At 37.8% G+C, this 144,179-nt stretch overlaps 2 protein-coding genes across 2 annotated transcripts; one reads left to right on the forward strand and one right to left on the reverse strand.

Moving 5' to 3' along the window:
- Positions 1-26,547: 26,547 nt before the first annotated feature.
- On the reverse strand, positions 26,548-92,155 carry LOC149240372 (pyruvate decarboxylase 1-like). The gene is made up of 6 exons (XM_089370155.1): positions 92,031-92,155; positions 91,589-91,735; positions 27,968-28,436; positions 27,700-27,863; positions 26,929-27,490; positions 26,548-26,790 (listed from the first exon to the last, which is right to left on the reverse strand). The coding sequence occupies exons 1-6, from the start codon at positions 92,153-92,155 to the stop codon at positions 26,698-26,700; spliced, it is 1,560 nt and encodes a 519-aa protein (XP_089226281.1). The 3' UTR covers positions 26,548-26,697.
- Positions 92,031-98,551, forward strand: LOC149240373 (auxin transporter-like protein 1). Its single transcript, XM_089367286.1, has 5 exons — positions 92,031-94,546; positions 94,723-94,904; positions 96,578-96,690; positions 96,867-97,052; positions 97,286-98,551. Exons 3-5 carry the CDS (start codon positions 96,580-96,582, stop codon positions 97,310-97,312), a joined length of 324 nt encoding a protein of 107 aa, XP_089223412.1. The 5' UTR covers positions 92,031-94,546; positions 94,723-94,904; positions 96,578-96,579; the 3' UTR covers positions 97,313-98,551.
- The last annotated feature ends 45,628 nt before the right edge of the window (positions 98,552-144,179 follow it).

The following is a 144,179-nucleotide window of genomic DNA, read 5'->3' on the forward strand; positions in this document are numbered from 1 at the left end:
AGATTCTAAGCTGCATCTAGTACTCAAATACCGCGGCTGCCTACACAGATACATCCAGGAAGAGATGGAGTTCTTGAACATCTCCTCACTCGGCACAGCATACTGATACGCTGTCAAAATCGAGGAAAAGTTCAAACAGAAGAAGCGAGACTTTGGATCTGCAAATCCGAAGCCCAAAGGACAAAGCCAAGGCGGGGTGACACAAGACAACCCCTCTAAGCTGCAAGAAAAGAACAACACCACGAAGCCGAAGAAGGACACAGGAAAGTGGTGTGAGTTCCATAAGAGTCCCACTCATAACACAAGTGAGTGTTGGACCAAGCAGTCGTTGGTGGCCGAGTTGAAGGCTTCCGAATCAGATGCATGTTCCAACTCTAAGTCGGAACCCGACAAGGGGGATGGCAAAGGGAAGCAAATCATTGATGCGGATCCTAGTGCCACTGTTGCCACTGCCAAGATCCAGAAGAATGAGCCCGACGAGCCAGAGGAGGGGGAACGCCTTTTCCACTCACAGATGTGGGTGAATGGTTCGCCGCTGCAATTCATTGTCGACAGTGGCAGCCAAAAGAACATCGTTTCAGCAGAGGTCATGAAGCGGTTGGGCCTACCAACTATGACACACCCACAACCGTAAAATATCGGGTGGCTTCACGAAGGACGAGATCTCAAAGTTCGCCAGCAGTGCCGCCTTCCCTACAGCATCAAGCCCTTCACAGACGAGGTATTGTGTGATGTTACACCTCTGGATGTTTGTGATGTACTATTAGGCCAGCCATACTTGTGGAGGCAACATGTTGTGTATGAGTCAAGGCCTCACGCTGTCATTATTTCTTTGGATAATTCATTATACAGGATACCAGAGGTAGCTCCACCTACCACCACCTCTTTGATCACTGCTAAAAAAGGCAACAAGCTCATCTCACAGACTAGGAAATTTATTTTCTGTCTGGTTTGCTCTCAAAGTAAGGGGAAGATCGTTGCTACATCCATGACCCCCGCAAAGGGTTCCTCCATGCAGCAGCAGCAACATAGGGATAAAATCATGACAGAACACAGGAACAACTTCTCCTTACCCAAAGGGGTACCACACAAGTTTCAGGTGGGCGACAAAGTTTGGTTACATCTGCAGAGAGAACACCTTACCAAAACCCATTAGAAACTCAGACCACTTTGACATGGTCCTTACACCAGTAACAAGGCTGTGGGAAACAATGCTCTGAAGCACAACATTCCTCCATTCCTTCGCTTGCACCGATTGTTCAATGTGGACCATCGCCGACCATGCTTCCCACCATTTCTGGACACATTAGAGATTGGAGAACAGCTCACCAGAGACCCAACTCAGCAGAAGCTTCCTCATCTCAAGGAGGAACTCAACGCAATGGGGACCATTGCTTCCTAAGGGGGGAGGAATGATCTAGGAGGATGTTGGTGGCCACCCACCTATCCCATTTGGACCCCCACAACTGTCTCTTTCAGTTTTTTAGTTTCCTTAATTATAGCGCAGTTTACTATTTTTAGCAGTTTTTCGGGTCCTAAACTTCCGGAGCCGTTTTGAGGCCCTAAACGACATTTTTTGGGAAATCTACCTTTTCGATTTTATTGTTAAAAAATTGTCTTTTCCGTAGTAGTCCTCGGAGAGATCTTTCCAACGGGCTATCATGCGCGTCAAATGGAGATCGTATGCCAAAGTTACGACCCCGGAAAGTTGATGTACCAATTTACCCAAACGGGGCCCATAGTTTGGCGTTTCATCTTCTAGGGTTAGGTTTTGGGATGTGAAGGGTTTTCCATTGTTTCTCAATAATAAATACGCATTTTAGCCTCATTGTAAGACAGTTCGAAACAGTTCAGAGGCATGTAGTTGACACATCTCTTCTCAGAGATAAGCTACCATCGCCCTAGCTGGGTTATTTCTATTTGTAAGCATATTTCAGTATTCTCCATTAATGAAATGAAGTATTATTTCCGCTGCATCTCTATATTTATGGTTATCTCTGTAATCTATTGTGTTCCTGCTTAAATCTGGATCAGTGGTATCAGAGCGGTCTGTGTTTGCTCTATTTTTCTTTGCATGTCCCTAACGAGGTCGGGATATAAGGAGTTAGGGCTTGAATTGGCCGAACCTTTGCAAGACCAGCCTCACAAATCTCGACGACCTCCCATTGCGGATGAGAAGAAAGACGAGGGGGCAAGAGATCCTATCAGAATCTTGCTCGAAGAAGCCCTCGAGCGGCAAAGGAACACGATGATGGATAGCTTTGCGCAGATCCTTCAGCGGCTACCCAGAGGCGACACATCGGCTTCCAACAGCTACTCTGGAAACGCCACACCAATTAAGGTACAAGTTAATTTTGAAATCCCCATCTTCGAGGGTCAAATAGACGCAGATGCCATAGATAAATGGTTAAATCTGCTAGATGGGTATTTTTCTGTTCATGAATTTTCAAGTTGGGAAAAGATTGTTTTCGCTCTTCTCAAAGCAGCCCCCCATGTCAAGGACTGGTGGGAAACTACGAGCAGAAGGATGAAAGTACAGGCTCACTGTTTTTAGCCGCCCCCACTTTGAATGACTTCCGGGATGCCATCAAGGAGTGGTACTACCCTGTCAAAAGCTATCAGGACAAATACATCCAATGGACCACACTGCGGCAGGGACGAGACCAAGATGTACCAGAGTTCACAAATATTTTTCATACCCTTCGCACACAGTTGGGTATCAAAGATTCTGAGCTGCATCTGGTACTCAAATACCGCGGCTGCCTACACAGATACATCCAGGAAGAGATGGAGTTCTTGAACATCTCCTCACTCGGCACAGCATACCGATACGCTGTCAAAATCGAGCAAAAGTTCAAACAGAAGAAGCGAGACTTTGGATCTGCAAATCCGAAGCCCAAAGGACAAAGCCAAGGCGGGGTGACACAAGACAACCCCTCTAAGCTGCAAGAAAAGAACAACACCACGAAGCCGAAGAAGGACACAGGAAAGTGGTGTGAGTTCCACAAGAGTCCCACTCATAACACAAGTGAGTGTCAAACCAAGCAGTCGCTGGTGGCCGAGTTGAAGGCTTCCGAATCAGATGCATGTTCCGACTCTGAGTCGGAACCCGACAAGGGGGATGGCAAAGGGAAGAAAATCATTGATGCGGATCCTAGTGCCACTGTTGCCACTGCCAAGATCCAGAAGAATGAGCCTGAAGAGCCAGAGGAGGGGGAACGTCTTTTCCACTCACAGATGTGGGTGAACGGTTCGCCACTGCAATTCATTGTCGACAGTGGCAGCCAAAAGAACCTCGTTTCAGCAGAGGTCGTGAAGCGGTTGGGCCTACCAACTATGACACACCCACAACCATACAATATCAGGTGGCTTCACGAAGGACGAGATCTCAAAGTTCGCCAGCAGTGCCGCCTTCCCTACAGCATCAAGCCCTTCGCAGACAAGGTATTGTGTGATGTTACACCTCTGGATGTTTGTGATGTACTATTAGGCCAGCCATACTTGTGGAGGCGACATGCTGTGTATGAGTCAAGGCCTCGCGCTATCATTATTTCTTTGGATAATTCATTATATAGGATACCAGAGGTAGCTCCACCTACCACCACCTCTTTGATCACTGCTAAGAAAGGCAGCAAGCTCATCTCACAGACTAGGAAATTTATTTTCTGTCTGGTTCGCTCTCAAAGTAAGGGGAAGATCGTTGCTACATCCATGACCCCCGCAAAGGGTTCCTCCGCGCAGCAGTAGCAACATAGGGATACAGTCATGACAGAACACAGGAACAACTTCTCCTTACCCAGAGGGGTACCACACAAGTTTTAGGTGGGCGACAAAGTTTGGTTACATCTGCAGAGAGAACGCCTTACCAGAACCCATCAAAAACCCAGACCACTTCGACATGGTCCTTACACCAGTAACAAGGATGTGGGAAACAATGCTCTAAAGCACAACATTCCTCCATTCCTTTGCATGCACTGATTGTTCAATGTGGAACATCACCGACCATGCTTCCCACCATTTCTGGACGCATCAGAGATTGGAGAACAGCTCACCAGAGACCCAACTCAGCAGAAGCTTCCTCATCTCAAGGAGGAACTCAACGCAATGGGGATCATTGCTTCCTAAGGGGGGAGGAATGATCCAGGTGGATGTTGGTGGCCACCCACTTATCCCATTTGGACCCCCACAACTATCTCTTTCAGTTTCCTTAATTATAGCGCAGTTTACTATTTTTAGCAGTTTTTCGGGTCCTAAACTTCCGGAGCCGTTTTGAGGCCCTAAATGACATTTTTTGGGAAATCTGCCTCCGCAATTTTTTTAAAAAAGAATCGTCTTTTCTGTCGTAGTCCTCGGAGAGATCTTTCCAACGGGCTATCATGCGCGTCAAATGGAGATCGTATGCCAAAGTTACGACCCCAGGAAGTTGATGTACCAATTTACCCAAACGGGGCCCATAGTTTGGCGTTTCATCTTCTAGGGTTAGGTTTTGGGATGTGAAGGGTTTTCCATTGTTTCTCAATAATAAATAGGCATTTTAGCCTCATTGTAAGACAATTCGAAACAGTTCAGAGGCATGTAGTTGACACATCTCTTCTCAGAGATAAGCTACCATCACCCTAGCTGGGTTATTTCTATTTGTAAGCATATTTCAGTATTCTCCATTAATGAAATGAAGTATTATTTCCGCTGCATCTCTATATTTATGGTTATTTCTGTAATCTATTGCGTTCCTGCTTAAATCTGGATCAGTGGTATCACAGCGGTCTGTTTTTTCTCTGTTTTTCTTTGCATGTCCCCAACGAGGTTGGGATATAAGGAGTTTGTGCTTGAATTGGTCGAACCTTTGCAAGACCAGCCTCACAAATCTCGACGACCTCCCATGGCAGATGAGGAGAAAGACGAGGGGGCAGGAGATCCTATCAGAATCTTGCTCGAAGAAGCCCTCGAGCGGCAAAGGAACGCGATGATGGATAGCCTTGCGCAGATCCTTTCGCGGCTACCCAAAGGCGACGCATCGGCTTCCAACAGCTACTCTTGAAACGCCACACCGTTTAAGGTACAAGTTAATTTTGAAATCCCCATCTTTGAGGGTCAAATAGACGTAGATGCCGTAGATAAATGGTTAAATCTGCTAGATGGGTATTTTTCTGTTCATGAATTTTCAAGTTGGGAAAAGATTGTTTTCACTCTTCTCAAAGCAGCCCCCCACGTCAAGGACTGGTGGGAAACATACTGCGAGTAGAAGGATGAAAGTACAGGCTCACTTTTTTCAACCGCCCCCACTTGGAATGACTTCCGGGATGCCATCAAGGAGCAGTACTACCCTGTCAAAAGCTATGAGGACAAATACATCCAATGGACCACACTGCGGCAGGGACGAGACCGAGATGTACCAGAGTTCACAAATATTTTTCATACCCTTCGCACACAGTTGGGTATCAAAGATTCTGAGCTGCATCTGGTACTCGAATACCATGGCTGCCTACACAAATACATCCAGGAAGAGATGGAGTTCTTGAACATCTCCTCACTCGGCACAGCATACCGATATGTTGTCAAAATCGAGGAAAAGTTCAAACAGAAGAAGCGAGACTTTGGATCTGCAAATCCGAAGCCCAAAGGACAAAGCCAAGGCGGGGTGACACAAGACAACCCCTCTAAGCTGCAAGAAAAGAACAACACCACGAAGCCGAAGAAGGACACAGGAAAGTGGTGTGAGTTCCACAAGAGTCCCACTCATAACACAAGTGAGTGTCGGACCAAGCAGTCGCTGGTGGCCGAGTTGAAAGCTTCCGAATCAGATGCATGTTCCGACTCTGAGTCGAAACCCGACAAGGGGGATGGAAAAGGGAAGCAAATCATTGATGCGGATCCTAGTGCCACTGTTGCCACTGCCAAGATCCAGAAGAATGAGCCCGAAGAGCCAGAGGAGGGGGAACGTCTTTTCCACTAACAGATGTGGGTGAAGGGTTCGCCGCTGCAATTCATTGTCGATAGTGGCAGCCAAAAGAACCTTGTTTCAGTAGAGGTTGTGAAGCAGTTGGGCCTTCCAACTATGACACACCCACAACCGTACAGTATCGGGTGGCTTCACCAAGGACGAGATCTCAAAGTTCACCAGCAGTGCCGCCTTCCCTCCAGCATCAAGCCCTTCACAGACGAGGTATTGTGTGATGTTACACCTCTGGATGTTTGTGATGTACTATTAGGCCAGCCATACTTGTGGAGGCGACATGTTATGTATGAGTCAAGGCCTCGCGCTGTCATTATTTCTTTGGATAATTCATTATACAGGATACCAGAGGTAGCTCCACCTACCACCGCCTCTTTGATCACTGCTAAGAAAGGCAGCAAGCTCATCTCACAGACTAGGAAATTTATTTTTTGTCTGGTTCGCTCTCAAAGTAAGGGGAAGATCGTTGCTACATCCATGACCCCCGCAAAGGGTTCCTCCACGCAGCAGTAGCAACATAGGGATACAGTCATGACAGAACACAGGAACAACTTCTCCTTACCCAGAGGGGTACCACACAAGTTTCAGGTGGGCGACAAAGTTTGGTTACATCTGCAGAGAGAACGCCTTACTAGAACCCATCAGAAACTCAGACCATTTCAACATGGTCCTTACACCAGTAACAAGGCTGTGGGCAACAATGCTCTGAAGCACAACATTCCTCCATTCCTTCGCTTGCACCGATTGTTCAATGTGGACCATCGTCGACCATGCTTCCCACCATTTCTGGACACATCAGAGATTGGAGAACAGCTCACTAGAGACCCAACTCAGCAGAAGCTTCCTCATCTCAAGGAGGAACTCAACGCAATGGGGACCATTGCTTCCTAAGGGGGGAGGAATGATCCAAGTGGATGTTGGTGGCCACCCACCTATCCCATTTGTACCCCCACAGCTATCTCTTTTAGTTTTTCAGTTTCCTTAATTATAGCACAATTTACTATTTTTAGCAGCTTTTTGGGTCCTAAACGTCTGGAGCTGTTTTGAGGCCCTAAACGATATTTTTAGTTAAAAAATCATCTTTTCCGTTGTAGTCCTCGGAGAGATATTTCCAACGAGCTATCATGTGCGTCAAACGGAGATCGTATGCCAAAGTTACGACCCCGTGAAGTTGATGTACCAATTTACCCAAACGGGGCCCATAGTTTGGCGTTTCATATTCTAGGGTTAGGTTTTGGGATGTGAAGGGTTTTCCATTGTTTCTCAATAATAAATAGGCCTTTTAGCCTCATTGTAAGACAGTTCGAAATAGTTCAGAGGCATGTAGCCGACACATCTCTTCTCAGAGATAAGCTACCATCGCCCTAGCTGGGTTATTTCTATTTGTAAGCATATTTCAGTATTCTCCATTAATGAAATGAAGTATTATTTCCGCTGCACCTCTATTTTTATGGTTATCGCATCTCTGTATTTATGGTTATCTCTGTAATCTATTTCGTTCTTGCTTAAATCCGGATCAATTTTTCAAAGGGTTCGATGAGTACCTGTGGTTGTAATGGCATCTCATTTGAGAGGGTAGGTTTCCCTACTCTTTGGCAGTTGTCACATCTTTTGATATATTGTTTTGCATCTTTGAAGAGGGACGACCAATAATTTCCTAAAGAAAGGATTTTATAGGGTGTCCTTTTATCAGCAAAGTGTCTACCGCATGGTTCATCATGGCATGCTTTGAGAATATTAGGCATTTCATCTTCCCTAACACATCTTCTGATCACAAGACCTGGCCCTGTTTTAAACAATTCATTAGAAATCCATGAATATTTTGAACTCTCCTGAATAATCTTTCTTCTTTCACTAGGAAATAAATGCGGAGGTAGTTTCCCTGTAACCAAATAGTTAGCTATATCTACATATCAAAGAGTCTTAGTAGTTACTGCAAATAAATATTCATCAGGAAACTTATCCTCTACAGGAGAATCTTCTTTAGTATTCTGAATCCTAGACAAGAAATCAGCTACTGTATTTTGTTTCCCTGGTCTATCTAACATAGTAATATTGAATTCCTATAAAAGTAGGAGCCACCTTGTAACTCTTCCATTAGTAATGGATTTTTTCATTAGATATCTAATTGCAGAATGATCAGTATGAATAAAAGTTTCATAGCCTATTATATAACGTCTGAACTTATTGATTGCATGAACAACAGCTAAGAACTCTTTTTCAGTCACAGTATAATTCAACTTAGTGGCAGTTAAATTTTTACTGGTATAGTAAATGGGATAAGGAACTAAATTTTTTTGTCCCAACACAGCCCCTGGAGCTATATCTGAATCATCTGTAGAAATGTGGAAAGGAAGTTTCCAATTTGGTCCTCTCAAGATAGGCGCTTCAGATATTTTTGTTTTCAAAGTTTCAAATGCTAATTGGCAAACAGGATCCCATTTGAATTCACAGTCTTTTGTAAGTAGTTTAAAGAGTGGAGATGCTATTTTGGTGAATTTTTCTATAAAATCTTCTATAATATCCAGTAAATCCCAAAAAACTTCTAACATCTTTTTGGCAATTTGGAATAGGTAACTTGGAGACGACTTCAACTTTTGATCTATCAACTTTAATCCCATCCCCTAAAATATGATGTCCTAAAACAATACCTTCAGTAAACATCATAAAGCATTTTTCATGGCTTAATGAAAGGTTTGTTTCTTTACATCTTATAAGGACTTTTTCCAAATTTTCTAATGCCTCTTCAAACGAATCACCATAAACTGTAAAATCATCCATATATACCTCTACACAATCATGGATTAGATCAGAAAAAATTCCTAATACTGCTCTTTGGAATGTTGTGGGTGCATTACATAATCCAAAAGGAAGCACTCGATAAGCAAAAGTTCTCCATGGACAAGTAAATGTGGTCTTATCCTGATCCTTGGGTGCTACCTGAATTTGATTATAACCACTAAAACCATCCAGAAATGAAAAGTACTTTTTGCCTGCTAATGTATCTAATACTTGATTGATAAAGGGCAAAGGAAAGTGATCCTTCAAAGTTTCTTTATTCAATTCCCTGTAATCAATGCATACTCTTCATTTACCATTCTTTTTGGGTACTATAACCAAAGGAGAAACCCATTGGCTATCTGAAATTGGGTAAATGAAGTTTACATTGAGTAATTTTTGGAGCTCTTCTTTCACAATCTCCCTAAGATTTGGATTCATCCTTCTCTGAGGTTGTCTAATTGGTCTACTGTTTTCCTCGATATAGATATGATGGATGCAAGTCTTAGGGTCAATACCTTTCATATCAATATACTCCCATGCAAATGCAGCAAAGTGTTTTTGCAAGATTTTGGTTAGCTCTGCTTGTTGTGATTTTTCCAAATTTTTGTTGATATTCAATGTTTTACCTGGAAAATTTTCAATGGTAGAACTACCAAGCTCTTCCATAGAGTAAAGTGACATTTGTCTTGATGATAAATATTCAATATCAGAATCTAACTGAAATTGTGTGTGGTCATATTCTGAAGATGTTTCAAAATTTTCTAATGTGTTCAAAATTTGACTATCTTCACTAATTTCAGAGATTGTAAAGACAGGTTGTATAATATCTTCATCATTGACCCATTCATTGTCTCCTACTTCTGTAATTGCTTTTGCTGGAGGATACAAATTGAATTTCTTTGTCAAACTACCATCGGAAATGTACATATCCCCAAATCTACAACTAATGAAAGCATCAGTTGTGGCTAGCCTAGGTCTTCCTAAGATGAGTGGGTGCCCTCCTAAATTACTTTTGGGAGTCAAAATCATGAAGTCTACTAGATATTCCCAAGAATATAAAGAGACTAAAATATCTTCTAATACACCATCTGGTTTGATTATTGATCTATCTGCAAGTTGCAGTAAGGTGGGTGTAAAAAGAAGATTAGGAAGTTTAAGCTATTCCATAGTCTATCTACTCATAATGTTTATAGCAGCCCCTAAGTCAATTGAAGTATTTGGAATTTCTATCCCATTTATATGTGTCTTGAGAATTGGACTACCTAGATCCACATATTTCTGCATGGTAATTTTTCCCATTATGATATCTGCAATTTTTCCTACCAGGTGGATTCTTTTTGTATCTCTTGGTTTCCTACCTGGTCTTTTGAGACTCAACTCCTTTATTGTTTTTGCTAGAATAGGAATCTCTCTAATGGCTTGTAGCAAGGGAATCTTGATACATACATTCTTTAATTCATCTAGAAAATCATAGTCAGACAACAAGATTTGTTTTTCCACCCCTTTGTCAATTTGTAATATTTCAGGGAAAGGAGGCGTGGATGAAGATATAGGTTGCTCAACTATAGGAGTTGTGGGGGCTAACTCTTTTTATTTTTCTTTTTCTTTTTGAATGATTGGGTTTTGAAGAAATACTTCCTCAGAACCTTTATTGACTTTAAGAGAATCCTCCTCAGAGGTATCTTGCTCTTGAACATCTATAGAAGGTTTTTCTAAAACACTACCAGATCTGAGTTGAACATCATTAAGAGGAACAATCATATAGGTAGGAAATTGTTGTCCTTCTACCATGTGAGCATTCTGAGGATTTTTGTTGTTGGGATTTGGTAATGGCTGGGCTGGTAATTGATTTGTCTTTTGTTGAAATGGAAGCAAGAATTGAGAATTTGGATTTTGTTGAGAAGGTTGTTGTTGTGGAAATGACAATGAAAGTTGTGGGTTTTGATTTGGAAGTTGTGAATTTTGTTGATTTTGAAAAGATGGAGGATATTGATAAAATTGAGCAAATCTCCCATAAGGATTTTGCATCCCTTGTGCCCATGATTGGTATGGATTTTGAGGTTGGGGCCAAGGTTGTTGCCAAGAATTCCAATTTGGCGGGAGCTGAAAATTCATAGGATTGTTAAATCCTTGATTTTGTTGCCCTTGCCAAGGTCTTCTTGAAACAAAACAAAGGGACTCTACTGAATTTGGAGCTTCCTGAAAGACAGCTTTGAGCCCAGGAATTGAAGGACAATCCTTGGTCTCATGAATTTCTGAGCAAATCATACATGTTTCTACAACTTTTGCATCCAAGGGGCATTCCCTTAGAGCATGTTTCTTTCTACATTTTGGGCAAAAGATGGCCAAGGCATCAGCTTCTGCTTTCTGCTTGTTTTGAATTTTAAGGGTGTCTAGTTGTTCACTAAGGCTCCCTAGAATATCAGTTTTGAACTCATCAAGCATATTGCCAATCTCTGCCCTACTTACTAATCCAGTTGTAGATTTGTTTTCTCTAATAAGAGAAGGATCTCTCGGCCCTTTTCCAGTTTTAGATTTTCCCCTTGAGAGATGGACACATAGTTTTGCTATGTCATGAAGTGGAAGTTGAGAGATATCTCCCTTCCCCATCATGTTTAAAATATCTATCCATTCATCTCTAATGGCTTTCAATAGAAGAGCTTTCAAGGTTTCCTCGTCTAAACTACTCATTTTCACTCTCTTTAAGTTGTATTGAAATCTTTCAAGTAAATCCTCCAAGTTTTCATCTTCTTTTTGCATCATTTTGAATATCTCATCCTTATGATTGGTGGGCATACAATAGTCGAGGTATCTATCCAAAAATGTTTGTTTCATATCATTCAAAGTCCTAATAGATTGAGTGAATAATCCCATGAACCATTTCAAAGCAGCTCCTTTCAATGTTGAAGGAAACAGTTTGAGTTTTTGAGAGTCTTCCATATAGTCATAGGTTCGGCACAAGACTTCAAACTCAAATAGAAATGTTTCAGGATCCTCACTTCGCAACCCATAAAATTTTGGGAGGACAGATAAATGTTTTTCATTGTTGTATGAGTTTCCTCATCATCTATAGGGAATCCACATGAGTTATATCCTTCCCTATTTCCCCCATTATTACCTCTACCTCCTCCATTATTTCCTCTTCCTCTACCTCTACCCCCTCCTCCATATCCATCTACTACTTCTTCTGTCATGATAGTTTCCTCAGAGTCCTCTGGTTCTTCTATTAATGGCTGACGAGAGAGAGTTTCTCCCTTTCCTTCTTCTTCAGGTGATTCTACTTCTTTTATTACAATATGTTCCCCTGTAGAAGTGAAGAAAGGTTATTCTCCTAGATCAAATTTAGTAGATAGTATGGGAGAACCTTCTAATTCAGCTACTGCTCCTTGAATTCCGGGAATCCTAAGGTTGGGAGTATGAGTCTGGGATGGAGGTGTATCTTGTCTATGCCTTGAAGTAGCTGGAGTTCTGAAAATCGAACTTTTGGCCCTAGCTATAAACCTTCCCCTAGAATCTCTTGCTCTATGCATGTCATTTTTTATTTTTATTTTTTAAGTCGGGCTAATAATTCTCTTTCTGATCTTCCAGGTCACACTAGGTGCAAGAAGAGAGAATAATCAAGAAATTATTGAACTAATAACTCTCTTTTCTGATCCTCCAGATCACACTAGCTTCAAGAGGAGAGCATACTTCAAGAAGTTATCAATTTTTCCCTTTTTTCCTTCTTTTTTTTTTTTATGTAAGAGATCAGCTACCTAGTTACACTTCCCCAGCAATAGCGCCAAAATTTTTAGTCAATTTAGTATGTCCTAAATTGCTACATTAATTATCAATCCGGGAGTCGTAAACTAATGAAGTGTGGCGCACTATATGTGCAAAACAACCTCTTTCTTACTTTTTGTTGTCTTCAATTTTATTTTGTTTTTGGGTTTTGTCTTTGTTTGTCTCCTAATGCGAATGGAAATCCCATTCCTATGTCTTAAGAATACTTTAGAACGCAAGTATGGATATAGATTTTAGACAATTATGTCCCTTATGATAACTTCCAGAGCTTAACACTTCAAAGGATCTCAAAACATACTAGTGATAAAATTAGTACTTGAACAAGAATGTAAATGTGCAGCTATTCAAATCAAACAAATGATGAACTACTGATCATGAAATCATTGTCTCTTCTGCTCATCTAAATACAGAAAGAAGAGTTAAACTATTGCACTCAAACAAACCAAAAAATTGCAGACTAATGAAAGTAAGATCAATTGACTTCACTTATAATTCGATAGCTCGCCAAGTAGCATTTTGGGGTTAAGCCATGGCTCCGGAGATAACTTCAAATAACATGAAGAATTGATATCTAAATTACCTATTTGCAAATGAAAGCAAAATCAAGTCACTCCACTTATAATTCGATAGCTTGCCAAGTAGCTTTTCGGGGTTAAGCCATGGCTCTGGAGATAATGTCAATAACATGAAGAACCTGATATCTAATTGCAAAAATGAAAGTAAAATCAAATTACTTCACTCATAATCCGATAGCTTGCCAAGTAGCTTTTCGGGGTTAAGCCATGGCTCTGGAGATAACGTCAAATTTCATGAAGAACCTGATATCTAATTGCAAAAATGAAAGTAAAATCAAATTACTTCACTCATAATCCGATAGCTCGCCAAGTATCTTTTCGGGGTTAAGCCATGGATCTGGAGATAACGTCAAATGTCATGAAGAACCTGATATCTAAATTAACTAACAACAACAAATAAATAAGACTGAAATCAAAGTATAACTTAAATTGAAAAGCTAAAAAGACAAAGTCCACAGAGAGGCCAATCTCATGTCACTATTTGTTGCAAAAATTATATGAAAACACTCGAGCATATCCTACCTTGAGATACATTGATCAGTGTTAGCAAAAATATACAATGCTGGAAAATCATGTACAGGAATGAAACATTAACACCATAACTGAATTATGAAATATATACAGGTGAACAAACTATGACATATCTACAATGAAAATAAGAAGACAATACATGAAGACTTTACAGAAATAAAGAAACAAAACCTCAGCCAACAGGGGCCCTCTGCACGGCCTTGGTTAATACGTTGTCAATCAGAAATTATGCTCACATAGGCATAAGAAACAAAGTCTTTATATTGCAAAATAGAGGAAGTATCCTCTCGTTACAACAGCAGGACTAATGTTATGGCACAGTACATAAACTAACAACAAAACTATCTCCAAAAACTAACTAAATGCATTTGCAAACGCGTTATTTTAGAGGAAATTACATAGTTGTTCTTTCTATGAAAAACCTTCAATAGAGGACACGTAAAAAAACAGAACCGTGAGCTTAGCATCTTGGTTGCCATGATCATTCAATCTACAAAAGGTGGATGTTGGATTTGCATCGTGCACACAGTCTACAGCTGTCAAAATGGATCCATAGATCTAAGAACGGTCTCGGACCTTTCACATGCTGAAAACAGAGACCTGTTTGCTATAGAACTCCTTGTTTGACCATTGTTTGACCAAGGCTTTCATTTACGAATTTGGCCGAACAGATAGGACCTGGTCCATGTCCAAATCATTCCTAAACTACCCACGTGCCTCATTTTACTTGCTGACACATGTAACCTATAGATCAATAAAAACAACTGCGGAATCACGAGTCAGTTGCGGAAACTGGCTACATTCCACAGCTGATGAGCAAAATCTAAGTCAAATAGCAAACACAAAAATATAGTTAGAAAACCACTTAAATGCACTCTTAGAATCAATATGTAATGATTTGTGATAGCTTATGAGGCACAGGTGAGGGAAAAAGGTCTAGGAAAGTATGTAGAAGAGAGGTAGTTCTAGGGCTCAACAATAATCATTGACTATCATTTATTATGTTTGACCTTTGTTAATTATGGTTGATCATGATTGAAAATAGAGACATTGCCCATGGTTGACCATATTCAACCATCAATATTTTGATTGACCATAATGGTTGACTATAATCAACCATAGAGACTTTGGTTGACAATGTTTGACCATTCTAACAACCGTTGACTATGGTTGGTCATTATCAGTTTGTAGAACATGAAATGTTTTTGATTGACTATGGTTGACGGAATATGACCATGTTGATCATGGTTGATCATGATAGACTATATTCAACCATATAGATCTTAATCATGGTTTACCACATTTGATCATTATTGACGATATTCAACCATGGATGATCATGGATAACCATATTCAACCATAGTTGACCATCGTTAAACACAATTGACCATTCTTATCATGGTTGATCATGGTTGACCATAGAAATATTTATCGACCATTATCACTATGATTGATGGTGTCTGACCATAGTTGATGGTGGTTGAACATTGTTGATCACCATTGACAATGGTTCACATTAAATGGCCATGACTGATAATGGTTGATCATGGTCAACCATGGTTGACCAAATTCAATCACACAAACCTTGATCATGGTCAAATAGTTTCAACCATGATTAATCATGGTTGACCTTTTGTTAATCGTGGTTGATCGACCATATTCAACCATGATTAACCATGGTTAATCATGGTTGACTACAGAGACATTGATTGACCATTAATATATGATTGTGATTGACGAAACTTGAAGAGTGTTGACTACCAAACATACCCCAACATAGTCAACTACATTACTAAATGTGGTTGACTAATGTTGCAATGTTGCATTGTGATGCTAGATAAATCACAATGTAATGTAACATTCTTACTATATTTGTCACATTGTGACATCTAATATATTTTCTTACCATTATGGTATCATAACATGTTTAATTTTTAATGTTAATAATAATGTTAATAGGTAATTATGTTTGAAGGAAGTTGAATATTGTTGATTGTTAAACATAGTAAAAAATAGTCGTAGAGTCACTCATATTATGAAACATGGCTGAACACATTTTGTAGTGTTGCATTGCGACGTTAGAAACATTTGTGTACAATTCCAACATCACAATATTATTATTATTATTAAAGTTAATTTTTATTATTATTATTATTGTTATTGTTATTATTATTATTATTATTATTGTGATCAACCAATGATGACCACTGTTGATTAAGGTTGACAATGAATGGATTTGATGTCATACATTGTCAACCATGGTCGACTATAATTGAATATGGCTAAGTTACATTAATTAAGGATGACTTTGACTAAACAAAGTTGATTATTGTCAAATATGGTAAATATAGGGTTTACCAAGTATGAATGTGGTCATGTTTACCTATGTTTTACTAATGTGATTGACTACAATAATTATGTGTTAAGTAAATTTTTAAAATCATTTATTAATAATTTAATTAATATACCAATGTATTAAAGGTAATTAATTAATTAATTAATATAATTTTCAATTAATATATTGTCAAATGTTTTAATTAATTAAAGTTTTAATGTTTTAATAAATTAATTAATTAATGTCACATTAATTGAGGATGACTTTCAGTGAACAAGGTTGACTATTGTCAAATACGACAAACATAGGGTTGACCAAGTTTGAATGTGGTCATATTTCCATATGTTTGACTAATGTGTTGGCTACAATAATTATGTATCAATTAGTTTTACTAATTATTTATTAATGTTGTAATTAATATAGCGATGTATTAATGTTAATAAATTAATAAATTAATATCATGAATAATAATATTAATATATTTATTTAAATAAATGTTTTAATTAATTAAGTAATGTTAATGTTAATTAATGTTTTAATGTTACATGGAGTATGGACTACTTTTAAAAAATAAGGTTGACTAATTGTTTTAATTATTATATTGTGAAATGTTTTAATTAAAGTCATTAAACATTTTAATTAATGTTTTAATTAAAGCTTTAAGTAATATTTAAATGTTTTTATTAATGTCATTAATTAATTGATTAACTATATATTTACTCTGTGAGAATTTGAGTAAATAAATTTGACTATTGTCAAATATGATAAACATAGAGTCAGTTAAGTCTGAATGTGGTCATATTTAATTATACTTAATTAATGTGGTTAACTATAGTAATTATGTATTAATTTGTTCTTTAAAATCATGTATTAATTCTTTAACTAATATATTAATATTAATAAATTAATTACTAATTATTATTATTATTAATTAATATTAACATATCAATTTAAATTTTTTAAATTAATATTTTAATTAATAAAATACTACAAAACATAAAATGGTTTAGTAAAATAATGTAATATAAAAAATAATTTAATAAATTAACACAATATATTTAAAATTAAATAATATAATATATTTAAATTTATTTTATATAATAATAAAAATTCAATAATCTAATAAAATAATGATTGTATTAAAACAATTTAATCATAATTTTAGCTATCGTTTATTCATTATAACGCTAGTTATATAACTAGCATTTGCACCACATGTTGCAAAGAAAACGCCGTAAGGCAATGGTATAAGAAATAATAATATAGAAGAAATAGGCCAGCGTTTTATGTAATTTTGTTTCTTTACTAGTGTTTCTTTTTTATCATAAACTGGGTAGCGAATTCCATATTTGAACACAGAGCCACGTCACAACCTACACATGTACATCTTAACATGAACAACAGTAACAAAATGCAGAAATTCCATCTAAAAGGAATAAGTAGAAACTTGAAATTCTAGCTAGAATAAAGAGTAAACCTTGTTGGGCTACGTTTTTGGGCTGACTCTCCAATTGTGATACAACCCTAGCATTCACAAGCTGTTATAGAAAATGTCTGTGGCTCTCATAAGGACAAACAAGCCAAATATTGGTGAATATTGAAAAGAACCAAATGACGATATGGCCATTCTTGACTACATTTAAAATATAAGACAGTCATAAATTAGAATAGAATCTGATAAAAAAGAATGACCAAAGTAAATGAATGAACTCAAAAACAGAACACCACTTGAGAAACATCAAAAGGCTCAATTCCTGTCCAAAGACAATACCACTAGAGAAAGATCCATAATCACTGCGTGAGCTACTACATTCGATGCTAACTGTTGTCGTCTCTTTCTCAATATCAACACTAGCGAAGTTTTTTGCAGGCATCTCATCCCCACCAACATCAACAGATTCATCACCAGGGCCACAACCTACACATGTACATATGCTTACATGAACAACAGTAACGAAATGCATAAATTCCATCTAAAAAGAATAAATAGAAACTTAAAATTTTGGCTAGAATAAAGAGTAAACCTTGTTGAACTATGTTTGTGGGCTGACTCTCCAATTGTGATACAACCCTAGCATTCACAGGCTGCTACAGAAAATGTCAGTGGCTCTGTTAAGGAAAAACAAACCAAATATTGGTGAACATTGAAAAGAACCAAATGATGATATGACCATTCTTGACTACATTTAAAATATAAGACAGTCATAACACTAGGACAGCATATGGCACGATCAAGGCCAACAAAATTATCTTCAACTCTATACATCCCCAAAGAAACTATGGTTGCACTCAACTTATATACCAACTTCCATAAAAACATTATTTTGAGATAAATTCCAGCAACACTACAATGTGATGAACCCTCAATTACCCCAAGAAAACTTGGGCATTACAACAAGAAATATTAAAATGACGGCAAAGGTCTTTTATGTACTCCTGATTAAAGAACCTTTTCAAATAATTATTTCTCTAGAATTTACCTCAGCTTCATAAAGATATCCATTAGGTTAAAAAAAAAAAACAGTCACTATCATCATCTCCTTCAGATTTAAAATTCTTTGTCTCAACCTCAATCTTTTCTTCCTCATTATCCTTGTCGCAGTCAGAAAGGCTTTCCCGGGGATCTAACTAAAGATATTTAACAGATTAAGAAAAGCTTACAAAAATATTGATAAATACTCTTTACCAAAAATGTCGCTATCAATCTCATAGTCCAAAGGACAATCCTTAAATGATTTCGAGGCCTAATGCTATCACTGCATTAAAGCCAGACAGTCAAAACCAGAAAATTTCCCTCTTGTGTAGTGCAGGATTAGGAATCCATGAGCTTCAAGGTGATTCATATGTTTTTCATTGTGCTATCAACGTTAACAACACTATATCTTTCTTTAATAATTAACAGCCTTTAGACTATGCAAAGTATCTTCTCCTTTTCTTGGAGAAGGTTCCATAATAATCAAGTTTGTAGCTATGAGCAAACTGCAAAAGCTTTCTTCTCTTATTATGGAGCCTAGTTTCTCTTTGTGTAGTGGTATTTCCATTATTGCCGGGCAAACTATCACTTAAAAATTCTTCCCAGTCATTCGCAAGGTTCTTTGCCATGAACTGATGATCTTCAACATCACAGTAAGTCCGTTTTTTGCTTGTAGAGGATTGCACTTTTTCCAATGCAACAGCTTCAGCAGATGCCCCCATCAAACGAAATTCATTGAACAATGCAACTTTGGGTTTATGTCGGATACCCCAACTTAGATGTCTTTGTGGAGAAAATATCCAATTAATATTGTGCCAAGCTTCCAGGTGGGACCTGTGTGCACCAAGAAATCAAAGTTATTCAATTGAGTGCCACCTGTTTTTGTATTGCAAGTTGTTTTTCATCTCAGCTTCTTCCTTTTTCACGTTCTGCAGCGAATTCCATATTTGAACACAGAGCCACGGTGACAACCTACACATGTACATCTTAACATGAACAATAGTAACAAAATGCAGAAATTCCACCTAAAAAGAATAAGTAGAAACTTGAAATTCTAGCTAGAATAAAGAGTAAACCCTGTTGGGCTACGTTTTTGGGCTGACTCTCCAATTGTGATACAACCCTAGCATTCACAAGCTGTTATAGAAAATGTCTGTGGCTCTCATAAGGACAAACAAGCCAAATATTGGTGAATATTGAAAAGAACCAAATGACGATATGGCCATTCTTGACTACTTTTAAAATATAAGACAGTCATAAATTAGAATAGAATCTGATAAAAAAGAATGACCAAAGTAAATGAATGAACTCAAAAACAAAATACCACTTGAGAAACATCAAAAGGCTCAATTCCTGTCCAAAGACAATACCACTAGAGAAAGATCCATAATCACTGCGTGAGCTACTACATTCGATGCTAACTACTGTCGTCTCTTTCTCAATATCAACACTAGCGAAGTTTGTTGCAGGCATCTCATCCCCACCAACATCAACAGATTCATCACCAGGGTCACAACCTACACATGTACATATGCTTACATGAACAACGGTAACGAAATGCATAAATTCCATCTAAAAAGAATAAATAGAAACTTAAAATTCTGGCTAGAATAAAGAGTAAACCTTGTTGAACTATGTTTGTGGGCTGACTCTCCAATTGTGATACAACCCTAGCATTCACAGGCTGCTACAGAAAATGTCAGTGGCTTTGGTAAGGAAAAATAAATCAAATATTGGTGAACATTGAAAAGAACCAAATGATGATATGACCATTCTCGACTACATTTAAAATATAAGACAGTCATAACACTAGGACAGCATATGGCACGATCAAGGCCAACAAAATTATCTTCAACTCTATACATCCCTAAAAAAACTATGATTGCACTCAATTTATATACCAACTTCCATAAAAACATTATTTTGAGGTAAATTGCAGTAACACTACAACGTGATGAACCCTCAATTACCCCAAGAAAACTTGGGCATTACAACAAGAAATATTAAAATGACGGCAAAGGTCTTTTATGTACTCCTGATTAGAAAACCTCATCAAATAATTATTTCTCTAGAATTTACCTCAGCTTCATAAAGATATCCATTAGGTAAAAAAAAAACCGTCACTATCATCATCTTCTTCAGATTTAAAATTCTTTGTCTCAACCTCAATCTTTTCTTCCTCATTATCCTTGTCGCAGTCAGAAAGGCTTTCCCGGGGATCTAACTAAAGATATTTAACAGATTAAGAAAAGCTTACAAAAATATTGATAAATACTCTTTACCAAAAATGTCGCTATCAATCTCATAGTCCAAAGGACAATCCTTCCTGAAATGATTTCGAGGCCTAATGCTATCACTGCATTAAAGCCAGACAGTCAAAACCAGAAACTTTCCCTCTCGTGTAGTGCAGGATTAGGAATCCATGAGCTTCAAGGTGATTCATATGTTTTTCATTGTGCTATCAACGTTAACAACACTATATCTTTCTTTAATAATTAACAACCTTCAAACTATGCAAAGTATCTTCTCCTTTTCTTGGAGAAGGTTCCATAATAATCAAGTTTGTAGCTATGATCAAACTGCAAAAGCTTTCTTCTCTTATTATGGAGCCTAGTTTCTCTTTGTGTAGTGGTATTTCCATTATTGTCGGGCAAACTATCACTTAAAAATTCTTCCCAGTCATTCGCAAGGTTCTTTGCCATGAACTGATGATCTTCAACATCACCGTAAGTCTGTTTTTTGCTTGTAGAGGATTGCACTTTTTCCAATGCAATAGCTTCAGCAGATGCCCCCATCAAACGAAATTCATTGAACAATGCAACTTTGGGTTTATGTCGGATACCCCAACTTAGATGTCTTTGTGGAGAAAATCTCCAATTAATATTGTGCCAAGCTTCCAGGTCGGACCTGTGTGCACCAAGAAATCAAAGTTATTCAATTGAGTGCCGCCTGTTTTTGTATTGCAAGTTGTTTTTCATCTCAGCTTCTTCCTTTTTCGCGTTGTTTCTGTTTTTTTTCTACCTCTTCTTGTTGCCGTTTCTTTTCTTTCTCCTGGTTCAAGACAACCAACGATGTTATCAACTATATATGGTGCCCTCATGGAACGCAGAGTAGATGTGTTTCCTATTGGACTTGTATAAATCTTAGCTTTTCTTTTCTCATGCTGGTTGGGAAAAAGAGGTTTCCTGATTGAATTTGAGTTTAACTGTAATAATGTAAGACAATATTCCACATATACTACAGAAATAGAAGACTGAAAAAATTGGGAAACATGTTGGTGAAATCAAATAAATAAACATGATAAATTCAATATAGGGGTAACATGTCCTCATAATTTTGATAATCTCACAGAGCAAATCAACATTGCCAATTTCCCACTTTCATATTTGCATGAGCATCTGGATTAAAAATGATGCAAATCCATTTCAGCAAGCAATCAAAGAAAGCAGTGTGGCCTGAAAATCTTACTTGAATAATAGCTTCCTTCTGAGCACGAGCCTGTTCCTTTTCCTAAAATTGCAGTAAGAAATGTTAGTAAAAGCTCCAAACACTATCTTTTAAAGCTTGAATTCTTTTATAAGAATTCAACTAACCTGTTTCATCTTCTCCCTTTTTAGTTCCTATTCCAGCCATTTCTGTTCCATGTCCTGTTCATTTCTTTCTTTCTTCTTAATTGCCTCTTTCTCCTTCAGCTTTGTTTGCTTGACCATTATACATCAATAAACAGCTATCACTGCATTAAAGCCAGACAGCCAAAACCAAAAACTTTCCCTCTCACGTAGTGCAGGATTAGGAATCCTGAGCTTCAAGGTGATACATATATTTTTCATCGTAGTCTATCAACGTTAACAACACTATATCTTTCTTTAATAATTAACAACCTTCAAACTATGCAAAGTATCTTCTCCTTTTCTTGGAGAAGGTTCCATAATAATCAGGTTTGTAGCTGTGATCAAACTGCAAAAGCTTTCTTCTCTTATTATGGAGCCTAGTTTCTCTTTGTGCAGTGGTATTTCCATTATTTCCGGGCAAACTATCACTTAAAAATTCTTCCCAGTCATTCGCAAGGTTCTTTGCCATGAACTCATGATCTTCAACATCACCGTAAGTCCGTTTTTTTCTTGTAGAGGATTGCACTTTTGCCAATGCAACAGCTTCGACAGATGCCCCCATCAAACGAAGTTCATTGAACAATGCAACTTTGGGTTTATGTCGGATACCCCAACTTAGATGTCCTTGTGGAGAAAATCTCCAATTAATATTGTGCCAAGCTTCCAGGTGGGACCTGTGTGCACCAAAAAATCAAAGTTATTCAATTGAGTGCCGCCTATTTTTGTATTGCAAGTTGTTTTTTCATCTCAGCTTCTTCCCTTTTCACGTTGTTTCTGTTTTTTTTCTACCTCTCTTGTTGCCGTTTCTTTTCTTTCTCCTAATTCAAGACAACCAACGATGTTATCAGCTATATATGGTGCCCTCATGGAACGCAGAGTAGATGTGTTTCCTATCAGACTTGTATAATGGTTGGGAAAAAGAGGTTTCCTGATTGAATTTGAGTTTGACTGTAATAATGTAAGACAATATTCCACATATACTACAGAAATAGAAGACTGAAAAAAATTGGGAAACATGTTGGTGAAATCAAATAAATAAATAACATGATAAATTCAATATAGGGGTAACATGTCCTCATAATTTTGATAATCTCACAGAGCAAATCAAAATTGCCAATTTCCCACTTTCATATTTGCATGAGAATTTGGATTAAAAATGATGCAAATCTATTTTGACAAGCAATCAAAGAAAGCAGTGTGGCCTGAAAATCTTACTTGAATAATAGCTTCCTTCTGAGCACGAGCTTGTTCCTTTTCTTAAAATTGCAATAAGAAATGTTAGTAAAAGCTCCAAACATTATCTTTTAAAGCTTGCATTCTTTTATAAGAATTCAACTAACCTGTTTCATCTTCTCCCTTTTCAGTTCCTGTTCTAGCCATTTCTGTTCCATCTCTTCTGTTCATTTCTTTCTTTCTTCTTAATTTCCTATTTCTCCTTCAGCTTTGCTTGCTTGACCATTCTACCTCAATAAACAGAGACATGTTGGCAACATTGCATATCTTCAACTAATCGTACATATCTAGATTGCTAAATCTAACAACATCAATTTAAATTGGCTCGCAAATTGGTTCAATTCATACATATTTGATTGAGAATGTTACATCTGAATATGATTGAGAATGTTATAGCATAGTTTCTCGTCTTTGCTCTGTCGCATAATTTCCGGCACTGGTTGTTTGACCTTTTCCATCTGTTGTTTCAATGATTTGCCGCAAAACATTTGCCCACGGAACTACAAGAAAATACACCCCAAAGTGAATTTGTCAAGGCCATTTTTGCAGGACCGAAAGGCATCGGTGTAATTTCGACATTGCCATTCTCAATTGAATGATCTTCATCTTCTGCAGAATCGATAACATTATTGTCAGAGTTTTTCTCTATACAAAGCCCGGGAAACGAGTTGGATGGAGCTGAAACCTTCAGCTCAGGAACCACATGGGATTGGGGGCTGTTAAATTGGCTCGCAAATTGGTTCAATTCATACATATTTGATTGAGAATGTTACATCTGAATATGATTGAGAATGTTATAGCATAGTTTCTCGTCTTTGCTCTGTCGCATAATTTCCGGCACTGGTTGCTTGACCTTTTCCATCTGTTGTTTCAACGATTTGCCGCAAAACATTTGCCCAGGGAACTACAAGAAAATACACCCCAAAGTGAATTTGTTAAGGCCATTTTTGCAGGACCGAAAGGCATCGGTGTAATTTCGACATTGCCATTCTCAATTGAATGATCTTCATCTTCTGCAGAATCGATAACATTATTGTCAGAGTTTTTCTCTATACAAAGCCCGGGAAACGAGTTGGATGGAGCTGAAACCTTCAGCTTAGGAACCACATGGGATTGGGGGTTGTCATTGAATGATGGGCTAATTGATCAAGGCTATTGGATTTGGTTGCCGGAATTAAAGGAAAGAATTCAGCTTCATGTGCATTCAATTCAATTATATCCTCATCCTGGTAGTCATTCATATTTTCTCGCTGCAGAGAACCTTTAAAGACTTCAATCGATTCTCTGTTTAAATGAGAGAGATTCCAACTAAAATAGCCCCCAGTTTCTTTGGGGGATGCTGATGAACTTCTAGTGGAAATCCAGGGAGGCAAAGTTAAAGCACTGTGGGCGCTTGCAGGCACATGACCCCTTGATTCTTCTTCTGTCTGCACTGACTTACAAACCCTAGGCCATCTGAAAGGGGCAGAGTCTAGTTTATCTTTGTGCAGTAACATGATTTTTAAATCAAATATTATTTGATAATCTCAGATATGGCATTTGAATAAAATGGAGGATGGCAGTGGAATTGTGTATTTATGGTGTGCACAGGAAACTTCAACTGCAAACATTGAATATGTGTAGAGAAAAGTAGGGTTTCGCCCAATTAATGTTCTTGAAATCAAGGGGTGTTTCTTGATATTGGTGGCTCCACGGACCAAGCCGAGACGCCTCCTCGCGTCTTTTACTTGAAGCCATTTTATCAGATCCTGCGCTGTGTTCCATTGCCCGGCCTCGGCCCCTCATCTCTCCGCCTCTTCGCCCGACCTGTGCAGCCTTCGGTTCTACCTGAAACCACTGCCTGAAAGTCCAACGAAGGCCACTTTGTATGAAAAATAAAGGTTCTTCCAGAGGTCTTCCTGGATGGCCCAGAGGCGTGAGATGGAGGTGGCCTTGGCTCAACTTTTCCCTGCAAAACTATGTACCATCCTTCGGTTCTATTGTCCGTTGATCTGGAACCTGGTGATGAAGTTACCGCTGGATGAGTTAGTTAGCCACCATAAATGCGTGATAAGATGCATGCCCAACGCATACACCAACAGCCACACCTCTAAACTCGATTATTGAATCAACGGCGAGAGACACTCCTATCGTCTAACACTTCATCGGACGAAGCAGAGAGATGACACGAGGGCAAGGAGGAAAGTTCATCTCAGAGGGAACGCCTTACGGCGTAATTAATTAAATTTAGTTACTAACTAGGCTTTTTACTGGTCCTTTCATTTTTGTTTCCCTCCTTGTCATCCTATTATTTTGTTTTCTTCATTCATTTCTTCAATTTCCCCTCTTGTTATATCTGCCTCCAAAGTTATCCCTCCAAACCTCTATGCTTTCGATAAAAAAATCACATCTTTTGTGACCGCCAACCTTCCAAAACTATTTATGCTATGATCTCTAAGCCTCCATTACTGTTGTTTCTCTCTCTGATCATGTTGAAAAGATGCATTCCTCTCGCTTTGAAAAAGATATTTTCTAACCCATATCATTGAACATCATCAATCTTTTGATTTTAACAGGACCCACCCAAGAGCATGTATGAATCCCCTCGGCAGCCTACAAGCAAGGTAGTGGGAATCAAACCCGGTCTATCATTGTGGACTCCCACTGGCATACCACTAGACCACAAAAAAACCAACATTGAACACCCTCATTCCTTGATATCAAGTTTGATACAAAACCACATTAACAGAATAACAGGTTTGCTTATATTTGTTATATAGGCCAACCAATATTAAACATCCACATTCCTTAACAAAGTTTGTTACAAAACCACTGTGACGGATGTTTAATTGGATACAAAAGGTCTGCAATAGAGTAACAGATGTTTGATTAGATCAGTTTAATATATATCCACCGACTATGTAACGAAAAGATGGATACCAAGGATGTTCTAGATCTAAAAACCATAACCAGAAAAACTTGCTATTTTATTCATATTGCAAAAAATGGCTCCTACTGCTCTTGCAAAGTATGACACTAAACATGCTAACCAAGCACAAAAAGTAGCAGTATCCTGTGTGCCTAAATGGAGGGCCACAGCTCAACCTTTGATCAAAATTCATATATATAGGATCATTATAACATATGATCCTAGAGGATGACCACAAAAACAATGACATCTCAAACATGAGATGCGGAAAGTGTTTCTAATTGCTCTTCAAAGAACACTCATCTCCTAAACACACCCTGAAAGTTTTCATTACGCGATTCATATTTTGCTAAAGAAATGAAATGTAATTTTTCTTTATAGACAAAACCTTACAACCATAAATGAAAAAATCATTCCAAAAAAATAATACTCGACAACCAATAGGTTTCCACCTCTTGTCAACAAGCAGATTACCAAATTACGAATGGTCCTTTACAGAGAAATTATATCTGACTTACCCACACTTTTCTGGCAATTTAAGCTTCTGGCAATTGAACCAAGAGTCACCAGTTTCAGCAATTACAGCAGTTTCATTTGTGAGCATGCCCTGCAACCAACCATTCTATATCAGTGAATATCATCAATAATCTCACTGCAAATGTGCCTTATAAGAATAACGCCAACTAAAAGACAAATGTCTGACTGAGTTTACTTCAGAATCTGGTTAGAGTCTTTGAGGCCTTACCTGAATGTGTTTGAATAGCACATTGACCCTCAAGGGCTCATTTGGTGCACTTTTCAAGGGAACACCTTCAGGTACAAAAATACGGCGGTAATTTTCCAAGCATGTTGGGTTGCGCTTCACTTTCTTTGCAAGGGCTTGTAAGAAATCTTTCATCAACACACAACCAAAAGTAGGCCCATTTCCCACAGTCACCCTGTTCGGTTGCACCATTATAGCTTTCTCCTTCTTCAATAGCAATGAATATCCCACTGAGCTATAGTCATTGAGAATCGGTCCCGCAAATAAATATGCATCTGCTGACTCAACTATTTCAGCACAGAATGAAGTACTTATTGCACCCCAATAAGTCCCTATGAAATGAGGATGAGTCTCTGGAACCTGCCCCTTAGCAGAGGGCATGACAGCCACGGGATAACCTGATGCATCTGCTAATTCCACAAATGCAGTTTTCGCCTTAGCAGCCCTCATCTTTGGACCACCTACCAACACTGGCTTCACTGCTGCATTTAGGAATTCAACCGTCATGTCCACTGCAGCTTGCAAACTTTTGGGATTACTTAGCCTACAATTGATGCAGCCCAGAGGAAACAATGTCATACAAAATTAGCCTACAATTGATGTGCTCCAAAGGAAACCATGTCAAACAAGATTAGGATTAATTAAAGATCTGGAAATCCTGTGTCAACTTGGGAAAAAAAAGATTAAAAATAAGCAAAATAAGATTAGGTTCAAAGAACAGCACACATTAATGAAATTCCAAGAATTTGTTACCTGGGTGTTAGAGAATATGGAACAGGTTGCCGGCCGAAAGTGGGATGTTGAACGGCAGCAAGATTACAGCTGATGCTGATATACACAGGCTTACTCTCCATAAGCGCTGTGGAAATTGCATAGTCTATGAGCTCCTGGGCATCATCCAAGTGATTCACAATAACCTGCAAAATTTTTAAATTTTAACACCCCTAGATCTACTCAAAGGAAGGAAACCAACATTCATCCAATGACAGTATAACATCACATTCTACGGAATTTCAGAGACCTGAGCACATGTGACCGTCTGGAAGCAACGATACTCCTGGCTGAAGTCAGGCAACCCAATGGTATGATGCAGAATGCGGTTGGTTCCATAGTCGTTAGAATTAGGCCCCCCGACGATACAGATGACGGGCAGATTCTCACTGTAAGCCCCCGCGATCGCATTGATGATGCTGAGCCCCCCGACTGTGAAAGTAGCGACGCAAGCCCCCACACCTCTGGATCGTGCATACCCATCGGCAGCGTAGCCAGCGTTGAGCTCGTTGCAGCAGCCAATGAGATTGAGGCCGGGCTCCGCCAGCAGATGGTCCAGCAAGGTGAGATTGAAGTCCCCAGGAACAGAGAAAACGTCAGTGACCCCAACCTCAACAAGCCTCCGCGCCAGGTGGCGCCCCAGTGTCGAGGAAGAAGGCAGTGGAGCTACTCCCGCCTGTTCGCTCGGCAATGGACAGGCCACTGATTTCTTGCCACACCTCTAAACTCGATTATTGAATCAACGGCGGGAGACACTCCTATCGTCTAACACTTCATCGGACGAAGCAGAGAGATGACACGAGGGCAAGGAGGAAAGTTCATCTCAGAGGGAACGCCTTACGGCGTAATAATCAAATTCGACCGTTTTATTATTATATAAATACAATAATGACACTCTATTGTTAAACGAAGCGTTAAATACACCAATATAATGAAAATGTTAACCCTAAGTACTGCATACATCAGGAAGTGTTGGTACACCTATCGTTAGAAATTTAGTCACACGATTATGATTTATCAGCGTTGTAATTTAATCTTACACGCAAATTATGGAACCTAACGCTATGTTATAATTTAACCTTACCATTTATTTATTTATTAACTATATGGTGAATCGGTAATTGCGAGGCCTAATCAATGGGAGACCCAGGATCAAACCTCATAGCTGCCATTATAACACCAAGAGCATAATCAACCATATGTAAGTCGGGTATACTAAGTTCCTATGATTTTAGTAGGAGCAGACTCACGGGAAAGGGGAAACCACCCCTCTAGCCGCCACCAAAGCAGGTCATTATACTCAATAAGATTTGAACTTCGGTCTCCCCGGACTTCGCCCATGTGACTTACTGTCATTATGATGATAGTAAGAGACTCCGTTTTTAATTGATTTAATGAATATAAGCTTGACGTGTTTTTCTGAGATACATATAAGTGTTGGTTGATAAGGTTTAATGATAATTTCTTCACCAAAATTCTAATTATATAATACATAATATGTTATACCCATAATATATTATAGGTCTGATAACCCAACTATATGGGTTATAGGCCTAATCTTTTATATATAAACATAATGCTAATGAATGGTAATATGAGTTTGTTCATTATCCCCAACATTTATGTTACATCAAACGATATTAACATTTAAAATAATCTGTTTGCCAAAGTGGATACGTTACAAAGGAAGTCGAAATCCCTCGAGAATTGTGTGTCTTTTTCTTTTAAGCAATAACAATTCAACCCACAACATTAGGAATAATTTAATAAAATAATATTTCTTCCAGTAAAATTACCTCACATATGGGCATATTTTCTTAATGACATGCATACGCAACCACTCATGTAATGGAGTGCATAAAACACTTGCCAACAGTAGAATTAGAATACGTTTAAGAATGTGAACAGTCATAAATTTCAAAATCAATCGACATTTTAATGTATATTTTATAACTTATTTCTCACTAATTAACATGAGTGGTTATCAATAAAAATCACAATAAAATTTTATTCATGATTTGTAAAAATTTAATTTAGGTAGGGTTTAAACATATGATTTAGATATGCAAAAAAATTATTACTTTTAATTCTATTCATTGATGGAGTGGTGACCTTGAGAATATATTAGCATCTTTCAATTTAGACTATCCGATCAAAAAGATTAATTAGTAAAAATATTAAAGTATTCACTTCCAATAAAGGGAAAGCATATGGTTGACCATGGTTGACTTTAGTTAATGATAGTTGATCATAGTTGACTATCAAGACATTGTCCATGGTTGACCTTATTCAAACATGATTAACAATGGATGATCACGCTTGACCATAGACACATTGGTTGACCATTAAAAGGGAATTGTGTTTGACCAAACTTCAAGAGTGTTGACTACCAAACATAACCCAACATAGTCAAATACATTAGTAAATGTGGTTGACTAATGTTAAACCCTTGAGGTTAATACTATACACCCAAGGGATGAATATTATAAACCCAAGGGATTAATAAAGCCTCGGGATGAATATTATTAACCCAAGGTTTTAATATTATAAACTCAAGGCATTAATATCATAAACCCTTGGGATTAATATTATAAACCCAATATATTAAAAAAACCCAAGGGATTATTAACATTATAAATCTAAGGGATTGATATTATAAACCCATGGGATTATTAAACCCATGTGATTAATAAACTCATGGGTTTAATGTTATAAACCCAAAGCATTAATATTACAAACCCTTGGGATTAATATTATAAACCCAATAGATTAATAAACCTAAGGGATTAATGTTACAAACCCTTGGGATTAAAAAAACCTAAGGGATTGCTATTATTAACTCAATGGTATTAATAAACCCAAGAGATTATGAACGTACCAGATCAATATTTAATGCTAGGATCAATATTATAAGCCCAAAGGTTTACAAATCCTACGATTAATATTATCGACCCTAAAATAGTATTATACATATTATGGATCAATATTATAAACCCAAGGGAATAATATTAAACCCTAGGATTTACATTATAAAGTTGAGGGATTATAAACCCTGGGATTATTACTATAAACCCAATGACTTAAAACTTTGAACCCTACAATTATAAACCTTATGTTTTTAAACCCTAACCTTAATGCGATAAGCCAAAATAAACCCTAAAACCAATATCGTAAACCATAATATTAAAGCCTAATTTATGCAATGTCATAATGCGACATTGAATAAACTAAAATATAATCTAACATTATGACAATGATTGTCACACTCCAAGAATGGAATCATAGATTTATGTATCACTCCAACTTAAAAATATTAAACCCTAATATTAAACCAAATATTATAAACTAAATATTATTGTGATGTTGCATAGATTTATGTACCAGTCTCACATCACAACATGTTTGGTTGATCATGGTTGACCATATTGATTTATGTATCATTTCAACTTCACAATATTAAACCCTAATATTAAACCAAATATTATAAACTAAATATTATTGTGATGTTGGATAGATTTATGTACCACTCTCACATCACAACATGTTTGGTTGATCATGGTTAACCATATTCAACCATAAATGTCTTGACCATGGCTCATCATGCTTGATGATATTCAACCATGGATGATCATGGTTGACGATAGAGACAATGAGCATGGTTAACCATATGCAACCATGGTTAAGCATGGTTGATCATAGAAACATTGATTGACCATTATGACCATGCTTGATGATCCTTGATCATGGTTGACAGTGATTGAACATGGTTGATCATGGTGGGAAATGGTTCACATTAAATGACCATCGTTGATAATGGTTGATAGTGGTTAACTATGGTTTACCACACTCAACCATGGTTTACCAAATTCAACTAAAGGGGCCTTAATTATGGTTGATCATGGTTGACAAAATTCAACCACTATTAATCATGGTTGATAATCATTGACCATGGTTTATTATGGTTGACCTTTGTTAATTATGGTTGATTGTGGTTAACAATAGAGACATTGCCCCTCATTGACCATATTCAACCATAAATATTTTGATTGACCATAATCAACCATAGAGACCTTGGTTGACCATGTTTGACCATTTTAACAATCGTTAACTATGGCTACTTAGTAGGAGTTTGTAGAACATGAAATGTTTTTGGTTGACTATGGTTGACCAAGGATGACCATGTTGATCATGGTTGATCATGGTAGACTATATTCAACCGTAGAGACCTTGATAATGGTTGATCACGGTGGATCATGCTTGACGATATTCAACCATAGATGATCATGGTTGACCAAAGACAACCATAATTGACCAAAGACAACCATAATTGACCACAACTAACCATTTTTATCATGGTTAATCATGGTTGACCATAGAAATATTGATTGACCATTATGACCATGATTGATGATGTTTGACCATAGTTGATGGTTGTTGAACATTGTTGATCACTGTTGACAATGGTTCCCATTAAATGACCATGACTAACAATGGTTGACCACACTCAACCATGGTTGACCAAAGTCAACCAAAGAGACCTTGATCATGGTTAAAGAATTTCAACCATGATTAATCATGGTTGACCATGGTTGACTATGGTTGTCCTTCGTTAATCATGGTTGATCGACCATATTCAACCATGATTAACAATGGTTAATCATGGTTGACTTTAGAAACATTGATTGACCATTAATATAGAATTGTGTTTGACCAAACTTGAAAAGTGTTGACTACCAAACATACCCCAACATATTCAACTACATTAGTAAATTTGGTTGACTAATGTTGCAATGATGCATTGTGATGCTAGATAAATCACAATGTAATGTAACATTCTTACTATGTCCGTCACGTTGCGATATCTAATATATTTCTTTACCATTATGGTATCATAACATGTTTAATTTTTAATATTAATAAATAATCTTAATAGGCAAATATGCTTGAACAAAATTGAAGATTGTTGATTGTTAAACATAGTCAAACATAGTCGTAGAGTCATTCATATTATGAGCGTGGTTGACCACTTTTTGTAATGTTGCACTGCGACATTAGAAACATTTGTGTACAATTCCAGCATAACAATATTATTATTATTAAAGTTAATTATTATTACTAGTATTAATATTATGATTGTGACAGACCAAGGATGGTCATTTTTTTATTAAGGTTGACAATGAATGACTTTGGTGTCATTCATTTTCAACCATGGTTGTATATAATTGAATATGGTTCAGCTACATTGACTTAGGATAACTCTGACTAAACAGGGTTGACTATTGTCACATATGGTAAACATAGGTTTGACCTAGTGTGAATGTGGTCATGTTTGGCTCTTTTTGACTAATGTGGTTGATTATAATAATTTTGTGTTAAATAAATTTTTTAAATTATGTATTAGTACTTTAATTAATATGCTAATGTATTCATGTTAATTAATTAATTAATTAATATCATTTTTAATTAATATATTGTGAAATGTTTTAATTAATTAAAATTTTAATTAATTATTTAATTAATGTTTTAATAAATTAATTAATTAATGTTACATTAACTGAGGACGACTTTAGTGAACAAGGTTGATTATTGTCAAATACCAAAAACATAGGGTTGACCAAGTTTGAATGTGGTCATATCTCCCTATGTTTGACTAATATGTTAGCTACAATAATTATGTATCAATTATTTTTTCTAATTATTTATTAATGTTGTAATTAATATATCGATGTATTAATTTAATAAATTAATAATTTAATATGATGATTAATTAATATTAATATATTTATTTTAATAAATATTTTAATTAATTAATTAATGTTAATGGTAGGTAATGTTTTAATGTTTTAATTAAATAATGTTACATTAAATGTGGACGACTTTGAGCAAACAAAGTTGATTATGTATGTGTTAGCTACAATAATTACGTATCAATTATTTTTTCTAATTATTTATTAATGTTGTAATTAATATATCGATGTATTAATTTAATAAATTAATAATTTAATATGATGATTAATTAATATTAATATATTTATTTTAATAAATGTTCTAATTAATTAACTAATGTTAATGTTAAGTAACATTTTAATGTTTTAATTAAATAATGTTACATTAAATGTGGACGGCTTTGAGCAAACAAAGTTGATTATTGTCAAATACGGTAAATATAGGCTTCACTAAATAATGTGGTCATATTTGGCTATGTTTGACTCTAATAATTATGTATTAGGTATTTTTTGTAATTATGTGTTAAGCGTTTATTTAATATATGAATTCATTAATGTTAATAAACTTATATTATTATTAAATAATATTAAAATATTTATTTAAACCTTTTTAATTTAAGGTTTAGGGTCATTAAACATTTTCAAATAAGTGTTTTAATTATTTTTTTTAAGGGTTGTTCACGGACACTGGGTGACCGCTACATTGATGGGAAAATCTAGGCAAATCAACCTGAAGGGATCTACCCATCGGCCAAATAAGTAGGGTGCAACCCCAAAAGCGTCAAAGAGTATTGACCCTATGAACTCCCAACTTGCGAGGTACTTAGTAAGAGGAACTCGACCAACTGAGCTAACCCTTAGGGCTTAAATGTTTTAATTGTTATACTGTCAAATATTTTAATTAAAGTCATTAAACATTTTAATTAATATTATTAGTGTTTTAATTAAAGCTTGGATGATGGTTGGAGACATTACAATGGAAACATGACAGTTGGAGACCATATATGAAACACTTGTATGATGGTTGGAGACCTCACTTAAAGCCCTAATGAAAATACCATAACTCTCATTTTGTCCCAATATCTTTATACATGGAGAATCCTAAAAATCCCCAAGGTCTGCACTAAAAATTCAAACAATCATAAAGAAAATTATTTTTTGACATCTAGAAGACATTATTTTAAAATGGCTCATCTCCAAAATGTAGAGGACACTATTGCCTTTCTAACGAGCCATCACTCAGCCTCTAGCTCCCAGTAGTCTAAGGAAAAATTATTTTTTAATATAATGTATCCTACTCTCTTACCTAGCTGACCTATGCTCAGTTCCTTCATTTCGGCCATCCAACCCAACATACAGGTCTTTTCGTAAAGACAGATTACTATAAATATACATCTAAACTCATCATTCTAGCCATCAATTCGGTGATCATTTCATAGAAAGAGCAAAAAGATAGAAAGGAGGCTGAGGAGATGAAGAAGAATTATGTTTGGGAAATTTCAATGATTAAGTCATCATTACAACTCAGGTCATTGACTGTAGGAGCTTGAAACTGTAAACAAGCATCTATGGTGACTGTGGAGCTTGGACTTCCGCTCAAAAACTTTTGGAAGAGGTCCATTACACCTCGGATCTGTGTATGAACAGTCACAGCTCAAACCTTGCATTAGGGGATTTTTGAGGTCTAAAATGGGCCTCCTAAGGAAATTATAAAACAATAGTGGAAATAATAAAATAATATTAGATTACATCATCAAATTTTAGAGGGAAAAATGAAAAAAAAATAAAAATTTAACTCATATCTTCAACTTATTTCCCTATGGGTTTACTCAAATTTTGAACAGAAACATTTATTGGATGAAAATTTTGATTCCTTGTCCAAGAAGTACGCATGTTGCATACTTAAGATATACTCTACTACACGAAAAATGAGAAATACATGAAAAATGTGATTGTGTTAACATATTTTCATGTATTTATCATTTTTCATATAGCAAGGTCCATCAAAAGTATGCAACATAGGTACTGCTTGGATGAGGAATTAAATTTTGCATCAAATGAGTACTCTTGATCGAAATTTGAGTAAAACCTTTGGGAGATAAGATGAAAATACGAGTTGAAAAAGTAGTTTTATTATCTTATTATTTTTTTTATCTTTTTACTTTTTTACTCCAAAAATGGTGAATCATCCCCTATGGTTGACATCATCATCTTGAATCCTATTGGTTAATATAAAGTTTATTTTGGCTGTACATTTTTCTTAGGAGGCCCATTTTAGACCTCAAAATTCCCCTAATGAGTGAACAATCACCCATGGAGGGCTCAAACCTGTCCTACTTTCTGTGATTCAATCTAGGGTAATCGAGTGATGTTGGAAAGGAGATTGTGACTCAATGTTTGAGGTAGTCTTATAATCACATTTAAAGCAGCTTGATGACATTTTTTGAAGCAAACCATTAACATCCTTTGGAGTAGATTATAGTCATTATTTTAAGTTGATTTTGAGGTGAAGTATTTAGAGCTTTGAATAGTGGAGTATTTAGAGCCTTGGGCAAGGAAGAAATCAAAGCTTTTGGACAGTAGACAAGGTCAAAGTCTGGTGCAATCTTATAAAGTAGTTCTGTAGAAGATATCTTATTGGAGAAACATTAAGGAATTAAATATCTTGAAGACAACATTGAAGAACACCTATTCAAGATGGATAGTTTAGAGCATACTTGTTGAAGCACATTCTAGACCAGTGTTTGAAGAAAACGGTGGGACATCTTGATGAAGCCTTGAAATAGAGTTTTCTCTAGTACTTGTACTTGGAGATTTGAATGTAAAGGTTTCTTTGGAAACTATCTTAAGCATCTAAAAGAATTGTTGACAGACTTGTTCATTTGTGAAGACTAGTGAACAATTATTGAGTTGTGAAGCATTCTTGAGAAATCCTTGGATAAACCTTTATTATCTTGGATATTTCTTGGGAAATTTATTGAAGACACCTTGAGGCATTATTGAAGACATCTTCAAGTTGATCTTGGCGACATTATTGGATACCATGGTGAATTGAATCCATCATGAGGTAATCTTGGAGAAATTGTTTGGGTGAGATGAAAAGCAGTGGTGACACCTACTGAGAAGACAAGGTTGTCATTAATGAAGTGATTTGGAGGAGGCATTGCTGAAGAGATTGACAGGGACCTTTGAAGAATATATTGGGAGATGTGAAGAATAATCAAACACATCTTGATGAATTGAAGCTAAGGGTTGGAGCAGTAGAGGTTGGAGCCTCATAGAGACAAGGTTGGTGCCTTGGAAGATAGTTTTGGAGCTATAGAGGATAAGAATCCTCAAGAAACCAGGCTGGAGCTTGTACCAAATATAGGGTTGGAGCCTGTTGCACTAAAAATTGTCACCTTGACATTTTTCAATCTGTGTGAGTACATTACCACTCATACTTTCCTCCTTTGCAAGTCTTAACCCTCAGTTCCTTATGTCAAGCCTTGAAAGTAAGAGAAAGCCCTCAAAAGTCTCTAAAACTCTGGTTCCGCACTTTCTCTTTGCATTACCTACGGTCCTGCACCTAATGGTCATGGCTCCTGCGCACCTGACCGCTCTGTCTCTGTGTTATGGGTGCAGACCCCTGTAAAAGTTAAAAAGGCGCGAGTATATTCTAAAAAAACTCACTTTTAGTCATTTCTAGAAGCTTCTGGAAGGAATCTTGAGGTGGCAAGTTCGCTCTCTTAAGGTTCATGCATCCCATACCTTAAGGAGCTAACCCCTTGATGTGAGGAGCTTATCCCTTTGAAGGAGGACTCTATCCCTTCATAGGTGGACTTGTAACCTCCTCCTCTGCACTGTAAAATGAAGCATTGGGCTGGTTACTGGGAAGGTTGAAAGCTGAATATTTTTGAGGTGAAATGCTATTGGAACTTAGTCTTATTAGTTGAGTTTTTATGAGGAGAGATTACATACCTCTAAGATCTCATTTGGAGGAGTGCAAGGGTTGTCAAAGTAAAGGAAATTCCTGTCTCAGACACCAGGAAGAGCTTGTTCAACATCAAGGCTGAAAAGGTTGTAAGGTTCTTCTACTTCAAAGTTAATACAAATAAGTTTGTTTTTCTCAATAAGCTGTTGATTTATGGTTTATTTTATGGATTCCTTGATCACCATAATAGACATGATTTATGATATTTGTTATGCAGGTGCTATTTAATGTTTGCTTGTTTGTGATTGCAAGTTCTCAAAAAGTAACTTTTTCGAAGGATTGAAGGATGGCTATTACGAACAAGCGTTGGATCTAAGGTAAGGTCTTAACACCTTTATAGTAATTGTTTATAAATCACATATGCCTAGAGAAAGATAGATTTTTTTGTATGTTTGTTGCTAGACTATCTTCTGATACTAGGGAGATCGGTCTTGTCCGCATGATCGATTTACCCAGCCAAGAAATTGGAAACTCCGTTGGGGAAGGAATTTGGTTTTTTGTTTTGTTTTGACTTGAGAAACTTGTTTTCGTTTCTGGTTTTTGATTGATGTTTGCTGGCTTGGGTAGTTTTTTTTTTGAGAATCTGGATTGTTTATATTTTTTTCGAAGTTTTCAGGGGACCACACTTTCTCTTTACAGACAGTGCGGGCATCTCCACACTCTTCCTTTAGTAAACAGAGCAGTACCGCACCTGGTTCTTCTGGAAGCCTGCAGACCCTGTAATTTTTTTGAAAAACCTAAAATGTTTTCTTCTAGTTAAGTTTAGGTTTCATTTACGACTTTTAGTGTCTACCCAGATCTGCATCCTTCCTGTGAAAAATCTCTTGTGAGTGAGTTCCAATGGTATTTTTGTTTTAGATGATTTTCTAGAAGTTTTGCGTGCCTGGAGTGGTTTTCACTTGGTCTCTATAGTGACTCAAAGATAAGAAGCTTGAGAAACCTTAGATTACCCTGGTGTCTTTTCGTCTTCTTGATGAGTCTAACTTGGTTGTAAAATCTGTCCTTTGTGAGAAATAGATTTAGCTTTCTCCTTGCAGATCTTTGAACAAACTTTGTTATAAGTTTTGAATTTCATTTTTATAAAAGAAAACATATATGGATGTTTTTGATTGGTTTGTTATTCTGAACAAATGAATCCTTAGTTTACAGAACAACTAAGTAAAACATCCTCAAAAATAATTGAAGCTTTTATTCAATTAGGTTTTCAGAAGTTTTTAGATCTCAAGATTAGTTTTTGTAGTTTTGAGTGTTTTCTAGAACTTGTAAATCTCTTTTGAAGCAAATTGTTTTTTGTAGTTTCGAGTTTTGAAAAAGGAAAGGAATTTATTGTGAGCATTAATTAGTAGTCTTGTTTTGAGTTCTTGTTGAAAAAGACAAAAAGATTTTCTTTTTATTTCCATGTTGAAAGAAAGAATTGTTTCTTAAAGAATTGCATTCTCAAACTCTTTCTTTTAGCTAGAATTTCATTGAAAGAAAAACGAATTGCTTATCATTTTAGGTGCATTTTTCTAGTGTTTTTGGAATCGAGTCTTTACACCATCAAAGATTCATTTCCGTACCTATTGACTTAAAGAAAAACCCATAAAAGCAATGCTTAATTAAAATTGATCTAGTAATCTTTTTTATTTCTAGGGTTCTTATCACCAATATAGCTTAGGCTAGTATCTTGGAATAGGGAGTAATTAACTCTCCAAGATAGTTAAAACAAACAAGTAGCTACATCTTGCAGTAGGAAATAAATCCAATTGTAATTGATACATTCTGGGAAGCTTCTCTTAAAGGAGTCAATCACGAGATCATGTCCGAACCTTTGAGACAATCAAGTCTGTTTCATTGGGAAAGATAGAAGATTTGCGCGTATTATAAACGGTAACCCTCGGATTAACCATTTTCAAGGAGCCTGGGGTCACTTTTTGGTAAACCTCGGATTGATCATGTCGAGGAGCCTTCAAGGGGATTGAGCTTTGTTGCTCTGCCCTTGCGCGTAGATCGGATCATAGACTGTTACCCCAATTGTATTTGTTACTATTGGTAATCTTAGTGTCCATAAACTTAAGATTATTTCCTAAGGTGATGGTGAAGGACGGGTCTCACTGTACCTGGAGCAAACGTTGACTAGACTCACTTGGACTCTCTAGGGGGTTCTCTTCACTCGAGATGGTTTTGTGAAGAAACTTGTGCCAGTCTGTTTCATCAAGTAGGTTGTCGGGGTAACTGTTCCAACCACCCTTTCTGTATTAAAATTCTACGACGTTGGATTTCATCACCAACTAGTGTTTTTAGTACGGGAAGTTACTGTTTGTGTGTGGTTTGAACTCTTAGATTTTTTAGGTGTGTGATTCAGTTGTTTGTTTCTTTAGAGACTTTAGGTGGTTTTACTGCAATATTGTTTGCGTGTGATTAATTGAATATTTAATCATGGTTGAATTATGGAGATAATCTCGTAGACTTCAGGAGAAACCTCCCAAGTACACACCAAGTCAGCTTGAAGGGCTACGAGCTCTTGTATCACCTAGTGACAGTAGAGTTGGATCTCCAGAAGCCGGAGAGTCATATTTAATTGTTCATCCTGATTATCAAATTTAAACAACATAGTATATTTCTGAGCCAATTTCATTTTCCCAAGTTACTGGTAGTATTTCTCCTACCAGTGAATTAGCTGAAGAACCTGAAATTTCTGAGCCTGAAACGAAACCTGCTGCTACTCCAACTTCAGGATTTGCTTCTCCAACTTCTATTGGTCATGGTTCAACCAGGGTAGGAAATATCATTACCCAAAATCTTCCTTCTGGCCTCATTTCTATTGAAGAACTTGTTAGTCCAGATGAAGACGTAATTCTTCCTGAAAACCAATCAACATTAAATCTTAGGGAGCATGAATCAATATTCTACAGTCCTTTTAGGAGTGACACTTGGTACGTATCATTGACAAACTTTTTAGAAAACTAGGTCTTAGGAGTGTTGGAGGTCGCTTGGTTCTCCCACACTCAATTAGTCTCTGACAATTCTAAAGGCTTTTGATGGCCGAGGGTTCCATCCTTTTGGTATTTTGTAGGATTTACCTATAGGGGTCGAAGGTAAAACCATAAATCTAGATGTGGAAGTGGTTGATGCCCCTCTATATTACAATCTTCTCTTGGGTCGCAGTTGAACTTATGCTATGACTGTTGTTGTTTCATCGGTCTTTCGGCTTATCAAGTTTCCTCATAATGGAAAGATCATTACGATAGACCAGTTGACTTATTTTTCATCCAACCCAGCCTCTACAGATAGTATTCAGCACGTCAGTAAAACAACTATCCCTTACAAGGATGTTGGAGTAGGTTTGATTAAAGATTCTGGTTTACTAGGAACTTTTTCCTTCCCTCCTAACGTATCGCCTTCTATTGCAACTATTCATATGATCTCATTGAACACTATTTCTTTTGATGATCCTTGGATCGTACCTTCTAATTCTGAGGTGGATTCATTTGATGGCGCGATGCCTTTGAGTCCCATTGAAATTGTATATCAGGCTGTACATTCATTTTCTGACTCTCGTTCAACTGAAACTGATCCAATGAATGTGGTCCATGGGGAATCACTTTTGATATCAACCTCAGCTTCAACAACATTTTCTGATTTTGTTCATACTGATGAGCAGATTTGTGAGCTTTTGTCTGTTGATGATCTACCATGGGAAGATCTTCATCATCGATCTTCATTTTTACCTGAGCTTGATCATTTTGAGAATGATTTTTCATCTATTTTTACTACTGACTATGTCAAAGAACCACAAAATCCATTGCAACATCCTGATTCTGAGTTAAATTTGGGAAATATCTCTCGAACGGTTCCTATTGACATTTTAGTTAAACCCAGAATTATTGAAAACATTCATATAGGTGCTTCCTATACAGACGATGAAATCCAAACTTATAAAGCCCTATTTCAAGAATTCCGTGACATGTTTGCTTGGTCGTATGAAGAAATTCCAGGAATCGATCCATCAATTGTTGTCCATGAAATTAAAACTTACCCGAATGCTAAACCTGTCCGACAATGTTTGCGTCAAATACATCCAAGAAAAGCTTCTGTTATTAAAGCTCAAGTTGAGAAATTACTTCATGCATGTTTCATTTATCCAATTCCTTTAACTGATTGGGTATCGAATATTGTTCTTGTTAACAAAAAGCAAGGAACGATAAGAATATGTATCAATTATAGGGATATTAATCGAGCTTGAGCTAAAGACAATTATCCAACCCCCTATATTGATCAAATTATTGATGATTGTGCCAACATTGAAATGTTCTCCTTTATGGATGGCTTTTCCGGTTACAATCAAATGAACATACTCCCTGTTGGTCAACCTAAAAAGGCTTTCATTTGTCCATGGGGGACATTTGCTTATTGAAAATTACCTTTTGGATTGAAAAACGCTAGAGCAACTTTTCAAAGGGCTATGTCTTATGCATTTCATGACATCAAACACATTATGCAGCCTTATCTCGATGATTTACCTGCCCATTCATTACGTAGAGCCAATCATCTCACTCATTTACGAGCTATCTTTATGAGATGTAGGCATTATCAAATTAGGCTGAATCCATACAAATGTGTATTCTGTGTAGAAACAGGTTGTTTACTGGGATTTGTGATTTCAAAAGCCGGCATTCGTGTCGATCCCTCGAAGGTTGAAGCTATCGTTGATCTACCTCCTCCTTTGACTCTTCGCCAACTCCAAAGTTTGCAAGGGAAAGCAAACTTTTTACGTCGTTTCATTCCTAACTACGCTGAGATAACGAAAGGTTTTACCAGGTTGTTGAAATAGAATACTCCATTCTTTTGGGATGAGATAGCTGACAAATCTTTTGATGCACTTAAACACACGTTAACCCATGTGCTGTTACTGCATCCTCCCAACTACAACCAGGATTACTTTTTGTATCTCGCCGCTTCTCATTCCACCATTGGCATGGTTTTAGTTCAGGAAGATGAATTCAACAACGAACATGTGATTTACTATCTTAGACGAACTCTGCATCCGACTGAGTTTAGATATTCACATGTGGAGAAATTGGCATTGGCAGCTGTCCAAGCTATCCAAAGATTTCGTCATTACATCTTATTACGCAAAACCACGGTAATTTCTGACTGTAACCCTATGATGTATATATTGTCCAAACAATTTCTAGGGGGCAAGTATTCCAAATGGATAGTTGTCCTACAGAAATTTGACTTGGAATTTGACAAATCGAAGGCAAAGAAATCTTTGGCTTTTGCGGAATTACTGTGTGATTTCCCGCGTATTGATACTAAAACTGTGGCGGAAGAGCCCATTGCGGACGAATCCTTGTTTCTTATCAGTACTCTTGATCCATGGTATGGACATATTATTGTTTATCTCCAAATCCAATCTTTTTGGCCTGATATCTCACGATCTTAGCGACGAAAAATACGTTTCCAATCCCAACAATACAATATTATTGGTGATACACTCTATCGTCGTGGGGCGGATTCTGTTTTCTGAAATTGTCTAACTCATGAGGAAGCTGAAAAGGTTCTGAATGACTGTCACTTTAGAGCATGTGGTGGTCATATGTCTGGGTATGCCACAACCCAAAAGATATTGCGCGCTAGTTATTTTTGGCCATCCTTATTCAAATATTGTATCTATGCAGTCTGGAAATCCCACAATTGTCAAATTTTGGATCGTAAGATGCGTGCTCCACCTGCTCCTCTCCACCCTATAATTGTTGTTGGTCCTTTCGCAAAGTGGGGTATTGACTTTATTACATGTAACCCTCACTCGGCAGGGGGCATGCATATATTATCCTAGTAGTAGATTATTTTACTAAGTGGGCCGAGGCAATGCTTACATTTTCGGCAAACTGAAAGACTGCTGCAACCTTCGTATTTAATCATATAATTTCTAGATTCAGTGTTCTAAAGCTATTATTACTGATCATGGAAGTCACTTTCAAAACATCATGATGACTAAACTAATAGATCAACTTGGCCTGTGTCACAATAGTTCTACTCCGTATTACCCGCAGGATAATGGTCTGGTTGAAGCTATCAATAAAGTTTTAGTCATTGTGATCCAATGAATCATTGGTATTCATAAGTCGAATTGGCATAACATGTTATTTTCAGCGCTTTGGGCATATCAGACCTCAGTAAAAACATCAACTGGTTTCACTCCTTTTCAACTGGTCTACGGTTTGGAAGCAGTGTTACCTATTGAATGCAAAATTCCGTCATTACAATTAGCCATAGAATTACTGCCAGCCACTTCTGAAGAAGAGAAATGTTTTTTGTACTTAGCTCAGTTAGATGAGAATCGACACACTGCTGCAATAGCAATCGAGACTCATTCGAAACGAATAAAAGCTCAGTATGACCGAAATGTTACACCTCGTAATTTTTCGGAAGGAGACCTAGTTTTACTAAATGATCAAGCAAACGATAAGCTAGGGGCTGGAAAATTTGTACCTATGTGGCATGGTCCTTATATTGTTAAGCGAAAATTGGCAAAAGGGGCCTATGAATTGGTAGATTTTGACAATGTCTCTTTGGGAAAACCCAGAAATAGGCTTTGTCGGTGTGGAGATTTTTGTTAGATTAGCTTCTTTATAGCTAGTTTGTTTTAGATTAGAAAAGTGTGCCTAGTTTAGAGAGTGCTCTTATCACTATTCCTGCTTATCTTGATTTTACTCTTGATATTGCTGATGTCGACATCTCTTCAAACATACATTGGTTTTGCTGATGGTGCTTGTCATAGTACACGGAACATTTCTTCCACAGCACGGGTTATCTATTCACCCTCTGATGAGTTAGTATCTATGCATGGGGTAAGCCTCAGTCAAATAATGAATAACATTGCGGAGTATAGTGTAGTGATTGAGTTATTATCTGAATCCATCTCTTTTGGGATTCAGAGTTTGAATGTTAGGTTAGATTTTGAACTTGTTGTATCACAGCTTAACAGGGTTTATGCCATTAGAAATCCAGTGTTATTAAGATTATTTTTGAGAGTTTGTCTCTTGGAACGTGAATTTGATTACATTGAATATCAACATATTCCAAGACATTTAAATACATTAGTAGATGCAGTTGCTTCTCGTATGATAAATAGACATTTGCAATAGTCAAAACAATAAATTTAAAAACATTCAATAACATGTTACACAAGATAGCCGGTGATAATGATATATCATAGCATAGAAGAAGTGTTTCAAAAATATACATCGTCTTCGATCATAGGTTGAAAAACACCTTATGATCAGCAAAATGATAGTACAAAAGGACAAAAATGTCGTGTGAGTCTACAAAAATGATCATCCTACCCCTGGTGATGATCACGATAAGAAACCACTACTCGGGCCACCCTACAAAGGAACCTCCTAAAAGGTCTTGGGACCCCAATCACATATCGTTGTAACCTAAGTGGAATATCATCTATGCTAGTCTCTGGAATATCTGCTATCAAGCGCTCTAGATGATTCTCCAAGTCAGTCAGGATCTTTGCTGATTGGTCCTGTGGGGCTAGTACTACTGCAGCTGGGTGTCTCCTCTCATAAGGCTAGAGAGCAGCTGGTCATTATGGACCCACATCTGCATTTAAAACTTTTAACTGTCAGTTTTGGACGATTTAAAAAATAAAAAAATTAGTTAAAACTTAGAAAGTGTTGAAAATGATTTTACCTAAATCATCCCACGGCTCTCCTGGTGGAAGAATCATGTCTGGGTCACTGCGATAATCCATCCCGGCATATGGAAAATCCTGAATCACAAAAATTTGGTTGCTCAACCAACGAAAATACTCAGGCAGAAATCGAACGACCTTTGAACCCTCTTCAGGGTGACGGGCCATCAAAGTAACCCAATGCATTATCCTAGGCTCTGGAGGAAGACCAGCATCAACAGGAAGCTGCTGTGGGACTAGCATAGGGACCCTCTCTAGAGCAAAGCTGACAATGATGAAACCGTATCCAAAGGTTTTCAATTGTACGTTCTTTGCTCTGGTTAGTTGGCCTTTTACATTTGCCAACACAGCTTCAACCAGTTGAATATGGTGCCTCAATAACAGTCTACAGCCATCTGCATCTGGGATCCAGTAGCCACATGCAATGCTGCACTCCTGCATACCCTGGTAACAGTGAATGCAATAACCTTAAGTTCAGGATGGTCGATAGTTTTAATATCGATCCATTTGTCCTTTTTTTTATCATTGCAAAACTCCAATCGGTGACTAGCGACAGACTGGCCACCTCACCTAGTCTCGAAAAGAGATAATCATTCGCTTCTCTTGAGAAAACTAGTCAAAAAATATATGTCCTCTAGCTCAGTTTCGAGCCAGTGGCCACCAATCACAAAACGCTGGTCCTGTATATTCCACCTGTCTACCAGCCATTGCAAGAAGTCTACTTGGGCCCTCATGCCTGGTATGGCCCAAAACTTAAACAATATGCATGTTCTCAATGCCTGCAATGTAGGCATATGATTTATTGTGGCAAGATCCACGTTCTCATGCTCGCGTTACCTCAAAATAAGCATTTTGAGTGTCCTATAATGCAAAAAAGACATATTAGAACAATTCAGTTCAAAAAATTTCAGGCGAGATTTGAAAATTTTAGGTTTTTCAAATCCATTTCGCGATGTCTACACCTGCTGCTTACAGACAGTGCATAGGTCCACATGCGTGGTAAGCAACAGGTGTGGACCCATGACTTTTTTCTTTGTAGAAAAAAGTCGGGGTCCGTAAGGGCCGCATGTTGCACCTGCGAACCCCCGCGAGTGATTTTCTAAATTAAATTCTCCTTCAAAAATCAAAATGAAAGCCTAAAAATGAAATGTAAAAGGTTGAAATGCAAGATAAAGAGGATGCGGATTACCTGGTGCTTACGGTTTTCGATTCCAACGAACTAATTTTCCAGAATCTTCACAGGAACTTTCTTACCCAAAAGCTCTCACTTCTCACTCTGAAATCAAATGGTAAAAATGAACTTAGAAAAGCCCTTTTATAAGATTTTTTAAATAAATGAATTTTTAATTTATTTATTTTTCACTTTAAAAAGGTAACTTTTTAAATACATTTTTATTTATCTTAAACACGCATGAGTAATGTTTTGAGTTTTTGTCCAGAATATTCGATTTTTCGGGGAAAATTGATCATTTTTCATCAAAGAGTACTTTTATCACTTTTTCCGACTGTTTCAAAGATTTACAAAAAAGCGAAACATTGGAGTCCTCTTTAAGCTCTTTTCTGACTCATAAAATATGAAAATATTGCCGAGTTTTTTCCTTTTTAAGTCGTTAAATATAATTAAAAAGGCGGTCCACTTATAGCTCTTTTCTGATCGTATAAACATGAAAAGATCACCGGACTTTTGTCATTTGAAGTTAGATACTAGTTATGAAACGAAGTGTCTTTGATCACTTTTTTACTTTTTCGGATCAGAGTCACTAATTATGAAAAGTACTCCTTGATCGTAATGATCAAGCGGTTCTCTCAAGTATTGTTTTATACTTTTTCGAACTTGAGGGACACAAATTTACGAAAAAGGACCCCCATGGAGTTTTCTTAAGTTTTTCTTCTGACTCCCTAAAATTGAAAAACACCGAGTTTTTCCTATACTGGACCCGTTAAAATTTAACTGTAAATTTTAAACAGGAAAAAACCACTCCTTCTTAGGGTTCAAATTTTAAACTAAGTTGGACTCATCCGAAGGATGAGCTTATAAACAAGCAAATATTATCCTCCTCAAGCTTGTCAAAAATAAAGAGGTACTTGCCAGAAATGGTGGGGGAAAAGAGAGGAAAATGAACCTGTTGGTTACACTTTGTGTTTTAGAAAAACCGTTAACCACTCTTGAACATGACACTTTTTGTTCACCTGGGTTGGGAAATCCTTTACCTAATAGTTAATCAAACCATATTGAAAGTCTTCAGCTGGTTTCTGCATATTAGCTTTGGGTAAATTGTCACCAAACCATATGCAGTGTCATTATGTGTTTAAGAGGTCAGTTCAAACAAACCATTCATTTGCAAAATATCTGTCATCCATTTTTGACCATCCCTGAGTCAGTCCTTGCCAATATATTTCTTCAAAACTTGATCTATGATTTCGTCTTGTGGGCTTGCCTACGACAGATCACTTTCTATCGACTTCAGCTCATTATCTAGAAATATGATCTAGAAATCGTCAGTACCTTGAAATCTGCATGCCCTAATGGCAGGTTTCTCCCCTTCGACGATAGGTTGCATCATTGACCTTCTATCAAAGGATTCTATGACATGTTCGACATCAGCTCATTTATTCACATTTCATGGATTGTACTGAGTACTTTGAGAACCATTGACATTACTGGTGGTTTCTCTCACACTTGTTAATAGTTCACGTCATTGACTGGTAATCAAGTGGTTTCTACCATGTTCGACTTCGGCACATTCATTCACATGGACATAATCGTACTAGTTCGGTAAGCAGAAATCAAGACCCTGGATTTAGTTTCTACCATCCAGGCTGCGAGGAATTTTGTTATTCATTATACAGTGGACTATTCATAAACAAATGGCTGCGCTCATAGTGTGTCTATACTCTTGATGTATTAAAAAATCATTCCTCTATCACAACAGTTTAGTCAGTTTTCTAGTCAGTTTTGATCTGAGTATGGGAATGCCTACCTCAGTGATGATATGTTCACATATATATATTTTTCATTTAATGTTTTTACAGGTTTCGACTAGGGTGTCCACAGGATGATCCTTGAAATGATAAAGTACTTCACTTTTCATAGATGACAAACTCTATTTTCATCTATTATAGACTTCGCACTTTAGGGGGCAATCTGTTGCACTAAAAATTGTCACCTTGACATTCTGCAATCTGTGTGAGTCCATTACCACTCATACTTTCCTCCTTTGCAAGTCTTAAGCCTCAGTTCCTCATGTCAAGCCTTGAAAATAAGAGAAAGCCCTCAAAAGTCTCTAAAACTCTGGTTCCGCACTTTTTCTTTGCATTACGTGCAGTCCCGCAACTAATGGTCATGGATCCTGTGCACCTGACCGCTCTGTCTCTGTGTTATGGGTGCAGACCCCTATAAAAGTTAAAAAGGTGCGAGTATATTCTAAAAAAACTAACTTTTAGTCATTTCTAGAAGCTTCTAGAAAGAATCTTGAGGTGGCAAGTTCGCTCTCTTAAGGTTCATGCATCCCATACCATAAGGAGCTAACCCCTTGATGTGAGGAGCTTATCCCTTTGAAGGAGGACTCTATCCCTTCATAGGTGGACCTGTAACCTCCTCCTCTGCACTATAAAATGAAGCATTGGGCTGGTTACTGGGGAGGTTGAAAGCTAAATATTTTTGAGGTGAAATGCTGCTGGAACTTAGTCTTCTTAGTTGAGTTTTTATGAGGAGAGATTACATACCTCTAATATCTCATTTGGAGGAGTGAAAGGCTTGTCAAAGTAAAGGAAATTCTTGTTTCGGACCCCAGGAAGAGCTTGTTCAACATCAAGGCTGAAAAGGTTGCAAGGTTCTTCTACTTCAAAGTTAATACAAATAAGTTTGTTTTTCTCAATAAGCTGTTGTTTTATGGTTTGTTTTATGGATTAATTGATCACCATAATAGACATGATTTATGATATTTTCTATGTAGGTGCTATTTAATTTTTGCTTGTTTTTGATTGCAGGTTCTCAAAAAGTAACATTTTCGAAGGATTGAAGGATGGCTATTACGAACAAGCATTGGATCTAAGGTAAGATATTAGCACCTTTATAGTATTTGTTTATAAATCACATATGCCTAGAGAAAGATAGATTTGTTTGTCTGTTTGTTGCTAGACTTTCTTCTGATACTAAGGAGATCGGTCTTGTCTGCAAGATTGATTTATCTGGCCAACAAATTGGTGACTCCGATGGGGAATGAATTTGGTTTTTGGTTTTGTTTTGACTTGAGAAACTTGTTTTCATTTTTGGTTTTTGATTGATGTCTACTGGCTTGGGTAGTTTTTTTTTTAAATTTGGAATTTTTTTGTTTTTTTCCAAAGTTTTCAAGGGACCGCACTTTCTCTTTACAGATAGTGCAGGCATCTCTACACTCTTCCTTTAGTAAATAGAGCGGTACCGCACCTGGTTCTTTTGGAATCCTGCGGACCCTGTAAATTTTTTTGAAAAACATAAAATGTTTTCTTCCAATTAAGTTTAGGTTTCATTTACGAATTTTAGTGTCTACCTAGATCTGCATCCTTCCTGTCAAAAATATCTTGTGAGTGAGTTCCGATGGTATTTTTGTTTTAGATGATTTTCTAGAAGTGTTGCATGCCTGGAGTGGTTTCCACTTGGTCTCTGTAGTGACTCAAAGATCAGAAGCTTGAGAAACCTTAGATTACCCTGGTGTCTTTTTGTCTTCTTGATGAGTCTGACTTTGTTGTGAAATTTGTCCTTTGTGAGAAATAGATTTAGTTTTCTCCTTGAAAATCTTTGAACAAACTTTGTTATAAGTTTTGAATTTCATTTTTATAAAAGAAAACATATCTGGATGTTTTTGATTGGTTTGTTATTCTGAACAAATGAATCCTTAGTTTACTGAAAAACTAAGTAAAACGTCCTAAAAAAGAATTGAATCTTTTATTCAATTAGGTTTTCAGAAGTTTTTAGATCTCAAGATTAGTTTTTGTAGTTTTGAGTGTTTTCTAGAACTTGTAAATCTCTTTTGAAGCAAATTGTTTTCTGTAGTTTCGAGTTTTGAAAAAGGAAAGGAATTTATTGTGAGCATTAATTAGTAGTATCGTTTTGAGTTCTTGTTGAAAAAGACAAAAAGATTTTCTTTTTATTTCCATGTTGAAAGAAAGAATTGTTTCTTAAAGAATTGCATTCTCAAACTCTTTCTTTTAACTAGAATTTCATTGAAAGAAAAATGAACTGCTTATCATTTTAGGTGCATTTTTCTAGTGTTTTTGGAGTCGAGTCTTCACACCATCAAAGTTTTATTTCCGTACCTATTGACTTAAAGAACAACCCATAAAAGCAACGCTTAATTAAAATTGATCTAGTAATATTTTTTATTTCTAGGGCTCTTATCACCAATGTAGCTTAAGCTAGTATCTTGGAGTAGGGAGTAATTAACTCTCCAAGATAGTTAAAACAAACAAGTAGCTACATCTTGCGGTAGGAAATAAATCCAACTGTAATTGGTACATTCTGGGAAGCTTCTCTTAAAGGAGTCAATCACGAGATCATGTCCGAACCTTTGAGACAATAAAGTATGTTTCATTGCGAAAGATAGAACATTTGCGCATATTATAAATGGTAAACCTCGGATTAACCATTGTCAAGGAGCCTGGGGTCACTTGTTGGTAAACCTCGGATTGATCATGTTGAGGAGCCTTCAAGGGGATTGAGCTTTGTTACTCTACCCTTGCATGTAGATCGGATCGTAGACTGTTCCCCCAGTTGTATTTGTTGCTGTCGATAACCTTAGTGTCCATAAACTTAAGATTATTTCCTAAGGTGACGGTGTAGGACGGGTCTCACTATACCTGGAGCAAACATCGACTAGAATCACTTGGACTCTCTGGGGGGTTCTCTTCACTCGAGATGGTTTTGTGAAGAAACTTGTGCCAGTCTGTTTCATTAAGCAGGTTGTCGGGGTAACTGTTCCAACCGCCCTTTCTGTATTAAAATTCTACAACATTGGATTTCATCACCAACTAGGGTTTTTAGTACGAGAAGTTATTGTTTGTGTGTGGTTTGAACTGTTAGATTTTTTAGGCGTGTGATTTAGTTGTTTGTTTCTTTAGAGACTTTAGGTGGTTTTATTGAAATTTTATTTGTTTGCGTGTGATTAATTGAATATTTAATCGTGGTTGAATTACCAAGACATTCTCGTAGACTTCAGGGGAAACCTCCTGAGTACACACCAAGTCAGCTTGAAGGGCTACGAGCTCTTGTATCACCTAGTGACAGTAGAGTTGGATCACTAGAAGCCGGAGAGTCATCTTTAATTGTTCATCTTGATTATCAAATTCAAACAACAGAGTATATTTCTGAGCCAATTTCATTTTCCAAAGTTACTGGTAGTATTTCTCCTACCAGTGAATTAGCAGAAGAACCTAAAATTTCTGAGCCGGAAACTGAACCTGCTACTACTCCAACTTCAGGATTTTCTTCTCCAACTTCTAGTGGTACTGGTTCGCCCAGGGTAGGAAATATCATTACCCAAAATCTTCCTTCTTGCCTCATTTCTATTGAAGAACTTGTTACTCCAAACGAAGACGTAATTATTCCTGAAAACCAATCAACTTTAAATCTTAGGGAGCGTGAATCAATATTCTATAGTCCTTTTAGGAGTGACGCTTGGTACGTATCATTGACAATTTTTTTAGAAAACTCGGGTCTTAGGAGTGTTGGAGATCGTTTGGTTCTTCCACACTCAATCAGTCTCCGATGATTCCAAAGTATTTTGATGGCCGAGGGTTCCATCCTTTTGGTATTTTTCAGGATTTACCTATAGGGTTCGAAGGCAAAACCGTAAATCTAGATGTGGAAGTGGTTGATGCCCCTCTAGATTATAGCCTTCTCTTGGGTTGCAGTTGGACTTATGCTATCACTGTTGTTGTTTCATCAGTCTTTCGGCTTATCAAGTTTCCTCATAATGGAAAGATCGTTACGATACACCAGCTGACTTATTTTTCATCCAACCCAGCCTCTGCAGATAGTATTCAGCACGTCGGTAAAACAACTATCCCTTACAAGGATATTGGAGTAGGTTTGATTAAAGATTCTGGTTTACTAGGAACTTTCTCCTTCCCTCCTCCTAACGTATCGCCTTCTATTGCAACTTTTCATATGATTTCATCGATCACTACTGCTTTTGATGATCCTTGGATCATACCTTCTGATTCTAAGGTGGATTCATTTGATGGCGTGATGCCTTTCAGTCCCTTTGAAATTGCATATTAGGCTGTACAATCGTTTTCTAACTCTTATTCAAGCGAAACTGATCGAACGAATGTGGTTCGTGGGGAATCATTTTCAATATCAACCTCAGCTTCAACAACATTTTCTGATCCTATTCATACTGATGAGAAGATTCATGAGCTTTTGTCTGTTGATGATCTACCATGGGAAGATCTTCATCATCGATCTTCATTTTTACCTGAGCTTGATCATTTTGAAAATGATTTTTCATCAATTTTTACTCCTAACTATGTCAAATAACTACAAGATCCATTGCAACATCCTGATTCTGAGTTAAATTTGGGAAATATCTCTCAAATGGTTCCTATTGACATTTCAGTTAAACCCGGAATTATTGAAAACATCCATATAGGTGCTTCCTGTACGGACGATGAAATCCAAACTTATAAAGCCCTATTTCAAGAATTCTGTGATGTGTTTGCCTGGTCATATGAAGAAATGCCAGGAATCGATCCATCAATTGTTGTCTATGAAATTAAAACTTACCCGGATGCTAAACCTGTCCAACAATGTTTGCGTCAGATACATCCGAGAAAAGCTGCTGCTATTAAAGCTCAAGTTGAGAAATTACTTCATGTAGGTTTCATTTATACAATTCCTTTAACCGATTGGGTATCGAATATTGTTCCTATTAACAAAATGCAAGGAACGATAAGAATATGTATCGATTATAGGTGTATTAATCAAGCTTGTCCTAAAGGCAATTATCCAACTCCCTATATCGATCAAATTATTGATGACTGTGCTGGTAGTGAAATGTTCTCCTTTATGGATGGCTTTTCCAGTTACAATAAAATCAACATACTCCTTGCTGATCAACCTAAAACGGCTTTCATTTGTTCATGGGGGACATTTTCTTATTGCAAATTACCTTTTGGATTGAAGAACGCTGGAGCAACTTTTCAAAGGGCTATTTCTTATGCATTTCATGACATCAAACACATTGTGCAGCCTTATCTTGATGATTTACCTACCGATTCACTACGTAGAGTCTATCGTCTCACTCATTTACGAGCTATCTTTATGAGATGTAGGCATTATCGAATTAGGCTGAATCCACACGAATGTGTATTCTGTGTAGAAATGGGTCATTTACTGGGATTTGTCGTTTCAAAAGCTGGCATTCGTGTCAATCCCTCGAAGGTTGAAGCTATTGTTAATCTACCTCCTCCTTTGACTCTTCGCCAACTCCAAAGTTTGCAAGGGAAAGCAAACTTTTTACGTCGTTTCATTCCTAACTAAGCCGAGATAATGAAAGGTTTTACCAGGTTGTTGAAATAGAATACTCCATTCTTTTGGGATGAGATAGCTGAAAAATCTTTTGATGTACTTAAACATGCGTTAACCCATGCGTCGTTACTGCATCCTCCCAACTACAACCAGGATTACTTTTTGTATCTCGTCGCTTCTCATTCCACCATTGGCATGGTTTTAGTTCAGGAATATGAATTCAACAACAAACATGTGATTTACTATCTTAGTTGAACTCTGCATCCGACTGAGATTAGATATTCACATGTGGAGAAATTGGCATTGGCAGCTATCCAAAGATTTCGTCACTACATCTTATTACGAAAAACCATGGTAATTTCTGACTGCAACCCTATGATGTATATCTTGACCAAACAACTGCTAGGGGGCAAGTATTTCAAATGGATAGTTATCCTGCAGAAATTTGACTTGGAATTTGAAAAATCCAAGGCAAAGAAATCTTTGGTTTTTGTGAAACTGATGTGTGATTTCCTACGTATTGATACTGAAACTGTGGCAGAAGAGCCCATTGCGAACGAATCCTTGTTTCTTATCAGTACTCTTGATCCATGGTATGGAGATATTATTGTTTATCTCCAAACCCAATCTTTTTGGCCTGAAATCTCACGATCTCAGCGACGGAAAATACGTTTCCAATCCCAACAATACAATATTATTAGTGATAGACTTTATGGTCTTGGGGGGATTCTATTTTTTGACGTTGTCTAACTCATGAAGACACTGAAAAGGTTCTGAATGACTGTCACTCTGGAGCATGTGGCGGTCATATGTCTGGGTATGCCACAACCCAAAAGATATTGTGTGCTGGTTATTTCTAGCCATCCTTATTCAAAGATTGTATCTATGCAGTCTGGAAAAGCCACAATTGTTAAATTTTTTATCATAAGATGCGTGCTCCACCTGCTCCTCTCCACCCTATAATTGTTGTTGGTCCTTTCGCAAAGTGGGGTATTGACTTTATTACATGTAACCCTCACTTGGCTTGGGGGCATGCGTATGTTATCCTAGTAGTAGATTATTTTACTAAGTGGGCCGAGGCGATGCCTACATTTTCGGCAGACGGCAAGACTGCTGCAAATTTCGTATTTAATCATATAATTGCTAGATTCGGTGTTCCTCAAGCTATTATTACTGATCAGGGAAGTCACTTTCAAAACATCATGATGACTGAATTGATAGATCAACTTGGCCTGCGTCACGATATTTCTACTCCGTATTACCCGCAGGCTAATCGTCTCGTTGAAGCTATCAATAAAGTTTTAGTCACTATGATCCAACGAATCATTGGTATTCATAAGTTGAATTGGAATAACATGTTATTTTCAGCGCTTTGGGCATATTGGACCTCAGTAAAAACATCAACTGGTTTCACTCCTTTTTAACTGGTCTACGGTTTGGAAGTAGTGTTACCTATTGAATGCGAAATTCCGTCATTACAATTATCCATAGAATTACTCCCAGCCACTTCTGAAGAGGAGAAATTTTTTTTGTACTTAGCTCAGCTAGATGAGAATCAACGCACTACTGCAATAGCAATCGAAACTCATGCGAAACGAATAAAAGCTCAGTACGACCGAAATGTTACACCTCATAATTTTTCCTAAAGAGACCTAGTTTTACTATATGATCAAGCAAATGATAAGCTAGGGTTTGGAAAATTTGTACCTATGTGGCATGGTCCTTATATTGTTAAGTGAAGGTTGGCAAAAGGGGCCTATGAATTGGTAGATTTTGACGGTGTCTCTTTGGGTAAACCCAGAAATGGGTTTTATCTGAAGAGATATTATGCTTAAATTTCGGTGTGGAGATTTTTGTTAGATTAGCTTCTTTATAGTTGGTGTGTTTTAGATTAGAAAAGTGTGCCTAGTTTAGAGAGTGCTTTTATCACTATTCCTTCTTATCTTGATTTTACTCTTGATATTGCAGATGTCGACGTCTCTTCAAACATACATTGGTTTTGCTGATGGTTCTTGTCATAGTACACGGAACATTTCTTCCACAGAATGGGTTATCTATTCACCCTCGAATGAGTTAGTATCTATGCATGGGGTAAGCCTCGGTCAAACAACAAATAACATTGCAAAGTATAGTGCAATGATTGAGTTATTATCTGAATCCATCTCATTTGGGATTCAGAGTTTGATTGTTAGGTTAGATTCTGAACTCGTTGTATTACAACATAACAGGGTTTATGCCATTAGAAATCCAGTGTTATTAAGATTACTTTTGAGAGTTCGTCTCTTGGAACGTGAATTTGATTACATTGAATATCAGCATATTCCAAGACATTTAAATACATTAGCAGATGCAGTTGCTTCTCGTATGATAAATAGACATTTGTAATAATCAAAACAGTAAATTTAAAAACATTCAATAACATGTTACACAAGATAGCCGGTAATAATGATATATCATAGCATAGAAGAAGTGTTTCAAAAATATACCTCGTCTTCGATCATAGGTTGAAAAACACCTTATGATCGGCAAAATGATAGTACAAAAGCACAAAAATGTCGTGTGATTCTACAAAAACGATCATCCTATCCCTGGTGATAATCACGATAAGAAACCACTGCTCGGTCCACCCTACAAAGGAACCTCCTAAAAGGTCCTGGGACCCCAATCACATATCGCTATAACCTAAGTGGAATATCATCTATGCTAGTCTCTAGAATATCTGCTGTTAAGCACTCTAGATGATTCTCCAAGTTGGTCAAGATCTCTACTGATTGGTCCTGTGGGGCTGGTACTGCTGTAGCTGGGTGTCTCATCTCGTAAGGTTGGAGAGCGGGTGGTCGTCGTGGACCCACATCTGCATTTAGAACTTTTAATTGTCAGTTTCAGACGATTTAAAAAATAGAGAAATTAGTTAAAACTTAGAAAGTGTTGAAAATGATTTTACCTAAATCATCCCACTGCTCTCCTGGTGGAAGAATCATGTCTGGGTCACCGCAATAATCCATATCGGCATATGGAAAATCCTGAATCACAAAAATTTGGTTGCTCAACCAACGAAAATACTCAGGCGGAATTCGAACAACCTATGAACCCTCTTTAGGGTGACGGGTCATCAAAGCAACCCAACGCATTATCCTAGGCTCTCGAGGAATGTTATAGACATTTTTGTGCCTTGCATCACTGAGCATGAAATGTCAATAATCAAGGGATCCAAAGTCCCTAAACATGTTGTTCCTACCCCTAGAGGAACAAGGCCAGCAAACCACAGCACTTAACAAGAGTTCTCCACCTGAAAACACTCAAAAACAAGGCAATTCTGGATCATGTCAACTGCTCCACTGAGCATCTGCGCTGAATGTCAACTGCTCCACTGTCTACCTGCGTTGAATGTCAACTGCAAAGAAGGCTACCTGCGCTGAGTGAGTTTGGACAAGTGGCAGAGTCATTCCTCAAGGTGTCAATGCCTAGGAAGCTTCCAAAATGACAATTGGATCAGGGAATTCGACTGGTGATGAGTAAGAGGTTCCAAATCTCCAAGTGGAAGCAAGAACCTCCAAGTGGACTCAAGAACTGAAGTGGGAGAGGACACTAGTCAGTCTCAGACCAGTCTCAAGCTGACTCATCCTCTCTCCAATAACCCTATATATAGATCTCTTCTACATGAGATCAGGGGGGGCTGGAATTTGGTATTTGCAAAGAATTGTTGTTGGTTTGTGGCTAGAAACATTGGGTGTGTTATGCTTTGAGGGAAATTGAAGAAGGAATTCCATTCTGCTGGGAAGGAGATGCTGGGTTAGAGCCCTATGGGTTGTATCTCTTCCTGAATCCTGTTACTTTCAATAAATCTATCTTGATTCTTCCCTATATACTGGTGTATTTTGTATGATTGCATTAGTGTATTTGATTTACTTCTAATCCTGAATCATTTATGAATATGTATATTTGCCTTTGTATTGTGTTCTTCTCTTGTTGCAAGTAGCTATTCTCTTGTCACAGGTAGTTGTTCTCTTGTGATCTCGTGGGATTCAAGTAGCTGTTCTCTTGATCAAGCGAGGAGGCAAGTAGCTGTGGACACACAAAGAGAAGAGGATCTAGATCGAGGGACAACCGGAAGACAATGGTAAGTCTTCCAATCTCCCCTCTTTCACATTTCATAAAGGAAGGAATCATAATAGCTGTATTCGTTTGTTGCTAAGGCGCTGTCACACCTTAGGTGGATAGGATCGTCCTAAATAGTCATTTTTCCCCACAACAAATTGGCAACTCTGCTGGGGAAGAACTTGTTTATTCATTTCATTTGTGTTTCCGTCATTTGTTTACTTCATAGACTTGACAGCAACTTTGAACTGCATCTTTCCCGGATGCAAAGTAGAAAGTTGCTGCTTTGATCCAGTATGTTGGACTTGTCTATGATCTAAACTAGATCCAAAAATGATTTGATTGATCCTTGTGATAGTCTTTAGTACCCTATCAAAGCATCCCTCTGTTTATACCCTGCTTGTGTTTCTGATTTGGCCTGAAACAGTTGATTTTTGAGCATTTTGTGACCCAGAAACCAAGGGAAACGAGAGTTTCTCTCTTCAGCGCAGGCACTGTGAAGGCAGTCTGCATTTCAACGCAGGTCCCGAAGGGGCTACCTGCGCTGAATGTCAAAATGACAGTGTTGGACCTGCGCTGAACCAGTGTGGCATTGTGCAACTGGGGTTCTTTGTCCTCTGTTGCCCTGTTTTGATCTCTGTTTTTGCAACCTTTAACCAGCATAGGTGCTAGTCTGATAAACCTTTTATTTGCCTGAATTCCGCCCCATTTTTGTACAAAAGATTGTGAATGTTTTTATGTGTTTGTGGCATCATTTACAGTCTTCCTCTGCATGAGTAAAGTAGTCTTTCTGTAGCCTTTGATTCAGATCTGATTGAGATTGATCTTAGAAGAGAGTTCATTGGCTGTTTGTTCAGATTGATCATAGTTTTACTTTTGCTTATTGGTTTGAGTTTGTTCTTTTCAAAGTATCAAAAACGAGTCTTTATTTTGAAAATCGCAAAGTGATTGTAATCTCTTCTACCCTTGTTGATTTCGAAGAAAGAGAACTTGTTTATTTTGATCATTGTAAAAGCAAATTCAAAGTTGTGCAAAAAGCTTTCTTTGTAGGCATTTATACTAAGAAAGTGAAAACAAACACCTGCATTGTGCATTTTTCATTTGATAAGTTTGCATGTTGGATTTAGGGAAAGTGCATTAGAGTGTGCTGATTGCTCTTTGAGAAAAGATAGTCGCTCTCTTTTCCCTTAGTAGCTAGGATTTTCAAAGTTGAAAGATAATAAAGCTTGCTTATCATCTTAGACTGCATTTAGGAATTTGTATCATACATCTCGTGGTGAACCTTGAAAGGCAAACTTTAAAAAGATCAACCTAAAATAAACTGAATGAATCTAACAACGCTTTGTAACATAATGCACAACATAGAGGTCTAGGCTAGAGACGTGTTCCGGCGTCGTTAAACATAGTGATTGTCGATCTCGAAGAAGGTGGGTGATTCCTCCTGAGAGTCGGTGGCGCTAATACGGATTGTGCTCCCACGTACCGTCGCATATATATTGGGAGACCCCTATAGGCATATATCTTTTATCCTTAGGAAGCCGTGTCGACCGCCCTACTGATCGCAATGCAGTGAACACATCATTCACGAAGATCGACCACCCGTACCGTAAAACGTATTCTGTGGTTTTGCGAAAAGTTTGGCACACCCTCTGCCTAGATCTCCAGAGCAGTTTCTTTTTGCCTTTTTCAGACTCTATAACAGAAAAAGTCCATCCGAGCATTTGTCACTTCGGGCTCGTTAAAACATCGAAGGAGACTAGAGTCATCTTTAGCTTTTTCTCGACTCTTTAAAACTGAAAAAGCAAGTTGTGTCTAAAAGCGTCGTTAACAATTTATTTTAAACGGAACAATCACCCTTTAATCCTGCGTTGATCTTTAGGTTGAAAAGATGGAGCACACCAACCAAGGAGTTCCCTTGGGTGGAAATCCTAGTCCCTTCTCCTCTTGGGGAGATGTTGGTGCGCCCCACATGGCCACATTGTCGCTTCCAGGACTGACAATTGGCCTACCAGTTTGGCTCTTTTCGACCAATGTCATTCAGAATACCACCACTCTTGAACAGTCGAGTCAACAGTTAGATCAGACAAGAGTTGCCTCCCAGCCTTCCACTTCATCTTCCTCCCCTCCTTCCTCTTCGCTTGACGGAACTGGTCGATCAAAAAATCGAGTTCCTAAGGAGAAGAAGGAGAAGAAGAAGAAAGAAAAGAAGAAGAAGGAGCCTAAGGTGACTGGGGGCAAACAAGTGTCATCTAACAAAAATCCACACACCACACTCGTAAGGCCTAAATCGCCATGCGTCATATGCAGGGGAGACCACTTCCATAGAGATTGTCCCTGTATCCCACGGATACTAAGAGACTGGTCCCCCCGTTTGCACAATTCGGGAGCATCGAACTCTGATAGCCATGTCGACTGCTCACCGTCAACTAGTGGGAGTGAAGCTCCAGGACAGAATGGGAGAGTTAAATTTCCCTGCAGACTGTGTGAAGGCGATCACGCCATCCACCGTTGTCCCTTCTTAGACGAGGCAAAAAGAGTTCTGGAAGATCTCCCGATTTTACGAGCGAATCTTCCTCCTGGATATCAAAGACTCCTGCCAAGTCCCTCACTAGTTGAGAATCCGGCTGAGCCACTTAGATGGTCAGCCGAAGCACCTGCCATTGAAGAAGAACCGTCTGGATCCATGCCTGACGAAAGTCAAAAGGTTGATACGGCAGTTGACCCGGTTTTGCCTTCAGAGGCTCCACCTTCAAATGACACCATCACAGAGGAGAATACAGACGACACCGTCCAGGTTCTCTTCATCAGCATTGTTGGATAGGTAAATCCCCTCTGCGGACAGAGGCGATCCCACTAGCCTAAAACAGAACTAGCCACAATCAAACCACGCTGCCATGCAAGTTCCTAGTTATGCATCAAAGGTGAATTAAGAAGACCAACCTGGAATCCAACGCTATGGTCGAAGCAGAGTTGATATTCCCACTCCCTCGCTCCAGCAGATCATAAACGGACACCTGCACATGCAAAGGAAGAAACAGATACCAACATAAAATCTACCAAGGCACAACTATATTTCAGTCAGAAAGGAAATAAATCAACACATCACTATAATAGACAATGAGATTGGAACTATAATAGCAGTCGCTCATTAATTAATAATAGACAGGAAAAGTTACAACCAAGGTTCTGACGTTGAACCTCTCCTGGCTGGGCAAGCAACTATATGTGTCTTGCAATGTATCTCCTCTCCGGCAGCATAACCTCTCTATGCTTCATTATCACTCATGATAATCACAACTAGCATTCCTCCAAGAACTCAAGAACTCAACAACTAGCACTAGCTTGTCTAATGCATGAGGACAAATATTTATAGATGGAGAAGGTAGAAAGATTCGATGAACTAGGACACCCATTGTGGATTGGAATTATCTCGGAAAAGCTACTGTGGATAGTTGTCAAGGATAGATGATGACTCTCGACCTCTATCCACTAGATTTTTCCCTCAAAAGGTTTCGTGATCTGAAGGGAAAAAATCATATGGGCGTGCTTTTGGCAAAAATCATTACTAAACTGGGCTGGCGCGGGTGTTGTTCTGTGACAGAGCGCCAGTGGTCGCGCCCTCTTTTGAGGATCTCAGTTATTGGCGCGGGTAAGATACTGTGGACCTACGCCAATGGAAAAAGAGGACTTTTCAAGGACAATTTGCAGAAGGTGTCTTCAGGGAACATGAAGTACATACTCAGGGGAACATAATGCAAGTGTTTTTGGGTTATGTCACTGCTCACAGGTCCCGGAATGCGTCCTCCAATGTATGGAAACGGGGCGATAGGGACGGTGACCAATGGTGACAAATTACTGTGTAACAGATGCCCCCTAAAGCATGAAGTCCGAGAGGTAGAGAGAGGGGTGAAATGCTTTACAAGAACACACAAGAACACATATATAGAGCTGCCGCCGAGGATCTGTGTTAAGAGACACGACTGATAGTTCAATTACATGATGTACGTGGTATGGTCGCAGCCATCCATAAGAGAGTACATAAATAATCTAGATCCACAGTATGGACGCAGCCATCTGGTTAGGATTAATGAATTGACTCAGGTATGGTCGCAACCATCCAGTGAATGAGTCAAGTATCAAGAATCACGCCTGGATTACAACAGACACAATCCAGGGTCTTGCGCTCCATCTCGACCCGTACAAGAGTACAAGTTCAAGCATGTGAATATATGAGCTGAAGTCGAACATGCATGAACATCGTCTGATTACCAGTCAATAGTGGAAACTGTTAACAGACGCGAGAGGTACCACCAATAATGACAATGGCCCTCAAGGTACTATAGGTACAATCTACGGCGTGTGAATTAATGATCTGAAGTCGAACACCCGTAGAATCATTCGATCGGAGGCCAATGATGAAAACCTCACGTCGAACACGAAGAACCTGCCATTGAGGCATGCAGGCTCCAAGGCACCGGAAAGGAGTCTCTAGATCAACTTCCTGGATAATGAGTTGAAGTCGACAGGAAGTGACCTTGATCGAAGGTGGGCCATAATGTTTCCCACATCATCGACACGAGACAGAGAGATAATGTTGTGAATCAAGATTGTGCGAACTATCAGAGGGAGGTTGTTTCTTTGCAGAGGTCAACTTCTCTTGAACATATCGGCGGCACATTAATGGAATCGACAGTATTTGACATCAATGTATCAAAGGTCATGATGACGAGGCAATGAGTGGATGAGAGGTCAAATAAGGTACCCAAGTCCATGGAAGCAAGTGAAAGATATGAGATGAGATATCCCCACCCTGGACACGAAATCAGAAAAGTGCCATGTTCAAGAGCAACATACTGCCGTCACGGTAATAATTATGGTTCAAAAATTTTCTTTTCCCCCCGCCATTTCTGGCGAGTACCCTAGTTATTTTTAACAAGCTTGATGGGGATAGCATATGCTTGTGGTGTGACAAAATCCGATGTCATCAAGTTTTAACGAGTCTGACAAAGGAAGAACTCGGCGTCTTTTCATGTTTAGAGAGTTTGAAAAGACAGCAGAAAAGGAAACTCCAGGGATGTCCTTTTTCGTAAAGTTGTGTCTCTCGGGCCCGAAAAAGTATAAAATAATACCCGAAAGAACCGCCTGATCATTACGATCGAGGAGTACTTTTCATAATTAGTGATTTCGACCTGAAAAAGTAAAAAAGCGGTCAAAACCACGTCGTTTCGTAACCATTAACGAGTTTGAAACGACAAAAACCCGGTAATCTTTTTATGTTTTAACGGTCGACAAAAATAACTTAAAACGACCGCCCCTTATTAACATTTAACGAGTCAAGAGGAGCGACTCGGCAATCTTTTCCTCTTTAAATGGTCAGAAAAGAGCTGAAAGCAGACCTTAAAGTAACCTTTTCTCGTGTTTTACCGAGCTCGAAAAAGTCAAAAAAGGAGCTCGTTATGTTGCTTGAGTGGCACTAAACCCTGTCAACATTCAAAAACAGCGTAAAACCCTACTTTGACATAAAAATATTCCACAAAAACGTTATTTTAATGTATTTTTAAGCCAAAAGAAGTTATAAATAGTGAAATGGTAAAAAATAAAATTACTTTTCACTTTTTACCTTGTGAGTTTACCGTTGGAGGGTTTTGGGTGCAAATTTCAACTGCTGATTGCGACCAATCCAGGAGACCATTCGAGCCGCCGTTTGAAACAGGTAAGAGGCCTCATCTTTAGCTCCATTTCTATTCCATTTATTTAGTTTTCCCTCCACAGAATGATCCTCTGCAAGGGGGATTGCAAAAATTAGGGTTGCGCCCATTGGCGCGAGTCTCCTTCACGGGTCCGCGCCAATGGGCAATTTTCTCTAAAGGAGATGCGCCATTGGCGCGAACTAAATTTTACCCTCTTTTCACCGTTGGATTTGCAATTTTCTTTGATATTTGATTTCATCATTGATTTATTGATGACATCTTCGGTTTTTGGTTGCAGGTATTGGTCAAAATGTCAATAGAATGGAGAGAAAGGGAACACGAGGCCATAGATGCCATGGCAATGGAAGATGACGCATGCATGGACGCGTTGCGAGATTGTGGCTTGAAAAAATTCTTCCTTACCTCATACCTACGTGCACAGCCCAAGTTACTAAGGTTTATCGTGGACGCCTGGGATATTGAGGATCAGGTATTCCGCCTGAAGGACCAGACATTGGAGTTGGATGTCTCTGATGTCTATTTTATTACTGGACTATCTCGGCGGGGTGTACGGCCCATCTTGTCCAGTAGCAGGCCTTCCGGGGAAAAGATGGGTGAGGTAATGGAAAGGGTTTGTCCTGGGGCCCATTTTGGATCCAACAGTGCCAAGGTGGACATTGTCACTATCCCAAATTTGGTGCTACGAGTGGTACTATTTACTATCACCCGGACAGCTGGGATACAGGCACCCCACGAGGCCAGCAAGAATCTCTTACTGCTGGCAACTGAGTGTCTGCAATTGACACTGTTTGATTGGGCATCGACAGTGACAACAAATATAAAGAGGCAACTTACCAAGTGTAAGCGTGATGGCAATAAGCAGTTTGGATATGGATCCATTATAGTGTCGTTTTTCCTGGAGCGGTTACCGATATTCCGGATCCTGGGAGGCATAGTGGCATACCCAGTGCCACGGGAGCCGAGATTGGCTCGATAGGCACCACTTATGCCTAGAGGAGGTGGGGGCCAGCAGATGGCCTGGAGGCCCGAGTTCTTCATTTGGTTCCAACACCAGATGATCGTCGTGGAGGACTGGCCCTATGCGGGCACTGATTTGACTAGAGATCCAGACCTCCCGTTGCCTGAGGGAGAGGACTGGGACGAGGAGCTAGGTAAGAACCCTTTATGTTTTTAATATTTTTACATATTCAAGTTTTTGTAATACATGTCTGTTTCTTACAGCACCTATATGTATGCAGATGTTGGTGTAGAGCGACCAGCCGACTTGCCTCATAACGTGCGGAGAGCACAACCTGCAGCAGACCCTCAGGTAGAGGGTGAGGATGATCTAGTTCAGAACCTTGAGGCCCTTACTCGAGGAATACCAGATTATGGCAGATTGGCTGACGTGCCTAGAGCGTATCAGAGACACACGGTGGGAGTATCTACTCGCGTTCCATCGTCTGTTGATACATTTGGTGCGGGCAGTGACATGTTATCATGAGCATCACCGTGCTTAGACGCCTAGGTTTCATTTTTGTGCATTTTGAGAGACATGTTGTCAGCGGCTGTATGGGACTTGGACATGTATTATTTTTGGGTTATGTAATGCGCGCGGCGCAAACATTATGACACACACGTATATATATATACATATGTTTATGGTTCATTATTGTGTTTTCCTGTGCTTTCTTATATACTGTTTTAATTACAAATTATGAAAATGTCTATCTAATGCATGATTGGCTAATGCATCAGATAATGTGTTTAATTGTCTTGGAACATGTTGATATGTAATAAAATCAAAATGCCTTTCTAACAACCTTACACGTAAATACAACCTTAGAATATGATGGTTTCTGACGGAATATTGCCCATTGAGCTGGTGGACAACAAGTTGAGAGTCCAGGTTCACTATCAATGCGCGAATACCGAAATTAATTGCTCTAGCAAGTAGCTCGATTACGGCACAGTATTCGGCGACATTGTTAGTAGTACGGCCTAAACACACACCCTGGCAATATATTAGCTCGCTACGAGGATCGTAGATTACCCATGCCGCAGAACACAAATCGCGGGTACTGCGGCAGGCACCATCAGCGAAACCAACATAAGGTGCATCCGGCATCTGCACAAGAAGCGAAAAACACAATAAGTGGTAGCTATGTCTTGAAAACCGACACACAATACACTAAAGTACATGTATGTACACAATAAAATGTACCAGCATCACGCATAGTACTTTTTCAAATAAAGCCCATTTCGGGGCTTCCCAAGAGGGTTTCCTTTATAATCAATCAGCTCGTAGGCCCCTTTCTGCAGGACTTTCTTGACAATATAAGGTCCTAGCCACATAGACTCGAGCTTTCCTGCGCCTAGCTTATCTTTTGCTTGATCATAGAGTAGGACTAAGTCTCCCTCAACGAAAGAACGTGGACGGACGGTCTGATCGAAGTGAGTCTTGACTCGCTTCTTTTGCGTTTCGATGGCCAAAGAGGCCAGGCGACGGGTCTCATATAACCGTTCTAAGTAAAGAAGGCGTTCTTCTAATGGAGTGGTGTTGGGAAGTAGCTCGACAGCTAACTTCAATGAAGGGATCTCACATTCAATTGGAAGGGTAGCCTCTAGTCCATAAACTAGTTGAAATGGAGTGAAACCAGTGGCATCCTTCACGGAGGTTCGGTAAGCCCACAAGGCAGGGAATAACATCAAATGCCAGTTAGACTTATGCACACCAACGATACGTTGAAGCATTGTAACCAAGATCTTATTGACAGCTTCAACTTGACCATTGGACTGAGGGTAGTATGGAGTTGAACTATCGTGTTGCAAGCCTAGCTAGGTTGTTAATTCCGACATCATATGATTACGGAAATGCTTTCCGTGATCAGTGACAATGGCTTGAGGGACGCAAAATCGTGAAATAACATGATTGAATAAAAATTGCGCCGCAGTGTGACCGTCTTCAGTTAATGTAGGCATCGCCTCGGCCCATTTAGTAAAGTAATCGATGGCAATGATGACAAACCCATGCCCCCCGGCCGAGCGAGTGTTACAGGTCATATAATCAATGCCCCATTTTACAAAAGGGCCGACGGAAACCACAGGGTGCAACGAAGCAGAAGGCGCTCGCATTTTCCGCTGGTATATCTGGCACTCATGACAAGAGCGGACGGCAAGGATGCAATCCTTGAAAATAGAGGGCCAAAAATAGCCAGCACGAATCCTTCACCGAGCGTCTTTAGACACACCCGGGCGGAAGGAGGACGTTTGCAGATATGTGATTATATCTCCGTACCATGGATCGAGGGTGCTAATGAGGAACAGGGTTTCATCTGGAATTTGATCTTCTACAGGCGAGGTCGAGGGAGAAGATGGCAAAGAGCAAATTAACTCAGCAAACACAAGGGATTTCTTAGACTTGGCAGTGGTAAATTCCAAGTCAAACTCTTGGAGGATAACAATCCACTTTGAGTATTTGCCCCCCAGCAACTGGCGTGACAATATATACGTCATGGGGTTGCAATCAGAAATCACAGTAGTAGTACGCAAAAGAATATAATGACGGAAGCGTTGTACAGAACAAACTACGGCTAGTGCCAACTTTTCGATATAAGCATATCGAGTTTCCGTGTCTAATAGGTTGCGGCTGAGATAATAAATAACATGTTCAGTGTTATCATCATCAGTTTGGACAAGAACCATGCCGATAGTGGTATCGGCGGCAGCCAAATACAAGGTGTAGTCGCGATAATAATTCAGAGGACGGAGCAATGGAGTAGAAACAAGGAGACTCTTGAGACGCTCAAAAGATTCCTGAGCTGTGGCATCCCAATGAAAAGGGACATCACGCTTTAGTAATCGTGTAAAACCTTTGGCCACCTTGGCATAGTTGGGAACAAAACGACGTAAAAAATTGGCTTTTCCCTGCAAACTCTGCAACTGATGCAAAGAAGCGGGGGGAGGGAGATTCACGATAGCCTCGACTTTAAGGGGATCCAAACGGATGCCCTCTCGAGAAACGATAAACCCGAGAAGTCTGCCAGATTCAACGCAGAAGACACATTTGTGAGGATTTAGCCTGATTCGGTAGTATCGACAGCGAAGAAAGATTTCGCAAAGGTGTTTAGGGTGGTCCTGACGTTTAGCTGAATGAGCAGGGCGATCATCCAGATAAGGTTGCACAATATGCCGAATGTCATGAAATACATAAGACATTGCACGCTGGAAGGTAGCACCGGCATTTTTAAGACCGAAAGGGAGTTTCTTATAGGCAAAAGTCCCCCATGGGCAAATAAAAGCAGTTTTGTGTTGATCAGCGGGAGCAATATTGATCTGGTTATAACCAGAGAAACCGTCCATAAAAGAATACATTTCACTGCCGGAACACTCGTCAATGATCTGATCAATGAATGGTGTGGGAAAATTATCTTTAGGACAGGCTTTGTTTATATCATGGTAATCGACACAAACCCGGATTGTACCCTGTTTTTTAGTTACAGGCACAATGTTAGAAACCCAATCTGTAAGAGGAATAGGGTAAATAAAACCAGCGTTAAGAAGCTTTTCTACCTCGGCCTTAATTGTTGCAGCCTTTCGGGGGTGTACAGGGCGTAAACGTTGACGAACAGGCTTAGCATCTGGGTACGTGATTATTTCATGCATCACTATACTAGAATCAATGCCGGGCATTTCTTCATAGGACCATGCGAAAACATCACGAAATTCACGAAAAAGTTTGGAATAAAGTTGAATCTCCTCTAGAGTACAAGTGACTCCAATGTGAAGATGCTCGACTATCCCGGGTTTGACAGAGATGTCGATGGGTTGGGTTCGCGTAATGTTCGCCATATTCCCTTCAGAAAAAACCTGATCAAATTGAATAGGCGTTTGAAGGATTTTTGATGGGAGACAAGGAGCAAATCGCTCGAGGCATGTCAGAAAATGCTGCGGGGCAGGGAGAAATGAGGAACGATGGTGAGAATTATGCCAGGGAGGTTCCTCCAGAGACATAGTCTCAATAATGGCTTCGTCGGAGAGGAATGTTTCTCCTAGGGAATCCGAAGAAGCCTCGTCTAGAAGCCCTGAGGATGGAGTAAGCGCAGAAGAGGGAGCCGAGGCAGCAATGATTTCAACATAATTAAGCTCGGCAGGACTCAACTGCATCCGGTCGCCCCAGGAATCTACTTGGTCTGTGTGAGGTACGAACCACGGATCAGAGCCAGTAGTGATCATATTGACAGAGGTGATATTTAGAGGAGGGAGTGGAAAAACACCCATAAGATCAGGATCTTTGAAAAGTCCAGCTCCCAGACTCTTAGGTAATTTGGAGGTATGCTCCACAAACCGGATGGTGCCTTCGGAAGAAGAAGCAAAAAAGGAGAGTTGGTCAATGGTAACGATCTTCCCTTGATGAGGGAAACAGATGATTCGGAAGAAAGATGAAGCAACAGCTTGCATCGCGTATATCCAGCTACGTCCGAGAAGGAGGTTGTAGGTTAGAGTAGCATCAACGACTTCAACTTCCATCTCGACCGTCTTCCCTTCCAAAGAGATTGGTAAACGTTGGAGTATACCGTAAGGATGGGACGCTCTTCCATCGAAAGCTGCCAAGGTAGTGGGAGACTGGCTCAACATTGGAGATCCAATAGCTTTCCAACAGGCAATAGACATGATGCAAGTTGAGGCACCTTCATCAATAACTGTACGATGAATCGTCTTGGAATCAATAATTACCTGTATGAGGAAGGCGATTTGGGGAGGCAGTCTTTGAGTGTGGCGTTCTAAGTCAAAAGTTATTAAATCCGAATCAGCCGGGTCTATGCCACCAATGGCAGATAGCATGGACTTTCTCTGAGAAGGGCAGCTCTGGAGAACCTCTAAAGCGGACATAGCCGACGGAGTCTGTGCTAAGTCCTCAACGATTTTGTAGTGCTATGCAGCACGAGCATTCAGATTGTACGAGGATTTTCGGAGTACTCCTTTTGGAGGGGGTCGAAGAGGCGTTTCAGTGGTAGGTCTCTCGATGTGGAGTGGACCTGAACTGAACGGAGGAGCACTCGAGGGAACCTCAGGCTCCTTCCCGGTAGATGACGGATAATCTTTCGTTCGAGTACTGATATTAATGGGTACTGTACCAGCCATAAACACTTGAGAACCAAAGGAAGAGGGAGGCTGAGTAGGGTCAGCCACCATTTGAGTTTTTTGAGTGTGTTGGGTGGGAAAGGGCTCTTTGAGCACCGCAGGAGTCCCAGGGGTGCCTTTTAACAAACGACTAACTTCGGACCGCCTCGGGCAATCCTCGGTATAGTGATCCTCATCGCAGACAAAACAAGGATACTTGGGTTTGCGTTTAGTGCCGTCCTCAGGTTGAGGTTTTGGGGCTTCCTGTTTGGGTTGTTCTGGTTTATTTTTCGCTTTCCCTTTTTTCTTCTCTTTCGAGGCCTTGTTTGCCGTATTAGATTGGACGGCATTAACCTCAGAAGTAACATTCGAGGCAGGCGATGCCTGGGAAGGTTGTCCATTCGAAGCAGATGGTTTTTGCTTTGCAGGGTTTGCGGGATTTTTCTTTGAGGATGAATTAACCGAACCAATGATACCGTCAACAGTGGGTGTTGGCGGGGCTTTAGATGTTCCTGGTCTTGGGACATCAGGCAAATAATCATATAATGTACCTGACTGAGAATAAACCAAGTCAAGGTACTGAGCTCGAGCAATAGCTTGCTCTTCAGTGACACACGCCCCCATGGCGATATCCCGAGCTATTGGAGGCACGAACGAAGTCGTAAACCAATCGGTAAGAAGCTGGTCGGGAATCCAAAATTTGATCATACGTCTACGCCGTCTCCATTCATGGATATGATCAGAGATATGCATAGCCGTCGTTTGTCTTAAGGAAGTGAGGATGTGTGTACCCGTTTTGTATCGAATGGGTAACTGGAAATGAGTGAGAAATGCCATAGCCAAAGAATTGAAATCCTGAAAGGACCCGCGATGAAGTTCGATATACCACTTAGCGGCAGAGCCAGTGAGAGTCCTTTGAAAAAGGCGAAGCCGAATTGAATCGTCAAGCCATGAATTAGATGAACACCACAAATGATAAGTCATAACATGGGCTTGTGGGTCTTCATTGGCTTTACCATCGAATTTTGGACAGTCACCAGGTATTTTAGTTGGAACTGGAGGCCAATAAGGATTATGAAGAATAGTATCATTGGTTAATTTGGATACATCCGGTAATTCTAAAGTCGCTAAGAATGGTAATTGAGGATTGAAAGACATCTGGGGCTGCTGGTAGGGTGGAGCACCAAGGTTCCAACCAGGTGGTGGTTGCCCCCATGGATTTTGTCCGGACGGATTTGGCCCCATAGTGTATTGGCCATAGGGATTTGTATATTTCCCCCCAGCATAAGGATTACCAAACGATGCTGCAGATGTGCCATATGGCTGTTGATAAGTTTGCGAGGGATTCGCTTGCGGTTGTTGGTACTTCTGGTATGGGGCAAACGAAGGTTGCCCTTGAGGTTGTTGGTAGCCATACGGTGGTAGGGCTTCAAATTGAGTTTGAGGACCAGGCTGGGTTGGATAAAAAGTTTGTGATTGAGACCCAACCTGCATTTGAAGACCAGATGGGTATTGGGGTCCCGTTTGGGGCCACGGACCGGATTGAGCAGCACCAGTAGGCTGTCCGATAGGTTGGGCTATCTGGCCAGAAGGAAAACCTTGTTGATACTGAGGTTGGCCGACCTGTCCAGAAGGTTGTACCTGCTGATACTGAGGTTGGCCTACCTGTTGGGATTGGAACTGTTGTTGCGCAGCTGAAGGTTGTCCCAACAGACTAGATGGCTGAGAGGGCTGGGCAGTTGGTTGGCCCAACTGTGTTTGAGGCTGACCAGCTTGCCCAGAGGGTTGTGAATACTGGACAGTAGGCTGACCAAGTGGTTGAGTAACTTGTCCAGACATTGGACTATACTGGACATTGGATTGGTTTGGGTTAATAGTTTGTTGACCAATTTGTCCAACGAGATAACCTTGCTGGATACCAGGTTGGACTTGTTGAAAAGGCGACTGACCTGAGTTACCAGAAGGTTTCATATAAGAAGAGGAAAAAGGAGCACCAGTAGCGAAAGGGTTTCCATGAAAGGATTTCTCTGGTTGGTCTTGAGGGGGTTGTCTTGGAGATTGCGCAGATGAAACTTGACCACCATGGAAAGAGGTGGAGGTCCAATCAATTGACAATGGAACTGATACCTCAACAACCGGTTGAGATGACAAATATGGATCATATGGCCCCTATATTGGGACATTTGTCATGGGATCAAAGACTCCAAACAAGGAAGCCGAGGGACAACTAGAAATAGGAGTCGAAGAGGCTGCACAAAATGTTGGAGCGGTTGTGACGGAGGTAACAGATAGACTGCGACTTTGTGGAGTAAAAGGCTTCGTAGTAGGAAAAGTGTGTGATGGCCAAATGGGACCTGCGAATGGAGTTCCAGAAGGCATAGCATCTCTTAAAGCTTTATAGCCTGGTGGTAAATTTGTAGTAGTAGGTGTACTACTAACATGTATAGGGTCCGTTGAGGTGGGAATTTCACCGCTTGTCGCAACGGACTCATCGGTCGTTGTAGGGGACAAATCATCCATGTCAGATGAAGCAGGTGGGACTGACACACGAGGAGAAGTATGGTCCCAAAAAGGGACACCGTCCTCAAAAGGTTCCCACGTAGGGTTCCAATGAAACTGGTAAGTCTCGTCACCTGGGGCACGAGAACTAAGTGGTTGTATACTTAGAACCACAGGAAGACTCACAACCAGTGTTTCGGTAGAAGACGAAATTGGTAATTCCGCTAGGATGAAACTTACGAAATCTACCGAGACAACCCCTACTTCGAACTAACATAAACAAAAGCTAATTGGGTAGATGTTATCGTGGCCAATAAATTTTAAGACACTGAACTTGACCTTTTCATATTTTAAGAGTCGAGAAAAGGATAAAAGATGACTCTAGTCTCCTTCGAATATTTAATGAGCACGAAGTGACAAGACGCTCATAGGCACCTTTTCTTTTAGGGAGTCCGAAAAGGATCAAAAGTGACTACTCTGGAGACTCTAGGTAAAAGGTTTACCAAACAATCCGTAAAACTGCTTATACACCTTGGCAATCAGATGAAAACCAAGGACTTCCCGTACTGCAGTCAATCTTCCCGAATGCTGTGTTCAGTGCATTACGGCTTGTAAGGCGGCAGACTCGGCTTCCTATGGATAAAGGATAATAGCCTAGTGGGGTCTCCCGTATATACGCGACGGTACGTGGGAGCTCAGTCCGTATTGGCACCTATCGTTTCACCGTGGAGGAATCACCCAACCACTCGACGATAAACTACCAGGTTTAAAGACGCCGGAACACGTCTCTAACCTAGACCTCTAGAGTATTTGCGTTATATTCCAATGCGTTGTTATGTTCATTGAGTTTATTTTAAAGATTATCTTCGATTATGTTTCAGTTTTTTGGTCCTACCGTATGTGATATCTCAAAAACTTCTTAAATGCAAACTATATGCCAAAACTATATCATTTGATTCGATGAATTCTATCTACAGGAGGGTTGAGATCTTTACACAAACGAAATGATCACTCAACAAACAACAAAGATCCTAATGCAGCTAATAACAAGAAATGAAATTTTTTCTTTTTCTTTTTAATAGCAACAAATAACAATAAATGTTAACTAATATGATGCAAAAGATATTTTGTTTTTCTTTCCTTTAAGATGGCATGATGCATTTAAACAAATCTTAAGAGATATGCACAATCCAAGTTCACTCAATGAAATAGAACCAACTCTGAAACACCAAAATGAACTATGCAAGCAAGGAAAAACACAAAGACTTTCAATGAACCATGTAATCTAAGTTCGAATGAAGTCAAGTAAAATCCAAAGAGGCTAGAAGTGAATCACTCAGAGTATAGAAGATCAAGCTTTAACAAATCACTGGATAGGTGCAGAACACAACCAACAAGTTGACTGGATAATCAAGAGACCGAAACTTCCCACAGAAGGCTAGACATGCAAAGTCACTAGATGTTCTAGGGCTGAGACGAAAATCAATAGAAATAAGCAAACAACTGAAGGATAAAGGCTAAAACCAGTCAAACAGAGGTTCAACACACTTCCAGAGGTTGTAAGAGATATAAAAAGAGGCTGAAAGAGCTTTCCACCCACACACAGGCAAAATTTACAGGGCTGGCGCGACTGTCAGCCTGCAACTTGCGCTACCAAAGGATTGGCGCGAGTTGCTTTTGAGAAACATGCGCCAACTGGCGCGACTGTCAGAGTAATAACCGCGCCAATTAAGCTTTCCGGCTAGAAAAATAAATAACACGACCTCAGGTCGGGCTGACAGTGCTCAGATGGATCAAACAGTAAAGAATAAACTCAAAACTGACCCAGGAAGCTCATTCACTCAAGCAAGCAAGAGAAAATTAACATGCAAGACAAACTCCAAATAGCTTCTCCCTAGCGGAGTCGCCAAATTGTTGGATAGGTAAATCCCCTCTGCGGACAGAGGCGATCCCACTAGCCTAAAACAGAACTAGCCACAATCAAACCACGCTGCCACGCAAGTTCCTAGTTATGCATCAAAGGTGAATTAAGAAGACCAACCTGGAATCCAACGCTATGGTCGAAGTAGAGTTGATATTCCCGCTCCCTCGCTCCAGCAGATCATAAACGGACACCTGCACATGCAAAGGAAGAAACAGATACCAACATAAAATCTACCAAGGCACAACTATATTTCAGTCAGAAAGGAAATAAATCAACACATCACTATAATAGACAATGAGATTGGAACTATAATAGCAGTCGCTCATTAATTAATAATAGACAGGAAAAGTTACAACCAAGGTTCTGACGTTGAACCTCTCCTGGCTGGGCGAGCAACTATATGTGTCTTGCAATGTATCTCCTCTCCGGCAGCATAACCTCTCTATGCTTCATTATCACTCATGATAATCACAACTAGCATTCCTCCAAGAACTCAAGAACTCAACAACTAGCACTAGCTTGTCTAATGCACGAGGACAAATATTTATAGATGGAGAAGGTAGAAAGATTCGATGAACCAGGACACCCATTGTGGATTGGCATTATCTCGGAAAAGCTACTGTGGATAGTTGTCAAGGATAGATGATGACTCTCGACCTCTATCCACTGGATTTTTCCCTCAAAAGGTTTCGTGATCTGAAGGGAAAAAATCATATGGGCGTGCTTTTGGAAAAAATCATTACTAAACTGGGCTGGCGCGGGTGTTGTTCAGTGACAGAGCGCCAGTGGTCGCGCCCTCTTTTGAGGATCTCAGTTATTGGCATGGGTAAGATACTGTGGACCTGCGCCAATGGAAAAATAGCACTTTTCAGGGATAATTTGCAGAAGGTGTCTTCAGGGAACATGAAGTACATACTCAGGGGAACATAATGCAAGTGTTTTTGGGTTATGTCACTGCTCACAGGTCCCGGAATGCGTCCTCCAATGTATGGAAACGGGGCGATAGGGACGATGACCAATGGTGACAAATTACTGTGTAACAAGCACTGACTCTGATAATCAAGGGGGCAATGCCACCATTCCTTTGTCGCAGGAAGGAAGTTCATCAGAGCACTATCCGGCCGTATATTCGGTCCCACCACCAAGCAACCTGGTTGTATCCTTTGATTGGAACCAACTAGGCAGACCCCGGTTGCCAGCCAGTGTGCCATTCAGAATTATTTGTCAAATATACAGAATGGTAATGGCTGGCACTATCATTGATGAGGGGGCATCTGTGAGTATCCTTTCCTCTATTGCTTGGAAAGCGCTTGGTTCGCCGACGCTTTTACCTGAGATGAGAAATCTATCAGGTTTTGATAAAGGAACCAGTCGACCTTTAGGGATCCTCCCTAATGTGCCTATAACATTGCAAGGGAAGACCGTTCAAATGAACGTGATGGTCGTTCAAGGACCCTTGGATTATAACCTACTCCTTGGACGAGACTATATATATTGCATGGGAGCTGTAGTCTCCTCACTCTTTAGAGTAATGTGTTTTCCGCATGAAGGAAGAATGGTCAAGCTCGTGGACCAACTTTCGTTTCCCGGATCACACATCGCAAATAGTCATGTACCATCCCTAAATGGTCTATTCATGCAAGAAGTGTCTCAACCCACGGTCCGTCCTCCTGATGAGCGCGAGTAATCCGGGTGGATATGACTGGAACCCAGGGGGCATGCATCCTCGCCTGCTTCGGCAGGGAAACTTTGGGTATAGGGTAGGTTTCCGCGGGAGAATATGACTAGTCCATACCCCGTCCGTGGGTGGAAAAGGGGTTGTTCTAGAATAAGATTCTTTTGTCAAAGTTACGTGTTTGGCACCAGTCATTCACCCTTGTCTATTTCGGTAGGCATTGCCGAGGAAGTGTTTTGTTTGAAAGATTAATGAGACAATCTTTGGGCAACCTGAAAGAGGTAAGCCTCTCTCGATTAAAACAAATGTTTTGGCGGAGGGTAAGTAGAGGTAACCTTGAAACTCTGTTTTATACCTGGGGGCATGCAAACCTTTTGGAGTGCAAGCAAGGGGCGACTATTTATTTTTTAAATTTTTAGATCCTCCCTTTAAACATGTAGGTCAAACCCTCTAAACTTGTAGGATTAGCCGTTTCCAAACTTGCATAAAGAAAGGAGAGTGAGCATAGCTTTGGTAAGGCGCAAGCTCTATAAAAAATGGGATCTTTCATGAGACACTCTTATCAAAAGACTGGGTAATCGAGCAGTTTTAGCATAAAGTTCATGCTCGTTAAAAAATAAATGCAAGATCCGAGCAGTTTTAACGCAGTCTTCATGCTCGTTAAAAAATAAATATAAGCAGTGAGAAATGTTTCCTCCAGAGTTTAAGCTCATTTTTATCTAAAAAATGAACCTATTCCGGTAAATAACCACTGTGATCGTAAATTTATCAGCCATAAAAACCTTGGTCGTGTTTGCACCTGCCACCTCCATCTTTCATTTGGCCGATCGTTCACCCCCATATGATTGTTTACCCATTTTGAGGAACAGCTGCGAAGAGTGATTTCACCTAGCCATCCTTGTGACACTGCCGTGATTGGAAAATTCCAACCTGTACCTGGAATCAGTTGCTATCCCTGTTTATCACTCATTCCTCAAAAGACGAGTCTTCTTTAAGCTCTTTTCAACTGACTCGTAAAATATGAAAAGATTGCCGAGTTTTGGCCTTCCAGCTCGTTAAAAGGACAGGAAGAGCTATCCCTCCTCTAGATTTTAATCTTTTTGGACCTGAGGGATTATTGCACAAAAAGGTCGAGCTCTTGTTTTATTCGGCTCGTTAAAGTTATCGAAAACTCATCCCTTCTGTATTGTTTTATACTTTTTCGGACTTAAGGGATTAGATGACGAAAAAGGAATTTTGGAGTTAACTTTATGTGCCTTTTTAGACTCTCTAAAAATGAAAAGGACCGAGTTATCCTTGTCGTTAGACTCGTTAAAATTATTAAATAGCGGCAAACTTGTCTTTAGACGAGAACGAGTTTCACTATCGCTAAGCTTGTTAAAACATAGCGATGGGCTTGCCCGAAGGGCAGGTTATAGAACAAGCATATGTTATCCTCCTCAAGCTTGACAAAAATAAAGAGGTACTGGTCAGCAATGACTGGGGAAAAATTGGGAAAAAATCAAGAAAACTTTGATGGTAGCAGGTCGCTCTTGAACATGACACTTTTCCTCCGTATCACATTCGGGTTGGGTTGTTTCATTCACCGGTCACATCACCATGGTCTTGCCATACCATCCATATTTGGGGTAATGCTACCGATCCATCGCATCAGTGTCGCCATATGTTCAAGAGAAGTCGTTCATAAAGAGTCAACCGGGTCCCATCCACTGCCATACATTATCCTTCATCCATTGATGACCGCCACCCTGAATCATATGTCACAGATTGTTTTCACCTCCATTAAAATCATTAGCTCCGTTCCGTGTCACTGATGTGGGATTCATTAAGGCCCTTCTTTGACGGATCACTCCTTGTCGACATCAGCTCATTATCCAAGGAGTTGATCTAGGAACAACCCCTTCAGTACTTTGAAGCTTGCATGCCTCAATGGCAAGTTTCTCACTTCCGGCGACAGGTATACATCAATGACCTTCGACCAGAAGATTTTGCGTGGTGTTCGACGCCAAGTCCTTTATTCACACCACGTGAATTGTACTGCAGTACCTTGAGGGTCATTATCATTATCGGTGATTCCTCTCGCGCTTGTTAACGGTTTACATCATTGACCGGTAATCAAGCGATGTCTTTCCATGTTCGACTTCAACGCAATTCTCACATGGATCGACTTGTACTTAGAGTGAAGATCGAACGAGTTTGAAGACCCCGGATCTAGTTTCATCCATCCGGGCTGCGATATATATTCAGGAAAAATAAAGACATTTGATATGTACATCATTGCAACAGATGATCATCCTATTCAAAGGATGATAATTTCACCAAAATTATCAGTCTACCATCAGACGATCGTCTGTTCTATGTACGAAAATGAATTTATAAAGCTGAGCATGGGAATGCCCGCCTCAGCTAGATCATGAAAGCAGTATGAATCATAATGTATTGTATTGTATTTTATTACAGGTCTCCTCCCAGCAGATGGATGAACTTCGGACCCTCCTGGATAAAGCATTTCACCCGATAAACGGCCTCATACTTTAGGGGGCAACTGTTATAGACATTTTTGTGCCTTGCATCACTGAGCATGAAATGTCAATAATCAAGGGATCCAAAGTCCCTAAACATGTTGTTCCTACCCCTAGAGGAACAAGGCCAGCAAACCACAACACTTAACAAGAGTTCTCCACCTGAAAACACTAAAAAACAAGGCAATTCTGGATCATGTCAACTGCTCCACTGAGCATCTGTGCTGAATGTCAACTGCTCCACTGTCTACCTGCGTTGAATGTCAACTGCAAAGAAGGCTACCTGCACTGAGCGAGTTTGGACAAGTGGCAGAGTCATTCCTCAAGGTGTCAATGCCCAGGAAGCTTCCAAAATGACACTTGGATCAGGGAATTCGACTGGTGATGAGTAAGAGGTTCCAAATCTCCAAGTGGAAGCAAGAACCTCCAAGTGGACTCAAGAACTGAAGTGGGAGAGGACACTAGTCAGTCTCAGACCAGTCTCAAGCTGACTCATCCTCTCTCCAATAACCCTATATATAGATCTCTTCTACATGAGATCAGGGGGGCTGGAATTTGGTATTTGCAAAGAATTGCTGTTGGTTTGTGGCTAGAAACATTGGGTGTGTTATGCTTTGAAGGGAATTGAAGAAGGAATTCCATTCTGCTGGGAAGGAGATGCTGGGTTGGAGCCCTATGGGTTGTATCTCTTCCTGAATCCTGTTACTTTCAATAAAGCTATCTTGATTCTTCCCTATATACTGGTGTATTTTGTATGATTGCATTAGTGTATTTGATTTACTTCTAATCCTGAATCATTTATGAATATGTATATTTGCCTTTGTATTGTGTTCTTCTCTTGTTGCAAGTAGCTGTTCTCTTGTCACAGGTAGCTGTTCTCTTGTGATCTCGTGGGATTCAAGTAGCTGTTCTCTTGATCAAGCGAGGAGGCAAGTAGCTGTGGACACACAAAGAGAAGAGGATCTAGATCGAGGGACAACCGGAAGACAATGGTAAGTCTGCCAATCTCCCCTCTTTCACATTTCATAAAGGAAGGAATCATAATAGCTGTATTCGTTTGTTGCTAAGGCGTTGTCACACCTTAGGTGGATAGGATCATCCTAAATAGGCATTTTTCCCTACAACAAGGAAGACCAGCATCAACAGGAAGCTACTGTGGGACTAGCATAGGGACCCTCTCTAGAGAAAAGATGACAACGATGAAACTGTATCCAAAGTTTTTCAATTGTCCGTTCTTTGATATGGTTAGTTGTCCTTCTACATTTGCCAACACAGCTTTGCACTAGTTGAATACGGTGCCTCGATAATAGTCTACAACCATCTGCATCTGGGATCTAGTAGCCACATGTAATGCTACACTCCTGCATAGCCTGGTAACAGTGAATGCAATAACCTTAAGTTTAGGACAATCGATAGTTTTAATATCGATCCGTTTGTCCTTTGTTTGATCATTGTAAAACTCCAATCGGAGACTAGCGACAGACTGGCCACCTGGCCTAGTCCCGAAAAGAGATAATCATTCGCCTCTCTTGGGAAAACCAGTCAAAAAATATATTTCCTCTAGCTCAATTTCGAGCCAGTGGCCACCAATCACAAAACGCTGGTCTTGTATATTCCACTTGTCTACCAGCCATTGCAAGAAGTCTACATGGGCCCTCATGCCTGGTATGGCCTAGAACTTAAACAGTCTGCATGTTCTCAATGCCTGCAATGTAGGCGGATGATTTATTGCGGCAAGATCCACATCCTCATGCTCGTGTTCCCACCAAATAAGCATTTTGTGTGTCCTATAATCCAAAAAAGACATATTAGAACAATTTAGTTCAAAAAATTTCAGGCGAGATTGGAGAAATTTAGGGTTTTCAAATCCATTTTGCGGGGTCCGCACCCACTGCTTACAGACAATGCGTAGGTCCACACGCGTGGTAAGCAACAGGTGCGGACCCACGACTTTTTTCTTTGTAGAAAAAAGTCGGGGTCCGCAGGGGCTGCATGTTGCACCTGCGAACCCCCGCGAGTGATTTTCTAAACTAAATTCTCCTTCAAAAATCAAAATGAAAGCCTAAAAATGAAATGTAAATCGTTGAAATGGAAGATAAAGAGGATGTGGATTACCTGGAGCTGACGGTTTTCGATTCCAACGGACGGATTTTCTAAAATCTTCACAGGAACTTTCTTACCCAAAAAGCTCTCACTTCTCACTCTAAAATCAAATGGTAAAAATGAATTTAGAAAAGCCTTTTTTATAAGATTTTTTGAATAAATGAATTTTTAATTTATTTATTTTTCACTTTAAAAAGGTAACTTTTTAAATACATTTTTATTTATCTTAAACACGTATGAGTAATGTTTTGAGTTTTTGTGCAGAATATTCGATTTTTCATGGAAAATTTATCATTTTTCAACAAAGAGTACTTTTATCACTTTTCCAGACTCTTTCAAAGATTTACGAAAAAGAAAAACATTGGATTCCTCTTTAAGCTCTTTTTTGACTCATAAAATATGAAAAGATTGCCGAGTTTTTTCCTTTTTAACTTGTTAAACGGAATTAAAAAGGCGGTCCACTTACAGCTCTTTTCTGACCGTATAAACATGAAAATATCACCAGACTTTTGGCGTTTCAAGTTCGATACTGGTTATGAAACGACATGTCCTCGATCACTTTTTTACCTTTTTGGATTAGAGTCACTAATTATGAAAAGTACTCCTTGATCGTAATGGTCAAGCAGTTCTCTCAAGTATTGTTTTATACTTTTTCAGACTTGAGGGACACAAATTTACATAAAAGGACCCCCATGGAGTTTTCTTAAGTTTTTCTTCTGACTCCCTAAAATTGAAAAACACCGAGTTTTTCCTATACTGGACTCGTTAAAATTTAACAGTAAAGGACCTGTTCAATTTTAAACAGGAACAAACCACTCCTTCTTAGGGTTCGAATTTCGAACTAAGTTAGAGTCATCCGAAGGATGAGCTTATAAACAAGCAAATGTTATCCTCCTCAAGCTTGTAAAAAATAAAGAGGTACTTGCCAGAAATGGTGGGGGAAAAGAGAGGAAAATGAACTTGTTTGTTACACTTAGTTTTTTAGAAAATCTGTTAACCACTCTTGAACACGACACTTTTTGTTCACCTGGGTTGGGAAATCCTTTACCTAACAGTTAATCAAGCCATATTGAAAGTCTTCAGCCGGTTTCTGGGTATTAGCTGTGGGTCAATTGTCACCAAACCATTTGCAGTGTCGTTATGTGTTTAAGAGGTCAGTTCAAACAAACCATTCATTTGCAAAATATCTGTCATCCATTTTTGACCATCCCTGAGTCAGTCCTTGCCAATATATTTCTTCAAAACTTGATCTATGATTTCATGTTGTGGGCTTGCCTATGATAGATCGCTTTCTATCGACTTCAACTCATTATCTAGAAAGATGATCTAGAAATCGTTAGTACCTTGAAATCTGCATGCCCTAATGGCAGGTTTCTCGCCTTCGACGATAGGTTACATCATTGAATTTCGATCAAAGGATTCTATGACATGTTCGACATCAACTCATTTATTCACATTTCATGGATTGTACTTAGTACTTTGAGAACCATTGACATTACTGGTGGTTTCTCTCACACTTGTTAATAGTTCATATCATTGACTGGTAATCAAGTGGTTTCTACCATGTTCGACTTCGACACATTCATTCACATGGATAGAATCGTACTAGTTCGGAAAGCAGAAATCAAGACCCTGGATCTAGTTTCTACCATCCAAGCTACGAGGAATTTTGTTATTCATTATATAGTGAACTATTCATAAACAAATGGCTGCGCCCATACTGTGTCTATACTCTTGATGTATTACAAAATCATTCCTGTATCAGAACAATTTAGTCAGTTTTCTAGCCAGTTTTGATCTGAGTATGGGAATGCCTACCTGAGCAATGATATGTTCACATATATATATTTTGCATTGAATTTTTTTACAGGTTTCGACTGGGGTGTCCACAGGATGATCCTTGAAATGATAAAGTACTTTACTCTTCATAGATGACAAACTCTATTTTCATCTATTACAGACTTCACATTTTAGGGGGCAATCTATTGCACTAAAAATTGTCACCTTGGCATTCTGCAATCTGTGTGAGTCCATTACCACTCATAATTTCCTCCTTTGCAAGTCTTAAGCCTCAATTCCTCATGTCAAGTCTTGAAAATAAGAGAAAGCCCTCAAAAGTCTCTAAAACTCTAGTTCCGCAATTTCTCTTTGCATTACCTGTGGTTCCGCACCTAATGGTCATGGTTCCTGTGCACCGGACCGCTCTGTCTCTGTGTTATGGGTGCTGACCACTATAAAAGTTAAAAAGGCGTGAGTATATTCTAAAAAGACTCACTTTCAGTCATTTCTAGAAGCTTCTTGAAGGAATCTTAAGGTGGCAAGTTCACTCTCTTAAGGTTCATGCATCCCATACCTTAAGGAGTTAACCCCTTGATGTGAGGAGCTTATCCCTTTGAAGGAGGACTCTATCCCTTCATAGGTGGTCATGCAAGCTCCTCCTCTGTACTATAAAATGAAGCATTGGGCTGGTTACTAGGGAGGTTTAAAACTGAATATTTTTGAGGTGAAATGCTGCTGGAACTTAGTCTTATTAGTTGAGTTTTTATGAGGAGAGATTACATACCTCTAAGATCTCATTTGGGGGAGTGCAAGGGTTGTCAAAGTAAAGGAAATTCTTGTTTTGGACCCCAGGAAGAGCTTGTTCAACATCAAGGCTGAAAAGGTTGTAAGGTTCTTCTACTTCAAAGTTAATACAAATAAGATTGTTTTTCTCAATAACCTGTTGATTTATGGTTTATTTTATGGATTCCTTGATCACCATAATAGACATGATTTATGATATTTTCTATGCAGGGGCTATTTACTGTTTGTTTTTTTGTGATTGCAGGTTCTGAAAAGTAACTTTTCTGAAGGATTGAAGGATGGCTATTACAAACAAGCGTTGGATCTAAGGTAAGGTCTTAACACCTTTATAGTATTTGTTTATAAATCACATATGCCTAGAGAAAGATAGATTTGTTTGTCTGTTTGTTGCTAGACTATCTTCTGATAGTAGGGAGATTGGTCTTGTCCGCAAGATCGATTTATCCAGCCAATAGAGCCCTAGAGGTTGGTGCCTCAAAGTGACAAGGTTCGAGCCTTGGTAATTCCAAGTCGGTGCTTGGAAAACTATATGTTGGAGTGTGGGAAATTGAATATTGGTGTCTTCATCTTGGGTTGGAGCCCTACACATTATTGTATTGAATTTATTGTAAAGAAGAGATTAAGAAAAGTATGCATTCTTATTATTCATTTTTTTTTCTAATTATAAGTGATCTAAGTGGTAAAAATAACAATTGAAAAGAAACATTGATTCACCTCGTCTTAGTATTTCTAGCAAAAGATTTGAAAAAAATTAAAGATAAAAACTACTTTTTAGGAAATTAATTTTTTTTAACATATTTAAATTCCCCAATCCCAATAAAAACATCAATTTATTTGCAAATCCATCGTAAATCAATTAACATTCCTTTCTTCATTCTTAAAAACTATAGGCACATTAAAACCAAAATTAAGTGGTTAGTGATGGGACATTGGAACATCGGAAAGATTTGTTAGCGATTGTTATTATTTTTCAGATATCTAAAAACTATACACAAGTTAAAACCAAATTTAAGTAGTTATTGATGAGACATTGGAACATTGGAGATATTTATTAGCTATTGTTATTAGAGATATTTTATGGAAGATCAACTTGACATGGGAGAGTTAAAATAGATATGAAAGACAAAATTTGATCCAGAAGAACATAATTATGGAGTCAAAAGGCATGAGATGAATATGTTTAAAACTATCATTAAGGAATAAAAGTATTTGAATCATGATTCAACAAACAACGAACTTGTCTTTATATAAAGTATAACAAATATATTTATAACTACACCTTTTTGGCACACATGTCATGGATCTTGATGTATTTAAGATCTTGTTCTCGTGTTAGCATCAAAATGCTAAGAAACTTACACAGGTGTTAGATATCATCATAGCTATAGATACCCCTGCAAAAATAAGAGGACTTCAACACAGGCTTGGATAACCTCTGAAGTTCTCTAAAATGTTATATGTCAAAATTCCTCTTCTTCATCAGTCTTCTCTGCCCAACATCAAAGCGAATATTGAAGAAGCTCTTGAATGAAGGATTTGTGAATGTATTGACGAAAAACATATATCTAGCCATGAAGTAAATTGAGGTACGAAAAAAGCACATGGGCTCTATCACATCCCATAACGGTTCTCAGAATGTTAGCGTCATTAAACCTATTGTCTGTAGGTCAAAAAGAAAGCATATCGGTTTAATAACATTAATAACAAATTTTTTTATCTTTTTATTTAAAAACATAATGTCTATCTTGATACATTGAATTTTGTTTTGTTGAAAATTACCTATTTTTATTTAAATCAATATTTTATAATTATAAGTATAAGATATTATATTATATCCAGTATAGATAAAAATTCTAATATTAATTAGTAAATAGCATGATATACCTAATGTTTGATATATAAAACATGATGCTAATGAATTGTAATACGAGTGTGTTTATTATCCACGACATTTAGGTTACAACGAAATACATTCACATTTACAATATAAAATGTGTGTATTATATCAACTACATTATAAACTATAATAGATAAAAATTCAAATGTTAATTAGTAAATAGAATGATATACCTCATGTTTTATATATAAAACATGATGCTAATGAATGGTAATATGAGTGTGTTTATTATCCACAAAATTTAAGTTACAACGAGATACATTCACATTTACAATCAATTTGCTGGCCTAGGTGGGTACTTTACAAAGGAAGCGAAATGCCTCGCATGTAAGTGTTAAATACACTAGCAGCAAGAAGTGTTTGTCTTTTTCTTTTAAGTAATAACAATTCAACCCATGTGAATAATTTAATAAAATAGTATTTCTTGAAGTACAGCTATCTCACAAGTCAACGTACTTTTGAATGGCATGCATATGCAACCACTTAGGGTAATGGAGTGCACAAAGAGCTTGCAACGGTTTAAGAATGTGAACAGTCATAAGTTTCAAAATCAATGGAAGTTTTAAGGTAGGTTTTATAATTTGTTTAATTTTAATTTATTTTTTAGTAGTTAGTTTGCGGAAAAATAATTTAAGTACAGTTTAAATAAATGCTTTAAATAGGTAAGAAAGTTATCACTTTTAATTTTATTTATTGATGGAGTGGCGAGGATGAGAATACATTGGTATCTTTCAATTTAGACTATCTGATCAAAAATATTAATTAGCAAAAAAATTAAAATAGTCAATTTCAATAGGAAGAATGAGAATATAGGCATCTTTCAATTTAGACCATCCACTCAAAAAAATAAATCAGCAAAAAAATTAAAATAGTCAATTTCATTAAAACAATTTGTATAAATATGTTTCTTAATATTTCCACGTAATAATTTACTAAAATATATTAATATCACTATTTCTCTAGTTCAAAAGGGTGGAATTTATATATAAATGAAGATGAATGTAAGAGAATTTGTATGAAAGATAAATGCAAAAGAATCAATTATATATATATATATATATATATATATATATATATTAAAATTTGATTCTTTTGCATTTATATTTCATACCAATTCTCTTACAATCATCTTCTAAAAGTGGAAAAAATATCCCCAATAAAGAAAAAAAATACAAATCACAAATATGAATTAAATTTTGCAAATGATTCTCCAAATTTTAGATAGTGTCCATTCACCTCCTCTGTTTATAACCTTATAATTTAACCACTCAAAAACGTATGATGGGTAACTTAATGTCTGCCCATCATTTAAAAAATTACTTGTCGTTTTTTATGTTGCAGAGTATTTATTCAATGTCAAATAAGTTTGAAAAATTAAAAAACGTTCCACATAACGTCAGATGCTTCCAGCACCTCAGTTGCTTACAGTCAATAGACATCCATAACCCCCAGTTGCCTCAGTCAAGATTGTTCCAGAAGATAACGCTAGAAAAACAGATACAAGGATGAGAGAAAGCCCCAGGGGCAGTGGCTCATATTCACCTGCCCCCCAGAATGCTAGATGAAGGGTTGGCGGCTGTGGAATGGACATCGGAACATGTCAGGTCAGGTTCGTCCTCACTCTCGCCATCTATGAAACCAAGCCTTTTGGGCGACAGAAGGTCCCCATCATTTGTCACCATCCACACCACCTCAGACATTGAAGGCCACAATGCTGCAACTGCTTGTGTACACAAAAGGCCAATTTTAATCACTTGAATCCCTTCCTCCCATGAATAACTGCCTTCCAATGTAGGGTCCATAACTTATAAAGCTCGCTGTGCTTGATACAATCTCCATGTCTGGTGATTAGCCAAAATCAACAAAACATAAAAGTTCAGCTAGCAAGGGATCACAATACTACGGAAATCTTAGAAAATTTCCACTCCAAAGTTGAGATTCAAAGAAACCATACTCTTTGAAGGAGAGACTCCATGTCATCAGAATTCTTCCTTCCACTGATAATCTCAAGTAGAAGCACTCCAAAGCTATATACATCCGCCTTGTTTGTCAACTTTCCAAGTGAAGTGTACTCCGGGGCTATGTAGCCACTGCCCAATGCCATATGTAAGCAAACCTCCATATAATTGTTATCAGCATCATCAAACTGTTATCCAGAGAGAGGTCATCCTGAACAACTTATATTTTGGAGCTTTTCTCAAAACTCGGTGAACATCGCATTGTCAATATTTGTGGAACATATATGTGGAACCCCCTTTGAATATGCTAAAACTCTCCGGAGGAAAAGATTTATAACTTTTCATATTTAACATTTACAGTTTAAGTTTCATGCATAATATACCATGTAACACACCCATTTATTAAAATTCAAAATTCTATAAATATAACTAAATATATTGATAAGGAATGATAATAAACAAAAATTGATATATAATTTCTTGATAATTTCCATTTATTAAAATTCAAAATTTTATAAATATAACTAAATATATTGATAACGAATGATAATAAACAAATTTTAATATATAATTTTTTGTATTTATTTGTTTAAATTTTAATTCTTTAATTTATTTTAAAAAGGTGGATTATCAAAATTTCTCTAATTTACTTTGAAAAGTTGGAGTATCAAATTTTTTCTATTTCAATCACCTCAAACTTTCTCTTTCTATCTAACATCGCTATCTGTTATGCTCGGCTAGAGTTTTTAATGATAGAAATTTTATCAAAAGCTAAACTCTAAACACAAAATCACAGGCCAAAAAGCTTTCCTGAATTATGCCACATCAGAAGCACATCGCTGACACGTGACCTCCTATCAACATGTCATCACCATATTTTTATAGGTAACATGATATGTGGTTGACATGTGGCATTCCTTTGTCTACTTGTCACCACAACATTGTCCTGCCTCCACAGGGTAGACACATTAGTGTTCCAACCACACTAGGATCTAGAAAATATTTAAAAGTGTATATTTCCAAAAACATCAGATTTCTAGATTAATGGTTTTTAGATCCAATATCTTTCAACTTGGAATGCCTCATAGAAAAGGTAGTTAATAATCGACAAACCTAATGGCATGATTCCCAAAAAGTTGGATTTCCAGTTTGATGGACTTTGGATCCGATTTTCAATAGATGATAGGAAATATTAGTCGACAATGAAAATTGACAAAATCCAACTGAGATTTTTCAAAACACGTCCAGATCTGGGAAATCATTAAAAGGGAACTTTTCAAATATATGGATTCTGAATTAAAATATTAGTTGGAAACAATTCAAGGTGATAGAAACTAATCAAATCATATCTGCATTCTATTAAACATACCTAGATCTAGAAAATTTCCGAAAAGACCATTTTCCCCAGAAGTCAGATCTCCAAATTCCAATTCCACCTTATCAATACCACATTATCCCTACCACATAGGCTCCTATTGACGGTGTTGGACCCACCAACATGTCAAGGGATCTCCTTGGTAAGAAGTCCCAACTAGACCTTAGGCCATTTGGGGTAGGAGTTCCAACAATGGGTAGTATGGTATCGCCTTGATTGTGGTTTCACGTAGAGGTAAGTAAGATGTCCTTGTTGGAAGCAAGGGTGTGACCTTGCAGCAAGTCAAGGAAGGTGCATGAAAGGCTCTATCACATGAAAGGGGGGAAGAGTGCACCCCTTAGAAGTTTGTGATAACACACAGCTTGAAAGGGAACACACGAGCAAAAAGACAACACGAGATGGAAAGTAGGATATCCGACGATCCAAAGGGATGGATTATACCAACAACATGCTTTGATAAGATTCATACAAATGCATACGATATAGTCCATGCATACATGCATAAATTACAACTACATACATCATTAGAGCAAGCAGGATAGTCGAACCACAATAAAAATATACGCATGAAACATTTTGGCTGTATTATATTAAAAGAGTGAAAGATCTAATCATACATACAACCATGACAACCACTAGCCCTGATAGCAGAACATTATATTCATTGTCGCCTACTCCTCCAAAGAGATGAACTATCTCGGCTCTGTGGAGAAGCCAGGGCTCGTTACAATACACTCCAAGCTTTCTCTAAGTTATACCTATAGGAAGCTTGGCTCCCAAAATCCTCTACAATGAGTTAGGAGATTCTATTTATAGCAAAGGGTGGGGTGACCCTTAACATTCCCCCATGTGACTCTTCAACTACCCTCATGACTCTTCAACTTACACATGATTGTTACATTCTACTATTGACACTTGGTCTTTCACTTTTTACAACATGTTTACAATACAATCTAGACATGTACCCATGTGAGACAAAAATGGGCTTGAGTAAGCCATGTAAGACATCACTGACACTCAGACAGTTAAGAGAATACTAACTCTTTGACATCCTCTTGATGATCGACGATGGCGAATTGATGCCAAGCTTGGTAGTCTATTATGGTTTCCGTGTACTCTGTGGTGACATCCTTTTGAAAGCGACCTATTACTTTTGTTGCATCTGGGTACACTGAATTGGCACCTCTGTCCAACTCGTCGGATAGCATGTGCATCATGGTCTTGAGTGTAGCCAAACCAGCGACATACTGGTGCATAGTGTCTACGCTCATATGCAAGTCTACGTTGGTGGCTATGCACATCAACTAATCAAAGTACATGTCTAGCTCTAGTCAGACTTAGTTCTTTGTCTTCACCTTGGAAAGTGTGCCAATGGATGGGATCGCATGCGTGTGCACAATGACATCCATGCTGCTGAACACTCGTGAATGTGAAGCCCATAAGTTGGTGATGAGCTGTGGGAGTTCCTCATAGTTCCGGATTTGACTCCAGATGCATGCCTTCAAATGCACTACCTTTGGCTTCATCAGCTTTGGCAATTGCAATGGGGCTCCCTTGTACCTCATTATCCATATCTACATGTGATCGAGAATAGTGTGTGTGTCTGAAAATATGCGTGCTCTCCTAGCACAGTGTTGCTGCCAGCCGTTAAGATGGACAACTGACTTACGCATAGTGACGAACCTCAGGTACAACTTCCACATGACTGTCTTGAGAGACGATACTTCATCAAGTATCACTTTCCTCAAATATGCTTTGGCAGATGATGTAACTTACTCTTCTCCCTCCTTGGCTTATTGTAACTCCTTATCCATGTGCGTGTTCTCAACTATCAAGAATCTAACACTCGAACTGGTGGCTTCGGCATATGCCTTGGTAGCATCTGCCAATGCAACTGGATGTCTGCGCAAATTGGACACGATCAATCATTCTTCAAACTGCACATGAGATGCATGGACATTTGAAGTGGGCACTTTGCATGACTACACAAATCTGTATTGTGACTTGTCGAAATATATGTTGTGCAGATTCGCTTTCGGATTGTCATCAAGGATGTCAATGTCTCCTTGATCGCTTGGGACTTGCTCTACTCCCAAATCTGGTGAAGTCGGTAAGATGACCTCTGGGTTTTGAGGCATGAGGTCAATGTCCTGATATAACTCTAGTTGAACCACATCCATGTCCATCTGTTCCAACATCTATTCAATCTCCTAAGAAAATCCCCGCTCACCCTGTCTGCTATGTGCCAGCTACTCCAATGAATCAATAACCTATATGGGCGCAATTTCATCAATATGTGCATGTTACACCTCTTGTTGTCGTGGTTCCTGTTGTGCTTCCTTATCTCTTCTGTGCAACTCTTGTTCTTCCCTCAATTGCATACTTAATTAATGTGACTAACTACAATAATTATGTATTAATTTATTTTAAAATCATATATTAAATTTCTAATTAATTTATTAATAATATAATAAATTAGTTATTAATTAATATTAACATATTAATTTAATTTTTTAAAATTAATATTTTAATTAATAAAATAATTTAATAGTACAACAATATAAAATAATTTAGTAAAATAATTTTATATATTTAAAATTACTTTATATAATAATAAAATCTCAATAATTTAATAAAATAATGATGGCATTAAAACAATTTAACCTTAATTTCACCTACCATTTATTCATTATAACCATAGTTATATAATAATGAAATCCTACGTTTTTTTATTATATAAATATAGTAATGAAACTCTATTGTTAAACGAAGCTTTCAATACACAGTATACCCGGAAGTGTGGATAACAATTCTGTTTATTTTTGCATACATGTTAACGTGTAATCCGCAATTTAGTGAAGTGCTATATGGTCAGACGATTATGATTTATCAGCATTGTAATTTAATCTTACACCCAAATTATGAATATTATAATTTAAGCATACTATTTATTACGTACGTATTATATTTTTGAAATAAGGTGGTATAATTAGTATTTTTTTGTTATTTAATTTAAATAGAATATTTTGATATCATGATTGAGCAAATCCAAAAGCGTTTTATAATGTATAACTTTAAAATTAAAAGCAACACATCCTATCTATTCTTTTTATAGAAGTGGGTCTTTCCCCTATCGAGAGCCTAGCTATGACTAGGCTTCTGCTTGTACAAGCACAAACTCAATAACATAGGAGACCATAGACTTCTTAAACTAGCTTTAAATTCTAGCCAAAACCACCCAAGGCTCAAACGAGGTTGGTATAAATATAAAAAAATTAGTCAAACCTAAACTAATATACTAATTACGCCGTAAGGCGTTTCCCTTTGAAATGAACTCCCCTCTGATCCTTGCTGTCATTGTTATACACCATCAAATTAAGTGTTAGATGATTAAAATGTTGCCATCCGTTGATCTCATAACCGACTCCTCCTTACCTGACTCCTTACTCTCAGTTGATCTCATAACCGACTCCTTATCCTCTGTTTATCTCATAATCGACTACTTTTCAGTTGCGTCGTAACTAACCTCGCTTCATTATTATTGCCCATTCTCCCTTCATTTCTGTGTGTTCTAATCGAATTTGAATTGGTTGCAGCCGCTGCATAATTGCCTTGCTCACGCCATTCACATACTCCATCGCTACGACCCATCACAACAATAACGGCGTCTGGACTGTGTCAATTTAATTTGGTTACAACTTTCAAGGCCTTGAAAATTAGTCAAACCTAAACTAATATACTAATTACGCCGTAAAGCGTTTCTCTTTGAAATGAACTCCCCTCTGATCCTTGTTGTCATTGTTATACACCATCAAATTAAGTGTTAGATGATTAAAATGTTGCCATCCGATTGATCTCATAACCGACTCCTCCTTACCTGACTCCTTACTCTCAGTTGATCTCATAACCAACTCCTTATCCTCTGTTTATCTCATAATCGACTACTTTTCAGTTGCGTCGTAACTAACCTCGCTTCATTATTATTGCCCATTCTCCCTTCATTTCTGTGTGTTCTAATCGAATTTGAATTGGTTGCAGCCGCTGCATAATTGCCTTGCTCACGCCATTCACATACTCCATCGCTACGACCCATCACAACAACAACGGCGTCTCGACTGTGTCAATTTAATTTGGTTACATCTTTCAAGGCCTTGAAAATGATTTTTCAATGTTTGTTATTGCTCACCAGATTATCAATAGAGATCCAACTCCGGCTCTCAGCGCAGAACCACTCTCTGAAGATTAGTGTGGTGATTGAAACTATTGTTGGCAATGTTCAAATTCACCTTTATGTTTTGTTTTTGCCATTACAATTTTCTATAGTTCATGACTTGTTGCAGGTTTTTCCATTCAATATACAACACAAATGTAGCTTGCAGTATGCCTTTCCATTCAAGGCTTTTGCTCATAGGAGTAACTACATCTGCATCTGCATCCTACCTGTCTTGAATGTTTTGATTGACCCAGTTTCCAAATTCAATATCTCTTGCATTCAGCTATTTCATTTTTAGTTTTATGAGCCCCATTTGGCCCCTGAAGGGCTTATTGAATGAAGATTTTGATCTTGGTCCTGCTCTGTACAAACTGAACCCAAGTGACAAAAACCTTGTGAGCCTTTAGGATATTCTGTATCTTCATTTTGTAATGACACTTGTTACACTTGGGTTGTTGTTTTGCCCATTGTAAGCTCAGTTTTTAAGAAAATCTTTTGCAGCTATGTTGTAGTGACTGGAATTTGATGCAACTGTGAACTCTTGGTTGTTCTTGTTTGTTCACATTTTTGTTTTTTTAATATATGTATGTACTAATTATTTAGGAGGAACTCAAAAGTTGAGTGTTTTGGGCTTGTAATTGCAGGTAGCACAAGTACTTCTAAAATTACCTTAGTCATTCTCTCAGTTGGGAATGGTGTCAGGAGTCCTGTTTCAAGTTTTCTATGGGTTGATGGGAAGTTGGACCGCTTACCTTATCAGTGTTCTCTATATTGAATACCGCACACAAAAAGAGAAGGAGAACGTGAGCTTCAAGAATCACGTTATTCACGTGGATAGATACAGATGTTTATCTGAACTTTATTAAAAGTATAAAAAATATTCATTAAAAAATGCTAAATTTTTACGATTCTTGAGGTTTCTAAAAAAAATATCCTATCCTACAGTGGCCTAATTAGTCTGTTGGCGGTTGCAGAAATCTATCCATTTGAGATTCAGGGGCCTAATTAGAATGTCAGCAATTACAGAACTCTCGGCACAGAGATTTCCTTGTATAATGTATTTTTCTTTTGTTTTGTTTGCAGTGGTTTGAAGTGCTGGAAATTCTCTGAATTTAAGAGGGGAACAATATGAGATTATGTAGAATATGTTTAGAGTGTGGGGTTTATTCTCTGACATAGAAGGCAATGACTAGCAATGGAGGATGGTGTTTTCAAGACTGAGGGAGGCTCACAAAAGTCATACTCTGCACATATACCATACCTGAAACTGCTTGAAAGCTGATATGCATAAAATTATTTACAGGCAACAAACGAGTTTATTAAGGGAATTGCATTGTAATTGTAATTTATACCTCTATGTGTCTGTCTTAGGGTTATTTTTGTCTACTGTACTGTACTGGGCTATTTTTTTGGATTCAAAGGAATGGAGACAGCAACAATTGTATTCCATTTATCTTGTTGTTAATGGAGACTGACAAACTACTTAAGTCTACTGCCACTGTTGTGCAAGCCCTGTTATTCTTATTCACCCTTTGTTGTTCTCCCCAATTATTTTGTATCACCATCATGTACGTTGTGGCCAACTTTTGATTTTCTAGTTATATGAATGATTGATGGAAAAGAGTGTTGAGCTACCAAAATTGTTTACAATGGTTTCTCTTAAAATTTAAATGGTTGATGTTGCCTGTTGTGCAACTGGATTTATTAAGTGCACTCATTGCACTAACAAGTTTGGTGTCACTGCCATGCAGAGCTGCTTATTCTTTCCAGCTTGCTCAATTTTTCTCACAATGAATGGTCTGTATTAAATTTAAATGGTTGCGAAAATTCTCTTTTGATTGTTGGAAATGTCTGGAAAAATATTTAATTGACCAAAATTTATATCTTAGATATGGATTTGTTAAGTGCACTCTGACATATATTTTGAATTTGGATCTTGAACTTTGAATATGATAAGTAGGGTGCATCTTAGGTTGAAGTGCTAGGCGGATTTATTGATTGGGTTGCATTCATCCTTGGCAGGATACCTATGTGTACGGGTGTAACTTTACATTTCATTTCTAGGTGGCAGTTTGATTAGTAGTCATCTATTTTTATGGAAAGTATAACGTTTGTTTTGTCTATTGTACTGTACTGGGTTGTGGCTTTGGATTCAAAGGAATGGAGACAGCAGCAATTGTACTCCATTTATCTTGTTGTGAATGGAGACTAACAAACTACTCAAGTTTACTGCCACTGCTATGCAAGCCCTGTTATTCTTATTCACCCTATGTAAGCTGAGTTGTTTAAGCAAGTCTTTTGCAGCTATGTTGTAGTGACTAGAATTTGATGCAACTGTGAACTCTTGGTTGTTCTTGTTTATTCACTGTTTTGTTTTTTTAATATATGTATGTACTAATTATTCAGGAGGAGCTCAAAAGTTGAGTGTTTTGGGTTTGGAATTGCAGGTAGCACAAGTACTTCTAACATTGCCTTATTCTCTCAGTTGGGAATGGTGTCAGAAGTCCTGTTTCAAGTTTTCTATGGCTTGATGGGAAGTTGGACCGCTTACCTTATCAGTGTTCTCTATATTGAATACCGCACACAAAAATTGAAGGAGAACATGAGCTCCAAGAATCACATTATTCAGGTGCATAGATATATATGTTTATCTGAACTTTATTAAATGTATAAAAAATATTCATTAAAAAATGCTAAATTTTTACAATTCTTGAGGTTTCTAAACAAAAATATCCTATCCTACAGTGGCCTAATTAGTCTGTCGGCGGTTGCAGAAAGCTATTCATTTGAGATTCAGGGGCCTAATTAGAATTTCAACAATTACAGAACTCTGGGCACAAAGATTTCCTTGTATAATGTATTGTTCTTTTGTTTTGTTTTCAGTGGTTTGAAGTGTTGGAAATTCCCTGAATTTAAGAGGGGAACAATATGAGATAATATAGAATATGTTTTGATTGTGGGGTTTATTCTCTGACATAGAAGGCAATGACTAGCAATGGAGGATGGAGTTGTGAAGCCTGAGTGAGGCTCACAAAATTCATACTCTGCACATATACCATACCTGAAACTGCTTGAAAGCTGACATGCATACAATTATTTACTGGCAACAAATGAGTTTATTAAGGGAATTGTAATTGTAATTTATACCTCTATGTGTCTGTCTTAGGGTTATTTTTGTCTACTGTACCGTACTAGGTTGTGGCTTTGGATTCAAAGGAATTGTTTGCAATGGTTTGAAGTGCTGGAAATTCTCTGAATTTAAGGGGGGAACAATATGAGATTATATAGAATATGCTTTTAGTGTGGAGTTTATTCTTTGACATAGAAGGCAATGACTAGCAATGGAGGATGGAGTTGTCAAGCCTGAGGGAGGCTCACAAAATTCATACTCTGCACATATACGATACCTGAAACTGCTTGAAAGTTGATATGCATAAAATTATTTACAGGCAACAAACGAATTTATTAAGGGAATTGCATTGTAATTGTAATTTATACCTCTATGTGTCTGTCGTAGGGTTATTTTTGTCTACTATACTGTACTGGGTTGTGGCTTTGGATTGAAAGGAATGGAGACAACAGCAATTGTACTCCATTTATCTTGTTGTTAATGGAGACTGACAAACTACTTAAGTTTATTGCCACTGCTATACAAGCCCTGTTATTCTTATTCACCCTCTGTTGTTCTCCCCAATTATTTTGTATCACCATCATGTACGTTGTGGCCAAGTTTTGATTTTCCAGTTATATGAATGATTGATGGAAAAGAGTGTTCAGCTACCAAAATCGTTTACAATGGTCTCTTAAAATTTAAATGGTTGATGTTGCCTGTTGTGCAACTGGATTTATTAAGTGCACTCATTGCACTAACAAGTTTGGTGCCACTGCTATGCAGGGCTACTTATTCTTTCCAGCCTGTTCAATTTTGCTCACAATGAATGGTCTGTTTTAAATTTAAATGGTTGTGAAAATTCTCTTTTGATTGTTGGAAATGTCTGGAAAAATATTTAGTTGACCAAACTTTATATCTTAGATCTGGATTTATTAAGTGCACTCTGACATATATTTTGAATTTGGATCTTGAAGTTTGAATATGTTAAGTAGCATGCATCTTAGGTTGAAGTGCTAGGCGGATTTATTGATTGGGTTGCATTCGTCCTTGGCAGGATACCTATGTGTACGGGTGTAACTTTACATTTCATTTTTCGGTGGCAGTTTGATTAGCAGTAAGCTATTTTTATGGAAAGTATAACATTTGTTTTGTCTACTGTACTGTACTGGGTTGTGGCTTTGGATTCAAAGGAATGGAGACAGCAGCAATTATACTCCATTTATCTTGTTGTGAATGGAGATTGACAAACTCCTCAAGTTTACTGCCACTGCTATGCAAGCCCTGTTATTCTTATTCACCCTATGTAAGCTGAGTTGTTTAAGCAAATCTTTTGCAGCTATGTTGTAGTGACTAGAATTTGATGCAACTGTGAACTCTTGGTTGTTCTTGTTTGTTCACATTTTTGTTTTTTTAATATATGTATGTACTAATTATTCAGGAGGAGCTCAAAATTTGAGTGTTTTGGGTTTGGAATTGCAGGTAGCACAAGTACTTCTAACATTGCCTTACTCATTCTCTCAGTTGGGAATGGTGTCAGGAGTCCTGTTTCAAGTTTTCTATGGGTTGATGGGAAGTTGGACTGCTTACCTTATCAGTGTTCTCTATATTGAATACCGCACACGAAAAGTGAAGGAGAACGTGAGCTTCAAGAATCACGTTATTCAGGTGGATAGATATAGATGTTTATCTGAACTTTATTAAATGTATAAAAAATATTCATAAAAAAATGCTAAATTTTTAGAATTCTTGAGGTTTATAAACAAAAATATCCTATCCTATAGTGGCCTAATTAGCTATCCATTTGAGATTTAGGGGCCTAATTAGAATGTCAGCAATTATAGAGCCCTGGGTACAGAGATTTCCTTATATAATGTATTGTTCTTTTGTTTTGTTTGCAGTGGTTTGAAGTGCTGGAAATTCCCTGAATTTAAGAGGGGAACAATATGAGATAATATAGAATATGTTTTGAGTGTGGGATTTATTCTTTGCCATAGAAGGCAACGACTAGCAATGGAGGATGGAGTTGTCAAGCTTGAGGGAGGCTCACAAAATTCATACTCTGCACATATACCATACCTGAAACTGCTTGAAAGCTGACATGCATATTATTATTTACTGGCAACAAACGAGTTTATTAAGGGAATTGCATTGTAATTGTAATTTATACCTCTATGTGTCTATCTTAGGGTTATTTTTGTCTACTGTACTGTACTGGGTTGTGGCTTTGGATTCAAAGGAATTGTTTGCAGTGATTTGAAGTGCTGGAAATTCTCTGAATTTAAGAGGGGAACAATATGAGATTATATAGAATATATTTTGAGTGTGGGGTTTATTCTCTGACATAGAAGGCAATGACTAGCAATGGAGGATGGAGTTGTCAAGCCTGAGGGAGGCTCACAAAATTCATACTCTGCACATATACCATACCTGAAACTGCTTGAAAGCTGATATGCATAAAATTATTTACAGGCAACAAACAAGTTTATTAAGGGAATTGCATTGTAATTGTAATTTATACCTCTATGTGTCTGTCTTAGGTTTATTTTTGACTACTGTACTATACTGGGTTGTGGCTTTGGATTCAAAGGAATGGAGACAACAGCAATTGTACTCCATTTATCTTATTGTTAATGGAGACTGACAAACTACTTAAGTTTACTGCCACTACTATGCAAGCCTTGTTATTCTTATTCACCCTCTTTTGTTCTCCCCAATTACTTTGTATCACCATCACGTACGTTGTGGCCAACTTTTGATTTTATGGTTATATGAATGATTGATGGAAAAGAGTGTTCAGCTACCAAAATTGTTTACAATGCTTTCTCTTAAAATTTAAATGGTTGATGTTGCGTGTTGTGCAACTGGATTTATTAAGTGCACTCATTGCACTAACAAGTTTGGTGTCACTACTATGCAGGGCTACTTATTCTTTCCAGCCTGTTCAATTTTTCTCACAATGAATGGTCTGTATTAAATTTAAATGGTTTTGAAAATTCTCTTTTGATTGTTAAAAATGTCTAGAAAAATATTTAATTGACCAAACTTTATATCTTAGATCTGGATTTGTTAAGTGCATTCTAACATATATTTTGAATTTGGATCTTGAAGTTTGAATATGATAAATAGCGTGCATCTTAGGTTGAAGTGCTAAGCGGATTTATTGATTGGGTTGCATTCGTCCTTGGCAGGATACCTATGTGTACGAGTGTAACTTTACATTTCATTTCTAGGTGGAAGTTTGATTAGTAGTCAACTATTTTTATGGAAAGTATAACATTTTTTTTTGTCTACTATATTGTACTGGGTTGTGGGATTTGGATTCAAAAGAATGGAGAAAGTAGCAATTATACTCCATTTATCTTGTTGTGAATGGAGATTAACAAACTACTCAAGTTTACTACCACTACTATGCAAGCCCAATTATTCTTATTCATCTTATGTAAGCTGAGTTGTTTAAGCAAATATTTTGCAGCTATGTTGTAGTGATTGGAATTTCATGCAACTTTGAACTCTTGGTTGTTCTTGTTTGTTCACATTTTTGTTTTTTTAATATATGTATGTACTAATTATTCAGGAGGAGCTCAAAAGTTGAGTGTTTTGGGTTTGGAATTGCAGGTAGCACAAGTACTTCTAACATTGCCTTACTCATTTGCTCAGTTGAGAATGGTGTCAGGAGTCTTGTTTCAAGTTTTATATGGGTTGATGGGAAGTTCGACCGCTTACCTTATCAGTGTTCTCTATATTGAATACCACACACAAAAAGTGAAGGAAAACGTGAGCTTCAAGAATCACGTTATTCAGGGGGATAGATACAGATGTTTATCTGAACTTTATTAAATGTATAAAAAATATTCATTAAAAAATGCTAAATTTTTACAATTCTTGAGGTTTCTAAACAAAAATATCCTATCCTACAGTGGCCTAATTAGTCTGTCGGTGGTTGCATAAAGCTATCCATTTGAGATTCAGGGGCCTAATTAGAATGTCAGCAATTACAGAACTCTGGGCACAAAGATTTCCTTGTATAATGTATTGTTCTTTTGTTTTGTTTGCAGTGGTTTGAAGTGCTGGAAATTCTCTGAATTTAAGAGGGGAACAATATGAGATAATATAGAATATGTTTTGAGTGTGGGGTTTATTCTATGACATAGAAGGCAATGACTAGCAATGGAGGATGGAGTTGTCAAGCCAGAGGGAGTCTCACAAAATTAATACTATGCACATATACCATACCTGAAACTGCTTGAAAGCTGACATGCATACAATTATTTATTGGCAACAAACGAGTTTATTAAGGGAATTGCATTGTAATTGTAATTTATACCTCTATGTGTCTGTCTTAGGGTTATTTTTGTCTACTGTACTGTATTGGGTTGTGGCTTTGGATTCAAAGGAATGGAGATAGCAACAATTGTACTCCATTTATCTTGTTGTTAATGGAGACTGACAAACTACTCAAGTTTACTGCCACTGCTATGCAAGCCCTGTTATTCTTATTCACCCTATGTAAGCTGAGTTGTTTAAGCAAATCTTTTGCAACTATGTTGTAGTGACTGGAATTTGATGCAACTGTGAACTCTTGGTTGTTCTTGTTTGTTCACATTTTTGTTCTTTTAATATATGTATGTACTAATTATTCAGAGGAGCTCAAAAGTTCAGTGTTTTGAGTTTGGAATTGCAGGTAGAACAAGTACTTCTAACATTGCCTTACTCATTCTCTCACTTGGGAATGGTGTCAGGTGTCTTGTTACGAGTTTTCTATGGGTTGATGGGAAATTGGACCACTTACCTTATCAGTGTTCTCTATATTGAATACCGCACATGAAAAGAGAAGGAGAACGTGAGCTTCAAGAATCACGTTATTCAGGTGGATAGATACAGGTGTTTATCTGAACTTTATTAAATGCATAAAAAATATTCATTAAAAATGCTAAATTTTTACAATTCTTGAGGTTTCTAAACAAAAATATCCTATCCTACAGTGGCCTAGTTGGTCTGTCAGCGGTTGCAGAAATCTATCCATTTGAGATTTAAGGGGCTAATTAGAATTTCAGCAATTACAGAACTCTCGGCACAGAGATTTCCTTGTATAATGTATTGTTCTTTTGTTTTGTTTGCAGTGGTTTGAAGTGCTGGAAATTCTCTGAATTTAAGAGGGGAACAATATGAGAATATATAGAATATGTTTTGAGTGTGGGGTTTATTCTCTGACATAGAAGGCAATGACTAGCAATGGAGGATGGAGTTGTCAAGCCTGAGGGAGGCTCACAAAATTCATACTCTGCACATATACCATACCTGAAACTGCTTGAAAGCTGACATGCATACAATTATTTACAGGCAACAAACGAGTTTATTAAGGGAATTGCATTGTAATTGTAATTTATACCTCTATGTGTCTGTCTTAGGGTTATTTTTGTCTACTGTACTGTACTGGGTTGTGGCTTTGGATTCAAAGGAATGGAGACAACAACAATTGTACTCCATTTATCTTGTTGTTAATGGAGACTGACAAACTACTTAAGTTTACTGCCACTGCTATGCAAGCCCTGTTATTCTTATTCACCCTATGTTGTTCTCCCCAATTATTTTGTATCACCATCATGTACGTTGTTGCCAACTTTTGATTTTATGGTTATATGAATGATTGATGGAAAAGAGTGGTCAGCTACCAAAATTGTTTACAATGCTTTCTCTTAAAATTTAAATGGTTGATGTTGCCTGTTGTGCAACTGGATTTATTAAGTGCACTCATTGCACTAACAAGTTTGGTGCCACTGCTATGCAGGGCTGCTTATTCTTTCCAGCCTGTTCAATTTTGCTCACAATGAATGGTCTGTATTAAATTTAAATGGTTGTGAAAATTCTCTTTTGATCGTTGGAAATTCTTGGAAAAATATTTAATTGACCAAACTTTATATCTTAGATCTGGATTTATTAAGTGCACTCTGACTTATATTTTGAATTTGGATCTTTAAGTTTGAATATGATAAGTAGCGTGCATCTTAGGTTGAAGTGCTAAGCGGATTTATTGATTGGGTTGCATTCGTCCTTGGCAGGATACCTATGTGTATGGTCATTAAAATGTCTGCTCAATATAAGCTTTATGAACATGTTAGATCAGCGTAATAATTTCACATGTACAAAAAAATATACACCCTGTAAACATATGATGCAACTTTACATTTGATGGTGTAACTTTACATTTCATTTCTAGGTGGTAGTTTGATTAGCAGTCAGCTATTTTTATGGAAAGTATAACATTAGTAAGCTGGTTCACCTAGAGATTATGGTGGTAAGCTGGTTCATTTAGAGATTATGGTGGTAGTGGTAGGAGTTGACTTGACCTTGGGTCAGGCTAATAAAACCCTGGTCTAGTTGCATCTTCACATTTATAAGGAGAATCATATTTAGTTGCATCTTCACATTTATAAGGAGAATCATATTTATCTTGAGCTTTTTGAGCTGAGAGGCTCATTCTACAGCCCAGTGAGGGGATGCTGGTTCACCTAGAGATTATGGTGGTAGTGGTAGGAATTGACTTGACCCTCGGTCAGGCTAATAAAACCCTGGTCTAGTTGCATCTTCACATTTATAAGGAGAATCATATTTATCCTGAGCTTTTTGAGCTGAGAGGCTCATTCTACAGCCCAGTGAGGGGATGTATAAGTTTGTCCGTCCATCGAGTTGACATGCCTCTTTAAAATAAAAACAAATTATGATCTAAATAGAAAAATAATGTCCACTGTAATAAATGAATTATGTATATATCATGAAAGAAACAAATTATTGTTAAAATGTTTATTTGGTCTTATATATACTCTATTTAGCATTCAAAAATACAATTTTAACAATGAAAAATTACATGTTGTATTTGGACTTTAAAGAAGTTTTGATCTCCTCTCTGCTCATGTTAGATCTATATTTAAGATGGATTTATCATGGTGAAGTCCACAATAATTTATTAAGAGACTCTTGAAATTAGTGGGAAACATTTGACTATTGGTCATTCAAATTGTATTTTTGAATGTAAAAATTGATTCAACCCTCTAAAAAATTATTAGCACATTCAGATTATAGAAACCCCATTGTTGTCTCTGAGTTTTGCATTCTAGTTGATGATGTTCGCTGACATTTTGTAGACGCATGTCCAATAAAGTGAAATAAAATTTTAGTTGAAGCAAAATGTCGAGTAAATTTCATAATGTATGAGCTTATTTGAACTAAAATTGCTTATGTGAGGAGGTCAAGTAAGGCATTTTGATTGGTGACTGAGGAGTTTGGTAGCCCAGGTTTCGTGTTCAATTTTTTTTGGGGCAAACAATATGAACATATAATGTCTTAACCGTCTTAAAAAAAATTGTGTTAGCTAATATTAATTTATTATTATTATTTTATATTAGTCTTAATATATACATCAAAATTTAGTTAGTTTTATTTCGAATTATAAAATAGCATTGTCATCTAAATTAAATCGTTAATTAGAAACTATAAATTAGTTTGGCACTTAAATACATATAAGCATCAAGTTACAATGATCATCAAAACATGTATTCTCACATTATTATGGAAATTCTTAATCTATAAATAGGCTTTCAATACATATAAGCATCAAGTTACAATGATCATCAAAACATGTATTCTCACTTTATTATGGAAATTCTTAATCTACAAATAGGCTTTGAATACATATAACCATCAAGTTACAATGATCATCAAAACATGTATTCTCACTTTATTATGGAAATTCTTAATCTATAAATAGGCTTTGATACAATACTATAGGCCAATACGATGACTTATCAATACTGTAACAAAATCCATCATCACATTAAGAATCTCCATGGTAAAATGGTGATGAATTTTCTTGATTAAGAATTTTGTTACTTGTTATATGTGTGTGTGTATTTCTTTTTATAATTAATAATAATAATTTAAAATAAATTTATAATTGAACTTCTCTTTTGTAAGAAAGTCTATCATCACATTAAGAATCTCCATGGTAAAATGGTGATGAATTTTCATGATTAAGAATTTTGTGACTTGTTATGTGTGTGTGTGTGTTTCTTTTTATAATTAATAGTAATAATTTATAATAAAGTTATAATTGGACTTCTCTTCTAATCAAACAGAGTCAATTTAATTCATCTTCTAAGCGATAATAAATGCTGCTGTTAATTTTTTAGATTTTATTATGCAGCTTGCTAAATTGCAGATTATTAGTGGATATTTTTGTGACATTTGTATTATATCCTGTATCAACATTTTGTTTGTTCTTCATGATGCAAAAAATCCTGCCAATGCTTTTTGTGACATTTGTATTATATCTTGTATTAGCATTTTGTTCTTCATGAAATCTTGCCAATGCTAAACATACTCATCTTCAACTGAAAAATTAATGAATAATCATATTCAAATGGTCAAACACTTTGAATTGTTGTTCTAGTTAAAGCTCAAACAAGAAATTACGAGAAGTCAAATGGAAGGTTTTGAATTTCGAGTTGATATTATGTTGCTTGCATTTTTAAAGAAAGAAATTTTAATAATTGTATTTTCCAAAAACCATATAGTAAATAAATATACATAATAGATGAATATATCCTTTAATTTAATGATTATAAACCACATAGTAAATAAATATACATAATAGATGAAAATATCCTTTAATTTAATGATTATATTTTTCAACAATGTTACTCAAAACCACATAATAAATAAGTATACATAATAGAGGAATATATGTTTTTTTATGAGTATTATGTATTATGAGTATTGATTGGCCTATATTGGTCAATTTTAATGGACTACTCTTCCTAGAACTCACCATATACAGAGTACTAATAGGAACTCATGGGATATGGATGCAAGTGTCCAATCTATGTATAAAGAAGCATTCATAAAGTTGTGATGCAATTTCAAATGTGGAAATACCACCATCATGTTTTTCACATCTTAGAAGATCAAGAGCCAATCTTTGTTACAAGAATTATACTATCTATAAACTTCAGATAATGTAAATAATTTAGCTTTATCTTCCACCTTCGCATGCAATTTTCTTTCTTAATTCTTATTTTAAATGATCATTTACATGTCAACATTGTTTCTCAATTTATGCTTTACGGCGTTCCCTTTGCAACATTTGGTGCAAATGCTAGTATAAGTTTAACAAAAAACTAAATAGAAGCCGAAAGAAAAAAAATAATAATAAAACTGTATTTATTATTGATTAAATATGATTGTAATAGTAAATATTCACCATTCTCAAATTGCTAAACCAAAAAACAAATCTGAAGTGCGTTATGATGATGGTAAGGGGCTCCGTATTTAACTCATTTAATGGTTGTAACGAGCCTCGTCTTGACGTATTTTTCTGAGATGCTCTAACCTAAACAAATAACAGGATATACATGTTCTCAACCAAATAATAATAATAAAACATTACCTGTTACTTATTATTGATTAAATATGATTGTAATAGTAAATATTCACCATTCTCAAATTGCTAAACCAAAAAACAAAATCTGAAGTGCGTTATGATGATGGTAAGGGGCTCTGTCTTTAACTCATTTAATGGTTGTAAGGAGCCTCGTCTTGAGGTATTTTTCTGAGTCTCTCCAACCTAAATAAATAAATAAGAGGATATATACATGTTCTCAGGCTATACATGTTTTTCTTAGATGCCCCAACCTAACCAATAACAGGATATACACATGTTTTTCTTAGACGCCCAAACCTAACCAATAATAGGATATACACGTAACCAATAACACATGTTTTTCTTAGACGCCCAAACCTAACCATACACGTTACGCTGTAAGTGACTATATAATTTAAATCATAGTTACCAAATTCGGTCGTACCGACTAAAAAAATTCGGAAATTCGACTATCCGGTTCGGTTCTTGGTTAAATAAGACAATTTGCAATTCGATACGGATATACAGGGGTTCACCTGGCTACCTCCGATCAATCACATGGTATGGTATATTATATGTTTCGCCGATGAAAAGATGGTAGGGTATATGTTGAGGTAATGTTATTTGAATTTTTATGCCATAAGAAATTTTGAAAGTAATTTTATTTTTTATTTTTTTATTAATTGTTTTAATTAATTTTGTAATAATTTATGGGTTATGGGTTATAATATTAGTAGATTTTTTATTAAAATTTTAATTAAGTATTAAGTTGTAATATTATATAAATAGAGTATTTTTTACTACTTATAAAGTATAAGTAAATTTAGTTTAATAAATGAATAATGGTAATTAAAGGTATAAATATATATTTTAAGAGGATGTTTATATACATTTAATATATAATCACATTTCAAATATAAATTTGGTTGGTAATTTGGAATCTATATTATATGTTGTGATATTGAATTTGTACAAAGATTAGTTTATATTGGACATCAATTTATATATAGTATAGTTGGATATAAAGATGAATACATAATTTTTTATAATATGTTATTTTAATGTAAAATTATGCACTTTGTTCCAAGATGTAAATCTATTTGCAACATTTGTTATTAACAACAATTTTTAAGGGACTATTGAGAATTTCAACATTATAATCATCCATTTCAATCTTTTTAAATATTAAAAAACAATATATAAAATGTATACTTCTAAATTTTTCCAGTATTGAATTTTAAAAATTCAATTTTTTCCATTTTATTCGTATTAGTATTCAAATTCAAATTTAGTAACTATGATTTAAAGTCATGTAAATACTATGATTTAAACTCAGGTAAAAATAGGTTCGACTTACTATCGAGGGTCGTTCAAGGATAATTTCCTACGACGCGTTTAAAATTTTGATCTAACTTTGCACAGGGGTGTGGGTTGCACGGACGAATAGCAATAGCACAACTAACTTTTTGTATCTTCGTCTATTAATGTGTTGTAACATCAAAATTTGAAAATGTATAGTCCGTTTATAAAAGATTGAAGAAAGTGGGTAACATAGTTACAAAGAAAAACTTATATGATTTTTAAAGTGAAAAATATCATTTTGATTTTTATAATCAATAAAATTTATAATAATAAATTAATTATTATATATTAAAATATATTTTTATGAATATAAAATATATTTATATATATAATTATAATTATAATAAATTATAAGATAAATTAATAATAATTATATAAAAATATATATAATGAGCAAGAAACTAATCACACAGATAAATATAAGAATTTTACTATTATTTTTTTAATTGGGAAAGGGTTTGAAATTTTTATTATTCAAAGTAAAAAATGACTTTTTAACACGATGCCCTAACCCTAACCATAAACATGATGCATGATCTAATAATGAACATTGAAGCCCTAGAAACCCTCCTAGGCACATGCATGCATAACAATGATAATATGATATTCTAGCCTTGTTGAAGATGCTTATGATTCCCTTAAATATTTTCCCTAATGAAACCCCGGCTATATGATGTCCTTGTTCTTGATGAAGAAACCCCAAAGCCTCATGACAATAATGATTGCTAGATGTCCTAATCCTAAGGCCTATGTCCATATATAAGGTGCCCTAACATTGTCCAAATAATAAATTCCTAAAAGTTTCCATGGATAAATTCATTGATAAAAATATTAGCTCATTACACTTGATGACATGGATTGATGACCACACTTGGAGACCATATGATGACATGGATGATGGTTAGAGACATGGCAATAGAAACATGACAGTTGGAGACATGATGGTTACATCATGTCACACCATTTATGACACACTTGTATGATGGTTGGAGACCTCATTTATGACACACTTGTATGATGGTTGGAGACCTCACTTAAAGCCCTAATGAAAATAACCTAACCCTCATTCTGTCCCAATATCCTTATACATGGAGAATCCTAAAAATCCCCAAGGTCTACACTAAAAATTCAAACAATCATAAAGAAAATTATTTTTTGACATCTTGAAGACATCATTTTACAATGACTCCTTCTCGAGAATGTAGAGGACATTTTTACCTTTCTAATGAGCCCTCACTCAGCCTCTAACTCCCATTAGTCTAAGAGAAATTGATTTTTTAAGATAATGTATCCTATTCTCTTACCTAGCCGACCTATGCTCAGTTCCTTCATGTGGCCCTCCATCCCAACAAACAAGTCTTTTCATAAAGACATATTACCATAAATATACGTCTAAATTCATCATTCTAACGATCAATTTAGTGATCATTTCAGAGAAAGAGCACAGGGACAAAAAGGAGGTTGAGGAGAGCAAGAAGAATTATGTTTGGGAAATTTCCATGATTAAGTCATCATTACATCTCAGATCATTGACTGTAGGAGCTAAGAACTGTAAACAAAAATATGTGGTTACTGTGGAGCTCGGGCTACAACTCAAAAACATGTGGAAGAAGTCCATTACAACTTTGATTTGTGTATGAACAGTCACAACTCGGACCTTAAGTGAACAATCACCCATGGAGGGCTCGAATCAGTGAACAGTCACCTGTGGAGAGCTCAAACCTGTCCTGTTTTCTGTGATTCAGTCTAGGGTAACCCAATAATGTTAGAAAGAAGATTGTGACCCAATTTTTGAGGCAATCTTATAATCACATTTAAAGCAGCTTGATGACATTTTTTGAAGCAGTCCATTGAGTCACATCCTTTGGAGCAGATTATAGTCATTCTTTGAAGTAGACTTTGAAGTGAAGTACTTAGCGCTTTGAACAGTGGAGCATTTGAAGCCTTGGGTAACGAAGAAATTGAAGCTTCTGGATAGTGGACAAGGTGAAAGTTTGGTGCAATCTTATAAAGCAGTTGGGAAGAAGACACGAGGGCTTCACTAGGGGAGGAATACCATATCACATGCATTCATATTGGGGGATATATATTGAGGAAAAAATGACATAATATATTGAGCATATAATATGGGGTAAAGGGTTTTTATATTGGAAAGTATTAAAAATGAAGCTCAAAGTTAATAAAAAAATATAAAAGGGTATAAAAAATGTTAATGAAAAAATGGATACCTACAATATTTGATGAAATATGGGTTTTTTTAAATTGGGAAGGTGTATTAGGTTTGTATTGGTAGGGGTTTAAATAATGTGATTTTTAGAGGTATTTTCGAATATGTATTCAAATTAAGGGTATTTTTTAGTATGCCATGAACGCACATGCTATTTCATAGGTTCATTGAGTGAAGCCCCCGTGGAAGAAGATATCTTATTGGAGGACCCTTGATTAATTAAATATCTTGAAGACAACATTGACGCACACCTATTGAACACTAATACTTTAGAGCACACTTGCTGAAGCACATTCTCGACCAACATTGGAAGACAATTGTGGGACATCTTGATAAAGCCTTGAAATAGAGTTTGCAGTAGTCACTGTACTTGGAGCTTTGAATTTAAAGGTTTCTTTGGAAGCTATCTTGACAATCTAGCAGACTTGTTGAAGTCTAGTTTGGAAATATTGTGAAGACTTGTTGATACTCTTGTTCATTTGTGAAGACTAATGAAGAATTATTGACTTGTGAAGCATTCTTGGGCATTCATTGGAGAAGTCTTCATTGTCTTGGATAGTTCTTGGGAAATTTATTGAAGACACCTTAAGGTATTATTGAAGACATATGAAGACATCTTGAAGCTAATCTTGGAGACATTATTGGAGACCATGGTGCATTAAAGCCATCCTGAGGTAACCTTGGAGAAATTGTTTGGGTGACATGAAAAGCAGTGGTGACACTTATTGAGAAGACAAGGTTGTCATTGATGAAGTGATTTGGAGTAGGCATTGTTGAAGAGATTGACAGGGAACTTTGAAGAAGATATTGGGAGGTGTGAAGAATAATAAAACACATCTTGACGAATTGAAGTTGAGGGTTGGAGCCCTAGAGGTTGGAGCCTCATAGAGACAAGTTTGGTGCCTTGGAAGATAGGGTGGGATCCCTAGAGGATGGGAGTCCTCAAGGAACTAGATTGAAGCCTGTACCAAAAATAGGGTTTGAGCCCTAGGGGTTGGTTCCTCAAAGTGACAAGATTGGAGCCTTGGGAAGTCCAAGTTGGTGCTTGGCAAACCACAGGTTGGAGACTTGGAGATTGAAGATTGGTGTCTTCATCTAAGGTTGGAGCCCTACACATTATTGTATTGAATTGATTGTAAAGAAGAGATTAATAAAACTATCTATTCTTATTGTTCATTTTGTGTTCTAATTATAAGTGATCTAACTGGTAAAAATGACAATTGGAAAGAAATATTGATTCACCCCCCCTCTTAGTATTTCCAACAATTGGGATCAGATCTAGTACCTTCTCCTAGAGCCTAACAACTTGAAGGTTAATCTTAGAACACAAATGGTGAAGCCAAGGAAGAAAGCCCCCAATCCTTCTAAATATGTCTCTTCCTCATCCATGAAAACTAAAGACATCAAATTGGGAAAGCTCTATTGTTCAATGAAAACTTTGATATATGTAAGATGAGAATGAAGAATTTCTTAATGGCTCAAGGCATTGAAGTCTGGGAATCAGTGATTACTGAAATCATGATGGAAGGAAAATCCAAGGAATATAATACAAAATGGATGAAGGCAATCTTGAATGGGCTACGAGATGCTATAAATGCCAAAATGGAGAAATTCTCATTGGCAAAAGGTATGTGGGACAAACTTCAAGATCTTCACTCAAAAGGAGAATTGACCATGAATGATAGTCAAGAAGGTGATGTAAAGCAAGAAGGAAATCCAAAACCCATTAAGGAAGCTGAAAAGAAGAGTAAAGACATTAAGGCCAAGGAAGACCTAGAAGATGAATAAAATAAAGATGACTTCGAAGAATATCTCATGGCGAAGCTTGTAGATTCCCTAGAAGAGATTAGTAGTTTGAAAAAGGAAAATGAAGAGCTTAAGAAGAAATTAAAAGATGGTGACCATAGCCTTGACAAAACAAGGAAGGAAGTTGACCTATTTAAGCTTCAGGTACAAGAAAAAGATAAGGAACTCACCAAGCTAAAGGAGGATTGTCATCAAAACAAGAAAAGGTATCATGAAGAAGTCATATCCATGACAAATCAATTGGATAAAGCAAATAAAAAGGAAGACACTTTGTCAAGCTACCTTGAACAAAGACACAAGGACTTGAACAAACTTGAAATGGAAATTGGTCAATACAAGGAAGAGGTCTCCTCCCTTAGATTTCAACTAGAAGAAGCAAAGAAACAAGCACAAGGAGTTGAGAAGGTGATGGAAGCCTTGGCACTCATAGAAGGACAAGTTGATGAAGAAGAAAAGGAAAGAAACACCATGACATTCCAACTAGAAGAAAAGGATGAGGACATCACCAAATTAAGATCAGAAATGACCTCACTTAAGGCCCAATCATGTGAAGCAACCAAGATGAAGGAAGAATTGGAGCTCAATCTATCAAAGAAGGATGAAGATTGGAACAAAATGAAAGAAATTGATATCCTCAAAAAGGAAGTTGATCATCTGAACAAGAGCCTAAAGATCTCTCAAACCCTAGATGGCATCCTAAGTCATCAAAGATATCCTATTGATAAATCAGACCTTGGCTATGCAGGTGAACCCTCAAGCAAGAATTATGCAAACCCTAATGCTTCAAACAACAAGGATGTGGAGAAGCCTAGAAGATATATTGATGCCCCCAATTTTAGTAAAGGCAAGGAGAAGGGTCAAGATGGCATTGGAAGATGCCCTACTACAAGAAGATATGCAAATGGTGTCAAGAGTGCAAGAGGGAATGGATATGATCAAAGCATCCCAAGATAGACTGACTTCAAAAGTACATCAAGAATCACCATTCTCTAGGTATCAAAGTATATTTTTTGGTTATTGCTATTCTTTTACAAATTTTGGGCATGTGGCAAATGATTGTAGGGAATACCATAAGGACAAATATAATGGTGTACATTAGCGCCATAGAAGAAACTATGTAAGAAACATTCATGATTCCTCATTCATGAACAAGATGGAATGATTCAATTATCATAACATTGGACATATGGATCGTGATTGTAAATTGACTCGGGTCCCTAAACAAGCTAAAAACATGTATACCAAGCAAGAAACGAAAGTTACAAAAGTATGGAGAAGGAAGCAAATTGGATCTGAAAGTATCTTGAATACTCAAGACATCCACTCATGTTGTTGATCTGATGAGTACATCTTTGGCATATATGATATTCCAAGTTTTAATGATGAAATTCTACCAAGAATAATACCATGCATACTATTAGGGGGAGCTTATGATTCTTTACTATTCTTTCAGAAGCGATTCGTGAAGAGCCCTATGAAATCCTTAATGAGTCATGTATGGAAAATCTTGATAGATCATCTCTTGGGAGTAGCTCATGAAATTATGAATATGTCTTCAACTTGATCACTAGACAATAATCATTCATAAGCTAGAGGATTTTATGCAGGCAGGGGGAGTTGGTTGATCATCTACCTCATCCATTTCCATGAAGGCATGCAAAGGCTTAGGGGGAGAAATTTCATTGAATCAAGAGCACCATGACAGTGGGAGAGACATCTCTTTATGGAGAAATATCATTAATGAAGAAAGTATGATGGAGCAGAGTGAAGGAGCTTGATAGGGGGAGTACTTGGGCACCCCATTTTCCATTGATGTCAAAGGGGGAGATGGTTGGGCAAGGTTGTCATTGATGTCAATATGGAATTTTTTTTATCAAAAATATTCTTGTCATACATGTCCTAAAGATGTTTCCCTAACCCTAAGAATGAACATGATGTATGATTTAATAATGAACATTGAAGCCCTAGAAACCCTCCTAGGCACATCCATGCATAATAATCAAAATATGATATTCTAGCATTTTTGAAAATGCTTATGATGCCCTTAAATTCTTTCCCTAAGGAAACCCCAGCTATATGACATCTTTTTTCTTGATGAAGAAACCCCAAAGCCTCATGATAATAATGATTTCTGTATGTCCTAATCCTAAGGCCTATGTCCATATAGAAGGTGTCCTAACATTGTCCAAATAATAAATTTCTAAAGGCTGCCATGGATAAATTCATTGATAAAATTATGATCTCATTACGCTTGATGACACAGATTGATGACCACACTTAGAGACCACATGATGACATGTGTAATCGTTGGAGACATTATAATAGAAACATGACAGTTGGAGACATGATGGTTACATGATAGTTGGAGACCATATCTGAAACACTTGTATGATGGTTGGAGACCTCACTTAAAGCCCTAATGAGAATACCCTAACCCTCATTATGTCCCAATATCCTTGTACATGGAGAATCCTAAAAATCCCTAAGGACTGCACTAAAAATTCAAACAGTCATAAAGAAAATTATGTTTTGACATCTTGAAGACATCATTTTACAATGGCTCATCCTCGAGAATGTAGAGGTCAATTTTAGCTTTCTAATGAGCCCTCACTCAGCCTCTAACTCCCAGTAGTCTAACAGAAAATGATTTTTTAAGATAATGTATACTATTCTCTTACCTATCCAACCTATGCTTAGTTCCTTCATGTCGGCGCTTCAGCCCAACAGACAAGTCTTTTCTTAAAGATGAATTACTATAAATATATGTCTGAACTCATCATAATAGTCATAAATTCGGTATTCATTTCAGAGAAAGAGCATCGAGACGAAAAAGGAGGCCGAGGAGATCAAGAAGAATTATGTTTGGGAAATTTCAGTGATCAAGACTTCATCATTACAACTCAGATCATTGATTGTAGGAGCTCGGAACTATAAAAAAGCATCTATGGTGATTATGTAGCTCAGACTACAACTCAAAAACCTCTGGAAGAGGTCCATTATAGCTCGGATTTGTGTATGAACAGTCATAGCTCGGAGCTTGAGTGAAGAGTCACATGTGGAGGGCTCAAACTTGTCCTATTTTCTATAATTTGGTCTAGGGTAATCCAGTAATATTAGAAAGCAGATTGTGACTCAATTTTTGAGGCAATCTTATAATCACATTTAAAGTAACTTGATGACATTTTTTGAAGTAGTCCATTGACATCCTTTGGAGCAGATTATAGTCATTATTTGAAGCATAATTTGAAGTGAAGTACTTAGAGCTTTGAACAGTGGATTATTTGAAACCTTGGGCAATGAAGAAACCAAAGCTTTTGGACATTGGACAAGGTGAAAGTCTGGTGAAATATTATAAAGTAGTTTTGCAGAAGATATCTTATTGGAGGACCATTGAAGAATTAAAGATCTTGAAGACAGCATTGAAGGACACCTATTGAAGACAAATACTTTAGAGCACACTTGCTGAGGCACATTATGGACCAGCATTTCAGGAAAATTACGGGACATCTTGATAAAGCCTTGAAATAGAGTTTGTAGTAGTCCTTGTACTTGGAGCTTTGAATTTAAAGGTTTCTTTGGAAACTATCTTGACCATCTAGTAGAATTGTTGAAGTCTAGTTTGGAAATTTTGTGAAGACTTGTTGAAAGACTTGTTCATTTATGAAGACTAGTGAATAATTATTGACTTGTGAAGCATTCTTGAGCATTCCTTGGAGAAGCCTTCATTATCTTGGATAGTTATTGGGAAATTTATTGAAGACACCTTGAGGCATTATTGAAGACATCTTGAAGTTGATATTGGAGACATTATTGGAGACCATGGTGCATTGAAGCCAACATGAGGTAACCTTGGAGAAATTGTTTGGATGACATGAAAAGTAGTGGTGACACCTATTGAGATGACAAGATTGTCAGTAGTGAAGTGATTTGGAGGAGGCATTCCTGAAGAGATTGCTAGGGATCTTTGAAGAATAATCAAACACATCTTGATGAATTGAAGTTGAGGGTTGGACCCCTAGAGGTTGGAGCCTCATAGAGACAAGGTTGGTGCCTTGGAAGATAAATTTGGAGCCCTACAGGATAAGGATCCTCAAGAAAACAGGTTGGAGCCTATACCAAAGATAGGGTTGGAGCCCTAGAGGTTAGTGCCTCAAAGTGACAAGGTTGGAGCCCTATAGGTTGGTGCCTCAAAGTGACAAGGTTGAAGCCTTGGGAAGTCTAAGTCAGTGCTTAGAAAACTACAGGTTGGAGCCTGGGAGATTGAATATTGGTGTCTTCATCTAGGGTTGGAGCCCTACACATTATTGTATTGAATTTATTGTAAAGAAGAGATTAATAAAAGTATTTATTCTTATTGTTCATTTTGTGTTCTAATTATAAGTGATCTAACTCGTAAAAATAACAATTGAAAAAAAATATTGATTCACCCCCTTCTTAATATTTCCAGCAAAATATTTGAAAAAGTTTGAGGATAAAAACTACTTTTTAGGATAATTTTTTTTCACATATTTAAATTCCCAATCCCAATAAAAACATCAATTTATTTTCAAATCCATTAAATCAATTAACAATCCTTTCTTCATACTTAAAAACTATAGGCACATTAAAACCAAAGTTAAGTGGCTATTGATGTGACATTGGAAATATATGTTAGCGATCGTTATTGTTTTTCCAGATATCTAAAAACTATACACAAGTTAAAATCAAACGTAAGTAGTTAATGATGAGACATTGGAACATTGCAAATATTTATTAGACATCATTATTAGTTTTTTGATATTTTTTGGAAGACCAACTGGACATGGGAGTGTTAAAACAGATATGGAAGACAAAATGTGATCCAGAAGAACATAATTATGGAGTCAAAAGGAACGAGATTGAATTATCCTAGAATAAAGTTTTTTTAAGGAATATATTTAAAACCATCATTAAGGAACACAAGTATTTGAATCATGATTCAAAAAAGAACGAACTTGTCATTATATAAAATATAACGAATATATTTATAACTATAACTACTAGTGGTTGATATTCACCTACCCCTAAGAACGCTAGATGAAGGGTAAACACCTGCAGAATGGACATCAGGACGTGTCAAGTCAGGTTCGCCCTCACTCTCCCTATCTATGAAACCAGGTCTTTTGGGCGACGGAATGTCCCCATCATTTGTCACCATCCACACCACCTCGGACATTGAAGGCCGCAATGCTGCAACTGCTTGTGTACACAAAAGACCAATTTTAATCACTCGAATCCCTTCCTCCCACAAATAACTGCCTTCCAATGTAGTATCCATAACTTCTAAAGCTCTATGTTCTTGATAAAATCTCCATCTCTGGTGATTGGCCAAAATCAACAAAACATAAAAGTTTAGTTAGAAAAGATGAAGGATGTATGTTGCATGGTTCTCCTCATAGAAAGAGCAGAATACTATGGTGTTCAACAGGAACTCATTTCTGGGATGCCTCCTGGTGCATTTAGGACAAAAGATGGCTAGTTCCCTTTCTACTTCCTCTGGATTCCTTTTTATCCACATAGTATCCATCTGTGAGGAAAAGGCATGAGACATTTCACTCTTAAATTCTTCCAACATACTCACTATCTCATGTTTGACAGTTGATGTAGAGGGAGATGAGTTGACTAGTCCTTCACTAGACATACCCTTTTTTCTAGGAACCCTAGAATGATTCTTGAATACTTTCTTGATGTCATCATAGGGAATCTATTAAATGTATCCTCCTGACAACATATTCAGGGTCTCCATTAAATTGTCCCTAATCCCTTAGATAAGTACTAGCTTGAGTGACTTAGGGTCAAGGGTACAGTTAGCCCTCCTATAGTTGAGTTGGAATCTTTCCTCATAGTCCTCTAAGGATTCATTTAGTCCTAGAGTCATTCCAAAGATTTCCACTTTTATCTATTTAGACCTACAATAGTCCCTATACTTCTCATTAAAGGTTTGTTTAAGTTTTTCCTAGGTTGTGATACTTCCTCCAAGTAAACTAATAAACTAGTGCAAGGTTGCATCCTCGAGGGTGCATGGAAACACATTCAACTTTTGTTCATCAAAGGCATAGTCATAGGTCCTATAGACAACATCAAACTCAAACATAAATGTGTTATGGTCCCCATAGGCTAAGCCATGGAAATATGGAAGGGAAACAAGGCTTATATTCTTAATTTTGGCCTCCCCATTTGTCTCTCGGATATGAAATAACTCATTTTGTCTGTTTCAGCCATGGTTTGGGTAGGTGAGATGCGCTTTTCCTCTCATATGGGTTCCTCAAAAAATTCACGTTGCTCACCTATAGGATTTTCTAACTCTCGTGTCGATAGAGAGGGAAGCTCATAGTCACAAAAGGAGAAGGATGGTTGACTGCTTTAGGGGGTGTGTGATTTGGGTAGAAATTTCCCTTGATTATCCCTACTCCTACTAGGCATGAAAGGACTAGTTTCATTTTTTTGTATTTTCTTTTCTCTCTTTTTTTGGCTTTTTCAAATCAAGAATGATAATGCAGAACAAATGAAAAAAAATAAAGACATGAAACCTCTAAGTAGAAACAACACCTACTTGGACATGTCCCCTACAACAAAACCAAAAATTGATGAACCCCAATATCACAACAAGATTGTTGACACTCCCAAGGCTACCGACTTTAATTATAAACCCGGGGTTCATACAAACTTAAGAGGTAATAGTGTTATATGCACAGTAGGTCAACATATACTCATGTCACCTTCAGTTAATGAATCAGATCAAGGCATACATAGACCATCAATTTTACTATCTTTAAAAAAGAATTTGCATGTAAAGACAAGAGTCTATTCTAATTGCAGGAAGGTAAGAATTATCTTAGTTGAGGAAATGAAAGTGTCATTGATCAAATGTAAACACTAACTTTAGTTGCATGAAGGTAAAGGAATATACGAATTTCACAGATGGGATATGCTAGTGTACTTGTAGATGCAAATCAAGATTCTACTAGTGGAATGTAAATCATTACTCTACTTGTAAAATGTGAAGAAAAGTGATTGAAAAAGGAAATATGATCTAAAGCATATGACTAGAAAATATAATAGAATATCTTCAAAAACTAGGTCTCATCTACCTGCATTGAAGAGTGTTCCTTATTATCTCTAAATTCAAGATAGTTTAGCTTTAGTAACAGAGTCCTTACACATTGCATAAGAGAACAATCTTTGTGATTTAATTTTGGATTTATGTCTACTAACTTTAGTTGTTGTTATATACCTTCAGTGAAGGAAGGATAGGTCTAATGTGGTCCTTGGTATTCCCAATCAGAGATTCAAATCTTAGATGTCATTATTCAATCCCAAGATGCAAAAATAAAACTCTTAAATCAAACCTGGTCAAGTTTAGAAAGTGTTACATAATTCCACTGGACTGCTACAAAATGCTATAGGATTTCCCTCTTTTGCTAGAGGATTAGATCCAAAAGCATCCTAAGAATACAAAAGGTATTCTACAGGTGGGATAAGGTAGATGAAGGTGCATGAAGGGTATGCGGAGACTTTTCCAAGCTTAGCACCCATCATATGCCCATATTGCACAAACGTACATGCCAATGGTGTCCCCAATGACCCTTAAAAGATGATCTCGGTCACAAACTTTGGAAGTAGTATGAGGTGTCAAAGAGGAGGATGGTGATGACAAAATAGATGTAGGATGAGTGTGCCAATAACAACAAGTCACTTTTAGTACCTGAAAACTAACAATCAACCCCTTCTTACTCTCAGAAAGAACATAAGTATATTGATCAAATTGCAGTAAAACAAATCAAGATGGAAAAGTTGAGTTTAATTTGATCTCATCAGGAACTACTATATCCTACAACACACATATAATCCATGTGCAAAGGCATGATATTAACTTGTAGGATTCAAAAATAGAGTATGCAATAGAACTATAAACCAAAACATAACAACTTTCAAAGGAAAACAAACACATATTTTTGGCTTGTTGTTGTAGACTCCTCAACCACACTTCCCACAAGAGAGGTGGTAATCAGGCCTGCAACCACAATTTTTGCACTCTAACTTTTGCCTAAACAAGGAAAGAAATACCACTACTCACACAATGAAAAAATGAAACAAAATACATAGGAGAGACTAGATCCTTTGGGTTGGGCCCTAACCCAAGGGTCTCAACCCTCCAAAGTTAACTCACATGTAGACCAATAGTGAACCTTTCATTAATAAAAAATAGATTTCAAATACAAATGGGGATAATAGTCCCAAGAAGATGGCTCTCAATAGCTCTTCCCTGCTCCAAACTATTTTAATCCTAATGAGCTCTTACGCCTATTTATTTATACAAAATATTACTGGGGGGTAGCTCCCTTGGAAGGATGACTTCTTCCTTCCAAAACCTTGAAAATAGTGGATTTATTTCCCTTAGATCCTCTCATGAACTTGAATTCATCGGATGCTAGTGGACATAAAGCTATAGATGAGTGATTATAGGAATCATTTCAAGTCAATGGAGAGTAAATGTAGGCGACAAGCCTCCTAAACTTTCTCTAGCTGCCTGCAACATGCGTCTGTATCATAAACGTACTAAAAAATGATGTTTTCTCTGCATATAAACCACATTAGGCCACGAAGTATGAAAATCACCCTTTAGTCTTCCTACTAAGCACATTATATCCAAAAAATGCAAAATAATGTGAGGAAAAAAAGAATTTATGGGCTGGAGGGTAGAAAAATGGGCCTTAAAATATACCTATGGATGGGACCCATCACCTACTAATATACAATGAAAGGAAATCATATTTATAGTCGGTATAGACTCATTAGTAGGATCAATTTAAAAAAATGTTTGCATAAAATATATGCACTAACATGCAGGTTTGAGGAATCATGAAACTAAGAAAATGTATTTCCAAAACAAATGCAATAACTAATGTACAAGATTAGAAAGTTTTGAAAAATATATTTTAGCTTGTGAATGTATTCTCCTTCAAAATTTTCATTCACTTGTTATAGTCTAGTTGGTTAGGATGTAGAGACCCTAGTTCAAGTCTTGCCAATGGAATATTTTCTAATCCAAATTCAAAAAATCCTAAATACTTGTGATGGATTGTGCTTCCCTTAAGGAAAGTATGGAAAAATCCTCATTTTTATACTGCTCCTAAAGAAAACCAAATTGAGAAGACTTGAGTTTAAGTATTGACCCACGATTAAGTCCTAAATACTTGTGGTGGATTATATTTCCCTCATATAGGGGTATAAATATTTTTTCACCCATTCAAATTAAAAAAATCCACATTTTTATACTACTCCTAAAGGCAACTCGATTCAGAAGGGAAAAAGAGAAGCATAAATGTTTCCATTTCTTTCTACAATAACACAAATATTGGAGCAACATTTGTAGTAGGAAAATAACAAATTTCTTGGAATTAGCTCGCACTAATGTTATCCAAAATTTCCATAATAAATTTTTATTCCATCTATTTTCTCAAAATAAAATAAAAAATAATGAAGTGGCATCATAGTTGGAAAATATTAAAGCCCCTCTCGAAGGGAAATGAAATTGATCAAAAGTATTAGGGGTTTTTTGAATATAGATTGGAAAAATTCCCATTGAAAAGACTTGAACTCAGGTCTCTTAGATGAGAGTTGAGTATCCTAACACAATAAAATTAATGAAGTGGCATCAAAGTTGAAAAAATTAAAGCCCCACTTCAAGTGAAATGAAATCCATCACACGTATTTAGGAATTTTTTAATCTAGATTGTAAAATTTTCCATTACTAAGACTTGAACTCAAATATCTTATATGAGAGCCGAGTTTCCTAACTAACTAAAATTAACGAAGTGGCATCAAAGTTGGAAATTATTAAATCATAACCAGCTAAACGTTTAGGAAATTAACGAAGTGGCATCAAAGTTGGAAATTATTAAATCATAACCAGCTAATAAATCATAACCAGCTAAACTTTTAGGAATTTTTGAATCTAGATTGGGAAATTTTCTATGGACGAGACTTGAACTTGAGTCTGTTAGATGAGAGCCGAGTATCCTAACCAACTAATCTATTAGGAATTTTCGGGTCTAAATTTGGAATTTTTTTTATTTCAATACTTGAACTCGAGTCTTTTAGATGAGAGACGAGTATCCTAACCAACTAAACTACAACAAATGATTGAAAAACTAAAAGGACCTTATATTCATAGACTATGCTGCATTTCTCAAATTTCTCCAACCCTATACATCAACGATTTCATCTATTTTGAAAATACATCTTCTTAGTTTCACGATTCCTCGAAAATTGCACATTAGTACATAATATTTTATGAAAACATTTTCTAAATTAATATTGCTACTACGTCTCTACCGACTGTAATAATGAGTTCCTTTTGATGTATATCAGTAGGTGGCTAGGGGTCAGTTGTTTCAATAAGTCCTAGTCGATGGAAATGAAAGAGAGATGGATATGGGATGAAAAAACATGGAGGCTACTAGAGGGGTTCAGGGAGGTTGTACACATGTTTTCATATAATCTTAAAAAAATCGCAACTGAGAAAGTCAAAATGTAGCATGAGTAGACTATGCCATTTTTAATAGGATAAATAAATGGCAATTTTTTTTTTGATAAATGGAAAATCCAAAGGTTTCAATGTCAAATTTATTCTAAGGTTATAAGGTAAGAAAAAGAAATAGATAAAATTGGAGAATTAGGAGAAAATTATTAGAAAAATAAAATATATCATTTCAATTTGAAAATAAATATATTAAAATAAATCACAAATATTTCGAAATAATTTAGTAATTTGGTTTTGATTAACTTTTACAACTCACAAAAGTAAAAAAATATATATTAAAACTTCACAATATTTATATATAAGATTTAAGAAATAATGATATATTAAATATCAAGAGGAAAAATGAAATGAAAATATTAAATTGTAAATCAATTTTTTTAATATTATATCAATATGTTGTTGTTTCTTAGAAAAATTGTGGAATATATGGTGGATGTTCCATTCATCATCAACGAGAAATGAAGTTTATACCATGAGTGTAGAGAGTTAGACAGAGTTAAATAAGAGGAAAACAAATTGAATTCATGAGAATGAATTAATTAGACTGAATGATTAAAAGATTGGGATTAAAAATATTATTAAATAATAATTTAAGAATTAAATAACGATTTCAAGAAAGGACCTTACAATTAATAAAACTAAGCATTTAACTAAATATTCAATTTATTTCAGAATGTAAGTTAGAACCATTTATTGGATTGTTTATTATTTATTATAATATTGTTAAAATTGTTATATATATATATATATATATATATATATATATATATATATATATATATAGATATAGATATTCAATTTTAAATTCATAACAAAGTCAAAAATCAAATTGGTGTATGAGACTCCCTTGTATGTGGGACAAGGGATCCACCTCTGCGCACCGATTTGACTGCTATAGTCTATGAAGGTATACATATTGTTGTTGCTTCAAATCGCATGAGCAACACAAGTCTTGCAGGGGAGATAGAAGATCTCCTAGAGACAACCTCTTGGTTGATTATAGACTAGTGCCTAGGACATCTTAAATAGAGGAGTGCATGAATGGTTATATGTGAGGGGTTTGTAGTGCTCCAATTGTCACGTAATGAAAGATAATAAGGGGGATTGGTTCATTCCTCCAAAGGTATGAGTTATGTATTTTAGGTAATTCCTCACACACATAGTTCCTAAAAGTATTACATACAACAACGGAGGCTAATTACTTCAAAGGGGATTACAACTTAATAGGCTTTGTTGAGTAAATGAGAGAGGATTAGGAGAAAGCATAACTCATCATATAGAGCCCAAAACATCTAGAATTCTATAGTGAACACATAGAGTTGCAAGAAATGGGAAATTCTACACTTGTTTGAGTTACAAGCATAGATAATGGAATGAAGAGAGGATGGGTGCTATGATTCATATAGAGAAGTTTAAAAATATAACTTCAGGCCTCCATGTAGGCATTATGCATTAATAAATCAAAACAAATGGATCTGTAAGGAAGCATTAAATAATTTCTAGCAACTATTTAAGCATGAATGCAGAGAAGAATATGAACATGATGGAATTAGACAGAAGGATAACATATTGTAATACTTAGAAGGGGGAATCACCACAATTTCATTGCTTAGTTTGAAAGATCTACCTGTGTAATGTAATAAAGTTTGAAATACAAGTCATTCCCTTACAAATTTATGAGCCAAGTTGGTATCACAGAGTTTAGACCCTTCGGGTGAGAAATTCCAGAACCTTTGTATAATGTTTCTTTCCCCTATTTATAAGAAGACAGGAAAAGATTGGGTTATAGTTAAAAAAAATATCTTGGCCTCAGCTCCAGCTGCCTGCTAGACTAGTTGTCTCATTCAGTGTAAGGCTCTGTTGCCCAAAGATTACAATTGAGATCTACTCCCTTTCTTGGAAATAAGAAACTACAGAAAATAATAAGAAACAGGAGGAAGATGGATGAAGAGGTCCTTTCCGGTTCCTATGAATGCTTTTGATCAAGCCATGTCCCTGCTATGATGCGTTCCTCTGCTGCATGGTCACTTTCTATCATTTCTGCCTTTACTGAGTGAATGAAAAATTCTATGGAATTGGGAGTGGGTCGCTTCAACTGCCGGTCTCGACAGTCCTTTACTATGTAGAGTAGTGAGGCTCCATGCCGAGTCATTGAGTTTTTGTGAGCCTGCCATACTGGTTTAATGTTGCCCATACTCTATTTAATGTCACAGCTACCGACCCATTTGCCCTAAGGGCTCTGGACAATCATTTCGACGCTCTAATACACCCAGGGTTACGTTTACGACGTAACAAGTCAGTCCTTTGGATGTGGGTCTCTATCGCTGAAATATCATGAGACAGGCGTGCTCTGATTTCCCTTTGGGCCCCCCTTTTCTTCAGCGCCTTTCTGCTTATTCATATCACCTAACCATGGGTTGTGTCTGAGCAGTTAATCCTCAGGGGCTAAGGCTCTCAATTGTTGTCTGGGGGACCTTTTCCTTTATAACATGGAACACTTTTGATAATTCTTTGTATTGCAGTGGCCGATATCCCAGACATGAAATCCTTTATAAAATATAATTTATGAAAGATCACATCTGGGGACCATTTTCCTCATTGCAATTGCAACCAAGGAGTAGTATCGGTGGGGGGGAAAGAATCTTACACTTTGTGCGACGTCGATCGTCGTTCTGCGGGGTGATGTCATCAGTGACATGTGTCCACCCGTACTGCCACATCAACATCCGTACTACTGCCATGTCATCTATGAGGACCAATCATATGCCGCCATGTGCCCCCTTTGGAGGAGAGAGAAAATGGCCTGCCCGGTCATGTTTTCATATAAATTTCCTTTGTAAACTGATTTAGGCCTCCCCCGACACTTTAACGCTGAGGGTCTGAATTATTGGTGATTTACGCTATTAGTGTGTTTCACCCCCCACAATTACTTAAGAATGGTCCATCGTGGGACTGTGGGACTACGGGATCGCAGAACTGTGAGATGGTGGGGTTGCCCATATGCATGATGCGAGAGTTGTGGGACTGTGGGGTCGCCGATATCCGGGATGCAGGCCCTGCGGGATTGGGGGGTCGAAGATATGCAAGATGCCGGATGCGGGACCTTTGGGGTTTCCGATATGTAGGATGTGGGACCTGCAGGACTACAGGGTTTACCATATTCTGCCACGTGGAGGTGAGAGAAGGGGGCGGCCCAACCTTTGTTTTTCATGGAATCCCTTTGTTAAGATGAAATTGAGCTTCCTTGGAAACTTTACATTATATCGACGAATTGCAACTCTGTAGGTTTTCTTGAGTGGCAGACCCTCTACTTCATCAATTTGCCGATGGCCGATAGTGTGGGATTTATTGTGCTCGATCCTGATTTGTGATCTGCCTTGGTCCTTTGGGCTTTTCTCTTTATTTTCTAGCTTCTCAAGGAGTAGTTTAAAATTTCTCTATCTCCTCATCTAGAAGTACATTCTTGGACTTCCATATACCATTAGAAAGCTCTTTTCAAGAATTGTGCAATAGAGGGTGTCCAATTAAGCTTTGATAACATTCTATGGCTTTGGAAATGGCTTCAACTTAACTGCTCTTTTGCACTCTTTTCATAACTGCAAGCATATTTAGTAGTGAGTGACAACATCGGCTCCTACTGAGGACAGTGCCTTCCTGAGAACCTGCAGACCAATATCCTTCACCATTGGGCATGGAGTCATAAATATATCAACTTTGTAACCAACAAAACCTCCATGGGACTTTCCTCATCAATCTAAAAATGCAAAAATAACAATTCTAACAACTGAAAATAAAATGCTCAGTTGGTGAGCTTATTTATGTACATTCCTACTTATGCACCAAAGCTTAATTCACCTAGGTGAGTTCAACCCTTCAATGGAGCCAGGCCAACATTAGAGTACTCGGCCTTATGCCTTCATGCTGCTAAAATTTAAAAATTAAAGCAGACATCCACCATGAGAAGTATTCAAATAAAGAGCCTGATACATGCTACTGATACAACCTCTATTACTGGCTTAAGAATAGGCTCATGTACTCATACACAAGGTCATGAAATGGACTCGCAAAGTTTGTAGCTACCTCTTTTTCATGAACAATTTGCTAACCAATATCCTCTTGGCTAGGGCAACCACAAACACTATCCTACTCCTCAACTTTAAGTTTTTCAAGAAAAACTTGTTGCTGATATTTCACTACCCATTTTTCAATGGGCCAACCCTCTTCGAAATTTTCATTGGATTCTTCAGCTTCTGTTGGGAACGGGATCGCCCAAGGATAGTTTTGGGGCTAAAAGCCCATGTTTTGGGTCAAGCTTTGTAATAAAGTTGTAAAGTCTCAACATTTTGTGGTTGTAGAGCACGAAGGTGTCATGAGTCATAAAGGGTTGTCTGCCCTTATTTTGTAAAGTGAATAATCGATTGTAAAGATCCACCCATGGTCCGCGGACCATGCGATTATATAAAAAGAGCTAAGTAAGCTCTAAGTAGTTAAGAAGTTTTTAGTGAAGAATGGAGTGAAGGGTCTTGATAGCGAAGTCTAAGTGTTTCAGATCTTAGCGTAGGTAGAGGCTCTACAGCTGAGTGCGTAGAGGCCTAGGGTAGAAGTTCACAGCTGAGTGAGTGGACCCTTGTAGCTATGTGTGCTGGGTAGAAAGAGTCTGTAATAATATGGAGATATCAATAAAGAGAAGCATTATACAAATTCTATGTCCCTATTTCCTGTTAATACATCTGGTTATATTGTGTGTATTTCATTTACAATGCTTATGTGGTGCACGAATGTATGTAATTATGCTGGTTAATTGAATGCAAGTAAGAATATTAGACTACACGGCACTAACTGTGATTGTTTAGTAAGATAAGTGAAACACTTGAAGATAACTTGGAAACCTGTTCAGTATGCCATCACAATAGCGCGAAAGTACCTGAACCACAGGTTAGGGCTGTGCGAAGGTCAATCGTACTCCTTTGTGGTAGTACTTAAGGTCAGAATAAAGGGCTAGACTAACAGAGCCATACAACTCAAAAACCTACGCAAAAGCGGGAACATAAGGAATAAACCTACATCACAACAATCTCAGGATGCGGAAACTTGGTTCTAGCATCCCCCCATACTGCTTTGGGTGAGACTTCGAAATGCGCTCCACGGGATGATGCTGAAAGGGATAGTAGTCTAGGGATTTTTTTGGCTAACTAACGCTGAACCTAGGTGAGGCCCCACGCAGCCAAAAAATGGTTCCGTTGCTGGGATCCGAATTTTAATAAGAGATGTGTGATGTTGTATCATTGGAATCCAACTGAGAAAGAGATCGAGGATTGGTTGGATAGGAAGATCCACAAATTTGCAGTGGAGGAGAACAGAAATCCATGACTGACAAAGGAATAGTCGCTGGACAAGTATCTATGTACAGAAATCCCCGAGATATTTTTTTGTTCCTTTCCAGTTGAGTTATACGAGTGGATCGTGAAGCTAGCAAATAGCCAAGGAAGGTGGAGACTCGATGTTCTTATTGATTGGACCCCAGAGCTAGTACAAAAACTGAAAGCCTCTGAGGATAAGATCGCCCATGCTGTCGACCATTGGCTCGAACGCATCATAGGAGGATTTGTGACTGAATTCACGGTCGATACCTCAGTTAGCTACAACGAGGTGGAGCGGTGCTTTTTCAAGGGTCTGTGAGGTGAGTACTTGAAGTCTTTGAATACTTGGATTAAGATGTTATTGTGAAAAAAATGGGTTATGCAGCTACCTTGATGTTCAAAGTTATGCAAAGTAGAAAGACTTACATGAATGAAGGGAGAAAGTGTCCTGAATATAGTCGATTTATTTCACCTCCATTAGGTGACAAAGAAGGAGTAGCGCAGGCTTCTCCGCAAAGTGAATTTCAGTTGATAAGACAAGGATTCTCATGATTACAAACTCCACCCACACCACCTCCGACTTCACCACCATCAACTGTGACTTCGCCCATACCACCACCACCTCCACCGCAGTTCATCATGGAAAATTCAGTGAAGCTGCCTTTGTTTAAAGGCTTGAGAAATGAGGCCCCAGACCAGTTTTGGTTTTTTGTGAAAGCTGTGTGGGAAGCTCAGGACGTTATAGATGATCACATGAAGAAGGCAACACTAGTTAGTGCTCTGTAGGATTGCGTGATAAATTGGTACATTAAGTACTCTAATGATAACCCAAATGCTGGAGTGGCAGACATCTAGACTGCGCTAAATAAAGAATTTAGTAGGCCTAAATCCGAGGCATAGTCGATTGTGGGGTTCAAGGAATTCACGATGAAACCAGGTGAGACACCTTGGGAATTAGATCAGAGATTGAAGTGTAAAATTCGGAAAGCTAATATGAAATTAACAAATGGACAACATCACAAGTGGTTCATGGATTCGCTCCTACAACACCTAAGGGTTGCGCTGTCACAACAAAAGATTACAACTCAGGTAGAGGCCTTGGAGATTGCAATGAGACTGCATGAAACACCAATGCAAGATCTGAATCTCGGGGTTCAGTAGATCCATTCGCAGTTGCAAAATATTTTCCTTGAAATGCAAAGTTTGAAGCAGGATAATATAGTACGACTGGAGGTGTGTGAAGAGGTATGGTTCTTGAAACGCAAGGGCTAGTGGCATGACAAATACCATTGCTTGGTCTTTGCAAACTATATTGCAGGAGGAGGATCGATGCCTTTGAGGCCGGAAGCTTAAGTGAGACCAAGCGTGGGGCCTGCATTATGGTGCATTATATGTCAGGTAGCAGGAAAACATACGACAGATAACTGTCATTTGCTGTAGAAGTTTGTACAAACACCCCAACAACTGTTCTGCAAGTTCTGTAGGTTAGTAGGGCATGATGAGCGCAACTAAAAAAGTTATGAATTGATGATGGACAGAACACCCACCTATAGGGTTCAGGTAGAAATGTGGCCCCCTGACCAGAGTGCAGGGATGGTGCGAACATGATTTTTACGGTTGTTGTTATAGACATATTTGGACACTACAACCCCAATCACATATGTCCATAAACCAAGGGCTTCTAAGTCCCTAAAAGTGTTGTTTCATACCTTAAAGGAGCAAGGTCAACTAATTACATCATCTCCCAGAAGTTCTCCCTGAAAAACTACTCATAACTAGTCAAAACTGGACCATACAGATTGCTCAGTGCTAACGGTGCAATGCATCTCACCTGCCACATGAAAAAAGTGCGATGCATACTGAAAAGCCCTTCTGTAGGGTGCGATGAATGAGAGTAGACAAATGGCAGAGGTAGTTGGCTAGGTGGAAACCCAGAGAATCTTCTAGAAACTACCCATTTAACACTTGCCTCTCTGAATTCGCCTGTGGATGAGTAAGAGATCATGAATCTCCAAGTGGAACCAAGAACTATCAGAGAGAGGACACTAATCAAAATCCCAGAAGTTGACTTACCAACCTACAAACATCTATATATGGATCCCTCATCCTAGAGATCCAAACGCTGGAATTTTGTATTTTGTAAGGAAGTGTTGTTGGTTTCTTTGTGCAACACTGTATTGTTGGGTGATCTAAGCTTTTCATGAGGTGAAGAGGGTTTTCATGCTAGGAGGATGGCGTTGGGTTAGACCAATGGGTTGCAATCCTCTCTTCTACTACTTCTATCAATAAAGCTATTTGAGTTTTCCTCCATATTCTTGTATATCTTTGTATCTTGTATTGATATATGCATTTATATGGTTAATATACATCTGATCCTATATTGTTTATGGTTATAGATATCTATGCTTTGATGGTATTATGCTGCTTTGACTCTACATGTGTTCTTTGAAGCGGGACAAGTAAGGAAGGAGTGGCGAAACTCTGTCAAAGGAGAGAGGAAACAAGCAAGGAGCCAAGCGAAACACCGAGGTTGGTACTCTATGCTTCTCTCTCATCTATCTCTCATAAAGGAAAACACAAGTAACTTTAATTTGTTTGTTTCTAAGATACCTCAACAATTGTCCTTAATTCAACATTCTGATGGTACATCTGGTTTGAAGCTTACTTCTCCTACACTTACTCGCTCCATGTCTGTTGTCAATACATATTCACTTTTAAGGGGTAGGGATCATCCTACATCCTCTTCCTACCTCTCTGTGCCTAGACATATGCCTGCTATCCCAAGAAAAATGACCCAAAGGTCCCAATCTCATAAATCTGCTGATTGCCAGTTTTGCGCTCCATCTACTTCCTTTCAGACTGAAGAATCTCATTCTCCTAAAAATGATTCTCAAATATTCATTCCTGATATTAAAAGCTTTTCTCTTCCAAGAGCTCAATCGGACATATCTACAAAAATACATGAGAGACAGCTAGAACTAGGAAATACCAGGAGAACATTCAGCAGTGGAACAAAGAAAGCAAATTTACAATGGTTATCTATGAAGGATATGTCTGATCCACATCAGACAGAATCAGCAAAGTTACACAACTATACAAACTATCAAATTGTTTGTATGTTGCAAAATATTGATGATATAGCCAGAGATGTTTTAGAAGTCAAAGAGCATATTAAGAAATTGCATTCTGGCTATAATGAAATTTTGGGCACACAAAATGAACATACCCAACAATTGAATGATATTAATTCTAATATGGGTATTATTTCCAAATCTCTTGGTCATTTAAGAGATGCTCTTCCGGCATCTACTTCTCCTCCACATTACAGAGAAGTAGACCTATCAAGTTCTAAACTAACATTCACTTCTACTGAACCTGAGTCCTCCCATAAAAGCATTCTTTTTAAGGGGGTAGAGAATATTGGTAAACTTCAGATTGAAAGAATTCAGAAAGGAATAGATTTAGCCAAAGAGAAAATAGAATTAATGAGAAATCGGCTAAACAGATTCCCTTCTCTTGATAGTCTGAGATTACCAAAACAATATGTTAGTCTCAGAAGCTTGATGGAAAATGGTCAACCATCTGATCCAAAAGAAATACTAGCCATGTCTGGAGTAACTGCTGGTGAGTCTACCCAAGGTGAGTCAATTTTTAAGAGAGATAGACATGAGCCTTATTTCTTTTCACACAAAGGAAAGAAAGACCAAGAGGACACTACTGGTCATGAAGCTTCGGATTCTAGTCCTTTTGGTAGATATTTAGAAAGATTACAGACTACCTCCATCCAGTTAGATAATCCCTCAGGAAAGGGATATGGTAATACTTTGCTAGTAAATATTGATTACTTAAGTAATGAAGAAGTAATTAATGTCCTACATAACATTCATGCCTGGGCATTACAAAGGAAAGCAGAAACTAATGCAAGCTGGTCTGATATTGTTACCCAAATTGTTTGGTCTTTTACTTTTTTACAAAAATGTGGTGGGGTAAATTGTCTGATAGAGATATGACACAGATTGTTGAAAACGAAAACGATCCCTTGAAAGCCTTGTTTGATGCTTTAAAACATGAGTTTGTGGGATATGTGCCAGAAGACTCAGCTCATCATGCCCAGTTATTCTTGTCTCAGAAATTATGTGATATTGATTATCTACAAGAATATTTTTGCAGTATGCAAAAATTGCTTTACCAAGCTCATGACTCTCATAATGTTACATATTTGAGATATTACATAGCCTCTATGCCAGGAAAAATCCCAGATCTAATAAATCAGTACATAGAGACTAATAAGGTCAATATTGAAAATTCTTCTTTTGCAGCCGTCCATCAGATTGTTAACACCCAGGTTGTTCCCTATGACTCCCAAGGGAATACGGCCGGGGTAACCACTAACCAATCTTTGGATCACTGTTTCTAGCCAAACTGTGATCAGAGAGGGCTCTCTCTTTATGATTTGTAACTGTTTATGATAGGGTTTTAGGCTAGCTATTATGCACAGGTTTTGTTTATGTTTTGGTTGAAGAATTTCCTTCAGATCTCTTGTGATGTAATATTCAGAGAGTCAAGTATCATTGGGCAATGGAGTCTGTAGCAGTAGGTGTCTAGAAATCTTGAGATGAACTGGTGAAACTTACAGGGCCGTTTGGATACTTCATAGAACAGATTTTGATTTATAACACGAACAGGAAAAACAAGCAGTGAGAGCATTTAAGGATTTTCACTAAATGTTTAAGTATTTTCACCAAACTGGTTATGAGAAAAAGGATGGATGTCTCAGGGGCAAAATTGAATCCCTGGGAATATCTATCACTGTAAAAGATATAGTTTTAAAGTGCAGCAACTAAGAATTACACTTCTTTTACTGTATCTGAAGAAAACATGGATAATAGCTCAGTTTGAGTTCAGGGTAATCGGTGATTAAATCCTGGAACTATTCTTCTACTTTGCTATTAAGTGTAAAATATTTAGACAACAAAAGAGAACAAAAGACTCGAAAACATGTAATACAGAGATTTAAGAAAACTTATTGTTTTATGAAACACTCTGGAATCCTGCAACATTCACCATTCATCACAACGCATCAAATACACCACGCTTTGGAAATTCCATTCTCCCTTTGTATTATTTCTCTGAGAATTTTTACAGCAAGTGAGAGTTTCAAAAGGAAAATAACAACAACCCCTTAAGCTTCTGTGAGGGGCCAATATATACTTGCGATTGTTTACAAAAATATCTGAGTCCTGAGTTATCTCAGACTTAATGTTCTTACCAACTTTGAGATATTATTATCAGAAATTTATTACAGCATTGAATACAAAATAAAGGCGCTTTAATGTTCTGTCAGAAGATATTTTGGCCTTTGGGATCTGCTGAGTCGGTTGAGATATTTTGATTAAATGCTGGAGAACCCGACTTTATGGCTTGTGCGCTGTATGCTGTGTTTGTCACCTGTGATTGTGACTGCTGCAGTGGTGAGAGAATAGCTCTGCTGAGTTGGCTCAGCTTCTGCCTCTTCCTTGTAGATTTTATTCATCAAAATTGTGCCTGCGTATGACTGCTCATGTGCTGGAGAAAAAACCAACCTCACGGGTTCGGACCTGATAAGATTACCTGTGTCAGATTCCTCCACTCTTCCTGTGTGGGCAATTGGTGTCTTATGATTGCCCCCATAGTCTCATCTGCCTCAGTATACTTAAAGAAATTCGGTGGTGTATCAAACAGATGATCAATTTCATTCATAATAAAAAACAGATTATCCACCCTATCATACAGATTTTGCCCCGATGCTGGCCCTGTGTCTGCTGAGGTACTGGGCTGTTTTGCAATTTGTGCTACCGCATGGGCATCAATCCTTTTGTTGTAATTTTCTAGGGTGAGCAGTCTTCCTACACTGCTTAAAATGCTGGGGAGGCCTCTGTTCTGTAATGCCAGGAATCTGTCCAGGAATTTGTTGATTTCAGTCTGCATGTCCTGTGTTCTCCTCTCCAGTGTTCCAACTAGGCTTCTTAGTGTCAGGACTCGTTTAACTACTGAGATTGTTTCAGTCCTGTTAGTAATTCCCATGGCAGCTAGTTGAGAGCTAGTTTTGTTATTTAAAACATTGACCATTCTGCTGGCAGCATCTGGCATGTGGCCAAGGCTTGCTCTTGCTCTGTGTATTTCCTTGTTTGCCTTGGTGATGAGTGCTATTTGCTCATCCATAGTCTCAATGTACTGCCACTGATTGGTGATGGATCGACCGATGTTACTCCAGAGGACTGCCTTTAGTTCTGCTGTTACCTTCTCTAGTGCAAGCTCTTTTTCTAGTTCAGCTATTCTCTTTTTTAGAGCTTTTATCTCTCTCTCCTTTGTTGCTTCATTCTGCTTGCTTTTGTCAAATTTTTCATTCACCTTGGCCAAAGTCTTCTTGACTTCATCAAGCTCTTTCATTTGGGATTCAAGAATTTGGATCTCAGCTTGTAGCTTCTGCATATCCAGACTGGGAGTCTATCCTGGTGTTGGTGTAGTCGTTGCTGTAGATGGTGCTGTAGTTCCCGTTTGCTGAGGAGGAGGAGTAGTTGTTGGAGGGACTTCCTCAAGATTAATTATCACAGGAGGAGGCTGGGAGGGTTGGCCCTCTTCTCTTTGCTTCATTGCTGTTTGTAGTGCTGCCTTTGCAGCTTCTGATTGTCCTAGCTGGTCTTGAGTTCGAACCAGCTCCTTGTACAGGGATACCAGCAGGTCTGTAGTATCCTTTTCCTGCCTTTGCTGGGCAACCTCATCTGTTTGTGGATGGATGGTAGCTGGGAGCTTGATTTTCTTTCTTAAAGCCGCCATGTCTGCATCCCTTATCTTCAGGAGTTCTTGGATACCCTTAACATCTTTAGGATCATGTCCTATTTCGATAATTACCTCTTCCAAGGACTTGATCCTGTTGTCCTTGGCTTGTGATGATGCTCTCTCCAATTCCAGCTGAGAGGCTGTATTATCAAGGCTGCTCTTCAATTTGTAGTTCTCCAATGTCTCACCTGCCAAGGAGGCAGACACCATTTCACCAGTTTGTTTATGTAATTCAATCTTATCCATAGGGTGTATGTCTTTGGCCAGAACCTCCATGTTGGTTCTTAGGTAATCCGAGGTAGATTGAGGATGCAGTGTTGTGGGCATGAAGTGACTCATGATCATCTTGCCTTCACTTACATCAAAGGCAGACATGAGTCTTTGCTGATTTGTAGGAGCCAGGTTCAGCAAATGATCGTACAGCCGTATTTTAATAGGATCACTCCTCCTCTTAATGTCAATAAATTGCTGTTTGATGCTTGACTGTCCTTCTCTGTGCTGGCTGGAGCTGACCTCTCCTCCTATAGCTCTATCATGTTCATGCTGAAATGAACTGGCTGAAACTTCTCCACTGGGTGGGCCCATGCCCATTGCTTGCCTCACTGCTATGTCATCCTCTTGGGAGTCATTTAGTCTTTGTCTTTTCTCTCCCCGATTAATGGATGAAGTCAGGGGAGTCTCTCTATCCCTTTTCCTGGTTAAGTCCTCCTTTTGTGGGGTTTGGAGGACCGAGGTATCAACAGTAGTTTCTGCTCTAGGAGGCACCACTGTCTGAGCCTGTTGCTCAGTGGAGCTTGGAGGATCAGTCACTTTTTCTTGCTGCAAGGGCTGCTGTTCACTAAACTGTTCCTCTTCCTGTTGCTGCCCGAATTCCTGCTGCTCCATCTCTTCTTGCTGCTGTAGCAATGTGTCCACTTGTTCTTCTGTCAATGGAGGTGGCTGTTCCACCTGCTTCCCTTTATCCCTGCTTGCTGTCTGTGGTGCTTTCTCGGCAGTTTGCTGCTGTGCTGTTGATGATGTAGCAGCTGCTCCAAGTTGCTTTTTGTAGGAGAGGGGCACCTGTCCACAAGTTTCCAAGTCAGCTTCCTTTTGCATATTTCTAGCCTCTCTCTCAAGTAACTCTTCATTAGTAATTTCCTCCTCTAGGGTACCCTCCTCCCAATTTGATGCATTGGCATACTGTTCAATCTCGGGTTGTCTCTTGTGTGCATAGCTACCCAATTTGTATCTAATCCTCCTGAGGGAGATAGCATGATTGGGGTCATAGGGTATCCATTCAAAGCTGGTTTGCAGTTTGAGGCCTTCCAGGATAGTGTTTGCCTCTTTCCATCCCTCTTCTTTCTTGTTATATAGGAAAGGACCCAGCTGGTTCCTTACCTTCAACTGTGACTTCTTGTTGTTGCTTTGAAAATGAAGATAGTCTGAGTTCCCAAACTGTCTGAAATATTCCAAGGCAAAAAGCCTCATGGGGACATACCTTGGCAACCTAAATGGGTTCAACTCACAGCCATATATCCTGATGACTGTGTGGTTTTGGTAGAAGTACCAATTACCAATGCTGTAGGACTTATTCAAATGGAGAATTCTCCTCATGTCATCAGTTAGTCTAGGAGGAGGAGTACCATGCAATACTGTCATGACTGGATAGATGAATAAGTCAATGAACTCAGTGTATGTGTAACGTGATACAGAGGTATGATGAAAAACAGAAGTCCAGAACACAACTGACCTTGGAATTCCCTGGGCATTGAGTGGCTTCAAAGGAACAGAGAAGGTGGCTGGCTGATAGAACAAGAATAGATGGTATATATATGAAGTATACCTGAATAGTCTTTCCCTCTTCAAGTTCATAAACTGCTCATGGATTTTATCTGCAATGTAGGTTGCATAGTCATAATGTACAGCTGGGGGTTTACCAGGAGAGAATATAGACAGCATTGCCATTAGGCTATCATCCACATCCTCTATCCCCCTGAATCCTAGGACATAACTGATTAAATCCACTAACATCCTGCCCAAATCATTCAAGTAGTGATACCCAATAGGAGGGGTTCTGACTGATTCAGAGCCTGGTCTTACAAACAACTGATTGATTTTAATGATTTGGTCATTTGACAGCTTGGTCCCTTTGTTTATCAAATTCTGCATAAAGAGGGGAGTCAATTGCTTGGCAGTTTGGAAGTGCAGCATTCCATTTATACTTTCTGGGGTAATCTGGAACAGGATTGAGCCTGTGGGGCTGATGACAGCTCTTTGGCTTGGGTCATAACATTCCTGGCAGCTGTAGATGAGTTCTGGCATAGGATTTACTTGGGGAAGGTTGTAGATGGGTAAATTTGAGTCCCAAATTCCCAAGATGTCTGCCCCACTCAGGTGCTGGGCTTTTAACTCATTCATCATCTGGATATTGTATTTGGTTCCCATAGGGAACCAGTCCAGCATTTGGTAATCCATGTCTCCCAGGGCTTTCCATGCTAATTCCTGGTGAGGAGCATTGAGGGGCTTGATATTTAGAGCAATAGGAGTCTCCATAGTTCTTCAAAGTGCAACAATTGTAGGTGAATAGTCAAAATGGAAGCAACACAGAATAGAGGTGATTCTCTGTAAAGACAGTTTGTATTTTGGACACCAGAGGGGAATTTACTCAACAGCAATTGAAATACTGTTTGTTTTTTAGGAGCAGAGCTTCTCTTAATGTCTGACTATGTCCTCTTTTTGCGGGTAAATTGAGACCAACAAGGAATTTTCCGAGAATACGCAGTGAGTATTGTTTTTGGGTGAATTTACCGGAATTATGGCTCGGCTGGTGTTTTTCGACTTCACAGTGGCAAATGTGGACTTGCAGAGGGAAATGGGCGGTGTAAATATAGTTTTTGAGGTGCCTTTATCCTTCTGAACAAATTAAAGTTCGATAACAGTTGTATGGAGGGCAAGACAACTGTAAATACTTGTAAATTGGCGAGCAGAGGTCGAGCAGGTGTGCACGGTTGCTGCTGAGGAGGTCGCCCGGGTTAAATCAACAGGTTGGCGGAAATTCGAACGTAAACGGTCATGCAGGGAGAACAATAGCGACAGGAGTGAAAGTGGGAAAAACACGGCTTTTTTGGGTAAATATGGGTTTTTTACCATTTTGGCGCTTTTTCGTGATGACGTCAGCATGACGTCATTGGTGGGTCACGGTGAGGTGACGTCAGCTGACGTCGTCGGGTGACGTGGCAGTAGATTATTGGTCCAAGGGGCGATGAGGTGGCAACCACGTCAGCGGACAGGTGGACGAATGGCAGAGGTGAGTACGAGCGGACGCGACGTGGCGATGAGTTAGCGGAAAATAGGTGGCAGTTAGGACCGTAGCGGTTACGGTTAAAGCTAACCGCTACGGTTTCTCGGGGCGGTTTGGGTACGGCGCCGAAGTTGTCAGGCCCGGCTCCGAGATACCTCAGTGCTTGACGCGTGGAGAGGCCCTGATGTGACGCAACGTCAGCATCTCGGGCGGTAAAGGACAGCAGTGGGAGCTGCTCTGATATTGACGTGGATCGTCAGATCTTCGGGCCTTGATCCGACGGTGGGCGGAGTATGGAGGTGCTCGGGTTATATGCGGGCGGGGAACTTTAGGTTTTGTGGGTTTTTTATTGGTTTTTCGAATGATTTTTCATTTAACCAATAATGCGCTAACCCTTTGGAAATGCGCCAGAGGCGGGTTTTTGACTTTGGTAATTTTTGCAAAGGATTTGAAGGCGGAATAGGGTTTTATAAGGGTTTTCCAATGCAAATGGTGGTTTGAGGAGCAGTTTGACTTGCAGCAAGGGGGAATGGGATGGGACAGGTTCACCAAAGTGACCAGATGTCACTTTGGTCCCTTTTGAAGAACATATGGCTATAATGCCAAGGGGAGGGAGTATATATAAGATTTGGGGCTTTATACACCTTAGTGTTAGTATTATTAGGGGAAGGGGTAAAATAGGGGAGCTATATAGTAAAATTAGAGGTTAATATGAATGAAGGGAGCAAATGAAAGGGATTTTACTGAGTTTATCTGAAATTGACTTGGTTTTGAGAGTAGATCAAAATGAAAAGATCTTAGACAAGAAATGTGGATTCTGAATGAACTAGAACCACCATAAAACCATGATCTCTCTTCATAAATCTCAGCTGAAAGAAAGGGAGTGTTAGTAATGGAATAAAGGGGAAGAGGGAAGTTAGTCATGCTCCTTGCTGTAATATGATGGAATTACCACTTTTTCTATTGATAGATTTTGCCTTGGCAAAACACCTGTTGACATATGTGTAATGGTGAAAATACCCTTTCTGCAACCACAACTGCCTACCCAGCTATTTCCCTAGCATTTTTTGTTTCTCCATAGAGGGTGCATTTGGACTTGCAAACCCTTACTTGCCTTTTCTTTTCTTTGGCTTTTTCTTTTTTCTTTTCTATCTACTTCTACCCTTATCTCTTCCAAGGTCCCAGATTAAGCTGTTGGGAACCTTTGCTTCTCTACCTAAACTACTTGTCTGCCAAGATTAAACAGTTTGGACAGACTTCTTTCTCTATTCTATAACTCAAAATTGAACACATGGCATGATCCAGATTAGACTGTTGAATCATCCACAAAATTGAAATAAGGTCCTCAATACTTGAAACACTTTACCCACCTCTTGCTTTCTAGGAAATATGGGATCTTTGTGATACCAAAGCAGAGCATATTTGGCCTTTCTCTTGCCAATCATGAAATATGAAACCTATTGGTATAGGTATCCAACACAGATGATAGTTTCTATACTCCAAAGAGAGTGTGTTGCTGAAAAGGCTAAAAAGAATTTTAAAAAGCAGATGCATTTCAGCACCAAGTTGTGCAATACTTTTCCTGAAAAAAATCCAAGAACAAAGCACTGAAGAAATCTAAGGCTACTTGTTCATGTAAGCCTAAGAAATATTTTCTTAAGAAAAAGAAATATTATCCTTCCAGAAAAACTTTCAACAAAAGGAGGATAGTATTTAGGAAGAGATCAAGACCTTCAAAGAAAGTTACTTGCTTTATTTGTGGAAAAGAAGGTCACTATGCAAATAATTGTAGAGAGAAGAAAGATAAGAAACAGATGAAAATTATGGATATTTTCTCTATAATTCATGATTCGAAAGAATGGGATCTTATATCTCATTCTGAAGGTGAATATTTTGAGGTTTCTAGTTCTTCTTCATCTGATACTGAAAACTATATTCCTGATATAAGAAGAATAGATCTAGATGACAGTTCCTCTGATTCAAAAGAAACTTTTATTCCTGACATGAAGATGTTTTATAGTTCTTCTGACAATTTACAGGTGAAGATTGCAGCAGCCAAAGCTGAATTGGCTCAGCTTGATCCAGTCCAGTTCACTGCAAGGAGAAGATTGGCAGAAAAACTTGAAAGCCTAGAAAAACAACTACCATCTGGGAAAAGGAATAAAGAAAAATTCTCAGATGAAGAGTTCATAGAAAAAGAATTTGATTCCCTGTTCAAGCCTCTCCAGATAAAAGAAAATTCATCATTAGATTTAGGTATGGACAAAATCAGTTCTTTAAAGAACAAGATAGAACAATTAAAATCTTCAATTCATCATACTAGATCAGAGATGATTCAATTATCATCCAAACTCCAAATGCTTATCTCAGATTATGATGATTGTAATTCCAAATTATCCAGTTTGTTGCTTAAGAATGTTTCAGAATAATTCCCTCAGAAGGATACCAGTATAGAAGTAGTCAAAGTAATGGGAATTGGAGATAGAGTGGTAATCCCTATAAAAATTAAATTGCCAAAAATAAAAGATTACACTCTAGATGCTCAAATTGATTCTGGAGCCATGAGTAGTTGCTACAAGTATGGTGCAATTCCTTCCTATTATTGGCAGCCTACTAAATTGCAGTTTAGAGCCATTACAAAAGATCTGATGGAAATCAATCACATAGCTCCTGGTTTTCCAATTTATTTGAATGATGTCGAGGTGAAAGTTACATTATACAGTTTTTATACAGGTTCTGACTTTCTCTTAGGACAAGATTTTTTGAATGATCTATTGCCAGTCACTTTTGGTAAAGGCACAATCACCTTTAGCACTTCTGAAGGTCCAGTCAGCTTGCCATCATCTAGTGATTATCAAGTAAAAGTACAGCTGACAGACCAAGATTTGGTCTATCACAGCCTCCAAGATCTGACCAAGATTAACAAGATTGTCAAGAATGCAGAACTTCATGGTCCCAAAACTTTGGAGAAAATATCAGACAAGCTTCGGAAAGATTGCACTGCCTCTAGACCTGATGCATTCTGGACCTGCGAAAAGTATTTTGTGGCCCTTCCTTATAAAGAAAATTATGTTCCAAAGCCACAAAAGGCCAGTGCCAATCATATGAGCCCCTCAGAGCAAGATTTATGTAGACAAGAGATAGCACAGTTATTAAAACATAAACTGATAGAGCCTTGTAAAAGTCCTTGGGCTTGTCCTGCATCTTATATGAATAAACACAGTGAGCAGAAAAGAGGTAAAAAGCGGCTTGTCATCAACTATAAAGCTCTGAATGATGCCTTGTTGCCAATCCAGTATCCTTTACCCAACAAAGAACTATTACTTGCTAAAATTGCTAATGCCAATGTTTTCAGCAAATTTGACTTTAAAATTCTCTTTTGGCAGATCGACATTATTCCTAAAGATAGATACAAAAATGCTTTTACAGTCCCTCATGGCGAATATCAATGGACTGTAATTCCTTTTGGTTTGAAATATGCTCCATCAGAATTTCAGAAAAGGATGGAAGACATTTTTGGTGGGGAGGAGTGCATAATAGTTTATATAGATGATTTGCTTGTCTTTAGCAGAGATGTAAATAGTCACAAGATGCATTTAGAGAAGTTTTATGAACTGGTTTATAAGCATGGTCTAGTTCTTTCAGATTTAGAAGAAAAATTTCAAATTGGTAAAGTCAGAATAGATTATTTGGGGTTGCATATAGAACAAGGACATGTAAATCTGCAACCTCATGTTCTAACCCATTTGTTGAAATTTCCTGACGTTATTCCAGATATCAGAACATTGCAGAGGTTTCTGGGTTGCCTGAATTATGTAAGACATTTTTATGAGAAACAAGCAGATGATACAAAAGTCCTTCAGAAAAGATTAAAGAAGCAAGCAGCAGGATGGACATAAGAGATGACCAATGCAGTCAGAAGCATTAAAAGCAAAATTACAGATTTGCCAAAGCTTAAGCTGCCAGATACTAATCTTCCATTCATTCTTGAGACAGATGCTTTAGATCATACTTGGGCTACAACATTGTTGCAGAAGCATGGAAGAAAAGAATTGGTATGTGCTTATTCCTCAGGTACATTTGATGATACTGAAAGAAAGTATCCCTCTTCCCATAAGGAGATACTAGTTGTTAAAAGAGGAATAAAAAGGTTTCATTTGTTCCTAAAATGTGTCAGATTCTTAGTCAGAACAGATTTGAAACATATGAAGAGCATTTTGGCAAACAAAAGACTGCTTGAGCAAGGAAGTACCAGGCTGTTGAGATGGGCATTGTGGCTTGATGGTTTTGATTTTGATATAGTTTATAAATCCGGTGCTGAAAATTATCTTGCTGATATGCTCACAAGAGAAGGTTCACAAGAAATCAAAGAAATCAAAATGTTCAGGCCATTGCGACAAGATGAAGCTTCAAGTTCAGTCCAGTCTAGAAGAGTCAGTCAAGTAATAGTTTGTAGTCAATGTCATTACCATTTTTGTTGGGACTGTTTTGTAAAAAAGTTTGAGTCCTTACCATAAATTCTTAGGGAACTAGTTCTGCAGAAATGGTTTGATTCTGAAGATAGCATGTGGTCATACGCTAAAGAGTTACCATATAGAGAGAGACCTTGGAGAGTTTATTATACTTTGTCTAGAGAAGCAGAGCCTTCGTATCTTGCATTTGTCCAGAGCACTGATTGGACATGGCACGATTACTTTACCATTCATCAGAAATCCACGATACATGGGTCTGTCAGAGTCATATTTTTTGTTGTAAATATAGATATTGTTGTCAATTGGTGGCGTCCTTGTTTCAAAATATTTTTGGTCAAGTATATGCTGAGATTCAATTGGATGTTAGAACATGATACTAAGTGTACTCTCAGTACTCTAATGTGGGAATTACATATAGCTGCTCAGAATGATCATGTCGTAGAATTCACATTAGTTCACCAGGATTCAATGGTAGTTGCAAATGAAGGAGACCAATCTTTTAGTCTCTTTGTAAGCTTCCAAGGTAGGATTTTTGTTGAAGAACAATACAGACCTCAAAATCTGTATTCATTCCCATTTTATTGTTGTTTCAGAGAACATGATCCCCCATGGCTATACATTCCTAATGAAGTTTTTTCCCCTGAGTTAAATGGCTTAGTAGATTATTATCAAGAAAGGGATCCTCATCATCAACATGATCATGAAGATAAAGCCAACAGTGACTGATTGCAAAAGATCACTCTAATGAAATCTTTGCAAATCACCTCTATTGATATGGAATAATTGCTTTTGGTTTCCATGGGATTTAGTCCAGTTAAAAATCTCCACTGTGTAAATACTTTTGTAAAAGAGCCGATGTCCTAGATTCTGGCTAGTCTATTGATAAGATTTGTTTTCCGTATGTCAAGATTTGGTCCCCATATGGCCTAGCCTCTAAGGGACAAGATAACAAGTGGCTGTCCCCACTTGCCCGAATCTTTACTTTTAGTACATTTCTTCAGTCAGTTCTTGCTTCATATACATCTCATCATTGGCCCAATGGTGGTATAGTAAAAGAAGCAGAAGGATGAAATAAGGATATGTGTAGATCTCAGGAAGTTGAATGACAATTTCATACATGATCCTTTCCATACTTTGTTCACTGATGAGGTGTTGGATAATGCAGGTGGTCAGGAATCATATTCGTTCACTAATGGGCTCTCTAGGTACCATCAAATCAAAATCACACCGGAGGATAGAAGTAATATGAACTTCGAAACTTAGTGGGGTTGTTTTCAGTACACTGTAATGCCTTTCGGATTGAGGAATGCACTTGTGATATTTTTGCGCGTAGTCATGGCTATGTTCAAGGAATTTATTCATAAGTTTATAGAGGTGTACTTTGATGACTGGACTATGTTTGTTCTGGTGAAACGCCATGTCACAAGTTTGCGCCTAATGCTAGATACCTGTCGAAGGTACCAGATCATGCTCAATCTGAAGAAATGCTTGTTTTGTGTTCCTTTTGGGACCTTGCTGGGTCATGTGGTTCGTAGACAAGGATTGATGGTAGATCCTGCGAAGATCGTGGTGATACTTAACTTGGAAGCACCAGGGAGTGTGAAGCAGCTACGTGCCACCCTAGGATATACTGGATATTACAGAATGTTTATCAAGGGCTATGCCCAGATCACCGCACCTATGGAAAAGTTGTTGAAAAAGGATGTCACGTTCTATTGGAACGAGGACCATAAGAAAAGCTTGGATGTATTGAAAGAATAGATGGTCACCGGGCCGATTTTAGTCTTCCTAGATTGGAAGAAGGAGTTTCATGTACATGTCGACACATCATGTATAGCACTGGGAGCAATACTGACACAAGTCGACGGAGGAGAACTGGACCATCCTATAGCGTTTGCAAGCAGAAGTTTATCCAAGGCAGAGAAGAACTATTCCACCACTGAGCGCGAAGGGTTAGCCATGGTATATGCACTCCAAAAGTTTAGACACTATTTGCTGAGTGGCCATTTTAAGATGTATACAGATCATTCCTCGTTGAAATACCTGGTCAATAAGCCTGTGTTGAGGGGGAGAATTTGCAAGTGGTCATTATTGTTCCAGGAGTATGATTTTGAAGTTATTGTGAAACCTAGACGACTGAACGTGGGACCAGACCATCTATCGCGCATCGAAACAGGGGAAGAGCCCACTAGTTTGGAGGAGGGACTACCTGATGCACAACTATTTGTTGTGTGCGTCGCAGATGGTCACTTTGAAGACATCATAAACTTCCTAACGACAGGAATTGCCCCAGAAGGTTACACTATCCAGCAAAAGAAGGATTTAGTGGTATGCACGGTAGACTTTTCTGTCATTACCGGGCACCTATACAAAATGGGGTCTGATGAAATATTGTGATGATATGTACTTGAGTTTGAAAGGATTAGTATCCTTGTGAATGCTCATGGGGGTGTTGAGGGATGTCATTATGCAGGAAGAGTGACCGTGCAACAGATTCTACGCGTAGGGTTGTGGTGGCCAACCCTCCATCAAGATTCAAAAGCTTATTGCAAGGCATGTGATGTATGTTAAAGGATGGGCAAGCCATCGTGGAGAGATAAGTTGCCTCTGAAATGGGTGAGAGATTTTGTGGTACCCATTCAACCCCAAGAGAAGAAGACGGGAGTGCGGTACATTATCACCGCGATGGAGTATTTGACTAGATGGGCAGAGGCATAGCCTGTGAAGGATTGCATAGGTGTGACTACTGCAAAGTTCCTCTTTGAGTATGTATTGACGCGATTTGGGTGTCCAAACATTTTGATGAGTAATCATGGTACGCACTTTCTGAACAAGACGATCAGCGCGTTGACAGAAGAATTTTAGGTATATCACCAGAAGAGCACACCTTATCACTCGTAGGCTAATGGGATGATGGAAGCATTCAGTAAAGTGGTTGAGGATGTGCTAACCAAGGTTTGCAATGCTCAGCGAAGCGATTGGGGCCTATGCATACGCGCAGTACTATATGCATATCAAATGACATGTAAGAAGTTGACTGGACAGACACCCTTTAGGCTTGTATATGGTGTTGAAGCAGTGATTCCCATGGAATACATTGTGCCTAGTCTATGCATAATGGCACTCACGGGTATGATGGATTATGGAGCCCTACAAGAGAGGCTAACGCAGTTGGCTGAGCTTGAGGAAGAAATATTTCTAGCTGGATTCCACCAACAGGTCCAAAAGCAGTGTGAAAAAGCATGGCATGATCGGCACATTAAGCTACACATCTTTAAGGTAAATGACCTGGTTTTGATATATGATAGTAAGTTTGATAAATTTCCAGGGAAATTCAGATGCACTGGTTAGGGCCGTATGTCATTAAAGAGATTGTCGATGGTGGAGCGGTTCGGTTGGTTAAATTGAATGGAGATCCCTTCCTAGGAAAGGTGAACAGAAGCTGATTGAAGCCATACACGGGTGGTCCGGCCATGTGACTATATGA

Source organism: Pinus tabuliformis, chromosome 8 (assembly GCF_031772625.1).
Source record: "Pinus tabuliformis cultivar Carrire ecotype Pingquan chromosome 8, CPIR1, whole genome shotgun sequence".
NCBI classification, from domain to species: Eukaryota; Viridiplantae; Streptophyta; class Pinopsida; order Pinales; family Pinaceae; genus Pinus; species Pinus tabuliformis.

Coding starts and splice junctions, on each gene's coding strand:
- LOC149240372 (XM_089370155.1), bottom strand. CDS start 92,155: ATGGGTCGTAGCGATGGAGTATGTGAATGGCGTGAGCAAGGCAATTAT. Junction 91,736..92,030: donor GGCAATAATAATGAAGCGAG/GTTAGTTACGAC, acceptor AAATTGACACAG/TCCAGACGCCGTTATTGTTG. Junction 27,864..27,967: donor AGACGGTCACATGTGCTCAG/GTCTCTGAAATT, acceptor AAAATTTTGCAG/GTTATTGTGAATCACTTGGA.
- LOC149240373 (XM_089367286.1), top strand. CDS start 96,580: ATGGAGACAGCAGCAATTATACTCCATTTATCTTGTTGTGAATGGAGA. Junction 96,691..96,866: donor GTTATTCTTATTCACCCTAT/GTAAGCTGAGTT, acceptor TTGGAATTGCAG/GTAGCACAAGTACTTCTAAC. Junction 97,053..97,285: donor TCAAGAATCACGTTATTCAG/GTGGATAGATAT, acceptor TTTTGTTTGCAG/TGGTTTGAAGTGCTGGAAAT.